Raw genomic sequence first — 144,179 nt, forward strand, 5'->3', positions numbered from 1 at the left:
CATTATCTAAAAAAATAGTTTTATTTTTCCTCCCGTGAAGTACAGAAGCTGTGTTTGCTGTTGGGTAGCTACAATCATAGCAACCATCACAATGTGAAATCTGAGGAAGGGAGGAATCATAACCTCAACAGAGCTATTCTGGCATTACTGTAATAGGTGGATGCTGTGTGCAGTATATGCTCCACATATGCTTATGACAAGGAAGTGATTAACAGAATGCTTGGTAACCTGTTACGATTGCTTAACCTATCATTTTTTCAACCTATGTGCTCTTTTATGCTCAGAAGTGGTGAAACATGAAATCAACTCAGATTTCATTGTTCTAGGTTAAATGAAAGTTGCGGGGACCTCTGTGGAGCTGGTTAGCTAGCCTAGTGGGGAAAAATCTTTCCTTTTTTGTGGTTTTTTTTTTTTCATTCTGAATGAAAGCCTGAGTCTTTGCCTTCCCTATGGCAGATAAGGTCTGTGTTAACTGATACCGTAAGTCAAGCTCTGCTTTTCAGATTGTTCCCCTGACAACCATGAACTGTCACAACAGATGGGGATAGTTCAGCTTATTTATTTCTTGAGCATAAGAAATATTCCCAGAGAGAGGGACCTCTTGGGCTAGGTGATTCTGGGAGATGGGGATTCTTGTTCCTTTTGGACATGACCTAGTAAATGTTTTTTGCCTCATTTTTGCTTCCTCTTGCATGTAGATTGGTGTTTAAGTCTTTGGGTCTATTTTCATGCACCTGTATCACAATGAGTAAATAGTACTGACTTCTATAACAGATGTATTGCATATTTAATGTTTGCTAAGTGATTTGAATTGATTGCATTAGAAACATTGACTCTTTGTCTTCACAAAAGAGGTTCCAAGCTTGTAGGTGACACAAACTGTGTCTATATAATAAGGGTTTTAGCATAAGTTGCAACAAAGGTTAGCTTTCTATTTTCATTTTTGCTTTTACATACCATACTGCAGCTGTTCTGCTTCTAGACACTATTAATTCTGTGCTGTCATGGTTTAACCTCAGCCAGCAACTAAGCACCACACAGCCACTCACTCACTCCCCCCCACCCAGTGGGATGGGGGAGAGAATTGGAAGGAAAAAGGCGAAACTCATGGGTTGAGTTAAGAACAGTTTAATAGAACAGAAAGGAAGAAAATAATAATTATAATAATAACAATAATAAAATTACAATAATAATAATAATAATAATAATAATAATAATAAAAGGATTGGAATATACAAAACAAGTGATGCACAATGCAATTTCTCACCACTTGCCAACCGATGCCCAGTTAGTTCCCAAGCAGAGATCCCCCCCAGGCCAACTCCCCCCAGTTTATATACTGGGCATGACATCACATGGTATGGAATATCCCTTTGGCCAGTTTGGGTCAGCTGTCGTGGCTGTGTCCCCTCCCAACTTCTTGTGCCCCTCCAGCCTTCTTGCTGGCTGGGCATGAGAAGCTGAACAATCCTTGACTTAGTCTAAACACTACGTAGCAACAACTGAAAACATCAGTGTGTTATCAACATTCTTCTCATACTGAATCCAAGACATAACACTATACCAGCTACTAGGAAGAAAATTAACTCTATCCCAGCTGAAACCAGGACATGTGCTTAGAAGTTATGCCATTGTAAAGTTTGTTTCAAATACAAATGTTTTGATTTAGTTTGCTTTTTAGGAAGTTTTCTGACTGCTCACCCACTGTATACTTTTGTATCAGTGAGCTGAAGCATTTACACCAGTGTCTGAGGGACACCTTTAAACTTGTAGTGCAAATATAAATGCATCTGTTTGTTTTCATATAGTAGCAAGCTGACCCAATCAAGTGTCCACTGAAAGTACCAGATGCTTCTGTGGATCTGTGTGATCATGTCAATAACTAGTCCCTGTTTCTTCTGGGGAGTGAGCAAGTCACTGTTTCTTCTGGGGAGTCTCATTTTCCTGTGGTCAGTATCCGTCAGAAGCTGGCATGCTTCCTGGGGTATGTGCCAGTGGCTCTGTAGTTTCACGCTGTAGCAGCAGCATTACTGACCGATGCCTCAGTCAAAAGCAGAGCTGCTGGTAATACTCTCAGTAGATGTATTTTCTAATAAGAGCTGGATCAGTTTTTTGTCATCAAGACCACCAGAAGTTTTGCCAACAGCAATATTGAACAATTTCCTTATGACTGACTTACAGTAAGGGAGGGATTTCTCTCTGAACCAACTGCAAATTTAAGTACGTAATCCATGTAACAGGAAGGTCATGATCTCTGTTAGGCTGCATGCTAACCAAGCTTCACCAGGGTGACTCAGATCCAGCTAGACTGTTCTAACTAAATGAGGTTGTTTCTTAGTTTTAGATACTGTATTACACTTAGACACATCTACCCCATGGATTTAGGGAGTTTATCAGTGAATATAGGGTATCAGAATGGTTCATTTGGACATTGCAGGATCTGGTAGAACACTCCCACCAAAGAACTGAGCCCCTGAGTGAGATTCACATGGAGAATTATAGTCTGATATTTAAGTGCCACTGGATCTTTGCTAACTTTCAGGTGTGCATAAAGTTTCATTCCTGCTGATGAGCTTTGATGCAGAGCCATCAAAGCAAATACTATGATGTGCCTCTGAAGGATTTACAAACAAAACTTGTCACCAACCTTTCTTACTCATGAAGTGTACTCAGACATTCCCTGAACATAGTGGTCCACTGGGTTGCACACAGTGCAGAGATCACAGAAGTCATCGCTTTCCCTCATATTCAAGAACCCAGCGATTAGAGAATGCTCTTGTTCATGAGGTTTAAGGAGAATTAGCTTGCTTGCTTTCCCTTATGTCTCATCTCAGAAGAGTAGGCTTGTTGAGAGCAACAAGGGTTCTTCAGGTCGGAATCAGGATAAAAGCTTTACTTTTAAAAAAGTCAGGCATTTCTGAAATAAGGTCTCCAGAGTGCCTGTCTGCTGCAAAGAAAATCTGTCCGTATTGGAAGACAAGGCTTGTGCTTAGCTAGCATTAACCTAGGGCTGGCGAAATAGAAAAATCATTCTTGCAACACCAATGAGAGAAAGTACAGATAACGCTTTAAATTCTGCTGTAAACCCTTCTGACTTCCCAAGTGTAATGCTAAATCATGTTATTTCCCACACTGTTCATGTTTTTCATTATCAGTGGCTGTTTGGGGTCTGGTTGCATTATAATTTAATATGAGATGATTAAAGAGATGTGACTTAGAGCTTCTCATAAACCATGTCCAGAAGGCATGGATGCCTGAATTAGGCTGTATAGTTTTCTGTCTAGTTAAGTGAGATAATATTGACTAGATCACACTTGATGAATTGATAAAATTAATGTGACAGCTCTGTGGTGATATTGCCAGAGATTTGCCCTGTACAGTGTTTCTTGACACATAAAGAGCCATAATATCAGCATTTCTCCTGGTCCCTTTTGCACCCCACACATTGCAGGTTGGACCTAAGCCTTCCCATGAGCCATGCAGTGAGCTACGATCAGAGCAATGTTGAAGATGCCTTTAGCACAACTGTGCTGAGCCCAGGCAAACCAAGTGTGATACACTGTGTGACGCAATGTGCTCATTCACCAGTTTTGAGTTGATCAGGGAAATTAAACCTGGTTGCACTTCTGTCATCAAGCAGCCAGCTCGATATCAATATGAAAAGGTCCTAGGCTTGTTTCTTACAGGATATTCTGGGGCACCTTACCTTGCTCTCTCTTTTTGAAACTATTAATTCAGAATGAAATACTTAAACTTCTGGTTGGTCAGACAGACAGCAAAATGAATGTATGCTCCTGACTACTGGTGGGGAGCTCTGTTCCAGGTCTGAAGGGGGACTGGGTGTAAGGGGAGGTCTCTCTTCGTGGATATGTGTCCTGTTTGAAGTCTGCTTTTTTTTGCAAGAAGAGACTCATTTGTCATAAGCAGCTAATGCTAGAAGAGAACTTACATTTGTGAATCCTCAACAGCACCTCCTTTCTGTGCACCTAGTCTTTCTTGAAGAGTCATGTTTCTCACTGGCTGGCTTGGGTGGCTCCCACTCAATATGCTGGCTTCCTGAATCCTGTTCCTGGCCACCCTGTGGAGGGGAGCCCAAACTCCCCAAATGCCAAAGAACTGGACACCACAGCACTCTTTGTTAAAACAATGTGGGAACAAGGCAGTTCCCAACACTAGGGAATTAAGTGACATCAAGTTGCACTTGGGTCGTTTATCTTGTTTTACAGCAGGGTTGTGATGCATGAGTGCAAATACTGATTTTAAATGGCTTCGTCTGCTCAGACTAGAAGCTTATACAGACATAGGAATGCCAATAATTTTCCAGTTGAGAAACAAGACGAAGTTGGACTTCTGGTGCAGTAGCTACTGATTTTGCATGGAGTGAAATAACACGAAGAGTCAGTGCAGAACAACCATTGTTTTACCTGCTTTTTTTTTTTATTTAAATCTTACAGTGTGTTGTTTGCAGGTCTATAAATGTCATTAAAAATAGGGCTTCAGGGGACTGTGAGAAATCATCTGGCTGATGTCCCTGACCCAAGGCAGACTCACCTGTCAGGAATGGTTTATATAGTTACATAAGTGTCCCTGTAAATCTCCAGTGGTAGAGATTTTGCAGCCTCCATAAGCGATGTGTTTCACTGCACATTTATTCCAACCACCAGAAAGATTTTCCTTTTGTCAAAATTTCTCCTGTTGCGATTTTGAGCTTATTACACTTCTCACTGAGCATAGGAAGACACTATTTCTTTTCTCTTTCTGAAATTTTGTCATTTTTCTTCATGGTCTTTTCTAGACTGCATAACCCTGATTCTTTCATGAATTTGATCAGAAATCTGAAAGACTTCTCCTACATTCACATTAGTCTAAATTGTTCCTGAAGTACAATACTCAAAATTGGACGTAGTATTCCAGCTAAAAGTCTCACCTGTATTGACTAGAAATGAAAGCTTACGTGTAAAACATGTAAGAGTCTGTTTATTCATCATGTTGTAAAACTGTTGCAAAATCATGCAGGTGGGATATTGAGTCATGTTCAAGTTTCTGTTTATTGTAATCCCAAGAAACTTTCTGGAGGAGCTGATACACTGTCATACTATTTATTTGGGGGTTTAGTAGTTGATTATTCTTACATGTAGTACTTCATCCTATTTATTTCAGATCATTGGTGTTGATAAATTGAAAATTCCTGCTGTCCTCTAAAGACCTCTCAGTTCCTACCTTGGAGTGTCTCAGATTTTATGTGTACTCTAGTAGCATCTGCATCACTTATGAAAATAGAAATAGTTTTGGAATCAGACAGACTGCCATGGAATTGTCTAATACATTATTGTTAGTTAATCATTTCATGTTTTAAAATGGGCTTAAGGGGAGGCTAGAAGAGAAATCCATTCTAGCCATTCTAGTACCTCTAGAGAGGTACTAACACATGGGAACCACACCTGGCTCTTAAAGCTTGAGATTATTAGAAGGTCCCACATATGCATCACCTATCCTTAGGCTATATGCTAAGCATCCACTTTAGGCTGCTTGTCAGAGACACTATATGTTCTGGCCATGTGGGTCAGAACAAAGATACATTTTTCACTGCACTTATGTTCTTAGGGCTATAAATTATTGATACTTAATTATGTAATGCAGCTTTTCAGCCAGTTGTGCCACCCATTGTATAGACTAGAGGAAATAATTATATTTCCCTACATTGCTATGAAACTGGCATTTGAAACAAAAGGCCCACATTAGCACATCTTTTGCTTTTTCCCTGTACACAGGACTTGCTCAGTTAAGAAAACTGGGGACATGTGACCTGATTCCCATTGCTGGTTCTATGCCAGTGGATTTTTTCCAGGAATTGAAGTTAGGTTGATTTGGTCTAAAATTCTTTGGCTTCTCTTCTTCCTTGTTAGGCATCACACTTTTATTTCCTTCCCCACCTTTTAAAATCCCACCTACACTGCAGAATTCTCCGACACAATTGCTCGCTGTGCAGGTGACTTCAAAGAGGTCTTACACTGCCCTTCCCTGGGAAGATATGCAGCTGCCTTACTCCACATGGCTGCCTTGAAAATAACCCAAACAGACACCCATACTGACAATATGGCCATACTTTTAACACCCAGAGAATTTCAGCAGGACCATCCCTTACTGCAGGAAGTACCACTTTGCTACCTATTTCTGTCACGTTTTCCAAATTAGAGAAAGGAAGGGATTTAGAAATGCTGCAAGGAGTATTCTGAGTTGCGTAGTCCCACTGTACATAATGTAGCTTGTATTACTATTTATACTGTATCTTTCTTGTATGACAAAGATAATTGCTTATCATTTTTAAGGTAAAAACCATAGGCACAACTGTTACTGTAATCTTAACAGTTCAATCAGATTACAAGATACGGAAACTAATAGACAGGTTGATTTCCAGATTAAAATGGAAATGCCTAGAGCTCCTCTACTGCTACGTTTTCATCACTTGTAAACTCCCACCTATCTCTGCTTTGTTACAGAGATACCACAAGAACAACATTCCCTCTAGTTTTCTTGAAGATCCTGCACCATTTACATTAGTGTTCTTTGCCAGGTAAACAGTGACATCCTGTTGTCTCTAAGTATTTGTGCTGTTCAGCATGGTTCTTTTACAGCATAAGCAGCACTACACCTCCCTGCCACTTTTTATCTGCATAATTAAAGTGCTTTATTGTATAATTTGCCTAAACATCTGTAGTACAATTATTGGCACATGGCAAATAACTGTGAAAAATGGTTATCAAAACCAGGAGTAAGAGAGAAAGCTGCACAAGCAAGTAAGTGATTAGAAGTTGATCTATTTGACATAAGAAAAACAACAGAGCCATCTTTCAGTTATTACTGCACAAGCAGCTGTCCTTGTGTAAAAAAAGTCAGTTGTTATGCAGAGTTTAGCTGTCTTTCCAACCACACCACATTGCATCAAAACCACTTAATTCCCTTGCTGTTTATAAAGAACACTGTATGTGTAAGCCAGGATTTATAAATATGCTAGTAGTAGTGAACCCTTGTATTAATCCAGAAGCTTCCCTATACCAACATCTTCAAATGATGCAGACTTTATAGAATTTCTGCTAGGCTGAAATTCAATTACTTGAAATGGACATAACTTTAAAAAAAAAAACCAAAAAAACCCCCACTACTGAAATTGTAAATGCACAGTGCTTGAAATAACAGCAATTTTTTAATTACTTCCTGCCTTACAAAACATTAAACTTACAGCTAAATCTCAGCATTAAGATGAGCTCATTAGGCACAAACCTCTCTTTCCTGCATATAACAAGAGAGGAGCAGCAGACCTTTTTCTTATTCATTTAATTTTAAGATAAAAAATAATTTTCAGTCTTAGACTCCTTTGTAGCTTCTGAAAGGTGAAAAAAAAGCAATGATACAATCCACATGCTTCATGGAGTTGGAGTTTTATAGTTAGTCATATGTAAATGATGACAATATTTGTGGTTCTGCCTTCAGAATAGGTCTTTTGATGCACTAGAATGTTATTTTGGTATTTTTCAACATGTACCACACTGATGATGTATATAAATTTAATCAGTAAGGGTTTTTTGTACTTAGGCCTAATATTTAGCAGTAGGACTAAATGCATTTTTAAAGTTCAGAAGAGGTGCTGGAATGAACAAAACTTTTTAAAGGATATCACATTATCAACTTTACGAGCCTCCCTTTACAGTACCAGCTTCTAATGAGGAAGTGTTTTATGCTAATTTAAGAAAGCCTTAGAACTACTGAAGAGTGCTGACCTGTAGCAGGCAATCTTATTTCATCTATAATACATAAAAGATCAGAATTTCCTTTTGCAGAAACTATGCTAAGTATACAACTGGGAATAGAATACTAGCTGATTAATGTGTTGTTAAAAGACAACTAACTTAAACTTCCAAAAGTAGTTTAATTAGAGATTATTAGATAATAGAGATAGATATTATCCTGAATTTAAAAGATGTTTAGAAAGACAGACAGACATAAAATTAAGACAATTTCTCTCATGGAAAAACCATGAGATTCTGAAGCATAATTTCTGTTTTACTCATTAGTTCATCATATCTTTGGTCAGAAAACCTGTTGCTACAATTGAACAAATTGTCAAACACAAAGACTAGCCTGAGACATGGTCAGAGAAATTGAGAAGTGGATAGATAGTGGCTAATAAAATAGGTGTGGCAAAGATATTTCAGATATAAAGAAAATAGCTTTTAACATTTTCTTTGTCTCACGAACACTGGATTTAATCAATAACATCACTTGATATTATAACAGTTATTGAAAACAACTTGGAAAACACCCTCATATTTCAGAATAAGGTTTAACCATCAGAGATTAGGGTGAACATATGGGGTGAATGCATACAGTTTTGCAGCAAAGCATGATGGAAAGAGCTGACACTAGCTAGCAATTAGAATCAGTATACCAGAGAAAGATAGACCTTGGGTATTTCACTGTCCTCAGCAACTATAAACTTGTACAAGAAGCAAATTTATCTTTACTTGTGTATCTTTGTAAAATTTCCTCACTTTAATAATTTTTGTGGAAAGAACTGCCTGTTGGACTTAACTACAGATGCAAGGAGCAAAATGCTAGCAACAAATCCAGGTTTACAGTAAGTGCTAGAGGAGAATAACACTGTGATTGCAAATCCATAAGGGAATTTTTTGCCAGTTTCTAATTTGTTGCAAGAATTTATTGCTAACTTGTTTTCTGTATTAATACCAAAATACAGTGACACTTCAAATCCACTAGAGCAATTTATTAAAAACTGCACTTTTAAACTGGGGCTTTTGTCAAATGTAACAGATTGAATAACTGGCATTGCCTAACTTTAGCCTCTAAAATACAGAAGTGCAAACAAGTTTACTTCAGCATAATTCTATATCCAAACTTCAAAACTGGTCTCTGACATTGTCAGAAATACAAACTTTTTTCAGTACCAGAGAAGTTTGTATTTGCTAGGAAGTTTGTTTTCCCAATGACAAATTTTTGAGAAGAGCTTAAACCTTGGTCAGCATTTTTGTATGAGCTCTAAGTCACACCTGACTGTGGTTCAGGAAAATAAGCTACTTATGATTAATGTTTTCAACGTGAATCTTAAGCAGCAAAGATCTAACTTGAGTCTCCTGAGTTTTAATGTATCAAGATGGTGATACATTACATATGTATATGATACATAATACATGTATATATACACTGTACATACTATACATATACACACATACCACGTATGTATAAATATATATATAGTACACCTGTGAGGGCCAAAAATCTTTTGCAGCTATTACTGTCAGTTAAGGTACAAGCACAATCATCAGGATTCACCAACCAAGAACTGGATATGCCAAACATGAAAATAAAGTCTGACACAATAGGTGTGCTTTTACTGTTCTCATTTTTAATAGTGCAAAAAAATAAGTCAGTAGTTTACTATTTGAAGATATTCCTAATTCTAAAAATATTTCCATTTGCAACCAAAAATGCAGTAGCTGCTTTTTGCAAAAACATCGGGTAAAATATTTGAGGCCAAATAAATAACTATAATGTTTTTGTGGTACTGAATATAAAACTAGTAGTCCTTCATACAACCTTAAGAAAAAAGCTTTAAAAAGATCTTTTGCCTTTGTAGAAAAGCACGTTGGCAGTGTGTATAAAGCAAATACAGTAAGTCCATTTGGAGCTCAAGCTGTACAGAAGTCAATATGTGCTAGTAATTCTCTATGCTGGCTTGTTGGATACTGCACTTTACATCTGGGACACTCGAGAAAACTTTCATCAAGAAGGTTTGAATGTTTCAGGGAAGGACTTCTGTCATACATGGTCAGCTTCTCTTCAAACACAGCTTGCAAATCTTCTTGTGGCTCCATACGTCCAGATTCCTGGAGTTTCTGGAAAAGCAGCTTTAGTGTAAGATTGGGGCATGCATGTGCTGATCAAATACTGTAGGAAAAAATATTAAGGTTTGATGGCACACAAGCCTTGTGTGTGTTATAGCACTAACGGTAGAATTTTAAAGATGGCTAAAGGCAGTTATGCTGCTTGTGTTAATTACAAAGGGCCTGTTGTGCAATTCTAACACCACATTTAAATTAGATTGCAGGTAGCTTTTCTGCAGACTATTTAAGACAGGTTTCCCACAATGGCTGACTGGGAATCCTTCCCCAACCATCTTCCTAGCTACTCACACACTATCTTTCCTTAATAAAATGATGCCTCAGCGCCTTCTACATAGGATGCTGCCTAGCTATCTTCCCAAAAACTCTGCCGTAATTTTCTCTTCTCCTGATCCCATGCGTGAAGTTTCTGTGCATGAAGGCTGACCTTAACTGTAAAACGCACCTGGTTGTCCATTTGACAGCTACTTCTCCAGCTTCTTAGCACAGAGAAACTCAAAGCTGTAGCTTCCCTGCTCTGCCCAAACTTCTGCTGTACTCCTAGCAGACAGAAGGTTTTCCAGGGGCTTCCCCTGGCAGCAGCATCTGCAATCCTAGCAAGTGAGGCTCTCCCAAGGGGCAACGCATGAGTGAAGAACATCAGTATCTCCGGATTCATTCCATTCCCTTCCTCATTTGAGAAAATACTTCCAAGTTGCATACAACTAAGAGGGAGAGTAGTCTGGCAGAGTCACAGAAGAATTCTTCTCATCTGCAACTTGTTAGGAGCTTTTGCATTTATCTCCTCTGTAAAAATCACAGTGGCCCCAGACCTGATCTAATGAAGGACACAGGTGTCTGATTTCCATTTTGAACCTCATTTAAGTCCAGAACTGCAGTTTTGACAATCCTATTCAGCTATCACCTCATCTTACAAGATACCTTATAGTAGAGTTCCAGAAGCACCAACAGTCAAAATGCATTTCTGCTCAAGACCAGGGCAATCCTGGATACAACAGAGCAAAACAGATCAATGGCTTGCTTCATACTTAATCTTTCCCTACAAATTTCTCCATTAAGTCTAGGGCTTAAATCTAGGTGGCTTGCTTTGGGCTTGTATAATAAGCAGCAAACAGACCACAGTCCTCATGATACAACAAACGTCCTTTTTCATTGTAGTAGGGAGCTTGTCTTTTTGGAAATGAAAACGCCAGGTTTTAATGACCCACCCATCCTGTATCAGATGGAAGTGGGGGAGGAATTCTATATTTAAGGATTGTGTCCTGTTCACTAGCAGCAAGTCTGAGTAGAAGCATACTGCAACTTTGTCATTGTGCAGTAGTCCAAACTAGGTAACACACTGTGATACAAAATACAATTATGTTCCCTGCTCAGGAACCTGACTATTCTGGATCTCCTTCTGCAGTACTTGTTCTCCATGCATGCTGTAGAGAAAAACAATGCCTAGCTAGCTGACATAGGGTTCTGCATCTTGGGGCCACATACCTAAAGGATGTAAGGACCTACAGTGAATATCTGATAACATTAACCAAAGACTCACTACAGTTGAAATAAGATCCCCAAATGAAAAGATGTACATTTATGCAAAATCCCTGACTAAGTTTACCTGAAAGTTATTCATTACATACCAGAGGTTCCAGACGGGTTATTTGCTCCCTGGCCTTGCGCAGTTCCTTAAGGACTTTGTTTAACTGATGCTGCAAGTTCTCGCGATCAAGCTTTTCATTTTCAAAATCTGTGGTGCATATCTGGATCTGGCAACCCCCCAAAGTGAAAAATTAAAGAATTAAAGTCAGAATTATTAAGAATTGGGGTGTGGAGAAGAGAAAGAGGAATGTTCCCCCTTTATATATTTAAAGTAATTTTTACTCTGCAATCATATCCTAAAATAGGATTTAAAAAAAAAAAAAAGTCACTTGCTGCTTTCACTACAGTGAAATTCATACATGCCTAGTTATAAAAATCTTCTCCCTTAGTAGAGATGGAATTTGAAGTTATTTTGGTTGGAGACTATTTCAAGCTGTCTTGCAATCTTAACATTTTATAGAAAAGCATATAGTGTAAGTACTTATTAAAAATGCCAGTTTCTACTTCAGGATCTTTCTTGTAGCAAGATAATTTGGACAGAACCTATGGGTAACAATGTACACCCAAGCTTAGCAAATAAGTGTAACTTTTTTTTCCCCCCCAATAACATCAATTAGATCTGTAAGAATGTAATTGGAAAAAATAAAGAAGATGGAAAAGATGGCAATGCAATTATTTGTATAACTTTATCAAGAGTATATTACAAAACTTCAGTGAGCTGATTGGTTTTCAGATGTTTTCCATACCTAACCTGAGGGTGTACAGTTGAACAAGTGGTTGTGGAGAAAATAGCATTAAGTTTGATCACACCCTCTTATCTGTAAAAGATTACAGATTTTCCTCAACAGACATGTCAAAATTTTTAGAAGCATCAGGAGATTATTCACAGTTGAATATTCATGTCTAATATTACTTTAATATACTACTCATTCTTAAATTTGAAGTTAGTCTAGAAAGCCTGTGTGCATAATACAGATTAAGTATCAGCATCTTAGCATATAATTGGCTACCTGTTGTTCCAACAAAGCTATCCTAGTGTGTTCCTCCTGCTGTTTGAGCAATGATTTGCGAAGAAGTTGCACCTACAAGACAGAAAAACATTTGTAATAAACGTCCATATACAACAGTTAAGTTTAACAAATAATGAATCTTAAAAGGGATAGAAGTAAACTTTTATATTCCAACACCAAACAGAAAATGTATGCCTGTTATGCAACAGCCAAACCAAATTAAAATATCTCTGCTTCCCTGGAGAAAACCTCAGGGAAGCATTATTATTGCATTGAGCAGGGGAAATGCAGAATGATGTTATAGTTTTAAACAAAACAAAACAAAAAATCAAACTGAACTTTCCTAGGTGATTGCCAGGATGCAGACAAAAATATACACACAAAACCTATGTTTGCACTTACATGCCACGATGTTAAAAAACAAGCAATGCAATTTTTTTTTTTAATAGAAGAGAACAAGTTTAAGACTCAGAAAGTACTATACTATAATGGATTAAGTAAATGCATACATAAAAATATCATCTGTTATCAGCATGTATCAATTCTTGTAGTGAATGCTATTGTTCAGCTGAAAAAAACACAACAAAAAAACCCAAAACCCCCCAAAACCAACAGCACCTTTTAATCGTTACTAACCAGGGAGAATCAGACAGTATTTAGAGAGGTAGACTGTTGTTCTGGTTTTAGCCTACTTTGGTGCCTAGTAAATTTTGTTCTCATACTTCAAATTTCAGTTCTACATTGCTTTGTTATCAACCCTAAACTTCTCCAAGTAGCAAGTCTATCTCATTTGGATGCCCTGAGAACAGTTCTTTTAAGGACTTTCCAGTTTCTCTTCAGCAGATACGTGGTCATGATTTCATGTCCAGAAGAAGAAACAACAGATTTTTTTTTTTTTTTGTTAGCATCACCATGCTGATAGGAATATTCCAAGACACCACTGTAACTCTCCATGTAGGGGAAGTGGCATAGTCCTCATGAGTACTCCAAACAAAAGGAGGTAAGCACTAAATATTTTTAAATACAAACATATAGCACATACATGTCTTCCCCTGCCTCTGATCAGCCAGAGTGGTTAAAGTCATTGGGCTCAAAAGAAAAGAAGGAAGGAAGAATTAAGAACTTCACATATGAACAGAATTATTTCACTGAAGTCATCAAGGTACTCTCTGGGAGATGGGCAAGCCCTGCAAACGATTAGAATCTGATGCAAAAGCAACAGAACAGATCTGGCAACAGTGTAAACCATGCCTATTGAACAGCCTGCCTGACAGGCACATCTTGGGCCTTTATAGGGAATTACAGAACTCTTCTCAGTGGTTTCTACCATAGCCATCTTCAAGACAGTGACAACTTAAGGTCCGTCCCTTCCCTTGCTTATCTGGCAATCGCTTTCTAGTACTCAGGCGTGCCTGCATAGTTCTTACCCATGGCATCATAGAGAGAACCAAATGCAGGAACTCATCTGAATGGAAAAAAAAAAACCAAACAAAAAACCCCAGCTGCATGGCCACAATGGTTGGCTGGGGTTATTGGATCGATGGGCTGAGGCCAATCGTATGAAGTTCAACAAGGCCAAGTGCCAGGTCCTGCACTTGGGTCACGGCAACCTCATGCAGCGCTACAGGCTTGGGGAAGAGTGGCTGGAAAGCTGCCCGGCAGAGAAAGACCTGGGGGTGCTGGTTGACAGCCGGCTGAATATGAGCCAGCAGTGTGCCCAGGTGGCCAAGAAGGCCAATCGCATCCTGGCCTGTATCAGGAACAGTGCGGCCAGCAGGAACAGGGAGGTGGTTGTTCCCCTGTACTTGGCACTGGTGAGGCCGCACCTCGAGTACTGTGTTCAGTTTTGGGCCCCTCACTACAGGAAAGACATTGAGCTGCTTGAGCGTGTCCAGAGAAGGGCAACCAAGTTGGTGAGGGGCCTGGAGCACAAGTCTTATGAGGAGCGGCTGAGGGATCTGGGGTTGTTCAGTCTAGAAAAGAGGAGGCTGAGGGGAGACCTTATCACTCTCTACAACTACCTGAAAGGGGGTTGTAGTGAGGTGGGTGTTGGTCTCTTCTGTCAGGTGGCTGGAGATAGGACAAGAGGAAATGGCTTCAAGTTGAGGCAAGGGAGATTTAGGTTAGATATTAGGAAAAATTTTTTTACTGAGAGGGTTGTCAAACATTGGAATGGGCTGCCCAGGGAAGTGGTTGAGTCACCATCCCTGGAGATATTAAAAAAGCGAGTGGACAGGGTACTCCAGGGCATGGTTTAGGGGGCATGGTTAATGGTTGGACTCGATGATCTTGAAGGTCTTTTCCAACCGAAATGATTCTATGATTATCCAGGGACACAGCTGCTTATCCACTAAGTATGAAACTACAAGCCCACATGTATTTTGTAGCAGCCAGGTGACAACAAATATCAGTGATATTCCATAGTTAGGATCACATGATAAAATAGCCTGTATGGACTTGAATTTTTACCTTTCCTGTTCTCATGTACAATTAACCTTGAGGATCAACTAGATTAGAATCAATTAAGTATTCTCTTACTTCTCCCTCTTGTGTCCCATAAGACCAAGGAAATAAGTGAACAAATAAGTTCCTTGTTTAAACAAGGAAACTTAACAAAAGTTTGCATTTTGATTCAAACCAATATATTAAAGAAAGTATTCAGTTTTAACCTCAAGGACATGAGTCTAGATATACATAAAGAACAGTTACCAGAGCAAGTGAGTGATGGTCCATTCTGATTAAGTATGACTTTTCAGCTCTCTTGATTCTTTGCTAGTGATGCTAAACCTCTAGATGCATGCGCTTACCTGACATAAAAGATCTTCAGACTTTTTCTTTTCTTCTTTGAGCTGTCCTTTAATAGTTTCATTTTCTTGTTTTAGTCTCTGCACTTTCTCTCCTTTAATTTTATTTTCATTTTCTAGAGTCTTCATTTCAGCAACCTGTTGTGACTGCAGTAAGGCATTTAACGTTGTTATTTCTCTTCGTGTTTCTTCATACTTCTTTTTGAATTCGTTAAGTTCAGATCGCAGCTGGGTTATAGTGCGTCTTTCAGTCTCAAGATCGCTCTTAGCAGTTAGTAACAGCTGGTCATAGTATTTTTGCTTTTCCTCTTGTAGATGACCTTAATGAGTGAGAAATAATTGAGATAGTAATGTGGGGAGGAAAAAAAAAAAAAACCACAACAAAAAACCAACACACTTAAAAAATCAGAATACCAAATCCTTGACAGGATTTTAAGGTATATTGATAGAAATCAACATTCTAGGCTCTTCACAGCCCAGACTGGCACCAAACTTTAGTTAAAACAGCTTTCAGTACTCCTAATGCAGTGAAGTCTCCTTCCCAATATAGTTACCAGAAAACTGCAACTTGGCTTGTGTGTGGTATTGCGTGCTACAGCTACTTCTTTCACTAACCCTTATAGCAATATTATATCCTTTGCCTTGACTACACAAGCTCCATGACCCACACATAGTACTTACGTAGCCTCAGGCATTATACTGACACATGGGAAGCAAGGCCCAATGGCGCTAGATTCCACTTCCAGATTTAGGCCCCTTAGCCAAGGTGCTGGCATTTCTCCCTCCCCTGGGGAGTATATAGATACCCTGGGGATCTGATGGGCTCTACTTCACCATTGTTGACCAAAGCCAGTCTGCAAAAGACAATGGAAGGTCTATCTTCCTCAAATCGTATGCCATTATTTACTTCTAAACTGCAAATAGAAGGGACTAGGATAGGGGTTTTTTGATAAAGGCATTCACTGGCTAGTGACTGTTCCTTAAACCAGAGTTTGAAAAATTTCTGCTTGTTGACCCAAGGAGAGTTTAGTAAGTAGGGAAAAAAAAGAGGCAGTCTGTAGAAATTCAGTAGTAATACAAAATATACCTAGAAGCAGAACGAAATGCAGATTTTCACAGGCTTTGCTGATTTTTGGCACTGTAAGTTTCTTAACTTTGACACTTTTCCTACTGAAGGCTTCCCCTCGTTCTTCAAACTGTAACTTACTAGGGAGAGTTTCTTGCTTGACTGTTCTCCCTCCCCTCAACTATGAACTAAGCCTTACCTTCTCGTTAGCAATACTCCTTTATAGGATGGTGAGATCCTCAGAGATACACCAACTTTTTCCTTGGAAAAAGTTGTCCTATCTACTTTCAACTTGTATAGCTAGGTTCTTAGAAACTTTGATTTCTGCTACTGTCTAGCTGCTTGAAGAGAGGAACTTTGTTATACCCTTACTCCTAGTCTCCTGGCTGCTCTGATGACAAAGCTTTGACAGCAGTAACTCAGAGTTACATTTCCTGGTGAGCTACATCAGCCTGTCTCCCTCTAAAATACAGCTTATAGATTTCTAACCACCATGAAAACAAGATTATGATGATATTTTATGGTTTTCCACAAAGATTCAAGCAGTAATACAGAAACCAAGCCACTGTACATGAATTACTGAATGGCAAGTATCTGTGGGCATACTCTTACTCCAGATAATGCTAGTTCTATTTAGTGAATTTACCTTGCAGGTCAGTTGCAGCATATATGAAATTAATAATTTGATAATAAGAAAAGCAAGCCAACTCCTTCGGGTTCTTCTGTTCAACGTGATTTTAATTTTATTCCGCACGTTGGTCAAGCACCACTCAAGTCAATCTGAATGCATGGTGCTGAGAGGGTGCTCATTATTGAGGAACTGCATAGCACAGAAGTGAGCTAGAGGTGGCCAGATCCATGTTGCGAAACACTGTTTTGGATAGGTGCCAAAACCTATCACAGGTTTTTGTGCCCTGTAACAACTGTTCAGGTAAGTAAAGAACATGGCAGTCTTGAGTCATTTTTATAATATTTATTTTGAAAAAAGTAAATTTAAAAAAACCTGATCTACACCTAGCTAATAAATCCTTAATGCTTCCATTATGTAGGTTGAAAGTGTACTTTGAAGGATGGGATACATATATATATTTGCCTCAACACTTTCCACAAACAGAGAGGTTGCTAAGAGTGTCAAGGCTGTTAAAAACCATCCTTGAAGTAGATAAGAATGTGAAATACTGTTGATCAAGTAACATAGCTAGATAACAGGAAGCAAAGAAATTTTACTTACCCAAGTTTTACCATTAAGAAACCAAAATGTTGAGAAGAAATTCTTGATTTTGTTTAATTGTGCTATAATTTGTTTTCAGAAAACTTAATTCTATAGATAATTATGGTTTGGGTTACTTGTGGGGAAGCAATAAAGTCGATACCTTCTGAATTGAATTCTTTAGATTCTTGTTTACTAACTGTTTCTGACTTCTGTTCAAGTTCAAAGATCCTTCCAAGCAGGCCCCTGACATATGCTTCACGTTGCTGGTCATACAGTAGCCACTGTTGGTTTTTCTCAAGAGCCTTCATGAAAAGGAACAGAAGAACAATAAAAAAGCCTCTGTAATTTATCAGACTTCAAAAGTATTAGTCTTATTTCTTAAAAATGTTAAAAGTTATATATTATACAGTTTAAAGATAAGCTGGAAATCGTAGTAATCTTCTCTGCAATAAATAAAACCCATCTTCATTTGGAAAGATAAGTCAGGTTGTTGCGCATAAGTTAAAATTGCAGCAATATTAAATAATGATTGGCTTACTTCTTGGAATGGGAAAATGACTTTGAAACAAAGGCTTTCATGAGTCATGCCCAGATTATGAAGAATTAACCTTTCAATCTCAAATATAAAATAAAATATAACAGATCTTGAAAATGGAATAAACTAAAACTGTATCATTGCAACTTAAGTTTGTAAGAACAAGGACATGTACTTTATATCTGATTGGATCATAGAATTATTCAGGTTGGAAGGGACCTCAGGAGGTTTCTAATCCAACCTCATGGTATCCCAGGCAGTGTCAGCTCCAAGGTCAGACCAGGTTCCTTGGGGCTCCCATTTTGTCAGCAACCACTTTGTTCTGATGTTCCAAGCAAGGTAATTTACATTCTTATGCATCTTGATACAGATAATTTGCACTTGCAATTTTGTACAGGAAACTTACATCTTTCAGTTGTTTTTCAACTTCATAAAGATTAGTTGATGATCCAGTGCTGTTTGTTACGAGTTCCTGCAGGCAAAGAACAACCTGTTAGTGTTCTTTAAAATAGATGGCTGAAACAGTAAAGCTAGTCCTGTATAACTATTAATCTCACATAATCAGCACAAGAATATTTTAAAAATGGAAAAGATGCATACATATGCCTTTTGTGTTTAAAGATCTTTATAGTTGTTTGGTTGGGTTTTTTTAAAGGATCTAAGTTATGTAGAAAACCATTTCATAGATTTAAAACAAAGTCTCCTGCAGGATACAGGACAAAGATTTACATTTAATTTCTTCCATAACTCTGCAACTCATAGTTATATTAAAACATTTCCTAAGATGACTATCTTGTGTCTTCTGCTGAACTGCTATCTTGGAAGACCTGAAGAGTGCAGGAGAGCTTCTGAAAAATGAAGATATTCAGGGAATTATTTACATGAACAAAAAAGGTAACTGTTCTATTTTCATATCCTCATACCAGTTTGACAATAAGCCAGACCTACAGGAGTTGTTGGGGAAAGCTAGAGACCTTGACAACTTCATTGGGATAACAGGAGGATTTATAAACATACGGGAAACCATGCAAGCCTGTCTGGAACGATAAGGACATACTGACTGATTTTCTGAGACCTGATCCACAGTAGAGTGCTTAAAGTATGAGTCAGAGAGTTCTTTACACCCATCTAGAACTAGAGAGCAGTTAAACAGTTATACTTCTTTCATGATCCAATATGTTTATTCACTGCATGATAGAAAGCTTTTTTGAAATTGTATAGATACAAGAGGGAACTTTAAGGAGATAAAAATGTAGATTACTACCCAAATCCAAGCTACACTTTTCCAAAGTTTTCCTGTGATTTTTGGAACATGATTTAGAACAAACTTTGTAACTGAAGAAATACAGGAGAACATGAATACAATTATTAAACTGCCTAATAAAAGTAGGATTTAGAGACACTACAGTTGCTCAGATTCCTATTTCTGTGAACATTAGAACTCTGCCTCAGTGAAAATTTTCTCAAAAATGTGTCATAAAACTGTTGTTCCTGCTGCTCATGTGCCACCTAGCAGTTTCAACCAGCATTGCTAGACTTGTTTTCAAGTTTTCCAAGACATCCAGTCAAAACATCAGTCACATTTTGTTGTCCTCTATTGATAAATCAGTAAAAAATATAAAAGAAAATTCTGGTTTTAAACTAAAAGATATTTTGGTAGTTCATTGACAAAAATATCATGGAAATCTGAATTAACATTATTAAGTTCAAAGTCTCTTGAAACTGAAAATAAACACATTACATTTGAAGTGGTATTTCCCAGGATACTGCATTATTAGAAGTGATACATATATGTATTATCATTGAAAATTAGTAAATTAAGATATTTTGCTATGTATTTGGCTAAAGCTGAATTTCTAGAAATTACTCAACTTCCAGGTAGAGCGTGGGGAACCAGCACCATCTGCAGGTCAAAAGCTGGAAAAGACCTATAGGCACCTACTTCTAGACACCAACTTCCCTGTGCCCCTTATTGTTATACTACTGCGTTTTCCATGGAACATTAGAACAGGCAGGGGTGGAAAAACAACTGTAGAAAACTAAACTTGTAAAAGCTGCCAAGTACCTGGCACCATACCTATTAATCACTTTAAATGAGAGAAGCAACTCATTATTCTTGTCCTATCATCTGTTACATTGAAGTATTTACCATGTGTGATGCCATGTAAAGTACAGGCAACTAGTTTTAACAACTGAGGAGCAGATGAGGATTCATAAGAGCAGAGAGGGGAAAGATATTCTCATGACTGAAGCCAAATTAGGTGAGGAGCTTAGTTTGGCTTTATAAGTGCCCCATGTCTATTACTGCTGCCTTGTCAGTCTGTTTAATCACTGAGGATACAAACCCAAGAAGGGCATACCTGCTTAAGCAACAGTGGATCATTACATGTAGTACCACTAGTCATACCACCTGTGTGTGAACATGAAAAAGGAACCTTACCGTACAGCATTAGAGAATTCCCTCCCCGGCTGCATTGCCTGAAGTTGTGTTCCCTGACTGTTCTTCATTTAGCATTCAGTCTGGATACCATCTCTCTTCATACAAGAATATTTCAGCATGCAACCCAACTTGTAGGAAGATTAAAAATCCATCCTATTTTATAACACATACTGGTCCTTAGTGGGCACAGATTCCAAGTTTAACCTGTAAACAGGTTAGACTTGGAATTTGCAACTGCAAATTTCTCAGTGCTTACCTGGGATGCCTGAGAAGTACTGGCTCTGTTTTCAAGCTCAGAACATTTTGCAGTAACACTGGATAAATTACATTTTAACTGGTTCATTTCTTCTGATAGAGAACAAAGTAACTGTTCTCTCCTTTCTGCTTCCTTTGTTTTTTCCTCTAGTTGACTTTGTAATAAGGAGACTTCACTATTCTTGTTTTTTGACCTAAGCTTATCTTTCAGATTTTGGATTTCTTTGTCCTTCTCTCCAAGCAGGCGGTTGTGATTTTCTTTTTCAAGGGAAAGTATTTTCTAAATGAAATGGAATTAGAGAGTGACACAAATTAATAAATGTCAGTCTATGCAACAAATGCATTAGCAAGTTTACAACCGTTTGAAAAGATACTCACTTTGAAAGGTTCTCCCTTAGTCTTTATTTAGCTGAGAATATTACTTTTTACTCAGACAATACTACAGCAATCATCTGAAATATTTCAAGTGATAGTAAAAACAGCCTGAAGTAGATAAAACAAGGAAAGAATGCAGGGAACCAAATTTCAGAGACTCAGTGGGTACTCAGTTTTGTATGTGAATACAGATCACTAAAGTATATGAACCTTAAAACCCAAGCAGTACAAGAACTCTAAACCACTTCGGTGAAGAGGTTGACGATAGGCTTCTTAGTGTTGGTTAGCATATTTAGTAGCTTTGGAGAAGCAGCAGAGCCTTCTTGCAAACTAAGTGACTGTAACTGAAGTTACAAAAGAGTTACAATAAAGCATTCAGGAGAAGGATCCTGTTTGCCAAATTGTCTGGCCTTTTACTTTAAAAATGTGCTTTATTAGATATTTTCAACAGGCACTCTCTTTTCAGCAGGCCTCCAGCATAGGTAATTATTACATAGCATTAGTACTGCATTTGAGATACCTTGGGGCTCTATGTAGACTTCTGTTATGATAGCATTTCATTTTCCTTGAGAAAGGTTGACATTGAAATGCTACATGTTGACATCAAGTCAAGAGAAGATGACAGAGAAACTGAAAGACATTGAATTTTAGAGAGCTTTATTTAGGGTGTGGTTGACAACCACACAGTGCTCACTAGAATTAAAATATTGACACCAAATAGTACGTAGTATATCTAAGCATGCCTGTGATTTTCCACCTGTAAACCAGGAACCCAATATTAAGTAACCAACACGGAGCAAGCAGGAAACTCCACCAGGCACAGCAAATACATGAATTCAGCCACAACAGTACATGAGCTGTCTAGCCATAGCTGGTACTTGGGTTAGCACTTCTGAACTGATGTTGTAGCACAGACATATGAAAAGCCTTATGGTCAAAACAAGTAGCCCAGAAATGTTAGCATGCGTAGTCTCCATTAGTTGTATCCTTTGAAAGAGTCCATTTATAGTTTCCTAGTCTTGCTGGGAAGCCTGACAGTATGCGACTTGAACTTCTTTCTCTGTAACCACAGGTTTACCTTGAATGGACTACAAGGCACAGAAATTGCAGTGTCTTAGTTTCTGCTCTTCGGTTGTAATGGAAGAATAACGTGGTGAACTGATTGCAGTTTTACTTACCTATAGCTGAGTGGGAGCTTGAGAATATAGTTCAAGCAAATAATCAGCACTTTTTAGTGTGTTCTTAGGCAGCTGTTTGCAAACGTTCTTTGCAGGAAGTATTCAAAATAATTCTCTGGGACCAACTGTTCCAAACAGTTGGACATGTGAGGGCAGGTCTTCATAGACTAATTGACACTCTGGCCTCAAGTCTTTGTATTTAACAGCCTTGTCAGATGATTGTAATTTTATTAGTTCAGTCATCGTTGAAAAATATTTGAGAACAAAAATGTCAAATTAAAACAACAGTGACATCAAAGTAAACTAAATTTTAAGAGGAGATCGGCATCCTGCTTCCAAAGCCGGACACACTCAGACTCACGATAACTATGCACAATTAGGACATCACAAACATCAGCCCGAGTACCCACATCCACCTCACCTCTAGGAGCCCGTTCCTTTCCGCGTCGGTCATTTTGTCTTTCCCTTTAACGACTTCCTCCATTGATTTTCTCAGGGCAGCGTTCTCCTGCTTATACTTCTCGAGATCACTCTCGCGTCTGGAGCTACCAGACTTTAAGCCCCACTTGCCAATAATTATCTCTTTGGCGGTCTTGGAATTCATCTTTAAACGCCTATACAAAGTAAAGGTAGCGTTACGGAAGAGCAATCCCTGCTACCGGGCCGGACGTGACTTCTTACGCAGCCTCAGTCAAGCCCGGGCAGCGCAGGACTTCCCGGCTCCCGCTGCCGGCTCTCGGACCGGGCCGCGGGGAGCAAACGGGCCCGTGCGCGCCCTGGGACACGGCGCCGTAGGGACCCTCTGCCCGCCGGAAGCGGCTGCTCCGGCCAGCCCCAGCCCAACCCCGCTTCCGGGAGTTTGAATCCCGCGGCTCCAGCATCGTCACTTCCGCCCGGGCCGCCTCACAGTCGAAGGGCTACGGCGTCGCAGAGGGGTCAGAGAAGGCAAGGGGAGGGGTTAAAGAACTCTTCCGCGGAGACACTGGCTAGAGGGGGCTGCGCGAGCAGGCGTGGGCGGGGCTGGAGGGGCACGAGCTGGGCCGGCGTGGGGTGGCCGCTCAGTGCCGGCGGGGCGCTGCCGTGTTCTCCGCGGAACGCCTGAGAGGAAGCTCCCCATTGGCTGGCGTTGGGCGACTGCGTGACCTGTCTGGCCAATGCCACGGGGCCTTTCTTCTCCCCGCTTCGTTTTCCTGCCCCAGAGCACGTGCTCGCGAGCGGTCGCCGTGGGGCGAGGGCTGGCACGGGGCGGCCGGGCCCTTCGGAGCGGGCTGGGGCGGCGGTTGTTTCCCCTTCGCGAGGCCGTAATTCATTTTCCCCCGAGGGGATTTCCGCTGCGTTGTTAAAGGGCGGCTGTAGAAGGAGGGGCGGTGGCAGGTGGGCGCCCCACCATGTTTCTTCCCGCGGGTGTCTCGCCCACCCTGCACGAGGCTTTAGTCGACCTGCTGTTCGGGGGGGGGGGGGGGCAGTGGCTACCAGCTGCCTGGGGCAGCAAGCCTGGCCTGTGGCTCTGGCTGTGGGCCAGCTGGGGGACTTGTGCGGGACTGGGGTGGGTGGGGATGGAACAGCCCGCCATGATGCTTCAGCCAAGTTTTCTGGGTCTTCTCAGTGCTGTGTCTTGCGTGTCTTTATCTTCGTTCCTTCCTGAACATGTTGGCTGTGGATTACCTTTTCTTTCCCCAGAAATCCTCTTCTTCAGCTACCCAAAATCTCATAATTTTAGAAAGGAAGCAAGGTCCATCTTGGCTTCAAAAGTAATAGGATAGTTCTCATGTGACCATGTAAAAAACTAGGCTGAACTTTGTCCACATGTGACTCATTTTGCTCCATCTTGCTGGCTTCCCTTCTCATCTCTACTTAAAAACATATTTTGCAGTGGTACTGTGCACCACTTGTGTTTTTTACATCTGGTCTGCAGCTGAGAAAAACCGCTGTAAAGCTGAACACTGGGTAGCTTAGAGCAAAGACTTCTTTTTACGTAAATATGCAAGTTTTTCTTTGTTTTAGTGCAATCTACTGCATGTATTTATGTTAAGACAAAATATTTATAGGCTTCCAAACAATACAGAGAGTCTTCTCACGTGTTTTGCACGTATTTCCTTAATTCTTTTTTCTTTATGCGTATAGATGTTAATTTCTCAAGAGATCTACTAAATTCAGCGTGTTAAATGCGGACCCTGTAGTATTATGTAAAACGTAGTTGTTCCAGAGCACAACTGAAGAGGGAGCACTTAAACCATTTTTGAAGACCGTATATTTGCGATTATACACTGACACGGAGGCGCGCTAAAAACAGTTACGAACAATGAAGTTCTAAAAATTAAGAGGAAAAAAAATATAAGCTATCGTGAAATGTAATACCTCGGTATACCAAGAGGCAGATGTGATGTATCTTGAGGACTGAGAGTTGTGTTTAATGTTCATGTTGCTTATGCTTATTTTTGCCTCGGTTATTTACGAGAGACTTATCACACAGCTTAAGAATAAAAGAAAAAAAAAAAACTGCACTCCTTTTTACACTGTGCCCTTTCTGTAACTGGATTTCACTAACGAGAGCTCTTTTGTGCAGCAACGCAGAACTTGGTGTCAATTTACAGGTACTTCTTTTTTTTTTCGTAACCTTCAGTAGCGAGTCTTGTCATAGATCCACCCATAGACCTTCTTTACTGTAAACCAGCTATTCCCTGCCTCCTCTTCCTGCTAGCATTTCAGTCCAGAAGTTAAGGAGTTTGAAATTTAAGACTTCCTTGAATTTCTTTCGTAACAATCGACGTTTAGTCAAGACGGGAAACAATGCTTCGGGTGATTGTGGAATCTGCTACCAATATCCCTAAAACCAAGTTTGGGAAACCAGATCCTATTGTTTCTGTTATTTTTAAAGGTAAGGAAAACTATCATAAATGTACTCAGGGAGGAGGTTTTCTGAAGGATAGTGCTCTGGGTTAAGTATTTGAAAATCTGTGAAAACATGTTTTGCTGAAGTGATGTAACTTCAGGGAAGACTTTTTAATTAGACAGGAGTTACCTGAATGAAGTTTGAACTGGGTCGAGTGCATCGGTCTTTTCTGGCCAGCGGTGCTTCTGTTTCAGGATCTGCGTTTTACAAGCTTTTGCAAAGGTTTAGAACTTTGCTTTAAAAACCCAAATCTAACTGCATAGATAAATCCACTTTTAATTCTGGTATTGAAGATTACCTTGTTGTTTTCCATCTGGAAAAAATCATTCCTCTGTCTTGATTACTTTGCACAGCGACTGCTCACTGTTACATCAATTTTTATTGTGACTGGTTTATTGTTATTACCAGCATGTTGAAAAACAGTAGTACCATTACTGAAGGTGTTTGGTTTTGTTTTGTGTTTTTTTGGTTGTTTTTGTTGTTGGTTTTTTTTTTTTTACAAACTGAATTGCACTTTAAAATTTTGCCCGTTGAGTGTATTTAATTTAAAATAAAGATTTAGGAAGGAAACCCCATTTTACACTTTTATTGCTCATCATATACATACGGGAGAAGGAGAAAACAGTGTGATAAAATTAGCATTTATATGTAAAGCTAATTATATTTTACAGCATATTTTACCTGTTGCCATCATTTCCTCATTTGGCTAGACTAAAGGAACTTGATTTCAAGTATTGGTTTATCTTTAAGGTGCGGAAACCTCCAAGCAATTTTGGATCATGTAATACGTTAAACCAAACTGTGACAAACAGTCATCTTAATTCCTGGTGACCTGGTTTCCTAACTGTGCACTGAAATGGAAATGGTTATTTCCTAAAGTATGAAAAATCATTGCAGGAGTTTGTCACCTTTAGAAACCAAATCTGAAATCATGATATTTTGCTGGAGGCTGGAAAAGGACAAGGTAGTGCACGTCCAGTTTCTTAACTTCCAAAACATAAAGTTTTCGGATATTTTATTTCAGCATCAGAAAGATGTGATATCATTCCGTTTCCTTTCTTTTCCTCCTCTTTTTCAAGTTTGTTTTTTTACCCCTCTGTGTGTTAGGGCAAGTGGCTGAGCCTGTCTCAGTAGCTTTGAGAACTTCCAAATCCTTAAAAAATTATTTTATTTGCCTGCAAAAAGTGCTGTTACTGTTGTACTGTAATTTCTCTGGTTTGTTCCATTTGTTTCTGCTGCTTCTTAAGCATTCATATTCTCTTTTCAGTTCCCTGTCTTTCTGTTTGCTTTCCTGTCACAGTTTTGCCTTTCTGTGTTACCTCTGTTCCTGCAGTTTCATACTCCAGGGCTGGTTTATGCCTTCACTTCTTTATGCCTTAAGTGTCTGTTTAATTCTTCCTTGCAATCTTTTGTTCTGTGTACTCTAATGCAATTCAGTTTTACCTAATAAATATAAGTTACAGATTTTTATTTTTTCTTCTGCATTGCTGGATTTGTTTCTCAGTCCTTCAGTTATCCAAACACGGATTGGGCAACAGACATTAGAGGAATTAGATTATATTTGTCCTTTATGTGCTACAACTGGGATTTTTAATGTTCACAAACATGCTTAACCATTGTCTTAAAGACAACTTCATAATTGTGACAGTTTTTTAGTAGGATATTTCTCATTATACCTGTCACTTCTTTTTATGTGGTTTTACTACATACCAACAGTCTGATTTTTTGCTTTCTGTCCAGAGTCATTCAAGGGGGGGCAGAAAATATCAGGCTTTTGCCAGATATTGAGCAGCTCTGATTTAATTTGTAAGTGGAGTACCTGGTTGCTAGGGGCAAGGGTATAGGGATCATATCTGAAATATGTTGAACTTTTGGCTGTTTATAGATGTTTTTTATATACAGCCTGTTTCTCCTCACCCTGTTAGTGTGTAGAGATGGGAAATCAGTCTTATTTTTGGGAAGGTGTATGTCAAAGGGCAGCAGTCTTTAACAGTAGTCCATACCCACTGTAGCTCCTGGGGGACATAAAAAACACAATTGCGAGTTTATTTTCCAGACTGGGAAAAACTCGGGCATTTGCAGGACTTTGGCCATAGCCCTGCAGTATATTTTCGCGTTCTTGTTTGACTCTGGAGTATTCTTGGAGAAGTCCTAGAGAACAGCACTCATTTGACAGAAAATTGCCATGGAAGTTGACATTTCATTAAACAGTGTTCTGTTCGTTAGCTTTTTCAAACTGTAATTTACATAGCCTTTGCTGATGTCAGGTTCAGTAGGTTTAAGACTTCAGTGAAAACACACAGTATCTCTCAGGATTAGACCCTTACAGCTATGCTGTGAAGAAAAAGGCCATGATCCTACAACTGTAAGTATGTAAGTGACTCTGCAAACACTATATGTTAACACACATATGTTAGTATAGTTTTGTATATGTATAGAATAGACTTCATCAAATTTGTATAACTAAGCTCATTATAGACTATACAGTCAGTACAATTAATAGTGACATGTATTAGGTACATATTAAGAGGAAATACGCAGCTGTTTCTGTTGTGATATCTTACTTAGAATAGAGGGGTTTTGTGCAAGCATTTGACTTTTTTTGCACATTTATGTTCAGTCCAGTGGGATGGAACTTTTATTTACTTTAGGAACAATTCACTGTTCAAAGAGAACTACACCCTGAGAGTAAACGAGTATTGCTGTCTGGAACTGGGTGCTGTTACTGCAGAATTCTGAGTTCATCGTCACTCTACGTGAGACAGATTATTAGTCAAATTAATATGAAAAAGCGTTGCCATTTGCTGAAGCGGTGCTAAGTGGTAGTGATTAAACCAGTACAATTCTTTTGCTTTGTCAGATATACCAAACTGGAGAGGAATGTGTCAGATTCTTGTCTTTGGGTGTAAAAGTTGACAAAATTGCTTATATGTGCAGTCAATACTAGGACATTTAGTGCTTTGATCATTCCTTTTGACTGCCTCATTCAGCTTTATACATTAAAAACTGATGTGAAATGGCATTCAGTTAGATTGGGCCAACTTGAATAAAATTTCTTTTTCTATTTGTGCTTAATCTAAGAGCTTTCCAGCAGGCCTGCAGTAGTTCATAGCTATGTTAGTTTATATTTCAGTGTGTGAAAGAAAAGAGTATTAGAGGGTAATTATTCGCTAATTTTATATTTTCTGTTTTGCAGAGAATTAAATTACCCTAAGTTTAATTTCCTGGTTTTTTTGGAGGTCTGCCTGTTTGATCCTGGTTGCTGCCACCGTGCAATCTTAATTCTTCATTCACAAAAGTTTAATGGAAAACTTAACTGAAATGTGACTCTCTCTTGAATCTTAGACTTAAGACTGTTCTAAAAGATAATGTTTGCTTGTGCTATTCCTCACCTGCTGGAACTCATCAAAATGCTAGTTATAATAGAAAAAATCTAAGATGTAAGCATTGGTTGTTTTGCAGCACTGTAATTGTCTTTCTAATGATGGAACAGTTATTATTTAAAAGCTCATCTTGAATGCATTTTTTTGAACAGTGTAATCTCATTGACTATCACCAAGTTCTTATTACATTCATTTCCAGCTGAGAACATTAAACAACATGTTGTAGTATAATGCCTCTATCAAGATAAGGCAAATAATGATTTCTTCTACAGTACCAAGGTTATTGTAGTTAGTTTTTTAAAGAAACAAGTCTATAGGGTGTCCTACCAGTATACATTATCATTTCTTGCTCTCATTTCTTGGTAGGGCCAAACTAAAAATGATGACTGGCCCTATCTTACAGTTTATCCTGATGTGGTTTACAGTCTTGGCTACTGTAGCTGGATTCATTACCAGTAGAGGACAGCAGCCTGAAGACCTGAAACTTATGTGAGCTCCTGGAATAACTGGACAGGCCATCTTACCCTGCTTGGTAAAGATTTTTTTTGGTGAGAAGAAGAAAGCTCTTTGCCAACAGTTTAAAAAACAAACAAAAAAACCCCAGTGCATTAAAAGAATGATAAAAGGTGTAATAAAAAGAAAGTCAGTGAACTGAAGAAAATACATGCAAAATAAATGCTCGAGGAATTTGAATGCTACACTCAGACTGACTAAAATTACAACTAAAACCCAATGTTTCCCAGTGTTTTTCATCCAACTTTCAGACAAATGTGTAACACAATAAGTTTTTTCTTAGTACAATCTAGAATATGGATATTGTTAGTGGAATCATAGATCTTGCTCTTGTTTTTATGAAAACGGATAGTCCAGAGTGGAAAATTTTACTCCTTGTCAAGAATTGTTTTGACTGTTGCTCAAGCCAGGGCTTTCCTTCCCTTACAGAGTTACATTTGAGCTTAGGCGGGGATCATAGGACTTTTATCCATTAGTTCCATCAGGATCAGGTCTGTGATTCATTATCTCCTTTACAAACAGCTGCAACTGTTCCTTTTTTCACCAGCACTGAGACCATTTTTCCCTGACTCTCAGCTCCTATTTGTAGGGGGACCTGGAGTACCAGTGCCAAACCCCAGATGTTCTGGGATATTCAGTTTTGAAAATGCTTTGTCTCCTGTTAGATAACATGAAGTTGAATTTCTCTTACTAGCATGTTAATTAGTTCTTTGTTCTGCAAAATGCAAGTCCACAGCATGGTATGTTATGAATGCTCTTTCCTTTGTGGTACGATGTGAGTCAATATCCTGTATAAATTGTAGACAATTCCTGTTACATAAATGTGAGTCAGTTCTCGCAATTTGCAGTATGGGCTGACTTTTTTTTCTTTCAGTACCTCCCCCTCTCATACAATAAAAAGAGCCACCACAGTCTACTGCTTGAATAGCGGATATATGAACTTGCCCGTGTGGCCTATCTTTACTCTTGCTTCCCATGCCTTTGCAGTGTTTTCCTGGCAGAGTATAGCCATGACTTGCAAATAATAAAAATGCTATTACCTGTACTGTAGTCCTTAAATACAAGGAGAGCATCTGAAACAGCCTTCTTGTGGTGGCTGAGCATTTTATAGATCAGCAGTTAGTTTACTGCCTGTACTTAAATATACTCACTTGTTATCATTATACAATTTCTCTTTAGACAGCTGTGTGTTTGGCAGTGTTCTTTTGTGATACTGAGTGTCATGTCAAGACTTGTTCTCCATCAGAGCTGTATACGTATAGTGCAACTAAAAAGTAAAAATAAAGCTGTGGCATGTTACTTTCTTTGAACCTGTTTTAAGAACAGAATTTTGTTTCCTTTTTTAGTAGGTGAGGGGGGCCTGCAAAGGGCCTCTGCAACACTTGAGTTGTATTATTCCTCTCAGGAGAAGGAACTTGAATTCAAATGCCATACTATATGTAATTTACACCACACCCCACACTCCCATGATTTGTAGGTTAACCAAATGCAAATTTTACCGTGAAGTATGGAAAAATTGTAATTTTTAGGCTACAGTAAATGTCAGTGAAATGATCTGCATAACCTCTGGAAACCATTTTTTTTTTCAGGAGGGACTGCAATTCCTCTTATATGCATATGTATTTCTGCTAATATTTGCTCATTTAAAGCAGAAAGTGCTGACACTGTAAGCATACCTTCTTAAGATTTTTTTTTTCCCCAAGTGATTTTACTTCAGAGCTAAACACAAGTATTTTGTAACTCAGATATGGTAAATGTGTAACACATTTTCTTTACTACTGAAGTTCATCACTTTGAGGTTACTGTTTGGTTTGATGTCTTCAAGTCTTTTAGTCTGTCTTCTTGCATCATTACTGAAGTTGCAGTCAAGGGTCATAAAAGGTTGAGAAACCTAAACATTAATTTTGCTTTTTGGGAATACATCTAGCTATGCTTAAACAAAACAGAATAAAAAGCCTCAACTACTAAAATTGCCTGGGAGATATTTTGATTGTAAAATGTGCAGCTACTGGAAGAGGCAAAAAGAATTGGAACATTTGGTTTAAAGCTCACACCTTCTTTTGAAAAGTGAAAGGAAAAATTATGATATTTGTGTAGTGCTTTAGCAAAAACAGATAATCACACTTTGTTTGTATTTGCAGATGAAAAAAAGAAAACAAAGAAAATTGACAGTGAACTTAATCCTGTTTGGAATGAGGTAATTTTTTTTTAAATCAGTTCTTGGTCTTTTTTAAGACAAAATGCTTGTAAAATTGGTAAGTCAATTTCTACAGTTGTGAGCATCAGTTAGAAACAGGAACTAGTGATATGTGTTCTTTCAAGGTGTTAGTAAATGCAGGTGAATGGATTAATCTTGTGCCATGTGTTTCAATTCATTAAGTAATGTTTTTGTGTAAAAGTAGATGGATATCTGGTGAGTTTGTGGCCTAGTTTTGTTCCCTCTTACTTTGGACCAAATGATATTCAGCCATTGCTTAGCCACATGTATGGGAACATAATTGGATCCTTTATTACATACTAGGAGAAAACCCTACAGAATTAGAATGAATCATGTACTGAAGTTCCTCATGGTTTATTTGTAGGACTGGTCCTATTTTGCATCTTCAGTAATGATTTCCTTTGGGAAAATGTTTTCTTAGTAGTGTTTTTTCACAACCAGAAATGAAAGTTAAAGATTATTCTTACATTTTGTAATTAGGAGTATAAAGAAAGGGAACCTACAAATATTTGTCTAAATTCAACAGCAACTGACTTCAGCCAGTATTGCAGGGGAATAGTATCAGATCTTATAAATGATAAGAAAATACTTATGTTAGTGTGAGAATGTAGAACTGCAAAAGAGGTTATGGCTCAGTATTAAACAATTTAGTTCTTTTTCTGTTGTTGTTACTAGTAACTAGCAAATCAAGAATGTGCTATGAGCATGTTCCCAGATTTTTAACTTTGCTTTTGCAAATGGAAGCTGGTCTGGTCTGTCTCTCACTAAAAGCAAAATTTATTTCTAAATAATTTTGTTGTATATGCTACTCTGCTGTTAATTAATTTACACATGACTTGTAGTTATAATTTGGTTTTGCTCTGTTTTTTTGTTCAGATTCTTGAATTTGACTTGAAAGGAATTGCTTTGGATAATTCATCTTCCCTGACAATTATTGTGAAGGATTTTGAAACAATTGGACAAAACAAGTATGTTCTCTTTTTTTTTCCAGTATTAAGCACAACTTTCAATACAGAAGTCCAGGGAAAAAATGGAACTGATAGTTGCTGTAGAGAAACGATGGATGCAATTAGATGGTTTCTGATGTAATACCTACTTGTAGCCTATAAGCCAGTGGGCTTTTCATCCCTCACCAGTTGGATTGTTACTCTGAAGCAAAGTGTCAGCTTTCTTTTTATGCTTAATTTTAGACATGCTGAAGCTAAATTCAAGGAATATTTTAGGCATTTAAAGCAAAATTTGGGTAAAATATACATCCCTTCACCTATTACTGTAATTTGAAAACCACAGCTGCCATATTTCACTTGTAATAAAGGTCCTTGTGTAACTAGATTTATGCCACTACAAATACATGGTGCAGGTTGTCATCTTGCAGAATGGTGCAGGGCAGTACCCAAGACTACTAAACATAATAAGTGTCCAGAAAGTAGTTCTGAAGAACTCGTAATTGGCATTCTCAGAGCACAGCTAACACATACCATCAAAAATTACAAAATGCAGTTAAGGCCCTTAACCATCTTTAAAAATCTCCCTGAGAGGCTATGTTTTATGTCACTTCTTTAAGTCTTGCCTAGGAAGAGGGGAAGCCTAAGTTCAATTCTCTATCTTGTCTGGAGGGATTGAAGTCCTAGACTCATCTCCTGGAAGACTGACTTAGTCATCAGGATAAGTATGTTGAATAAAATACAAAAACTGTCTTGGGAATGGAATCTGGGTTTCTGTTGTCTTGAGTGTCCTAGCTAAGGGGGTCTATGAAATGTCATATTCCTACTGTAGTATTCCTGGCCCAATGAATCATGAGTTCTCTGCATGGTCATTAAAAAGCTTGAACCTGAAAACAAAAGTAACTTCCCCAAGATCAGTTGCAGAACTCTTTTTCAATGTCAGGTGTGAGAGTAAATTCTCTCACACTGAGTAGGGAAATTAATCTGTCTGCAATTGTTGGCCGAGTGTTACAAGCCTCAGGCTTGTTGCATATATGGAAGATTAGCAATGCTGTTGCTACCTCCTCTTCTGGTTATATTTTAAAAACATTGTTTAAAAATGGATTGAGGATTTTTTCTTTGTTTGGTGGTTTTGGTTTGGTTTGTTGGGTTTTTTTAAAGAAAATACGTAGTTTGGTATTAAGAGAGTCTTCTGTGGAAAGTAAATTGAATAACCTCAGCAGAAGAAGAAAATGGATATCTAGCTTCCCATTCCTTAGAGGACTTGAGACTTATAAAAATGGGGTGGGAGGCCACTGAGAATTGCCTTTTCTGACATTCATTTCTTGGAAAGGAAAGGCAGAGACTCCTACTATCAGTAAAGGATTTAGACTTTAGGTCTGCAGTAGATAGAAACACTCATTTTCATGATGCCCCTAACATGCAGGAATTTAAGGCTCTTTCCCTCCTGCACCATTTCTGGTCCGTTAGTGCTGTTAGTGCATGTGGATAGGCTTGAATCCTACTCTAAAAGTCTAAACTCTACCAGTGCAGTATGTACAGCACCTAGATACCTAAAATTGGGTTCTGCATTTTTCAGATATCTAAAAATCAAGTATCATGGGATCTAAGGCTGCAGATCTTTTTGTGTATGGTCTTTTTTTTTTTTTCATTTGTGAGAGGCTAAAGGACAGTTTCATTTGTGCGGTTGTTTGTTGATTCCTCAGTGCTCAGCCAAAAACTTCTTCATGTAGTAGTAACGTGCTTAGATTTAGTTTTGACAAAATCAGGTTTTATTATTAATTTTAGAGAACTGAAGATAACAAACAGTAGCTATATCTATGTGTGCCTGGAAGGATATCACACAAAACAAATAGATTTCCTTCAACTAAAAAATTACAAACATGTCTAGTTTTTCTACACATGAAGTAATTACAGGAGAAAAGATGCACAGAGTGTATGATTTTCTGTAAACGATTTTTTTTTTTAGTTTAGTCGTGCTGTTGAAGACACTGAGAAAGGAGCCACCTTGAATTGAGGCTTCTATCTTATATAAAAGGAGGTGACATTATAAAAAGTTGTAGAATACTGAAATGCTGTCAGGTGTCCCATGTTGGCATTTAAACATTTTTTTGTAGGCTTATACTCCTACAGAATAGGAACATGTAATAAGCAAACATAAAAGTAATTAAGGTGTCTTGTTCAACTAACTTTTAAGAGTAATCTTTGTATTTTTCAAACTTTTTTTTTTTAATAAGAATAGATTTGTTCCTGTGAATTGAGTTGATAGGATCTTTTGACTGTGGCCATTGAAAAAAATTTAAAAATTGTTGCTATGAAAAATTAAAATGGTATATATGGGAGCACTAGAATTCAGTTAATTCACATTCTATTAAAAAGTATACTATATAAACTTTAGTAAAGCTGGAGGGCGCTTTTTGTCATTTTGACCTGGACTTTGAAGTTCCTGCTGTATTTGTGATGAAACAAATACATAACGCAGACTCTAACAAGTTTTATGTGGTTCTGAACATAAGATGATAGAGATTTAAAAAAAAAAAAAGTATCTAGAATTTTGTAGGATTTAAGCTTTAATTTAATATCAGAATTGGAGGTGTACAGGATACTTTAAAGCAATGCATGCAGATCATTTCAACGAAGAAGACATAAATTACCGGTTGAAATTGTTAGCAACCTTTTGTGTTGTGCATGCCATTTGTTTTATGACTCATCATAAATGACTCATCAGAAATAAACCTGGTCCCTGAAATCACCTGCAGGAAAAGGGTAAGGTCTTGGGTGGCGGCAAGCTAATCGGAAAGCTTTTCTTTTAGATAATCTACAGCAGGGATAGAGTGTATTGTTTTGTGTTGAAACATGCTTTACTAAAAGCTCTGGCAAAGTCTAGCAGTTCTTTCTTAACACACATAAGATAAAGCTTCATCCATGTGTTTAATCTTTAGCTGTCCCACAGTGGTTAAGATCTTCTGCCTATCTCTGCTTAAATCATAGGATTTTTGTCTAAAAAAGTAAATATATACATTTGGACAAGCATTATTCAGAGATTTTTTTTTTTAATCTGTGCAGAAAAAACAACAGCTTATGAAAAATTAGATGCCATTTCCCTACTTCTTTGTATAAAGTCCTAGCTTTTAAACAAGGATCTATTTCTCTGTTTGCTGCACTCCCATGCTCCCTCTTTTCTGTCAAAGCCAAGTAGTGTTGGCTGTTGCTATTTTGAAAGGGAGTATGATATCATCTTCTTTCCTTTTTTTTTTTTTGTGTGGCAAATTTGGATATTTTGTGACACTGAGCTAGGCATACATTCATATTTATTGATGGTAGTCTACTTCCATTGTTAGCTTTTCTTTACTACTTTCTGCCTCCTCCCAATATGTGAATTCAGGTTTTTATAATACTCCAACAGCTCTGTCATAAAATCACTGTGAGTCAAGCTGATGCCCTCAGATCTCTCCTCATTCTTGAGATTTCTATAGGTCAGTAAAGCAGGAATATGTTGCATGCCTCTGGCTTTAGGGAAATCCCAGAAATCACAGAACTTGATATAGGAAAGCTTGCCAGTAATCAGAATGTTGTGATGGATTTTATAACATATCAGAAAATAAAGGAAAATGCTTATCTGAAATGTTTCACTCTGTACATGGGCTCAAAGCTAAGAAGGCATGTGTTGGGTTTTTTTCAAACTGTATTTGTAAATATCATCTGGACTCATATTTGTAGTGCTTAACCCCCAGCTTGTGCAAATGCCTGTTTGTTTTGCTCGGGTTTATGCACTGGTTTATGCACCACTTACTTATTCTGCATACAATTTAAAAAATGAACCAATAAAATTCTTTGGCAAGTGACTTCCATGTATGGAGCTGTGCAAAAATATGTGTAGTCCATACCAAAGATAGAGCAAAACCTTCAAAGTAATGCTCTTTGAAAATAAATCCTCAATAACTGCCACATATTTGCAGCATGTGATGTGTTTGGAAGGGCTGTTGGCAGGGAAATAGGATAAGGGGGTGAGAAGTGGGACACATGAGTAGGCTTCCTGACTGTAACAAGATAATAGGAAATGTCATCTTGGATTTCGTTTAAAGACACAAAGCACTGTAACAGCAGAAGAGATTTGGTATTAACGAACATTCACATTTAGACAAAGGAGCATATGAAAGAGAGAATGTGGAGTAAGTTTCTCACATATTAACATGCATGTATGCATAACCTGTGTTTCTGTAGAGTTACTGATTCTATTGACTAATACTGAGTTTGAGAGAGATTTAGGACTGCCATATCCCAGTTTTGCCATTCTTTCACAGTATCCTCTTTAATACTTAAGAAAAAGTCTATAGTTAGATACATGCCTGCAGTGCTGCAGCATTCCAAAAAGATGCTTGGTGGAAGAGTGTACAAATGACACTCAAAGATGGAGTACGAGGCCTACCTAAGGTCCTTACTACTGAGAGCTATTATAATGACAGTTTTAAAAAAAAAAGGGGGGGGGGGGGCGGTGGAGAGAGGGCTGGACAATATTGTAATAATTTTTACTTGTAAATTTGATGTGGTTAACTGAACTGAAGTCTTTCAGAGGTAAAGGCCCATTATTTCAGAAACCCAGGGTTTGCCATGTGCTTTTGACATTATTCATGAGTAGACCCATTAACCTGGGAGGTGTATCTGGTGTTTAAGCTAAGTGGGATCTGAGTCTAAATCAATAATCTTTCCTTTAGAGGTTCATGTTTTTGTATATTTAAAGTCTAGATTGAATTGGGATTTAGGTTTCGAATGTAAAGGGTACATCTATGGGACTGTGTTGCCTGAGAAAGAGCGTTGAGAAGAAACTACACCATGGCTTTGGCTTTATTTTCTCTCTTCTGGAGGAAAATAAGCAATGGGGATTGCTGTTGTTATCTTCAAGGTAGATACAACTTTTGCTCAAACATTCTGCCACAGTTCTTTGCTGCAGTGTAGGCTAGAAGCAGAACAATGTGTTTCTCAACCCAACTCTCTCTCTGGCTGCTCATTCACAAAGCTCCTAGCCAATACACACTCTGCTGCTCCATGCAGTGCTACTCCTGTCTACTTCTGGGCACCTGATCTGTTGCTGCGCCTAAGAGGTAACTACAGAACCCATACTCCCCTTTAGAACAACACAGCAGAAGATTGCAATATAACCCATGATTTGTTACAGCTCCTAGAAACTTACATAGCTGTTGATCTAGCCCATTCTTATACTGATGCAGGAGGAGGAGCACAGTGGATGTTACTCTGTTTTTACACTGTGCCAAAACACTTAACTCATTGCTTTGGCATTTACAAATCAAACCTGAAAGAACATTTGAATATTTTTCTGTTTCTTTTTTCCTGGTGATAGAATTTACTGCTTCATTTACAGGATCACTAAACTTTTGTAGATAGATTAAATGAGTGCTCTTCATGGTAAAAAGACGCAGTCAATGGAAAAGATAAAGCAAACCACACTGACATGTATGCAGACAGACCATCATAGGAATAAACTAGAGAGGACTCATATGATCCATGCTTAGCTAGATTTTCCAGCATGAAGATGTTTGAAAAGAGAACACATCTGTTTTCTATTATGTCTAACACTGTTAGTAGAAAGACTTCAAACTCTCAGAACACAAATCTTTATGCAGTTAAAAAAAACAAGCAAAAAAACCCCCCAGTTCAGTTGTCCCTGTGAAGTTAAGAAAAAAAAATGTTAACAGGAAGTTACAGTCGTGTCTGAATGAAGTGATTTTCATTCTGTTTGAAAGAGAGTTGGGATTATGTGTTTCCCCATGTTCTTTGCATAGTTAGTAACCTAGCGACACAGAGGAAAAACAGATTGGGCGCACCCTTTTCTCAAGCAGAAAAATGCAGCCACAAATGAACAGTGCAGCAAATTATTTAATCATGTTTAAGTATTTTCCATAGTTAAATAATTTCTAGATTGTTTGAATCCTCCTACAGCTGTACTGTTTTGTGTGGATTCTTTTCTGCGTCAGTGTGGCTGTGCATAGTTGCACATTTCCCATGCATATGTTGTGTGCAAGGTCCAGCCTGGTTATGATTTAGTTTTGGGGTTTTCTGCCTTGTACAAAATAGTACCCATGCTTTGTTTCTTTTTTAGAGTTTTTTCTTGCAAAGAGTATTATCAAATAACTAAAGAAGATAAAAATAGTTGGTTTGCTCTTAATAAAAATTCAAAACACAGCACAAATAACAGAAGGTGGGTGTTGGGTCTTGTAGCATAGAATCTATAATGGAACATATACACTGAGAAAGAAAGGTTGAGTGTACCAATTATAACTGCAGTGTGGGATCAAGTTTGCTGATGAGAATAATCAATATAAACCTCTGTGAAAATAAACCCCTGCCAAAATAAACCCTTAAAAATAAGTCAAAAGAATTTAAATGCTTGACTCTCAGGGGATTAAAATCACTGGGCTTCCAGTAGAAGTAGCATGTAAGCAGCTGGAGGACATGATATGCTAAAGAATTTAGTATAAATTGCTAACTTCAAACAGAGGAGGAGTAATAAAATGGTTGGTACTGTGAGTTAGCATTTCCTGATCCAGGCATGGGTGTGAAGTTTCACTTCTCTTGGTTATTTGGGCAGCTAACAGGAAGTGCTAACCACAGCGCTAACGGATTAATTAGCTTTGGCACAAATGCAACACTGTGTTTAATAGCTGGTCATAAGTAGTTCAGTGATTTCATGCTGATAAACTAAGTATTTCCCTTTGATTACAGGGGTGGAAAGTATCATAGGCCTAGTACTGATTTGAAGTGGTTTAAAATCCACGGTCTTTGCATTTATCTTTGGTATCTTATTCAGTGGTAGACCAGAATGTTTAAACTGCTTGTGGCAGGACAGGTTTTTTGCTTTACTTCTGCAAAGTTGGAAAAGTTTAAGAGACCTGGCTGACTGGGCACTATACACATAAAAGTCTTAGGCATGGCAAAAAAAGGTACTTAAGCAGAGTTAAGAAGCCAATACTCATTTGCTATCTACTGCTGAAAGAGCTGATGAACAAAATGTCAGAGGATGTATTGAGCTATTCCAAAAGCAGAAACTATCCCACTTGATGGTGGCAAGAGACCAGTGTGATCTGGAATTAAACAGGTGAGTGTTGTCTGCGTAGGGAAGAGGAAGAAAGCTGAAAGAGCTCCAGCAAAGAGCAGTGTCCTTTGAGGATGAATAGGTGACAAAGTCTTTTCAGCTGTGCTGGAAGGAAAGGACTTCTTGTCACCTTGAAGGTCATGACTTTAGAGGGGGATTGCATGCAATCCTGCCTGAAGGTAGAAAGTCTTCAGAGTTCAGAGGAACGCAGCAACTTCACAGTAGTTGAGCCGAGAACTGGGGGTCTAGTTACATATCAGAAGCAAGTATAGTAGCAGACCTTGCAACAAAGCATTAAACAGCCATGAACCATTAATGGACATGTTGTCACAACAGCTGCTGCTATCTGACTTGGCTGACTTGGTTTACCCGACTTAGCCCAAAGATTAGAGACGTGAGAGAAGCATCTCGGGAAAAAGGCTTTCTCCAAGACCTGTAGAAGTGACAAAGATGAGACTTAGTGATGACCTTGAGGCATTCCTTGTTACGTTTGAAAATATTACTTCAGCTGTTGAGTAGCTGTATGATCAAAACCCAACTGGACATAGTCCTGGGCAACCTGTTCTAGCTGACTCTGCTTGAGCAGAGGGGTTGGACTAGATGATCTTGAGTGGTCCCTTCCAAACTCATCAGTTCTGTGGTTCTGCTAAGGGAGGGGTGAAACATCCCAAATCCAGTAAACAGGACCACTTTGGGGAAGGCAAAAGACTAACTACCTAAAGCTTCGAAGTAGGTTAAGGTAGCGTATAGGGTGAATATTAGATTTCTTACTCTTGCTAGAGTGGAAAAATACTGGAGACTATTGTTGCCCAACCTGTTAAAGCAGGGGGAAACAAAGGACTTTAGGGGCAACTAGTAACAAACAAGTAGTCTATGTAACTGACTCCATCTTCAGTCTTCTGAAGGTGGTCAGAATTTTAAAAACGACTACTATGTATTCAAATGTGTACACAGTTATCATTTGCGCAGGACAGATGAGGATGTAGAAATGGAAATTTACGCTGGAAAATTTCAAAAGCACTACTGTTGAACAGCTGTTCTTGAGTTAATATCACCAGATAGGTGGGTGTGGTTGCTGAAAGAGTCATCCAGATGATTTGAGACTGCGTGACTTCTGAACTGAAGTTCTTTTTGGAGTTAATGTAAGTCACTCCAGCTCATGTCAAATCAAAATAGCAAGTCTACAAAATTTTTCTACAAATGTACATAGGAGAAGATTTTCTTTGCCCTTCTCCAGAATCAGATTTGGCCTAGCTGGTTTGGGGTAGTCTTGTTGGGTTTTTCCCTTCTATGATACCTCAAACTATGTATGTTTCTCTCTGTTATTCTCAAATGGTAAGGAAGGCATAGTCACAGTTGAAGGATTTGGGGAAAATAAGAATATTTGGAATTGAAAGTTTTTATTGATTCATTTTGCATTGAAGGAAAAAGAGTGAAGAGAAGTTGGTTTCTCTCAGTATGCAGTTGTGTAAATGAAGTTGTAGGAATAGTTTGCCATTTGCTTATATTATACTTGCTTTCAAAGCTATTACCATGTTAGAAGGCTATGTAATAAAGAGAAAAATGCATTAAGCTACCCAATATTTTTCTCTCTTAACTGCTTTGGGATTTGCAATCATTATGGAATGAACCTTTTCTGCTTTTCTTTGACTGTTGAACAGTATCAGTGTCTGTCTGCATGGCACCTGCTCTTTACGTAGAAAAGTTTGGTCAAATATAGGGGGAGATGTTCTCTCTGGTGTGTAATGTCAGACTTGCTTGACTTCTGTATAACACCAATTTTTGGAATGTTGAAGCCACAGGGGAAAAAATAAACCCTCTTTCTGTTTAAGAGAGACCATCTGCTGTTGTTTCCTGATCTAGGTAGACATTACTCTTTAGTGTCTAGATTTGCTACATCACATCATAAGCAATGTCAAATAATACTACAGTTACAGGGATAAATAAGACCACTGCATGTATACTTAATGTTCCAAATCTAGGTTTGTCTTGTGGGTTGAATGCAATTTTGATTGCATAACAGGAGAAATTGCTTCTTAAGCTCCCTAAAGTTGAGAAATGTGTAGAGTCAGTGTTTCAGCTAACGCCCAGCTCTGTGCAACAATTTGTAAAAAGTGAAAATGTACCTACGGTTAATCTAATGCTCACTGAAATAACTAGGTGTATTTCAATAGTTTTTAAAAGGACACTGGATCAAGACTACAATACTGAATACAGGTGTCCATTCAGTAAAGGGAGGAGAGGCAAGTGTTAGAAATGGCATCGGAGTTTCAGTTATGGTCATCTTAAAGGTTAGAACAGCTTCATGCATTTCCTCTGCAGCATGGCCTGATCTTAAACTGCTTTTCACATCTAGCCCATCCCCTGTGTGTGACGAATATGTGAGGCATAGCTGGAATATTACTGTGCTCTGGCAATTTGGGGGGCAGAAGTGAAAGGTTTGAGTAGTGAGTCAAAACTATCAAAAAGACAACTGGAATTGGAGGAGTGAGATGAACGGGGAAAGCAGAGTTGACTGAGGAGGCGACAGCACCAAAGTAATTCTAACAGGTCATTCAAACAGAAAGTGTAGTTATTTTTTGTGCACAGCTAAACAAAAGTTGTAATGTGTAATACCTGGACTGTATATTTGCAGGAAATTAATGTTTTATACTTACCTTTCCTAATGTAGTTTGCAAAAAGTAAATTATGTTCTCATGACATAGCACCTGAGAGTAGCTCCATGTCAAAAAGTGCCCTTGCATCCTTAGCTTCTCCATGAAAAAGCACTATAATGTATTCAAAGGGACCTCAGTTAAGTCCTCCGCGTACAGATCTTTTTTCTGCTTTGACAGCAAAGCTGGTATTTTGTTTGTAAGACATGTTCCTTGTAATATTTACAGGGTGAAATTATCTTAGGGTTTTTTCACTGGCAAAAATCTCAGTTATTCCAATAATCCACTTCAGTATGGGAGTGAACTGCTATTACATACTATGGGAATGAAATACAGTGCCAGATATCATGAGACCAATGCCAGCCACACTGTTAGATACTCTGCCTAGGAGAAGTTTCTCAGGTTAAAAGTGCATGCAGTTTTCACTTTTTTGAAGAGGATGGGCATGACAGATGCAGTCCCAAAGTAGGCAGAAGGAGCTCAGGAGAGTCTACTGCATCATGTCAGATCCCCTGGGTATCCTTTGGTAGGCCTCTCTAGAGCCATATTGAAACATTCTGAGAATTTAGAGGCAAGGATATGAACCTATTCCAAAATGTAGAGTATGGGCAAGAAGATTAATTTTGTGAAGGCTCTAGTAAGCACATTGATTACGTTTGTTCTGTTTCATTGTATTCATTACAGAGATCTGTGTATGTCTTTTTGTGTCTCTGTGTCATATCTAGCTTTTATACATTACTTCTCATCTGAGAGTTTGCAAACCTATATAGGGAAAGAAAGTGTTACATCCTTTAGTTTAGCAATGAGAATTCAGTGGCTGAAACAAGTGACATGGTTGTTGAAAGTTATACAGAAGATTATTTTCAAAAATACACATAAAATTTATTTGAATTTAGGTTTTTAACCTCTTTTAGCTTAAAGCTGTGTCTTCCGTAAAAAACACCAGCACATTTAAGTGCAGTGAAGCAGAAAATACAAATTAGCAGTACACAATCATTAGATAACATTTGCAATGATCTTTTGTTGTGTCTTGGGTTTTCAAGTCATGGCTGGAGTTATTTGGTCAACTAACAGACACTAGCAAAAGACAAAAGAAAACTTCTGTTTGATGTATACTTGCATTCTAATAATGATTTTTACTTCATTTCAGATTAATTGGCAGTGCATCTGTAGCACTTAAGGATCTTGTAGGTAACCAAAGCAGATCTTTTCCCTTCAAACTCATACCTCTGCTAAATGAAAGGGGACAAGAAACTGGAGTGAGTGGCTTACATTTCCTTATTTTACTGCATTCTTGATCAAAATGCTCCAGCAACAGGGCTAATAGTGAAACAAAAATATTTTCAAGTTATTTTTACTTTATAAATTAAATGCTTGGAATTTTGTAGCAAAATTCCTCCAGACAGAGGAAATTTATAACAAGATATGGTTATGTCTATACCATCTGAGTTTGTTTAATATCCTTTAAGTTAGATAAATTGTTTTCTGTGTATGTATTATGTATCTGTATATATATGTTATAAATATTATGGGCCACAGAGTATGCATGGAAATCAGCCTGATGTTGAAAAAGAGCTTTTTCCTAAGTACCAGATGGAGTTCCCATATGTACTTTTTTGCTGTCTTCTTTCTAATATCCACATGGGTCATAGCACTGATTCTAGAAAGCACAAATCATGTACATGTTCACTGCCAGCTCAGTTCAGAAAGTTACACAAGAACTTGCTTAACTTGGTTTAGCACGTGTTTAAATTTAACAGTTTATTAGTTATTAATTAAGTGGTTTCTAGAAGTGGGACCTTACTGTGTTTGTGCAGTCTAGCTGTTAAGGCACTTCATAGTGCATTCTAGTACACTTAATAATAAGAGACTTTAAGGGTAATTTCAGTATCTCATCATCTCTAGTTTAATATCATGGTTAGTTGGTCACAGGGTTGGTCTTTTTTTGCTGACTCCTCATGTTACTGTGGCAACTAGGAATAATAATGGTTTGTTCAATAATCCAAAACCACAGTGAAGCACAAAAAAGGCAATTCTGTAATTAGAATGAAAAATGTCATAGTGTTTCTTCTAGGATGGAGGTATGAAGAAGCAATTAGAAGAGCCAGATAGGAAATTTTACTTATGATTCAGACTCATTACGTTGTTCATCAGATAGTGTTATTTCTTACTGCCTTTGTTTTTCCATCTGCAAATTTAGGGTGTCACCCAGTCTGCCATGAATATTGTGGAACTAAATAAATTAACATTTGTAGAACACCCTATATACTTGTATTGTGACAGATTTTTCTAAATATAAACACAGTGATTCCATTTGTTAGATATTGTTTTAAAGCCTATTCCATTAGCTGCAAATTGTGTAATCTTTATTGTTCATGTTCTAACACTGTTCATGCACAGTGTTAGAACAACTTACTGCTTTAAATCAGTTTTTGTGAATACTGTATGCTACATAAAAAAATGTGTATTTCTCTATAGGCAACAATTGATTTGGTAATAGGATACGAGCCACCAGCTGGACCTGCAAATCCAAATGATCCAGGAGGGACCAGTACACAAGAAGGTATTTCAGTCTTTTCTCAGAACATTATTGTTAAAAGATCATGGAGATATTTAAGGTAAGGCAAGAAAGTGATTCAACAAGCATTATTCATCAGAAAAAACGTAACCAGAAGCAAGCATGTCAAGACTGCCAGATAGTGATTTTAAAGAAATTAAGGATGATTCAGAACTACAGCTAGGAAGAAAATTGGCATTTCCTGACATAAAATGGTTTTTAACATCATTCTCTCCAGTGGAATCAGGTTACAAAAGAATGATGTTGCTTAAAAGCTTTTCAAAATGGCTTTTGTTCAGGAAAGAAAAGTTTTTGAGCGCTCAAAGAAACAGCAATTATCTGCTGTAATGCTAGGGCTAACCAAAAAACAGGGAAGCCATATTTTTAGAAAAATATATTCTACTACTTTGAATGTCAGGGAGCTTTGTGAAAAGATTTTCTTAAATCGTTAAACTTTTTTTTTTCCTGTAGAATAAGTAAGTTTTGAAAGACACTGTTGTATCTTATATTAGGCTTGATATTTGACTAGCCTATGAAATACTGTGATCAGCAGGGAATATTCTTTGGTCTCTATATATCATATTAACCAGGCTTTTGCTGAGAGTGTTTTTGAGATCCTCTGTTTTTCCAGACTCTTAAAAGAACTGTGAAGTAACAACAGGTTTTTGCAGTTGACGGGCAAATAATTACCCTAATATCCAGGCTGTGTTTGTGCAGAAAGAAGTAAATGTTACAAATGTTATATGTTTGAGGAGAAATAGATCAGTTTGACCATTATCTGCTGATAGATAATAACATAAGAAGGAAAAAATTGAAATGAGGAGTCTTCTGGGAGGAAATTTTGATTCCACTGACTTCACTGAGAGGTGTTCTTAGGGAGTGGAAGGATAGGTAATGCAAACACAAAAGCCATGTGTTAAATTACTACACTTCAAAATAATTTTATAGAAATGTGGACTTGAAGGCTAAAAATGCAAATTGACTTCTATGAGATTATTTTGATAGCTTTTTAAAAATGTACTTGACTATAAGGTAATACAGGTAAAATAAAACATGGCAGGTTTTTTTGCTAGTATCCAGCAACTGCATGAAAATTATTTCAGTGCAAGTTATCAAACACAGCTTAGTTAATTATTGTAAATACCTGTTTCCCATGAAATGAAATCACCTCCCCAGCTGAGATTGCTACAGCTCAGTTTCAGAAATTAAAAATTAAGTGCTAAGTGTGTAATCAATCGGTTGCATGGATCCATCCAGGCAGATGGATTTTGAGACACGTTAGGGAGGTGGGATCTTCCAGTTACAAAATACATGGTATGTCAATCTCTGTGTTTTATACGTCTCTTAGGAGAGGACTGAGGACTTCATTACACAAAGTGATCATCACCCTGTGTTGGCAAACTAATTCATAAAGTTAACAAACATTCTGTTAATGCTAACCATCAGAGACGCAGCTTGTTCTTCCTGTAGATTTTACCATAGTCATTGTCCTTTAGTTAAGAAAAGAAGCTGGAAACACAAGGGAGTGACACACTAGATATTTACGGATCCTGTTTTGCAATACTGGAATCTCGCTGTATGATCCAGTATTGTAGTGTCATGTGGTTGTAGAACAGTCTTCCACAGAGGTACTGTGACTTCAGAACTGTCAAAGAGGCTTACTAAGAAACTTTAACTTATTCCACAGTTAAATGCTGTGGAGGAGGATTCAGAGTTTTAGTTTGGATGGCAGACCCTAAATGTCTTCAAGTTTTCAAGATTCTGAAGTAAAAACCAATGATATGCTATAGCCTAGTCTTGCTGCTGGGAAACAGCTTCAACTGGAATAAAATTAATCACTTCTTATGTATTGTGAACTAGTCTGGTGACAATTACAGCTGAACTGTTTTTTGCTAAAACTTCAATCAGTTGGTTCAAGAAAGTGTATGGGCATTGTATTAGATACTCTGCATCCTGAAGAGGGACAGATCTACACTTAGTTTGGTTAGGATATAAATTTGTTCTTAAGCAGGCTAAAATGACTAGCTTTCAAAAGGAGTTGTAAGCATGTGGTTAGCAAAAAAAATTGTTGAAATGAGATAATAATACAATTTCAGTGGAACTCTTGGATATCAGACTCTTACTCCTATAACTTTAACATCAAGCTGTACTATTTGTTTATTAATTGCACTGGTTTTTTACTGTATGAGATGGAGAAGATGATGGAGGTTATGAGGATAGCTTGGATGGTCCAGTTGGTGGTATCACACCAACAGTTCCAAGTGGCACAAAGGAAGCCCAGCTAGCTAAACGCATCACCAAAGGAAAGAAAACACGGAGAATCCTTTCTAACAAGCCACAAGATTTCCAGGTAATAGATTTATTAAATGTTGCATGTTCTCTTTTTCTGCCTGGCATCACATTGTTCTTTTCACATAGTCTGAGCATAATTTAATGTCAGATTGTGCAAATCTAATGCACTGTAGAGACAATTAGCATCTTCATTTGAAAGCCTGTATTTCAAAAGTATTCTTCAAATTTGCCTGTTACAGTGATGTCCAATTTTGCAGAGTTCTGACTGAAATCTAGATGAACCTTATTTATTGTATGGTTGTATAGATTTCAAACTACAATAGCAGCTTTAAAAATAAGTAGTAAAAGCAAGTAAAAAAATTTTTACTGAAATAATTATCCTCAACTTGTCTTGTAAAATTATAGTTGCTATCATAATTACATTTGAAATGTCTGTCAGTCCATAGCTGCCAGCAACTTCAGGTGTTGGCTAACTTTTTTGGTGTAAGAAATTGTTGTCACCAGGATGATAGATAATATAGGGAATGTATTAATACAAATATTTGAATTATATTTTTTTTCAGATTCGTGTTAGAGTCATTGAAGGTCGTCAGTTGCCTGGAAATAACATAAAACCAGTAGTCAAAGTTCATGTTTGTGGTCAGACACACCGAACAAGAATCAAAAGAGGGAACAACCCATATTTTGATGAAGTGAGTGGCATAAGAACACTGTAGCTGAAATGTGGATGCTATCACATATAGAAAAATAGTTATTACAGCTTTCATTATCATCAGTGAATAAGAATATGCTAATATTTAAGGGTAATTATGGCTAATACGCATTTTGCAGTTCCCAGTCCCTTTCTTTATGTATTCACATCAATAAGCACATCTCTATTGCTGGCAGTCTTAGTAGATAAAGCTATCTAGAAGGAAGTCAAACTTCAGCTGAGATGTATGGAACATGTTCTTTGATACAGTTGGCCATGTGACATAATAATGACTTTGAATAGTTGTGTGCAGGTTATAAAATCATTAGTGTTGTGTGCAGATTATAGGAATCATTATAGACCTCTATGGTGTGTGCAGATGAGCTTTCAATGTCATGCTTTGGGTCAGTAAGACTGCCACACAGAATCTGGAAATGTCATTGCCTTGCTACCCATGATTTGTAAAAGCACAACTAGATTTCTTTGTCCAGAAGGGATCTGTACAACAAACACACTGAAATACAGCAGAGAATTCAAAGCCATATAAGGGACACAAGAATGATCCCAAGTCTGGAAAACTAATGTTGCAAAGCTTAAGCTTAATAGAGAGAATGCTGACGGATAACTCTCGTTACCTGGACGTGTGTGGAAAATTCAGAAGATTTTGGAACTGGGTGGCAAGCATGTTTAACACATACAGGCAAAACCAAGGAAGGTGTAAAACTTAGAGACTTGAACTAAGCTGTAAGTAGCAGTCAAGATTTATGAAGCAGTGGTAAAAAACAGGGAAAGGAGAAAGCCAGTTGCACCTTGTATTGAATCAATTCCTAGGCAGTCTCAGTATCCAGACTAGGCTAAAAATGCAATAGGAGGGACCGTGTTTATGTACCCTTCCCTTTTGTTGGATAAAGTACTGACTGGAGTATAGCTGGGCTCAACAACCAAACTTAGTGAGGCATGTATTATTAATAAAACAAGTACCTTCATACTGTCAAACTATCAGATTTATTCCCATGGCCTTGAATTTCAAAGATGCAAATCATTACAATCACTATCACCACTAGCCCTAAACAAGGCTTTTTTGACAGCTACAGCACAGATGGCTAGACCAGGATTGAATGTCCTGGAAAATGAACAACCTTTGTAATTCCCAAAGTTGTTCCCCTGAGGAAAATGTGAAGTGCAGAGCAAGGAGCAAGGGCAGTGCTGAAAGTCTGCAGCACAGCTATGCCTACTGCATTCATTCAAATTGCAGTTGTGACTGTCTTTTGTCTATTTTGTACTGTTTATTTACTAAATTTAGTTTTTTATTCCGCATAAATTATCATGTGTCCAGCAAGGAGGCAGAGTAAAAGTACTGTAGCAGGCATGCTTCACAAGCTTCTTAAATTAACGTTTCTGCATTTTCTGTTCAGAGAATTATGTGTTTGTCATTTTGAGACAGGTTTTTTGTTTCTACCTTAACAGATATTTTTCTACAATGTCCACATGACTCCTTTAGAGTTGCTTGATGAAGCAATTAGCATTCGGGTAAGGAAAAATGATACATGTTCAAAAGGCTGCTGGATGCATATAGTATTGTCTGACCATTTCACTGTGATGTTTAGGAGCATTCCTGTTTCATGCTTGTCTGTCTTTTTAGGTGTATGATTCTTATTCTCTACGAGCAGACTCTCTAATGGGAGAATTTAAGGTGGGTATGAAACAACTTCCATATCTTGACTAAATTAAATAAAATGAGAAATTTTTTAAGTACTTGTTTTAAATGTTGAAATTTATACTACTTCAGCATGGGGCCGAAGAATTACCTGATGATGTCTTCTCATGCTAGAGAACGTTTGCTCAAAGCACTAGTAAACAGTTTTCTTATTTGAGTAGAATATTATTGTTACAGAAGATTGTACGTTTTATATACCAAGTTCTCTAACTTGCATCCAAGAGAAAAAAATATTTACCAAAAGGTAAGTTTTTTCCTCAAAAGATATCAGGGTGATTATTTGGTATGAGGTACGGTTTGAAGAGATAATTTTATTAGGTAGATAATAGGCAGAATAGTGATATGTGTGGCAGCACAAAGATACACATTCTCAAGTGATGTGCAAAGATATTCCTTTGGTCAGAAGTTTGTTAAGTAACAGAGATTGTGGAAAAGTCTCTTAGTTAAAGTCATTTCTGTGGTTCTGATGATATTAGTGAGATTGTCTTTATTTGTATTTGTTATAGTCAATATTGGGAGGTAGACATCTGCCTGTTGAAGGTATTCCTAAAGCAATACAAAGAATTCACATGACAATTGTAATGGCTACTGGGATCCCATATTATAACATTTCCAGTATCAGTGTTCACCGTATTTTCTGTTTGCTTATTTTGTACTGCATAAATTCATTAGGTCTCTAGACCCGCTTTTCACAAAAAATATGCAAGTGTGGAAGAGTGCTCTTTTCTAAATGAAGCAGTTTCTGTCACAAAGCTGGTTGCTTTTGCTTCTCACTGCTTATTACCTATGTAATTTCTTGTGATTCAGACAGCGGTATATTGCTCTGTGGAGGATTGATCATTCACTAAGCAGGTGACAGCATGTCTTTCAGGTACTTTCTGTTGCTGCAGGCACACATTCCAGGAGAAAACCCCAAGGGTAATTCTCTCTAGAAAATCACCCTTTCAGACTTTATCTGCAAGGAATACTAGCCCCAATTGCGATGAGCAAACATACTTACCTTCCTGAACATGTTTGAAGTCTGGTACAATGAATACAGTCATGGTATATGTGCAGTCTTGTCCAGATTTGACACAGTGGGGGCGAAAACTGCCTGTGATCTTAATAAAAGAAAAAGGAAATTATTAATGAAAAAAACAAACTTCATTTCTGGAACTGGAGGATGAGACGTTGAGCAGGAAATAGAAACAAGAGAGTTCTGAAAAGCCTGTCTGAACATAAAATAATGGGGAAACCTAAGGAATTCAAGAAGCACTAAGCTAGCCCCATCTTCTGTCTCTGATAAATGAAAAAGCTGGGAATCTGAGGAAAGAAGAAAGTAACTACAGCTGTTAGTTCTAATACATCTTTTCTTGCATTTTCTTCTTGGCTGCTGTATCCATTCAAAATCCCTCATTTTTCAATGTAAGGCATTTTCTCTTCCTCCTCCCAAGAATATGCTATGTAAACTTTCTTTTGTTTGTGACAAGAGAACAATGTAGTAGTACTCATGGAAGATTGAGGGGAGTTGCCCTAGCATTTTTCTGTTTTGGTATTTCTTCAGAGGTAATGCCGTTGATCTTTATTTCAGATTGACATTGGCTATGTTTATGATGAGCCTGGTAAGTAACAGTTACTTCAGAGCTTCTTTCCTAGCTTGAAACTTGACACATTTCATTAAATTTCTAAAGTAAAAGAAGAAAGTTAATGGAAAGTTATTTGAGATTTCTGCTTTAACTTTAAAAAATCCAACAATATATAATTCTTTTTAGTGGTTTCAAGATGAAGTACAAGCACCTAAAATTTGGATATTAGTTTTGGTATCAAAGACCTAAAATGTGAAAAATAATGCAAAAATATTTGATAAGTATGTCCCTGAATTAGTATGCCACAACATTTAAACACCACTAGATTTCTTGTTTTGAATGGCACTACTGAGACCTGTCTAGGACAGAATAAATTTTTAAAATAATAAGCTTTAGGATAAAGTATGATTTTGGAACAGTTGACTTTGATTTTATGATTTGTGCCATTTTGTAATGGTTATTACTGGGGGTGCGTGGTGGTGTTTGTTTTATTTTAGGCCATGCAGTCATGAGAAAATGGCTTTTGCTGAGTGATCCTGAAGATACAAATTCAGGAACTAAAGGCTATATGAAAGTCAGCATGTTTGTCCTGGGAACTGGAGATGAGCCACCAGTAAGTTTCATTTAAATGTTTTTCTTCCCCTCTCCACCCCACGGATATTTATTCATGTCTCCCCGAAAAATTTTTAATACCGTATAATTCACTCTGTGAGCAGTATTTAAAAGTAAGACAAGATTTACAAGTTGTTTTGAGGGCATCCAGTAGTAGGTGGGTAACTCAAAGCTTATTTTGTTATCCTGTCCAATTAAGCAACCTCTGGACCAGCTCTGGGTGCGTTGATCTACCATTTGTAGATACTTCTTCACATCCTGGAAAAAGTGGAGATGTATTAGCCTGGTGTTGCATGCAAGCTAATATCTAATTCTCCTTAGCATAGCTAATCAGGCTGAACAACATATTGATACCAGTTCCAGGACTAAGTCAGGAATGTCTTCACTACTATGTAATGCAGACAAGCCCATAGAGAAACCTGAGTACCAGAAAGCTCCAAATATTTGCCAGGTGAAAATCAGACCTATCAATAATTACAAGTTAGGCATAAGTAATTTGATGCATATGAAAGCAGTAGGCAGTTTTAACAGTCCAATCCTTAACTGTCTGCTGTTCTGTCAAGGTAAAAACAGGCTCTCTTTTCTGTGTGGCATTTTTCTTACTTGACCATTGTTGCTAGTTTAAGTTCTGCTGTTCTTCCTGCCTGAGATTTTTTGCATACTGCTACTCCTTAGTTAAACATAATATGGTCCCCAGAACCATGGAAGATCTTTTTCCATGTTAACTCTTCCTTTCTGCTATCCTCATGATTCTTGAAATCACAAGGATATGTCTAGTTATTCGTGGTGAAATTTGTTATTTCGTATTTGTTTTTAAAGGAGGAAGCAGTAAGTTCTGGTAAATTATATCAGAGTTGTATGCATTTTCTAATTGCAGTAAGATACCTTACAACAATATTCATCTTGAGAGGAGTATGAAAATTGCATGAAGTTGGCATTGTACAAGTGCCAAAATCATCATCATCTGATGATGATGATGTTAAAAGTGTGATTATAATGGGCTCCTGCAATTGAGTACTTTAGAGATAAAAATGTAAATAAAATAGTTTAGGTAGAATTAATTTTTGTGGCTTGATAATTTGATAAAATCTCATTCTTTATAATGAAACTGACAACAGTCTTCTATCTGAAGAGTATTGTGGGCACCGGTTTAACTAATCACCTTAATTCTGTACATTACTCTGTCTTTCTTATGTACCAGATACTATGTACCACTGTATCTCCCAACAGGTTGAAAAAAGGGAAAGAGATAATGAAAGCGATGATGTGGAGAGCAATCTGTTATTACCTGCTGGAATTGCACTTCGATGGGTCACTTTCCTTCTCAAAATCTACAGAGCTGAGGACATTCCTCAAAGTACATATCTTCTTACTACTTGTCCATCAGTGTATTTGATTACTATCAGAAATATTTGTGTTAGCTGTTCAGAAACATTCCTTGAACATAAAACATCTTGAATGTTCTACATTGTTACTTGAGCCAATAATTCTGTGATGGCTTAAGTAGCCCATTTCAAGTCCTTTGGTAATGCTCAGTAAGTCTATTTAATTCTTGTAATGCATAATTTAATGTGTTACCCATTAGATTAGTAATGCTCATCTGTTGCTGAGTGGGCCACACAGCTTCTGCTAGTGGGAAAGGGTCATCTTCATTAGCCATTCTCCAGTTGCAGAAGTTACATGCAAGTACGTAACATTCAAGTACAGTTGATCTGCAGGTAAACTGGATGTTCTGTGCATGTCTAGCTCAAGTATACAGTGCATGTGTCAACTTCCTGTTGGATCCCAATCCCTGACCACTTTCAAGAGGTTCTCAGAAAGCTGGTTCCCTGCAGCCCTCTTTTCCAAGGCCATTTAGATCCTAGAAGATAAGTAATACTGCTGATGGCCCCCTGCACCTCCCTCTTTCCAGCAATCTGTTAATTCTTCTTCATAGGTGCTCATAGCTGCAGCTGTTTTGCAATGCGGGAAAGGCCACAGGACTGCTGAAATCAGTCAGCAGCTGCTGTGATGGCCAAGGCAGTCTGTATTGCTAGCAACCTGCTCCTGAGTGGCCATAGGAAATAAGTAACTAGGAATTGGCTGTATCCCAGAAAGCTGCATGCAGTTTGTGGGCTGTAAATTGTGCACCATAAGCTTAAATAAACAGCCTTGGAGGGCAGGGGAGCTTGTAAGCAGTTTGACCTTAATTTGTTTAGTGAGATTTTACTTGTGTCAACCCTATATTGCTGAGACAAAGGCTATTTCTCTCATTATATGCCATACGTGTTTTCTGATAGAACATAGGTGGCTTTTATCCCTTCTTAGCATAATTTCTTACCTATATCTGTGACAACAAATGACAATGTCTATGGGTACATGCACAATGTTTTTCAAACACCAGTGTGCCTCTAAATTCAGGAGCACATCAACAGTCCTTATGATATTTCAAAAATTTATATTCTTGAAACTGCTCCTAAGACTAAATTCTCCATTTTTACCAGCAACACTGTTCAGAATTTTGTTTATCAGATTAAACTTCACCCTACCTAGATCTGTAAGCTGGTTGATTTTGGTGGGATTGCTATGGACAATGTATTATTTAGGCTGAAAAAATAAATAAAATAATAATAAAAAAGCATAAACCTTAATTTCTTCTTTGACACCTCTCCAGTGGATGATGCTTTTGCACAGACTGTCAAGGAAATATTTGGAGGAGAAGCAGACAAGAAAAACCTGGTAGATCCATTTGTAGAAGTTTCTTTTGCTGGGAAAAAGGTAATTTAGTAAATATCTGAATCTTTGCATTCTAATCATAGTCCTGAGAACAGATTTTGTATGCCAATATAAATTTTTATGTTTACTGAAATTATGGAAATAAAAAAGCATTAGCCCTAAAGTTCACTTCATAAAATGAAGACAAACTACAAGGTACATTAGAATGGGTGTAAATCTGATGACTAATAAAAGGAATGCATGACTGCTAGGAACTGATGGATGCCAGATTCCTTGCCTACTGGTTGTTCCTGATTGTTTTTGTAACTGATGGTGCAGATTTTTCTGGACAGGTTGACAGCATTGTACATTTTATTACTAATGTGTTCCTTAGAATACCAAATTTGAGTTGAAGCACAATTGCACAACCTATATTCATTGCTAGCCAATCTTTTTTTTTCTTTAAGAAGAAAAACGTCAGTCCTTTATTATGTTATATAGTCAGGTTGCCACACCCAGTAATGTACAGGATCTCCAGCAGACATGACTAGCAAATCATATAGGCTCTCCCTTTATCTACTCTAAAATCTGCATAAAGCAAGCTGAAATTGAGTCATTCCTTAGTCTCATTTCTCTGCTGTGATAAAAGACATCAGTACTAGTGTGAAAGCACATTAAATTGTAGCTAGTGGAAATAACAAGCTTCTTTCTTGTAGAGTAACTCCAGTCTCGGGTTTAAACACCGTTTCAAAATTTTCTTTTCCCTCCAATAGTCATTAATGTTGCACATGCAGATCAGTTTAACAATATTTACCAATTGAAAACTAATGGCTCATCACAGCATAAAGCACTTGGGATTCATCATCAACTACTACCCCTCATCTTACCAAACAGAATGTGATTTATCCTAAATCATAGCTAGTATATGCTTTTTCGTCTGTTGTATTTTTGATGTGCTGTATAGTTGATTTCATTTTTTGCAGGCTTGCACACATATAATTGAGAAAAATGCTAATCCAGAGTGGAATCAAATTATTTATCTTCAAATCAAGGTCAGTTTTTTTCTTGTTTCTGTAGAAAACAGTCATCCTTTTGGAACTCAGGGCATTAATGTTACAGAGGTGAAATAAGTAATGGGTTATTCTATTTTAATTGCTTTTTTTTTTTTTTCAGTTTCCCTCGATGTGTGAGAGAATAAAACTTGCAGTTGTTGACTGGTGAGTTACGACTTAATCAAAGTACTAGACAAGGTAAATTATATTAAGGGAAGAAAGGTAAAAAGGTAAATTATATTAAGTGAAGAAAAGTCTGGTTCTATAGATGTCAGGTATTTTTACAGTTTATGAGAGTATTTAGGCAAGTGTTTAAGTATCTTCCTTTATGGTTTCTTTACAAGAGACCTGATTAGTGTAACATGGGAGTATTGTTAATTTTGTGCAGTGAGCATTATTGCTATTTAAGTGATACTGTAAAAGTCAGGTGACTTCTTCATGATACAGCCCACTTTTGTAAGTAGCCATTACCATCTGTGTTAGTAATATTAAAGCATTCCAGGTGATATAAAATGTGTGTACACCATCTTGGAGTGCATTTAGTCACTGGTAGCTTGCTTCTCTACAGGATGACCAGCATTATATTTAAATAAAATCTTTCTTCTTTTCTTTTTGTAGGGATCGTCTCACAAAAAATGATGTAGTAGGAACAACATATTTAAGTCTCTCAAAAATTGCTTCTTCTGGAGGAGAAGTTGAAGGTAATTGATTGAGCAGTATGTAACTTACTATCTTCTCTTGTGTTGTGAGGAATAGCAAAGTAAGTGTTCTAAGAAAGCACATTTTCCTATAGTTCCTCAATTCTGTGGCAACAAGATTATCTGTTCCTGGAGTTTTTCAAAACAACGCTCCTAGAAAACACACTGTGGGACTTTTCAAAGTAAAGTTTTAAAATTTTAATGTTTAAACCACATCATCATGGAAATAGCAGTAACTAATTCAAAATTCAGTGTTCTGTTATATATATAAAGTTAATGAAGTAATTACATTTGTGAGTGCTTTCCCAAATTGAGAAAACTATGTGATATCACAATCTATCATGAGTAAGATATGCAAATTTACTAAGATACTTAGTAAGACGTTTAATTTAAAAACAATCCAGAGTCACTGTTTCAGAATCGCTACTTCATTGGGCACTAGTAGACAAGACTTCTTTTGCCACCTTATAAGCATGTCTGTTCTTTCTCTGGAAAGAGAACCTAAAAGCTGGGGAATGTTCCTGAGCAGTTAGCCCACAGGAGCTGTCTAGAACCACTTGCTCATTTCCTTTACGGTACTAGGCTGCTTTCAGATGCTGGGGGAACTTGGATCAGTCTTTGCTCTGATCAGTAGCTTACTAGAAATGGGCACTGCATCTCATTGCATGAGTGCTCCAGATTACTACTTAGTAACCCATATTTTAGTAGCTTCAGTGAATGAAGATTTTAATTGCAGTGCTATGGTCGCAGACAATTAACTTACGTGCTTCGATCAGTATAGGTGACTGGATATGTAATTTCATAAAAACTAAAACCAAAACTGATTAACTGCAAGAAAACAAATTTAGTTAGGCAGGATATGAAGTTCCTAACATGTTGTCCCCATTGGACAATACCTTTGTAATAAAACTCTTCTTTAAAATATTATAAGAAACATTTTTTGTGCCAAGATTTTGGGAAATATTAAAAAAAAACCTGTTACATTTATGTTCTAATATAATATTATGGTTATTGGTTATTTCTTTGTGATCTATATCTATAATCTCCTTGTTATAACAAGATCTTTCATACAATTGAGCCAGCTCCATGACAAGGATTCTATGTTAATTTGCTAGAAAAAAACGTTTTAGCTTTTTAATATAGTAAACATACTGTGGTATATTAGTTGTCCATACAGAATTGTAAAGTTCTTGGCTAAACAGGCTTAACGTTTATTTATCTGACTATCTACACTAGGTTGAAGGACCTGGCTCAAAACCATTTCTACCATTGCCACAATAAGAATCTAAATTACTATTTTTTCTGTTGTGTTTATGAAATCTATATGATATGTACTTGTCTGAGACAGACCAGTTTGTCCTTAAGTTGGTAGCTATGTCAGGAGTTTAAAAACAAAATTAGTGGCTCCAATCCTGTAGTACTTGAGTCAAGTATTTATCTTATTGGATGGAACTGTATTTTCAGCCAGTAACTTCAAGCTTATAACCCAGTCCTCTTAGAAGTACTGCTGTTGAAGTAAGACTTTGTGCAAACATTCTTTTCATATATTCTACGCAAAACCAGAGGCAAAAGAAAGGGTTACAGAAAAAGGCAATGGGAAATCAAAGGCAGAAGGGTTGGGCTGTTGGGGAAAATTCAGTTCTGGAGAGATCAGCTTGTACAATCCACCTAAGTGTTTAACTTGAACTGCTGCTGAGTCACAGCTCATTTACACTTCAAACCCAGGCACTTAGTAACTGAGAAAATCTTATTTGTATTCACTGTCTACTGAGGTACTGACACTGGAATAGCCATTTCCATGTAAAATCACAGATTATCTTCCCTTGAGGTCAACGCCATGCCTGAAGCCTGTTCTGGTTTCTAAAGGATTGGGAAACTGAACTAGTCTACCCTCTTCAGTAAATGAAGATATCTTAATGGGCCCTGAAATGTAGTGGTTTTCTTAAATGTTCTTAAGATTTGTAAGTAATATTAAAAATAAAATTTTATTTTGTGGGGAGGAGAGCTATACAAAGCTGAAAGAGAAGCATCAAAACAATATATTTTGCCAGCTACATGCTTTTTTTTTTCTTTGGAATTTATACAGGAAGAGTAATACCTTCATATTTTAATCAGGAAGCAAAATTCTAGCCCACATGAACTTCGTTTTTTCTCAGGCTTTCAACTTTATTTTAATAGCAGATTGCTTTGTGATGTATTTGTTTTTAAAATGCTGTTGTCACTTGTCATGTAACTTCTTCTCTTTTCATAATATAGAATTTTCATCTTCAGGAACAGGGGCTTCATCATATGAAGGTTTATATCTTCATCTGTTACTGATTTTGCTTTCCATTGCCCAAACTGAGAAGTATTGCCTAAGAAAATCCATCATCTTAAAAAATATTTTTTAATAATTACTTGTCTAAAAGACTTCACCGTTATGATTAAAGAGCATCAAACATAACTAACTGTATAAAACAGTTTTGGCACTGGAACTTGTTTGACTATTTCTGTTTGGCTGGTGCTTCAAGCTGTGTTTTAGAGTTGAGCATGCAGTTGCTTCAAGTATAAAGCGCTTAGTCTAACAATGGCTTGCAATTTTTAATTTAGCTGAGATCAGAACTATATTTGCAGCTGGAGAGCCCTGCAGAAGTAAATAACTGCCTAAAATAATTAGTGGCTGTTTTGCTTATGCTTAGCTAGTTATATAAATAAAGTCTGAAAAATGAAATCTGATTCTGTTAAAACCTGGAGAGATGGCTTTTTACATAACTGCCTAAGTTGACAGCCAGTTTTGAAAGACTTTGTGGTAAATATATAGTGAGAAATAAATACAACTGGAGTGCAGTTGAAAGGTAACAAACATTCATCCACACAAATACTTCATTTACTATCTTTCTTTCTTAATAAAGTAATATTAAGTCAAAGGCTGAAATAATTTTTTGGAATGACTTTCTGTAATACATGATATCAGCCTTCTAAATGTAAACAATTGTATTTTAAATGTAAACAAATACAAAATATTCTTTTTATTCCAGGTTGGGGGAGGGGGGGATGTTGGTTTGGTTTGGTTGTTGTAAAATTTATATTCTGTTCAATTTATTAGCATCAGTAAGTAGTGAATGTATTAATTCAACACAGATCTGTACCTTAAATTTAGTCATATTGAGATCTGATGTACGCAGTTCAGTGTTAGAATTTTTTAAAAAATTGGACAGTATTCCAACAAGAGTCTGAATTCTTCTTCATTCAAATTTTGATCTGTTTCTGATTGAGATGTAAGGATGTGAAAGTATCCAAATGCAAAATAGAGAACCGCAAATCTTTATTTTGTATTTTGCAGATTTTATGTTACTTTGTGTTGACAGGAAATCACATCAAGACATAACATTCATTTTTATTATTCATTTGTGTCACTCAGTAGTCACACTGGCAAAGTCATACAAGGCATAACCCTTTATTTTCACTTTCTTATCTCAGCCATCCTTTCCTGTGATAAATGCATCCTTCTTTGTGCTGCAGATCACTCTAAGTGATATCTGTTGCAAGGTTTAGAACCAGATTCTCCTCTTTTTTTATACCAGGATCATTTGTTCAAAGACAAAAGCTAGGGTACAAGAAGAAAAAGAATATAGAATCTTCCTGTTCACTCAAAACTATGCAGTATTTTTCTGCATGTGTTGCTTATCTTGTTCTAATTCTCTTTGCACTACTCATCAAATTTATCAATCAATAGCCTTAGCATGTGTTTGATTGCTACTGAAAGAACAATTAACTCCCTTAAGTATAGATTTTATTTGGCTCTAAAAAGAGCTTTTTAGAATCTCATTCATCTAATTTGCAAGGCATGAATGCAAACCCAAAAGATAACAGTTAGTAATACAACTAAGTCTTCTCTCTATATATTTTTTGCTAAAAAACAGAACACTGTTCAAAATACAAAGTTATGACAGTAAGCATTAGCAATGGAAATACCTTTTCAAGTTCTTAGATATCTCAAATATCTGAAAATAAACAATAGCTTTGGTGTGCAGTTTCCTAGCTTAGCTATTAAAACTGACAAAAACATCTAAATCCTTATTAATTTTTTTTTTTAGCTAGATTAAGACATTGGGAAATTTTAGTTTGTTAGTCATGGAATAAGAATAGTATACAAATTAGAGTTTATTGTCATTAGAATTAATGGAGTTTGCAGACTTTCAGTCTTGTATGAATTTTAGGTTACTGAAAAGGGAGTTTGTGAGAAACAATGCATTGTAACAGTTATGATTAGAGTTTGCAGTAGTCTGTGTTCTACCCTGAAGCATAACCACAGAAAAATTATACTAAAAATTAGAACAGTAGGATTAACTATGGTAAACAGTAGGTTTTTTTCTGCTACGGTGTGCAACATTTTTGTAGCTGTTTAGCTAGAACAATGGCCTATGCATTTAAATGATTGCAAATGTTGTTTTACTCAGTTTCATTTATTTCTAGAAAATAATGTTTTCTGTGAACATAAGAGTGTATTATTCTTCCACATAAACGAAAACCTGATATTTGGGGTGGGGCAGAAGTTCTGTTTATTCTGTGGGGTTTTTTTCTGCATGAAGTAGTATCTAGTAAGTATTGTACAATGAAGAAGGAGGTTAGGAACAAGTACAGTCACTGGTGTAATTACTTTAAATTCATATACTATAACCAGAGAATAAAGTGTTCTTACTTTACTAATAACTAATACTGAACTAATATCTAACATTTGTTCTACTGGGTTTGATAGTAATGTTAATTGTTTTTGTGGCTCTGAATGATAATTAACAAAGATATAATGATAATATTTTCTGTTAGTAAACACTGGAGAAACTGAAGTTGGCTTTTTACCAACATTTGGGCCTTGTTACCTAAACTTTTACGGAAGTCCAAGAGAATACACTGGATTTCCAGACCCATACGATGAATTAAACTTTGGAAAGGTCAGTTTCTTTATTCATTGGTTTTAATAAAAGGATTAACCCCAATTGTTTTTAATCAAGGAATGAATTAATTTTAATGGTTTTTTTGTTTATTTCACATCACACTCCTTTTGGTGTTTCTTTTTGAATAGTATTTTATATTTATGATTGATAAGGAAGTATGATAGTATTTTCCATTCTTATCTGTTTTCGTTTTAAAGGTGTTTTTGAAGGAGCAGCAGGGGTTTTGATGATTTTCACTATCTACACCTCTGCATGCATTTGTATTTCTTATTTCCTTGTTTTCATAAATATATACTTTTTACTTCTAGCATTAATTGAAGCAAACTGCTTTATTTCATTTGTTCAAATATGTACATCCATGCCTCTGCAGAATTTTTAAGAACACTTCAGTGAAGCCACAAGCATGTACACCTAAAGAAAGAGTACGCTACTTTAGGAGAAATATATAAAATTGGATTCAATGTGTGATTATGTTACAGGGAGAAGGAGTTGCTTATAGAGGGAGAATTCTGGTTGAACTATCTACAATACTTGACAGCAAACCTGTTAATAAAAAGTTAGAGACGATTCCTAATGATGATTTACTGGTTGTTGAGGTAAATACTTGTTTTATTGTCAGTGTTGGTAATGGAGATGTGCCTTGGCTGGTTATTTTTGGAGAATGATCTAACTTACTAAAATTGAAACAATTGAGTTGAATCTCAGAATTGAGAGGTGGTTATTGATGGTGTGGCTACAAAAATGTCATACCCTTGTAGCATGAAATGTTAATTTGAAACATTTTTATAATCTCAAATACAGTAACTTATTATACACATTATATGTAGTATTATTATTATATCTTTTGGTTGCTTCTCAGAAAGTAGTAAAAGTATTAAAATTATTATTTCTGTTAAGAAATTGCTATTGTTTTCTGTAATTGTGGATCCTGTTTTACAAATATTGAAATACAACTAAAAATGTTCTTGTTGTAGAAATACCAGCGCAGACGCAAGTTCTGCTTGGCTGCTGTTTTTCATTCTGCTACCATGCTGCAAGACACTGGTGAGCCTATCCAGTTTGAAGTTAGCATTGGTAACTATGGCAACAAGTTTGATACCACCTGTAAACCTTTGGCATCAACAACTCAGTACAGTCGTGCTGTTTTTGATGGTAAGGATGCTGCTGGTATGCAGATAAAATAATGTAAAATGCTCTTTTTGAGGTGCTATTTTATAGCTTTAGAATGACAGCTCTAACTGCACTAAAAACTTATTGAAAATGTGACAGAAAAGAACGTGTGGCTCTTCACAGCTTTTAAGATTGAATTACGTTTATGTAATACATGCTGCAAAGCCTACTGAGGTTATTAAAGAAATTTTCACAGAATTCAGTGAAATCTTTTGACTGTGTACTAGATGTGCAGAGGAAAACTGGCAAGAAAAATATCACGTTATTTTACAGGTATGTAAAAACTAGGGATTAAATAGGGAAAATACCCTTTGAACATTCTGATTTAGAATAAAATAAAAACTTGTTTTTAAACTAGGTGTCTGGCAGCCTAGAAGAAAACAACCTAGCTAGATCACAGGAAAATATATTTTGGCTATGACTTTTTTTATTAACTGCAAACAGTAGGATTTCTTTTTTTTCTGTGTATTAAATAATCAGATTTACTCTGGAAAATAATTATTTGAATATTTTATTTCAGAGGTATACTTATATTAATGTGCTATCTACATCGGTAAGTTATGGGAAATAATAGTGAACATGTTAACAGATAATTTATTGAAAAAAATCCCCTGGATTTTGAAACAATTTGAAGTAAAAGTTTACCATCCAACAGATCCTACAGTGGCTGAAAAATACAAATCTTTTGATAAGTTTGGACTAGCTTGTATGTTCTTATGAATTGTAGTACATAAATGAAATAAATGTACCAGCTTGTGCAGTGTACAGTATGTATTCCTGCCATGAATTCTAACTCTAACGTACAAATGTTTCACATCAGGTAATTATTATTACTACTTGCCATGGGCAAACACAAAGCCAGTTGTAACGCTGACTTCCTTTTGGGAGGACATAAGCCATAGATTAGACTCTGTGAATGTAATCCTAAACATGGCTGAACGACTGGTAAGAGACTTAAGATCTTTCTTTTGCTGATGTGCTTTTCATTTTTACTTTTTTTCATTTAGAGATGTAATCAAAAAGTGACATTTTGAGCAGATTATGGAACAGTTTTCCGACACTTTTCCCTCCTTTTTTCCTATTCAAAATTAAACGTAGCTCAGTATAACAAATGGCACTGCTAATCATAGGTCTGTATTCTCGCAAGGCCCAACACACTCCAGGCAAGAAGAGTCCTCGTTGTTGGTTAGGGGCATGTTAAGTCTGTAGAACTGTTACTTGTTTTGGAAGTTAGGTGCAATATCATGTATTGTTAAATACAGTGAGAAAGAACATAGGAGTAGACCTGTTAAATATGAATCAAGTTTGAACATCTGAGTCTTTTTTGATTTGGGCTTTATACATACAAATAAGTAAGATTAAAGTCTTGAAATTCATTGACCATAAGACACAATGGAAGTTTATAAATGCAAATCCTTTTCTTTTCAATTCCTCAGCAATCCAACTTAGCCACCTTAAAATCAGGAATGCAGGCTAAAATTTCTGAAAACCTATTAGCTGAGATGTGGTTGAAGCTGATTGATGAACTTACAGAAGATATAAGGTAAAAGTACCTTTTTATTTCTTATGTTATCGTTCTAGGCCTGCCCAGAATCTTTGCTATTGCCTTTACTAAGTCACAAAACAAATTCTAAGGACCATAAAACTGATTACCCCTATGAAATGACCTGAGAACTGGAATTCTAAAAGTCTTTGAAAGTAATAAAAAGCATGGACGTTGCCAGTGAAGTCATCCATCTAGTTTTGTAATTCTCCTTTATCTTAGTCACTGACAGTAATAAAACAGCATCTCTTGAAAAAAAATTTAAGGCAGGACTGTTCTGAAAATGTGAAATTGTGGATCTCTGCTGCCTTTATACCATCTTGCCTTCTTTAGAATTCCTCATGTACCTTTTTTTTACCCATGTTTCAATGTTATTTCTGAAACTGAAGAGGGAGGAAATTCTGTGATTTACTGGTGAGCCTAGAATAAAAATTTAAAAAGCTATTTAGAGCTTAAGGGCCATAAAGATTATTTTTTTGAATAAGCCTTTAGTCAACATGTCTGTTGTGTATGGGAGTGTTCAGAGAAGGCAGTAAGAGTCAGCAGTTAGGGGTTTGAAGGAGAATAAATTCTAAATAGAGAGGAAGGAATTGTATGAGAAATAGACATTAACAGAGGGAGATATTGAGGTGGGGAGAGACACTTAAAAAACATTGAACAAGTGGGTGATGAAGCACAGGAAAAGGAAAGGGAAAATGAAAGAACAGTTATTATCCATTAGAGGAAATAACAGAGAACATGAAACTAGAGAACAAATTCATGAAGCTTTAGAGCCAATGTAAAAGTGAACAGAGGAAAAAGCAAACAGTGGAGATCAGTATATACTAGCAAAGAATTATATGATAGAAAGCTTATGTCAAAATATAGACCAGTAACTTCATAGAATACCTGCTATGACCTGCAAAAAAGCAGAGAGAAAGAACTGACGTACTTCAGGAAAGCAAAACGTGAAGAGCGAACTATTGCCACACGGAGCCATCTAGTGAATATAGGAACTTCAGGTTTTATATCAGTTATGTCAACCCATCTTCCTGACACACATCTGCACTGTTACTAATTCAGTCCATTATTTTATAAAGTATCTTATCACTCAACAGTTATGGAGCAATAGCAGCTAGATGTATCAACCAAATGGGCTTCCTGTTGTTCATAGGATACAGTGCTCTTTATGGCTTTTTTTTTCAGCAGACTCATGAAACCTGTGTGAAAGACACAATTCCCTGTGTTGAATTCATGGAAAAATTTTTCTTGCCATGCTGAAGTTTAAATGAGTTAGGGGTTTCAGAGAGTTTTCAGTGCACTATTTAAACCTAAAATGAGGTGACTTTCTGGAAGTTCTGATCTGGTACATTTGATTCATGTGTAAGTACTTGCACCCAGGGCAGGCAGCACTTGCATTCAGATTAGTAGAACTAACTGTAGTGGAAGGCACAATAGTCACTATCAAGGTTTTGCAGAATCAAAGCCCTTAAAAGTGCATGGCTTGTCATTAAAAATAGGTCAGAGAAGAGTCAGTCTTTTCAAACTTGGCAGTGTCTTTGGAAATTTTTTTTTTTTAAAGCATCATATTAAAGACCTGTTAATGAACTCTGTTGAAGGGGTATAATCATTGGTCTTTGAAAAGCTGCCTTTTCCTCAAACCTCCTCCAACTCAAAAAAGCTCATTTTTCCTGGGCTCTACTGTGACGCTGTAGGATTTCTTGGTTCCATTGAATAGTTACTCTGCCCTCTGGTGACTGAAGTTCTGTGTCATGGATTTCTTTTAGAGTTCTTCAATGTTTTCATGCCAGGTTAAATAACTCTAGTCATAGACACAAGGCATATTTGTATATGTTTCTGAGAATTTACAGTTTCCAGTGAAGGAGAGGAACCCAATCTTGGTCTGAAGGCACTGATTTCATCTTTGAGATGTACATTCTGAGAAAATAATTTTCTAATTTGAATATATAGGGAAATTGATTTTGCTTGGTTTGGTTAGCAGCAATTACATTACAGCACACACCTCGAGCTATTCTATGTTGGTGCTTGTTATGTAAGGACAGCATTTCCCTTGCTTACTGTAAACACTTTGTCAGGTGGAAATCTCTGCAGAAATAGATGCTACAGCACTATTCTGGTGGTTTTCAATCACAGGAAATAATAGCAGTCAATCTGTTGCCACTGTATGCATGTCCACATTTAGTGTGTGGCTAAATAAAATCCACTTAGATTATTAACCACAATAAATATTCTCTTTTCAGTAAACCATTTCCCCTCATAGAAGGCAAATCTAATATTACAGTCCTTGACACTCAAATAGAAAAACTGCGCCTCAAGTCTCTCAAACAGATTGGAGAAGCAGCAGCAAGGATGAGAAATGAAGCTACTGATGTGAAAGCCACTCTGACAGAAATTGAGGATTGGTTGGATAAATTACTGCAACTGAGTGAAGAGGTTAGTACTACACAATACCAGTGGTTCAGTTAGTTTAGAAATAGCTGTCTAACACAAACTGGTGTACTGTTCACTGCTAATCAAGCAATATCCACTCTCCTTAGAATAGTAATTTTAGATGCTGTGAAAGTAATCATGTTCCCCTCTGTAATTAGGATTTACTTAAATATAATGTTCTAGTGTGTTGGCTGTCTTCACTGAGAATGTGTGTTGGGAAATAACCACTCTGTGATTTGTAGAATAGACTGTATTCTGTTTAAAGTGACAGTATTTTGTCCTTCCCTTTCTTCCAGAATCGCAAGTCACATTGCTGGTTCAGGGACTGCAGGATATAAGTTGTACTTCCACAGCTTGTTAGCCATAGTAATCAACTTCTAACAGAGTTAAATCTGTTTGTTTCTGTATTTTTTAAATTTTCAGCAGCATCTTAAGTTTTCATCTCGGTTATCTCGTAATTGGTTTTCACAACATTGTAGAAATGTTTTATTTTTTCTTTGTCACTTCTGCTTTGAAAAGTTACTGATTTAAAAAAAAGGAGCAGTTAATTTGGCAGACTTGCAGCTAGCATACAAAGGTGTGCACAAAGCTGCAAAAAGATAGTAGGCTGTTTCTCTCTTCTGCTAAAAGTCTTATGATGATCTACCCTTAACGTGGAAGCATTACAAACACTTAAATGTGTAGCAGGTCAATCCAAAGCATTAGCATTTGGGATCAGTCACTATAGTCGCCATAAAGAAATTGAGATACAAAATGTCTCTAGAAAAACTTGCAAAATATATAGGAACTGTTTTTTTATATAAAACTTACTCGCTTTCCAATAGTCTCAATGGTATTTTTAGTGATTGTTTCAGAACTATATATTGCATTACTTGCAAAGTAAGACAATTTCCTCTATTTATCATAAATTCATGTTAATTATTCATTCTAAGTAATAAATCATTTGACATAAACCCTGATTTATGTTTCTGTTATCTAAGCATTAGATTAGTTTAACATTTTATTAGTTACCATTCTTAACTATCTTTTCTCCACAAATAATCCACAGCCACAAAACAGTATGCCTGATGTAATTATATGGATGATCCGAGGGGAGAAAAGACTGGCTTATGCTCGTGTTCCTGCACACCAAGTGTTGTATTCCACAACAAGCCCCGAATCATCTGGTAAATATTGTGGAAAGACCCAAACAATCTTCTTAAAGGTACTTATTTTTTTCCCCTTAAAAAATAATTAACTCCCTAAACTGTGATGCCTTCTGACATTAGCATGAAACATGCAAACAAACTATGAACAATGAGGTGTCAAAACTCATGACAGATTAAAAGCCAACTGCCTATAGTTTCTTCAAAATATCACAGAAATTGTAAAGTTAAGTTCATCACAAGCCAGTTAGAACCAGCATCAGCCCCTAACTGAGGCTTTTCTGAAAGCGCTCAAAATTGTGACAGGACTTTTAAAGTGTTACTGGGTTTGGTGTTTTGGGGTTGGATGTGAATGGAGACTTTCAGAGGGAATAATTAGTGTAAATCAGGGAAGTTTCAAAAACCTATTCAAAGTTTCTCTGCATTGAGTCTTACTCTGGAATAGGAATGCCTTCCTCCATTGAAGTTTATATTGTCTTTAATTGGAATAAACTTAACCAGAAAAAAGGCAATCTGACTGTATAACAATAGCATTTACAGAGTTTGTCAATGTACTAGTAGTTATATTGATTAATGCTTCAATGCAGACAAGCCTATATCTTCATGTTTTTATGCAAGCCCCCTTATTATGCATGTTATGATGCATTGCTTCTACATTTAGTGAACCATTTTGACTAACCTCTACATTTCCAGAGTCTCCTAACAAGAAACACTAACATCAACATTGAAGTTTTAAGTTATTGTCATAATTAAAAACCCATTGCTGGATGAAACTTGGGAGAGAACATACAGGAACAGGGATAATACTTCTGTTACTGTTTGTTTTTTACATGCCCTAGGCAGGTACCATCTAAAGAATGTTTCCTTTCTGAACTATTTATTACTGGCTTTTGAGGAAATGCAGTACAGGAATAGGTCAATAAATCATGTATTATTACTCATATCTCTATGTTATTGTATATATTTTACTGAAAGCTACAATACCTACATAACATAAGAAAGAATAACTTTTTTTGTTCATGTGCCAGTACCCACAGGACAAGACGAAAGATGTCAAAATGCCTGTGGAGTTGCGAATTAACATTTGGCTTGGGCTCAGTGCAGTTGAAAAGAAGTTTAATAGCTTTGCAGAGGGAACGTTCAGTGTTTTTGCAGAACTGGTATGTCCATCATTGCTTTCCTACTTTAAACTTGGACGTGAGTGTTAGGAATTCAATTAAATTTGAGCTCTTTTGAATTTTATTTTTTGCATGCCAGGCAGAAAGGGAGAATAGTATTTATTATACTGAAACAAGTAGACTCCATTCAAGGCAATTAATGATCAAGTCCATTGTGCCTACCAGATGAACTTCAGCAGACCAGATTCTAAACTGGTTAATCAGGTAACAATCTGGTTAACTCCAGTGATTTCAAAGACATTTATTTTAGATTTTTATCAGTGTAATTAAGATTGGGATCTAGACCATTATGTTTTGGCATGTGAATAACCCTTTTATTTTAATTGCTTCTTCACTTCTACAAATGATACTTGGATACAGGTGGTTTTGCTTAATAACAGTTCTTTTGTAGCAGTAGAAAATTTACTGTTACAGGAAAAACTGGTCAAAACCAGTAGATTTTTCTGACAAAAGGCTATAGTATTATAACATTTCAATGGTAAGAGTTAACAAATTTGGAATAAAAATGCTTGAAATAGTCCCACAGCACATAATAGAAATTTTGAATGATAATGGTGAGCAGCAGGTGTCTTATACATGCCCCATCACCTAATGGTGCATATAATCCAATATCCGTGTAATAGCTAATGAAACCAGATGTTTTTACAGAGACTTGTGTCACCATTGCACCTATACTTAAATATTTAATAGTGCTGTAGTAAGTCACTTAAAATAGTCAATAGATGTTCAAAGCCATTATTTAAGTATAGAGTTTAAGAGGCTATTGAATATCTTATTTTTTGTTCTTCATACAAAAATCCAACAATTTTACAGGAATAAGAGCAGAAAACTCAAGACCATCATAAACTACAAATGATCCCATTAGCATAGAGGGAAATATACTATATAAACTGGACTGACATCGGAATCATGCCCCTAGCAGCTTCCATGATAAGACTATAATTCAGTTTTACATGATACAAAATAAGAGATTATAAATAGGAGGAGATTTGAGATGGAAAAGAATGCAAGGATCATGCGTCTAGGGAACAGAACAAACTTGTTTGAATAATGGAATGGAATTTTATTTAACAAAGCTTTAATTTGGAGGAAGTTTGACTGTATTTGTAGAGAGGCATTAAATTGAGAAGATAGTTTAGGTTAGCAGTGGAATCATTGTTTACCAGGCAGCACAGAAGAAAACAAAAGAAAGAAATTAATGATGACATTGCAGAGTAATGTGGGAAGGGAGTACTTAACTTCAGAGAAAGGAATTATATAGTAGAATGTTTCAGTTGTAACAGTTACATAAATATCTTTTTTTTTTTTTCCTCCTAAAACTTTTTATTATTCCTAAAGCACTCATTTTTTCTTTCTTCTCAAACAGTATGAAAATCAAGCTCTTCTTTTTGGAAAGTGGGGTACCTCAGGACTTGTTGGTCGCCACAAGTTTTCTGATGTCACAGGAAAAATCAAACTGAAAAGAGAGTACTTTCTGCCCCCAAAGGGCTGGGAGTGGGAAGGAGAATGGATGGTTGATCCTGAAAGAAGGTCAGATTTTTTTAATTTTATGCAGGCAGGAATAAAAGAGTTTAATCTCAGAGTGTAGCGTAAAAGCTCCTCCCTGTTTTCTTGGCTAAGAAAGAGATTTTAAGCTGAAATTTCTAGGACAGCAAAAGCCAGCCAATAGTCAAAGCTAGTTAATGACACTAAAATTAACATTACTGTTTTTAAAAAGTAAAATAAAGCATACAACAGAAAGAATGCATCCATTTCCTAGGAACCAGCTTACAGTTTAGAAGTCCCCCTGTGATGACAGGCATATTGCTTGTATTTTCTGTGTCTCGGTGCCTCGTCTTTAAAAAAGTAATAATAATAGTTTTCCTTTCCTAGAAATCTACTGTGAGGATCACTTGTTTCTGTGTAAGGTTCTCAGATTCTGCTGTGATGGTTTTGGACAAGACCGTTAGATAGCTAGGTCTTCCATAGCTATAAACTTAACCCTGACATCCAGTATAAAGCTGCAATTCATGTTGTATCAACACCATTACAGCATTTGCATGGTCATTCACATACAGTGGATGGTTTTTTGTGTTGTGTTTATTTCACTAAATGTTGAGACGTTCCATTGCCCTTGTTAAACAACTGTCACAGGTTATTTCTCAAACTGACTCAGGGCAGGGGTTGTTTTCAGAGCCTAAGGTTGTGGTGCCGTATGACAATCCCTCCCCTGCTGGACCAAATTCATGAGGTGTCAATCCTCCCCCAGCTCTAGTAGGTTCAGTCTTGCTCTGTCAGAGGTTTTCAACTCATGAGTTGTGCCAGTTCAGCTATTTGTGTTGCCACACTTTAAACCAGACTGGGTAAATTATTTGTTTCATAAACAAAAGCCAGCATGAGAAAGAGATTGTTTTCTTTTTTCTTAAAAGAAAAGGTTCAGCCCATTTTAAATTCTTGTGTTCTGATGGCCAAAAAAGTACAGGACTGTTGCTATAGACAAACTCTCCAGGAAGAATATGTGCTACTATTTGATCCATTTTAAAATTGTATCAGTTTATAGGTATGAATGGATGGATTTACTTTCATATTCAATGAATAGTTTTTATTTCAGTGAATAATCTGACATGAAGAAAAGCAATAACAGACATGGAGATACTTTCTCAGATAATGAAAAAGACCCCTACTGTTAAAATCCATAACCATGTTTATGCCTTGCATCTGCTTTTATTGGAACATAATCTGCATGGCTTTATTTGACCAGCAGATGGCATTTTAGAACATACTTCAGTGATTTCTGAATGTGTTTGATTTAATGCTCTCATTTCTTTTGCTTGAAAGTTAGAAAACTATTAGCCAACTGATTGCTTACCTTGTCAACAGCATAAAGGGGAACAGAATTAAGTACATCATTGCCAAATTTTAGTGCATAGCTAGATATACAAAAATTAAAGATGCGTGTAACTGTTATGTGCAGTCTGGGTTTTCCTACACTTAAAAATATATTGTTTTCTTTTTCCAAGAGGAAGTGCTGAAAGCAGATCCCGAATAACACAGCAGTTACAACACTCCTGCTAGTCACTCATGAGTAATGTTCCTCCTATTGCTTACTACTACTGGAGTTGCTTCAGCTTTAGGAAGACATTCTAAGGAAATAAGTAGCCCCTCATATAGATGAGGGCTATGCTGTACTCTATTAATAAATAGAACTTCACAAAAATGGACAATCCAGAATTCCAGTACATTCAGTACATTGTTTCTATATATTCTCCATAGCTAACTAAAATACTTTTGGTTTCTTATTATATTTGCTTTGGACTTGCAGTTTGTTGACTGAAGCTGATGCTGGTCATACTGAGTTTACTGATGAAGTATATGAAAATGAGAGTCGCTATCCTGGAGGGGAATGGAAAGCAGCTGAAGATAGTTACACAGATGTGGTGAGACTTATATTTTTCACTGGATAAGTAAAGGTTTAAGAGAAGGACTTCTAGGATTTGCTACACAGTGTATTTCATCTATTAATGCGCGGAACTGTTATGTTTTCCCTACATAAAAGAATGGAGAAAAAGCTCCACCGCCACGTGAGTTCACATGTCCTCTTGGATGGATGTGGGAAGATGATGCTTGGAAAGCTGATTTAAATCGAGCAGTGGATGAGCATGGTAAGATTTACTGTTTATCTGCTGATTATTAGGACAATGTGTCATAGTCTATACTGAAGGAGGATGGATGTCAAGACTGTAGCAATGTCCTGTGCATGACGGTGGTTGCCCTGTGGAAAAATGTCAAGCAAATATTTGGATAACAGTTGCTTAAGGAATCGGACAAAATGACGTTGAGAAAGTGTTTACTGTTTGCATCTGTTTCTATTTCCATTTTAATCACTACTCCATCAAACTCACTGTTCTCATTGAGCCTTTTCTTGGATCAAAAGGAACCAGTATTTTCAACAGTATATGTAATAAATGCATTTAGAAGTGCCTACTAGAGAGAATCACATAATCTAAATAGCTGTACATTGGTCTTAACAACAGCAGCAGATGACAATTTTGAGCCAAAAACTTTGACAAATTAAAAAAAATTAAGGCTAATGCAAACAACAGTCTATTAACATGGAAGGTTCCAGTTGGAAAAACTCTATGTATCAACAGTGTGCTTGGAAATAGAACCCATCCTTGTTTGAAATAAGTTTCCAAAACTTTTTTCCCAAGTCCACAGTTAATGCAGTCCAATGATTAGGATTGGGCCTGTAAGACGTGGATTAGTAGCAGTAATTGGGTTTTTTTAGAGAAGTCAGAAGCTTAACTTGAGATGTGAAGCCTCTGTAATCGCACCAAGAATATGTGGCAAAGCCAGGTTTGGTTCTACCTGGCAATTTAACTGGGAGCCTTTAGCCAGGGGACAAGTCACCAAGCAATGTTGAGGTGAACCAGGAGGTCTGGGGACCAAAGGACATTAGGAACCTGTTTGTGTTGGTCGCACAGCACACAAGTGTCTGAAGGATTCCTATATCGTTGAGAACAGAATAACTGCACTGAATTTGTGTGGAAAGGGAGCTATGCAAGACTGATCAGGATGAAATCTTAACAGTATGCAACTGATTATTAGGCAATTCTGAAATGAAAAAGACTTCAAAGCCTTTCTGTGAAGAATCTGACACTGCTAGACAAGAGTTTTTCAGATTAGATGTACTACTAACCTGATCAGGTTAGAAAATCTTAAGTGCATAGAGCCACCGTTTTTCCTGGAGTTGCTTTGACTTTCATATGCTTGTTATTTAGACTAAATTAAAACTATTACCAGCTTAGAAAGTTGTGATATAAACAATCTCATAAGACCATAATTCAGATTCTACAGCAATAGAAAAAAGCAGTAAATCTCATAGCAAAGTATTTACAGGACGTTAATGGTTCGAAAACAAAATGAATAATAAAAGCAAAAGGGAAGGTTGTAGAAGGTCCTGGAAAGCCCAGAATTTTGCAAAACTATCATTAATTTTAATTTGTTCTAAACCAGCTGAAAACTCTCAAATACTTAATGCTTTTAAATAATGTAAATATTATATTATAAAATAAATATTATTATATTAAATAAATATCTATTTGAGTAGAAAAAATATTTTATCTTAGAGTACTGATATCTGTCTGGAACTGGAACCTCTCGTAGGAGTCTGCAGTAACTTTTTAATAACAGATCAATCTAAGTAAAAGTCTGAGTCCTAGATACCTGACAACTATTATATGAATTATAATATGTAGAGCCAAAATACAGTAACAGGTTTACCAATTCTTAAAGTTTTTTGATCAGAGTTCAAATAGTTGGTGTTCCTTTAAAAGCCAACCTGCTGGAGTTGCAAGAGTACACAGGACATTCCACTCTTACTTAAAATTAAGGATGATTTTTCCCTGTGGTGAAGTATAAAAATGTGGTATCAATACACCTAACATCTGAAAAAAGAAGAATGCAAAGAAAACAACTTAAAATGTATTGTATGTGTTTTAATGTAGAGATTTTTTTATTGTCATATATATTATAACATAGCATCATGATAAAATGTCATCAGTTGCCCCTAGCTATTGGGCATTTAGGGTTTGCAATATCAAATAGTCTTGTGTGACTAAAGCTTCATCCTGCGTAGGTACAATAACTCTTATTTCCCATGCTTTTCTTCTTTGTATCTTGCTTGTGTTTCTGGAAATATACCAACTAATCAATTCTGTTTTAGGATGGGAATATGGAATTACTATTCCTCCAGACACTAAACCAAAGTCATGGGTTCCTGCAGAGAAAATGTACCATACACATCGACGACGAAGACTGGTACGGAAACGTAAGAGGGATCCAGCTCAAGCAGTAACAGCAGGAAGGGTAAGCAGAACAGAGATGCAGTCAGAGACTTGCACATTGTAACAGTTTCTTTTTAAAAAAAAAAAAATCCGCATGAGCTTACTCATTTCCTGAATAAAGAAAAAATTTAATACCAAACGAAAAAAACCTAGAACAACCTTGTGTGTTTTCATTATATTCCTTTTCTTTGTCTTTTTGTAAATAGATGTTTCCAGCTTTGGTTTATGAGGGGATTATGATGCCTACCAGAGCAAGTGCCGATTTTTTTCATTACATTTGTACAACTCTGTGGATAACAAGGATGTATGTCTTCCAGGGAATATCATCACATGAGGATCAAGAAGGATGGGAATATGCTTCCTTGATTGGCTGGAAATTTCACTGGAAACAACGCAGTTCTGATACTTTCCGTCGAAGACGATGGAGGCGAAAAATGGCTCCCTCAGAGACACATGGTGCAGCAGCTATCTTTAAACTTGAAGGTGCTTTGGTAAGGGACAGAGTATCAAAAAAGTCTTTAAATGTTCAATCTGCTAATTTACACTAAATAAACAATTATATCAGCTATTTTAGTCCCTGAATTGTTAGATTGATATATAACTGAGGAACTAATACAGTTTATATTGTTTAAAGTCTGAAAGGGACCATTAAAGTTGAGTAGAGACTCTTGCATAATGTGCTTATTATTACTTTATTTTTCAAATTATTTTTATTATTACTTTATGTGAGATTTAGAGCAAAAGGCCAAATTACTAGATGAGCCTTCAGTAAGTAAAGTGAAAAGATAGCTCAAGCTTTTCATGCACGTAATTTAGAAGTATTAACATCAGCACAAGAAACAACAGGCACTGAAATAGCTGCCCCTGATTAATATTTGCATGTATAAACAACCAAACACAAGAAAGGATAGCAAAGCGTTGGAGAAGCCAGAATGTCATACACCACAAATAGATCACCAGAATGTAATTATTCCTTGAGTTTTCAGGTTAACACAGCTTCATAGATAAGCTCGATTTACCAAAATACAAGTTGGAGCAAATACTGCAAGAAGGCTACTTTGTTTTTCTAAAATAATGATTCCGAGTCTGATTGCATAACATTAACGAAAGTTTGTGCTTTTTTCTTGGTTTGTTTCTCTTTTTTTGCACCGAATGTTGACCTATGATTCATTGATAGCATTTTCTTTCTCGACTTAATTTGGTTCCACAGAGTTTAAAAATTCCTGTTTCAGTTTCTCTTCTGACTATACTTCCTGGGCTATGGCTAGGATAAAGCCTTAGAGCAGTTCTCTGCAACAGCGCAGTGCAGAAGACCTGCAACCTCTACTTCAGTAAGAGCTGATAGGTAGCTAGTGTATCTCCAGAAATATGATGTTCTGGAAAGTAAGATGAAATGACTGGATCCGATTTCTGCACAGGTTCAATGGCAATAAGAAATGACCTTCGGACATGTGCAAACATCTTTTAAAGTACATTTACTCAGGAAAGTAAATTTCTCCTCGTCCTGGAGAAGAGACCAAAACCCATATATTCACACACAGAGTCCTTCTATGTTTGTAAATACATAGTAACTTTTTTTTCTATATATAACTTTAGGGAGCAGACACTAGTGTCGATGATGGAGAAGGGAAGAGTTCAGACAAAACCAAGGAGTCAGCTACAAAGGTGTTCGGTGCCAATACACCACTTGTTTCCTGCTACTTTGACAGTAGGTTCTTTAACAATTCCTTTCTTATAAATCATGTCTGTTTCTCCCTGGTCTCAAACAGAATTGTAATTCTTTGTTTTTACATCTAGGTTTATATACTTTCTGTTATAATTACTATCTGATCCTTGATTGGCCCCATTTAGGCTACTAAAAGAAAAATTACAGTTAGTCATTTTGATATTTCAGTCCACTGTCACACAGACATTTTTAAAACCTGTATGGGACAGGAATTCTAAAGCTAGTTATTGCAGCACCTGAATGTCAGGCTGTCTTAAATGATGCATTTTTAGCGTTAGGGTCCCTCCATAACAATGCAGGGAGCTAAGCCAGCAGAGAAGATGTATGTACAGTTAATTTTTTGCTGTTTTAGCTCACTTAAAGCAGCTCAATGCAAGGGCAGACAAATGCCTGACCCAGAGGAAGCAGTAAGACCGTGTAGTTGAGTTGGCAAAGTGAACAAAACTGACTTTGCCAACCTGGATTTGCTTTAAATACCTTGGAATCACTGTAATGGGATTCACAAAAGCAGGGACACTGAGATGGGAGCCACCAGTGTTAGTTAATATGAATAGAGGCCAATCCCATCCACTCCTAAGACTTAAAATCCTTTTTGAGGATCTCTGACCAGAATACTTGGCTTTATTTGGACTCTGCAGAACTTGATCTCCCTGCTCAGAATAGGTGCCTAAATCTTCAATCTTGTCTCTCACCTTCTGAAAAAGATTATTGTGGTTTCTTTTAAATAATGACCACAATAGGAGGAAAATGGTACCTTTTCCTGCCAGAGTTCAGAGATTTCAGTTCATTAAGGCTATGAGCGGCTCAGATTTTTCCAAGGACTGAAAGGGTTAGAGCTGACATCTTCTAAAGAAAAGCTGTAGTAACTTAGCCACATGCGGTCCTGGGTTTGGGACGCACTCACATCTTCCTTTTAAACTATTCCACTTTGCCTGCGGTGGTTTTTTGTTTTTTTTTTTTAAATCTTTTAGCCAAAGAGGCAGAGTTGTAATTGGAATAATTTTCTAGAGCTAACAGCCAAAAATGTGAAACTCCCAGGTCCCTCCAACCGCTGTAGTGAATACTTAAGCACAGGAATGCCCAGTTCTTTATTCTCTTCGGAAGAGCTAGATTATCGCACCATTTCAAACAGGAATTTTTAAATACGAGGATTTTTAGATTATCATACGGTGAAAAAAGCCCAAATAGCATTAGGGTTTTTTTCATTTCTGCTTTAAGTTGTGTTGGAACAAATGTTCTCAGGTGCCAACTTGTTGGTATTAGTACACTTGTCACTAGAAAAGAAAAGTAGAAATGTTACTACAGTGCTTGTGCTTGAGTTGAAATGTGTAAGACATTTTTATAAACTCAAAGTATCTTCATTACAGAAAAGAAGCCTGTATAATGCAGCTGAACTCTGTGTTTATTTGATACAGGAGTATATACTTACCACCTTCGCTGTTACGTCTACCAGGCAAGAAATCTCATGGCTTTAGACAAAGACAGTTTTTCAGGTATGGAAAAATCCTGCTAATGGTGCAGAAAACCGACAACCCACTTCTGCAATGAACTACTAACTTGATTTAGCTATAGAATATCTTAAATCCTTAAGGTCTGTGTGTAGGTCCCAGCTACTGAAACCACGCCATAAAGGAATTCTCAGTTTCATTACGTGTGATCCAGATTTGGTTAGTACTGCCCCAGAAGCTGCCAAAAAAGAAGTGCTCTAAATGCGCAGCACCTGCTGCTGCCAATGAAGTCTCAGTGAGGGAATGGGAATTCAAATAAGGTCTGAATTTCCCATGACCAGTCCCTTCCCTATGCCTTAGCTTTTCTTTCTAACCAAAGCCTACATACAGTTCCTAAGCTGTCCTGCAGGAAGCTTGCACAAAAGCAAGGATGAAGAAAGCTGGATGGCTGTTATGTCACCAACTGCCTCTCAGTGTTCAGTATTTTATGTTAATTCATTACTGAGATGAGCTTGTAGAAAACTACACTGTGCCTTACTAATAAGCATGGCTTTTGTTTGTTGACACAAGTGTACCTGTTGCCCTTTTATTTCCAGCTCTTAGGTATTCCAACAGTGTTGTATCCATTTGGCATCTTCGTAGTCAGGCTAATTCATTACTCATGTTATCAAGTATTTGATTTTCACTAATTAGAATTAAAATTCCACTGGGAAGTCAGAGAGCAAATTGAAATTAGATTCTGTAAGAATATGACTTTACACTTCCTTTAAATAAGTTCAGCCAAAGACAAAGGTGAAACGGACACTTTAGAATTTTCCTTGCCCATCAACCGCCATTTGCATCCTTCTTTTTCTCCCTGTTTTAGTTGATGAGTAAGTGTAATACATTTGTTAATTTGTTACAGAAGATACAAAGCTAGAGATATTTTAGTGCTGTTTTCTGAAATGTACAGCTGCCTGTGTGTATTTGGTCTTACTTCAATACACAGCACTTACTTAAAAACAATACAAACAAACAAGAGTAAATGCCTCTAATTTGCCTATGTAGAATTCAAGATAGGTACCTCAGATGCAGTCACACATAAACTAGCACATCTACATCTTATTTTCCTCTAAAACTAGTTTGAAGAGTTAGCCAAATTTTGTAAAATTCTGATCATGTACCTAGCCAGAAGCTGTTGAAACTGACCTAAAGATAACCTTTAAAATAGCCTCTAGTCCTTAGTAATTGCAATTTGTACAGGAAATGTTAATGACCATCATCAGATACCTTCTACAGAGCTTTTGATGATTTAAAGACCTGCCAAACACTGGACCTAGACCACTCTAATCATTCAGCTGTTTCACAAGAAGAGGTTGCTATAAATAAGCATGTTTGAAACCAAAGCTTGGTCTGAGCAATACAGCCTGGGGGAATTTGTTGTTCAGTAACTAGCCAGAACTAGAATTATTTCTTTATATTATTGATGAGGCTGTACAGTTGTATATCAATGGAGACAACAAAAAAAGTTTCTACGGACAATATTTAAGAGGAGATTAGCATAGCCAGTGTTTCATTTTAGTTTTCAGGTTCTCTTTCTGATTTGCAAGATGTTTTATCATTTTCATTTATTACTCTGTTAATCAAGACTTGTATAAAGGAAGCTATTTAGTAATTAAATGGAATTTGCCTTATATGTGTATGTGTGGGCTTTTGTTTTACATAGAATGGCTTATAGAACTGGTAATGAGAGAAGAAAAATAACATGTTATATTTGATAAACATTGTGCTTGTGTGCCTTATGGCTTGATGGGGTTGTTTGTCTGTAACTCTATGCTTTTAATCTTTGTATGGTATTTCAGATCCGTATGCTCATGTTTCTTTCCTCCATCAAAGCAAAACAACTGAGGTCATTCATTCAACTCTGAATCCTACATGGGACCAAACTCTCATATTTAATGAAATTGAGATCTATGGGGACCCACAAACAGTAGCCCAAAACCCACCTAACGTTGTTATTGAACTTTTTGACAGTGACCAAGTGGTAGGTGAATGCTTTTTACCCTGATTGTTTTATTATTTATTTATATTAATTGAGAATAACATTAATGGCTATGATTGCTATTTTTGGTTGCAGGGTAAAGATGAATTCCTTGGAAGAAGTGTTTGTTCTCCTATGGTCAAGTTAATCCCAGAAGAGGACATCACACCAAAACTGCTCTGGTATCCTGTAACAAATAATGGCAAAGCTAGTGGAGACATTCTTTTTGCTGCAGAACTTATTCTGAGGGACAAGGTATATATTTTTTCTATATAATTTTTGTGTGTATATATAATATAATTTATTATATATCCTTTTAACAGTGAGTCATAATGTGAAGAATTGTCTTAATACCTGCAAGGTATTTCATGTAAGGAAGATGAGAGAAACTAACACTCATGTTTGTGTCTTAATAGGGTGGCGCCAACCTTCCAATTCTTCCATCACAAAGAGCACCAAAGCTTTACATGGTACCTCAAGGGATCAGACCAGTAGTTCAACTCACTGCTGTTGAGGTATGGCTTATTCTTAAGCTAACTGAATACAAGTACAGTCATCTCATCCTCTAAATAGTAAGTTTGTGTATTTGCTTCAAGAAAAAAATATTTCATAGTGAGAAATACGGGGGATTTTTTAAGTGGTTTTGAGTTTCATTTTTTCCATTAACTTTCCTAGAACAACAACCTTGAAATATTTTGCCAGTCACATTTTATTATTGAAAAGACTTAATTTCTTCTTTCCTACTTCTTGAGTATCATATTAACCATACTGATATCTCTCCCACTTTTTCTTATATTGGATTTTATTTTACAGATTCTGGCTTGGGGGTTGCGGAACATGAAAAACTACCAACTGGCACCTGTTATGTCTCCAAGTCTCATTGTGGAATGTGGGGGTGAAATGGTGGAATCTGTGGTGATCAGAAACCTCAAAAAGACACCAAATTTTCCATCTTCTGTCCTCTTCATGAAAGTTGTACGTTCCAAAAACTATATAACTGATTTTGCTATAGATCGCTGATATCTCATACTTTTAAAGGTCAAGGATTTGTTATGCGAGAATGAACAGAAAAACTTGCACATCCTTTTTTGACTTAACATAAGCAATTTACTGAGCCTGAAAATTCTAATAAAGATCATGTAAACATGTCTGTACAGTCATTGATAAATTATACAATTTTATATGCACAATCCAGTGCAGTATATATATACATATATATATTTATTTGAAAAGGCATCAGTTTACGTGTAGATCTGTGGCTACTTTCCTACTGCCAGGATGGGAGCTGTGCAAGAGTCAAGAAAATTCAAGATTTGAGGCAATTAAAATTATTCTTACTGACTTGTATTGAATCATAATAAAAGGTTAGAAATTTTCATTCACCATACAGCCATAGAACATAGTAGTTCAATATTAAATAAAGTAACAGCTGTAATTTAGGGGGGGGAAATCTTTAGTCTTCATTTTCCTTCTGTTTGCATTATAAACAAATTCTAACCTTTCATTTTTAGCTTTTGCCAAAAGAGGAGTTATACAGTCCATCTCTTGTTATTAAAGTAATAGACCACAGACCATTTGGACGGAAGCCCATCGTGGGACAGTGTACTATTGATTTACTGGAAAGCTTTCGCTGTGACCCCTACACTACTAAAGAAGACATTGCACCACAACTGAAAGGTAGACAGCTGGAAAGTGAAAAGTTCTACTTTCTTAGGAGATGCTAGAATAACCTATCTTCAGTGTTTACGTACTGTACTGATGAATAGTCATCTTGTGTTGTGGACTTATTTGGAGATAACATGATCTGAAAGAAAAATCTAATCACAGTATTAATTAGTGCAAAGGCAAGTCCACTCTCAGACTTAGTAAGCTGGTTCCCTGAAGTTCCTTTTTAGTATCAGCTTGGAATTTAACTACCTGCAGATTACCCCTGCACTAAGTACCAAAGTAATGATCCGGTATTCCAGCAAGAATGCGCTGAATACAATGCTGACATTTTCCTCTATATTTTTTCCAAGTTTTACTCTTTTTTTTAATTCTATATATTTCAGAAATGTTTGTGTATCCTGCACAAAAATATGTTGTGTATTTTTAGCAAAAATGGCAACTAATTGCTTTCTTTAGATGATCAAACATACAGCCAATGAATTATTTTACATCTTCTGTAACTGTTTGGATTTCAAATCTGATTAAAATGTTCAGTAAGATATTTCTCCTACACCATAGTGCCTTAATAAAATCTTTGGCTTACAGTTAGTCTACTATCTGCTGCACCTCGCCAGGATACAGTAATTGAAATGGAAGACACACAGCCACTGCTAGCAGCTCAGGTAATCTTTGAAATTTGATGCTTGACTTTCTTCTTCAGATCTCTGATTTCTGAGAAACTATCAAGACAGCAAAATTGTCAGAAACATGCAACCTTCTGGAAAGCCAGATGGAATAAAGTTACTTTGTGACAGGAAAGCAAAGGAAATATGTTAATCGTTTTAACCTCTGTTTGCCTATAGTAAACATCAAACTATGGCTTTTTGTGCCTGGTAAAGTTCACCCAGTAGCTTAAGAATGAATTCACATGTTCAATAGCTACTGAAAGCATATGATAGAACATTACCCAGTTGTCCACTGGTGATGGTTACAGCAGCCTGATCTTGCACAGACTGAGTGGTTCTAAATAAAGGAGCTAGAAGTAGGTGCATGCTTTGGTGGGTACAGAATCAAAGCCATGGTAACAGAGACCTTCAGCCATTCATTTTATCACAGCTGTGGCTTTGCCTCTCTTACCATGAAGTCATCCAAAACTGATAACACTGAAACAATTTTTTCTGCACTAACACTTTTCTCTCCTTTTCTGTTGTGCTTTGTGAATCTCTCTACTGCTCTGATTCTTTCAGGACCACCACAATACAATTTTACTTTCCAGGTAAAAATAATTCAGCTTGCAGAATTTTACTCTTGAGTTGAAACATGAATGAAGACAAATTCCAGACAGTACATTTTCAAGGAAAAATCTGCAATTATTTTAGGACTATAAAATGTTCCCCTTACCTAGAAGGTGTTTTCATAAATTTCTGATGACCTGTTATTTTAAAGGAAGCACAAAAGTTATGCCCTTTAATATAGTAATTTTGCAGGCTCTTAACCCAAAACTTTGATTTTTCAAAAATGCAGAATTTTTTATTTTGTTACAGAGGTCCCAAAGTAAATACTACTGAATTTAAACTTTCAAACTCTCACTGCTATTTGAGTATGTTATTGATTGCATTGTTCCTCCTTCACTACTTCTTCTGTATCTTAATGTTATGATATTCAGACTCTAATTTAAGTATCTCATAGGCCATGTTCTTGTATTTACTTTCATCATACATCTGAATTGTCTTTAATTTAGAACAGTCTCTAACTTTTATCTGAATTAGGCCTTCCATTCTAATATAAATGCTTTATAGCTGGTACAGAGAATTTTTATTTCCTTTAAAAATTTTAAGAAAAGAGATTAAAAAAATAAATCTTAGCACTTCGAACTCACTGGCAAAATTGATTGAATTCGTGTAGTTGATTTCAACTATAAGAGGGAAAATTTTAAATGCTACATAAGGTGAAACACAATTTCTTTTAGAGTTTGCAATCACCCGAGCCAAATACAACACTAGATACAGTGATAGCATCTATAGGAGACAGGAAAGAATATCCAAAACAATTCAAATTTAAATAAGCACCACTGTGGAAAATGTAAGTGATATGCAGACAAAACCCTGAGGACGCAAAATGCCAAAATTTCATCAATTACATTCCAATTTCCAGTGTTTAAGCAGTATGTCAACAGCACTCAGCAAAATGGCTTCTCCAACAACAGTGCATGTATGTATGTACCGAGCTAATGCATGGAGATGACCAGAACGGGGTCGGATGGGGAAAAATGTTAATGTGATGTGGTCATGAGGCTGTACTTCTCTTGGCAATTATTCCACACAGAGATTTTGGAGGAGATGATGCTCATGAGTATAGTATGATTAGTTACAAATATTAAGGTATCCTTCTTCTGAAAGTCTCGCTGTGTGTGCACAATATGTATGAACTATTAAAAACTTTTTTTGTGTGTCAGCTTATTTGGAATCTATGTATTAAAAGCACCAAAATCAACAGGAATTATTTAACCACACTATTAATATTTAAACTTTGTTTAGAAGTCTACTTTCTGGAGAATAAAATAAATCTACAGTAAATAAAATTCTAACTCTTAACTCTAGGGATCCACTGTATCTCTTGGGTTTTTTTCCATGATTTCAAGAAGTTAAAAAAGCTAATAGTTCAGTGTTAGTGTCTTGAAAACTTCATGTATAACAATATACAGTGAAGTCACTGGGTACATTAAAAAAGGACCGTAACTGTTACAAGATGTTTACCACATGAATATTTCACTCCAAAATCTCAAATTTATCATATGGCATTTTATTCTGTGTTTTGGCATTCTGTGAGCACATCCTGCTTACCAGTTTTAGCAACAATAATATCCAAATATTGAAGACACATTATTTGGTTTGGGAATTTTAAAGAAGGTCTTAAGGTTTTGATTTTATTTTTTTTCCTTAACCTCTTCCTCCCAAAGCTACCAAGTGCATTATTTGAAGAGACATTTGAAGGTATATCAAGGGGAAAAAAAAACCAAACTCACAAACCCTAATTTAAACTTTTCCAACATTATGCTTTGATGAAAGGTTCAGAGTTCTACACAGTATACTTTGTGAAAAAGCTTTAAATTGGGAGTTTAAGTTATTATTGCATAATTATGCAAGCTACCCTTCATGTTGTCAACATTACAAACTAGTGTTTAAACAAAGTCAAATTTAAGTATGGCAAAGTATTCAAAATTACCTCATGACTTCTGCCTCTAAGTTTTGCAGATCACTAATGATATGGTTTCTGAGAATAAATCACTCCAATTGCCTTTAGAAAATCTGACAGTCCCATGGAAATCTGAAAAAATTATGCTGTATTTCTGATTTGAAGTTAGACAAGACTACTAAAATACAGTAGACCTGAATATCCCAGCAAGATAATTACTTACAGCATAGAAATGGGAGTAGATGGGTATGATATACCAGAGTGATGTCCTGACCTATTGATGCATTTGGCTTGTATTCATAAAATGTTTTGCATATTTCTTCCGCTTTGCACAAAAATTTATGGAATATGCCTTTAAATTAGAACACAAGATACGATCTATAAACACTAGCAAAAATCACACTTGCTAATCATGGCTTCCAAATGGGATGCATGATGGACTATCTCTAATGGACTATTGGGTCATAATTAACATATCTGTGATTTAACAGGTGAAGCATTTTGGATTGTGCAGATTGTTATTACACTTATATAGATAAATCTATAGACACATATACTGGTTGCTACTGAACTTTATAATTCTTCACATTTTTTTCCAGACTCCTGAAAATCCACAGCCTGTAAACAATTGAAAAATGATCGTAGAAGGAAAAGGGAAAAGGCTGTTGAGCATTAGCAAATTGTTTTATAAAGGAGTAAATATTTGAAAAGGGCAAAAAATCACTTGAATTTTATGTATGCGAAATTTGTTTGGAAAAGAATCTCTGGAATAGATTCAGTTTTGTAAGTGCTCTTAAAAACCTCTTTCATATGAAATGAATCAGATCCAGTGCTCTCTGCAACCACAGATGAAAGCAGGGAATGATGCTACTGTGGAAATCAATAAATAGAATCCGAAGTGTAACACTGCAATAAGAAAACCCAAGTTTCTCTCAGTTTTGCTTTGTTATGTGAAGAACAAAGCACAGGGTGATAATGTCTTACCGGCCTGAAAGCTTGCTTTTTAAAACTTTTATATGTATGCTCCAGTTTAATATCTAGGACATACTGATAGCAGCAGCAACAAAAAAAAAAAAAAAAAAAAAAGTTACACACATGGTATCTGAATATTCTTGAAAAGTATTTATAAATTATTGGTGTTAGTAACTTACTTTACATACATACTATATACAAAACCCCAAACTTTTAAAGCCTATTTAACTGTATAAAATTCTACAAATCATACCCTTATCACTGTTTTTATTTTGCTCTTTTTTTATGAATTGATCCTCATGAGCAGCTTACAGAAAAGGTAATGTATACTACTTTTAAAAATCTTCACATTGCTTTCTTGTAAATGAGCTCTCCAATTGAAAATCAGTATATCAATAATGCCTCCTAAATTGCATTTTAAGCATGTGGATGAGAACAGTAATCTCTGAAAATGTTTGACATAAAACCTACAATCAACTTGTAAAATGGTAAATTTAGGAAAAATATGCAAGACTGAAATAATAACCCCTAGATATTAAAAAAAAAAACCAAAACCACCAGCCTGACATTTAATGATCTGTGTAATATTTTAAGACTCTCTTTAAATCCAAACAATCTTAAAGATTTTTCCAAATTTACACAGTGAATGAATACTATTCATTCTTTTCATTCACACTGAATGACTACTATTCATTACCAACCGAAGTATGTTTTCAGGGGCAAATAATTATATTATGCAATCCCTATGGATAAATACAGAAAATAGCACTTTGTTGAACAAAGTGATTATCAGACTTAAATAAATAAAAATATTAAAAAACCCCACAGAAATACTGTCTTAATGGGATGTATAGATTGCTAGCATCTAGGGTTTCATGAGGCTCACTGAAGTATTATTTTTAAGAAGGCAAGACTCACTGCTGTTTCTTTTCAACTGCATTTGGTAAACATTAAGGTAGAACTCCCAACTGCAAGATTCTGTCATGAGACAGACAATCTCCCCTGGTTTTAATGGAATGATGTATGGTCAGAGCAGTTACAGGTCTGTCCCAGTGTTATTATATGGCAGCGGTTTTGAAATAAATGGGAATGGTGAAAGCAAACTATTTATCCCTCAGGAAAAAGTTTTCAACATGTTCGCTGTAGTTTTTACAGTCATGCAATTCCTGTAATGAAAATACCATGTATGCTGGTGTTTTTCCTTAACAGCTGGAATAATGACTGCACCGGCTAAGTGTACATTCAATTCTTCTGACTTGAATAATCTAGAACTTAGGCAGCTAGGCTGTGCTGCACTGCCAGAAGATGGAGGAGAGAAATATACACACTTCCAGAAGTCAGTCCTTTGAGATAGGTATCTAGATACCAGTAATTAACTGCTTGCTTAGAGATGGCTGGCTGTTGACTATCAATGCAGCTGGATTATAGACTAGATACTTAAACCTGGGTAAGAGAAATTCTGTCTTTTTAGCCTTAATATTTACATTCTAATTCTCTTTCAGATAAACATTTAGTATTATTAAACTGATAATAAGTTTTAGAGTATACTATCTTTTAGTATGCTTAATTGTTCATTGTTTCTGCTGTATAGCATGATACAAAAGAGGCATTATCTCCCAATAAAAGACTTTTTTATTTGCTTTTCTTTAAGGAAGAAGAAATTGTTGATTGGTGGAGTAAATTTTACGCTTCAGTAGGAGAACATGAAAAATGTGGACAGTATATTAAAAAAGGATATGACACTTTAAAGGTATTGCTCAGGATAAAATAAATTAACATAGCTTAATGTTTATAGGCCCAAAACCTGGTCAGAGCTGTGCCCTTTGTTTTTTTAAATGCTCTTCAAAATTTAACTGTGCATGATTGCCTGCAAAAGGGCCATTACTAATTCATGTGGTGAAATGAAGGTTTTAAGAAGGTATCTTTGCTTCTTTTCTACTTAACTACATTTATTAAGAGATGTATTAAGAGTTTAATATAATCTTCAGTCAAATGGAATTTTACCCTTGACTTCTTTGGGTACCGGGCAGATCCTAAATAAACATACACATTGAGAAAGTATGAACACAGAGGATCAGTACTTTTACTGTCTGTTGGTTAGAAGTTGAAGCCAGACCACTTTCATTTCTCATCTAATACACATAACAAAGAAAGTAAAGATAAGCTTGTGAAATGCTATTTACGCTGTTTTTAACAAGGCTTAAATGAACTTGATAGCATGTTCTCCAAACATTGCATTTGCTTCCACTTCGATGTAAAAATAAAAATAGTTCCAAATGCTTTGGTTCCTTAAGATATTTCATCAAACATACAATATGCTTTGCAGTGCTACAACGGTGGAGCTGATACGTTATGATAATTTCTAAACTGCAGTTTTTTCATTTTCCATTTTTATTTTCTTGTTTTAAGGTGTATGACTGTGAATTGGAAAAAGTACCTGAATTTAATAGCTTAACAGACTTCTGTGATACATTTAAACTGTACAGAGGCAAATCTGAGGACAGTGATGATCCATCAGTGGTTGGGGAATTCAAGGTAAATTTCAAATAATGGGCAACAACCAAATGCTAGATGCAGTCTTTTGTATGTAAGTGGTTATCATTTAAGTAAGTCTACATGCAAACTTTTCAGCTTAAATATGGATGCATGCATTAATAGGAGCAACAGATGGTCGTAACTACTTAGGTACAGGCCCTTCTTTTTCAAGGAAGGTACAGCTACACATTGCTCGCACTAAATGTGATGCATGTTAATTTAAAAGAAGTATCTTCCCTGGTACCTGTGGAACAGAACCTTCCCTGATAACCTCTTGAATAGGGCTTAACTTTCACCTGCAGATGTTTTGAGTGAAGTACATTTTTAGAATGAATTTGGAAAAGGTATTTTGTACTATTTCCGTGACTCTATAACTTTTAAAAATTAAAATAATGTTAACGTTTAAAAAAAAAAAAAAAAACCAAACCAAAAACCCAAACATTAAATTATGCTTTTGGAGAGGGAAACAAATATGAAGTATGTGTTACATATTCTCAGCTGGAGCAAACCGAGTAATTGTGTTGAAATCAAAAGAGCTGTATTGATTTAAATCAGCTAAGGATATAACCTTGCCTTTGTAGTAAGTCTTGTCCAAAACCCACTAAAGTAAAACAAAAGACTTCTAAGTGACTGTGGATCAGGCTATAATTTTGCTATTCCTATATAAAACAGTGTGTATGTGTAGGATAAATAAGAAAAAACCAAACCTAGCAGAGTGACTTTTCTACATTTATCTTGACTGAGTCTTTATATTATTTTTTAGGGATCCTTTAAAATCTATGCACTACCTGATGATCCTACTATTCCAGCTCCTCCTCGCCAGTTCCGTGAGCTACCAGACAGTGGGCCTCAGGAGTGTATTGTGCGAATTTATATTGTTCGAGCTTTGCAGCTTCAACCCCAGGATAATAATGGGCTGGTGAGACTTTTTGCTTTTGGAATATCTGTGAGCTAACTCTGCTGTACTATATTTTAAATAAAGTTAGTCTTGATAACTATTTCTTAACGATATTTTTTTCTTATTTTAAATAGTGTGATCCTTATATAAAAATATCCTTAAGTAAAAAAGTAATTGAAGACAGAGATAATTATGTGCCTAATACTCTCAACCCAATTTTTGGCAGGTAACAAACTTTTTTGTATTTTCTATTTATTATATTTTAGAATGTTTTCCTATTTTTTAAGATAAACCATTATTTGAAATATTCAGCGCTCTATTCATAGTTATATACTGACAGTTAACTGTGAGTAAAGTTGCATAAGGCATTTCCCTTTGAAATCATTGGACAACACAGGTGTTCGGCTAGTCTATAGATTTTCTGTATCACATGGGTAATTTGTACAAAGTCAAACAATGCATATATTTAAAACCGCCCTGTCTTACGCATACAAGAATAACAATATGCTTATAGAATATGGAAGAAGTTTTAACTCTGAAAACTACTCGGATGACACGATGAGTAATCAGCTTAACATATATTCCCAGTACACTGGTCTTTCCTTCAAAGGCTAAAGATATCTTTGAAATATATGAATAGAAAAATACTAATTAGGAATGGAGAGGTTGCATCATCTTTATAATTACTAATGAAATTCTGGGTCTGGTTTGGTGTCCAGTGTTAGAAAAGGATTTTGATAAATTAGAAAGTTAGGAGAGGAGGACTAGAAGGATCATAAAGAGTTTGGAAAGCATACTTTGCAGTGATGTGCTACAGGATTTCAATTGTTCAGATTATGCAAAGAAATAGACAGCAAAGAGACTTGATTACAGGTAAAAGTACCTTCAAAATACCAAGTTTTTCCAGAATGATTCTGGAAGTCAAAGTTTAAAAGTTAGACTAGAAATAAAACAAACAAACAAAAAAGATGCAGAGAATAATTAACCATGGAATATTTTACCTCAAGGGTAATGGATTCAGCAGCAGTAGAAACCATGAGGCTGCTTATCTGGAAAGTAAATTCAGAGAATTAATTTGAGAAAACTCTACAGTCTGTTTTGTGTAGGACAACTAGATGACAGAATAATCCCTTCTAGTCACAGAAGCTAAACATTTGGACCATATCTTTTAAGACTCCAACTGTGTTTGTATTGTGGTAAAAAAAATGAAAAATTTCTAATCATAAACTATGGATTGAACAACCATCCTTTTTACAGAGTGGCTGGCAGAGCCACACTAATTTCTTTCTCAGTCCCAATTCAAGCTGCTGCACAGAACACATCTAACTAATACATTGCGCAGAAAGGAAGGATATACTATCCATAGGAGTACGAACGGAATTATTAGTAAGCACAAATAGAAATTGGAGCACGAGTGGTAACTACTGCTAGATTTATCAGCATTGAAAGCATCCTTTTAGTATCTTGTAAAGGTTATTGATCAAAAATAAAGTAAAAAGTGGGGTTTTTTAAGTTCAAAAATAAAAAGTATTGCTCAAAAGAGCAATAGCGTTAACTGGACGTTTTTATGTTTAGAATGTATGAACTCAGCTGCTTCTTGCCTCAAGAAAAGGATCTGAAAATTTCAGTCTATGACTATGACACATTGACTCGTGATGAAAAAGTGGGTGAAACTATAATTGATCTCGAGAACAGATTCCTTTCTCGTTATGGATCTCACTGTGGCATCCCACAGCAGTATTGCATGTAAGTCATTTTGTCTATTGAAAAATTTTATCTGTAAGATCTAGTACCCAGTCTCTAAAAAATCTGGGCTTCCTGCATCTTAATTTTATGGTTAAACAACAATGCTATGGCTTCTCATGGGTGTTTGTTGTGCTCACTCTATCATCTGAATTCCAAGTTAAGCTGCAAAGTCCTCGGAAGAGCCTTGACTGAAAACCATGATGTCAAACATTTTAATATTCTCTTTATATGGTAATGTGTGTTATTTCTATTCAGAGAACACACACTTAATAGAATTTTCTGACCTACTCGTGGAAATAAATATGAAAACATCTGTTAGCGTAAATTATTTTGATATGTAAAGAAAAAAGTACTCTGTCTTGGAAGGTAATTCAGCTGCTACAAAATTATGTCACTGTATCAAACTGAAGTGGCCTCAATCTAGGCAGTTACAGCGCTGCCCTTTCTGAATTAGTTTAATAAATTTATGTTACATGACATGTAAATGCCCTGAATGCTGAATAATTTTAGGATGTGTTTCTGTTGCTTTCCTAAAAGTTCAGGTGTGAATACCTGGCGTGATCAACTAAAACCAACTCAGTTATTGCAAAATGTAGCCAGGTTTAAAGGCTATGCTCCTCCTGTCCTCTCTGAGAATGGCAGAAAGATTAACTACGGGGGACGAGACTATACTTTGGAGGAAGCTGGTGAGCTTGTTAATTTATTTTATATTTCTGTCTTAAATTCATATTGATACAAGTATAAAACTTCTCAGTTATTTATGGAAAATTAGAAAAAAAATCTTTGATTTTTTTAATGTTGAGCACAGTTTTCAGCTAAATTTTAAATATCTGGTTTTAAATTTTTTTTAAAGTTCAAATGCAAATTCTAGTTCATGAGCCCCTGTACTTTTTCCATTTCTTTCATTTCAGAAGCTAACAAAATTTTGCATCAGCATCTTGGTCCAGGTGAAGAACGGCTAGCCCTTCATATCCTCAGAACCCAGGGTTTGGTACCTGAACATGTGGAGACGAGGACCTTATACAGCACCTTCCAGCCCAACATCTCCCAGGTACTATGAACCGGTTTACTTCTGGTTTCTTGAATGCAGAAATGGAGCATTCCTGCATTTATATCGACAGAGTGGTATCACTCAGGGGCAAGAGGGCTACAAATTAATATTACTTGGCTGAGAAACTAAAGCAGGTTAGTCTAGAAACATAACAAAATGCAGTTACGTTTTGCCATTAAGGCCCCCAAATGACACCTTAAACACTGACAGAGTGGAAATCAGGAAAGATTTATTTATTACTTTGTTACTGAAATAAACTGGAATATGTGTTTAATACCTCACCAACAATAAAGGAGACAGCCTGGCTCAAGAGGTTCCTGTCTAAATTCAACAAATGAGACCAAACTTGTCATTTCTCTACAAGGTCCAGAGGTGCTAGTTTAAACACAAAGTCTTACATTGGACCTCTCTGTTAAGAGAGGAACAATGGCTAACATTTGTTCTCTAGCATTTACTAACTCACCAGTGGTTGTTTTTTAAGAAAGTTTCTGCAGCAACCAGAAAACTTACCTGCAAAATAAAGGGGCTTGCATTTGAAATAGAATATAAAATCTGCAGTGGTTGCCTTACTTCAGAGTCTACTTAAGGGGACTGATCATCTGCACTGGGTAGGCCATCAGATGCAAACTATCAGCCACATGTATGACACTGTACTTAATACCACCTCTGAGAGAACAGAAACTTGGACTTACAGAATGAGAACTATTTAGGCACCTAACTTGCACTGAATTCAGTAGGAATTAGCATCCCTACCATCTTCTGAATTCTTGGCATTGTTAATTTGAAGCTTATAGGAATTGGGCTTGCTCCTATCTGAAGTCTGTAGTTCTGACATTGATAACATGTGAGCTGTGCTCTGTGGCTAAAATTAGTACTAAGCATGTCAATAAGCAGTTCCATGGAATTACCATGATAAATCTGTATGCAACAAACAACCCTCATCCATCTTCTCCACTGCTACAGGGAAAGCTCCAGATGTGGGTTGATGTTTTCCCCAAAAGTCTAGGACCACCAGGCCCTCCCTTCAACATCACTCCCCGAAAAGCCAAGAAGTGAGTATCCATATATACTATGCATTATCTGGCAGCCCTGACAAAGGCAATTCAATTCTCTTTCCCCAAACATCTTCTCTCTTAGGTATATCTTGCGCGTGATTGTCTGGAACACCAAAGATGTCCTTCTGGATGAAAAGAGCATCACAGGGGAAGAAATGAGTGACATTTACGTGAAGGGGTAGGAGCACCTTGTCATGTAACTCTTAAAAATGAATGACGTTCAGAATGTCCTGGGAAGGCCTAGATCATGGGTTCCAAAGATGATTTGGTTCAGCCAAGTCAATGCACGCTACAGCCTCTGAAATAGTGCTAACCTCAGAGAAATACAGAAGTATTATGAGACAAAGCATGACCAGTTAATGTGCAGTGAAAGATCCTAGAACTTCATCTCTTGAGATGGGAAGCAACTGAAAAGACAGTGAGTTAGCTTTGGTGCTGCATAACCTGGATTCTTACTTTTTACATTTCCTAGTCTTAATGTAAAAAATTCAACAGAAATCAGAGAAATATACTACTAGGCTATTGATCCAATTTCTTCTAAAAAAGAAATAAAAAAGCCCTGCCAGCAACTCACCACTGATTGATACAGTACTGGTCTTAGCAGATCAGAAGTTCAGTTCAGATGTTGCTATTTACAGTGCCAAATTGGAACCGAACTGAGAAAGGGTGTGAAAGACCCTCCAGCCCTCTGTGAGCAACTCTTACAGCTTGTTTGCAACCACTTAATGACATGGTTACAGTACAAACAAGCACCAGTGTAGTCCCACTGCAAACACCAGACACATCTCTCTCTTTTTTCAGTTGGATGCCTGGTAATGAAGAAAATAAGCAGAAAACTGATGTTCACTACCGATCATTGGATGGTGAAGGGAACTTTAATTGGAGATTTGTTTTTCCTTTTGACTATCTCCCAGCAGAGCAACTCTGTGCAGTTTCCAAAAAGGTAAGTATTTCTAAAGATTTCAATACTTAGAATACAGATCGTAATTAGTCTGATCATTTTGTACCTACATATTGAAGGAGACAGTCTGGCTCCGTTCTGCATACTTTTCTCAAACTGCTATTGTGAACAGATTCAATTTTGCCTTTGAGCCAGGAACAACAGACTGGCACCTACAGGATCTCCTCTTAGCAAGGGCAAGATTAGATCCTTAGTACTTCCACCAACCCCAGAATTCACAAGTACTAACAGACCAGAGCTTTGAATTTTCATAAGTAGTTTTAAAAAGGTGCCTGGGTTTTGCTTTTTAAAATTTTAGGAACATTTTTGGAGTCTTGACAAGACAGAATTCAGAATACCACCCAAACTCATCATTCAAATATGGGATAATGACAAGTTCTCCTTGGATGACTATCTGGGTAAGACTTCTAAGAAAAGAATTATTGTTGTCTCAAAGTAAGAGATAAAAATAAACAATTTTAAATTATTGCATAAGGATTGTGTTTACAAAGTGAGCCACTGAGCATGCAAATACACTCCTGCTTTCCCACACAGTACAGAGTTACTTGTGCTCATGAGTGAATGAGTGAGTATTCACTCAGTAAAGGCCTACTTGCAGGTAAACCAAGATACCTTTCATTCAGGTAAGCCCTATCACAAAGTGCATGAAATGATAATGTGCATGAAAAAACTTACTTTGCTTCTTTCTTTAAGTAAAATTACTTAAAACAAGAGTACTTCAATTCTAAGTAAGAGTATTTACACAAGGCTCTAATTTAGGTTAAGCACCATTATTAATTGTACTTCACACCATTATTAATCCCTACTTTTTGTAGAGATATTGCTCTGCAGAAGATTCTCTGCCCTGTATTAAGACAGCTCCAAAGTCTTTAGCAAATTATTTATAACCATCATTAAAGTTAGCTAAATCATGCATTTAACTATCAGAAATTACATTTGTATTACATTGCTGTATTTGGTTATCTTTTGTTTAGGTGTGTGGGGAAAAAAACCTCTATTAAAAATCAAGTGATCTTGCATTAAAAAAAGGGGAGTAGAGCTTGCTAAGTCCAGTTTATCAACACCAGCAAGATGGGCTTAAACACAGCCTGATGTGTCCTACTTCCCTGCCTCACAACATCCTTAGACAAACAAGAATGTAATGTGTATGTTGAGTCTTTTTCCTGTATAACATGTTTAGAGGTAGGAAAGGTTGATGTTGAACCACTATGCTGTATGGTTGGTTGTGTCATGCAGTGGTTTTTTTTACCCATCTCCTAGGCTTTGTGGAACTTGATTTACATAAAACAATCATTCCAGCAAAAGTTCCAGAGAAGTGCAATATAGACATGATTCCAGAATACAAGGCAGACAGTTCTCAGAAGGCTCCCAGGACCGCCTCTCTCTTTGAACAGAAATCCATGAAAGGATGGTGGCCATGTTATGTTGAAAAGGATGGCTCCCGTATTTTAGCGGTATGATTATTACCTCATTAAAAAGTACTTAAAACATGCTCATCTTGCTTTTCAAATTTTGAAGAAAGACTGTAAAGAGTCCCCCACTTAGGTGTTAGCTTTCAGTGGATAGACAGAGGAGGAATAAATAGAACATTCCATGCACAAGTTCAGGAATTTTGCTCCATCAACAATTTTTTTGTTTTAAAGTATGAGTTTAATACTTACATTTGTTTATTTTGTTTTTAACTCTGTTTAACTTGAAGGACTCTGGTGCCAGGTTGAGTCATGTTATCTCACCAAAGCAGCCAACAGAGTTATTGTGTGAATGCATTTATCACGTTATTGCTGAGGAGAAACACGAGACATCCTAAATGCATTAAAGACTAAACAAAGAAGTTTAAATCCAAAGCATTTTTGTACACAGCAAATATAATTTATATACTGAGAACCCAGACTAGTTTTGTGATTATGAGGGCAATCAGAAGACCTAAAGCATTTTAACCTGTCCTATGAAGAACATAAATGCATATTTATCATTTGCTAGAATATTAAGCCGTTCAAGTGTGTCTGTGTCTTCTTTCTAATATTTTTCCCTTTAAACTTTATTATTAGAATTTAATAAATGAAGAAAAATATTCAGAAACATCCATCAGCCACAGCAGTATAAAAAATGAGATGCTTAGTCATTTGGAAAAGATGCAGTCCTTGGGTTGTTCTTGAAAGAAAAGAATTGTTTTTGTTTTGCTCCTGAAAGAAGAACTGGTTTTGTTTTACTAAATCAGAAAAAAACAATGTATAGATTAAAACTAGAACTACAAATGAATTAGCAGAACCATTTTATGTACTATGATTTTTTTTTTCTATTTGTCATTCTCTGATACTGTGTTGTGACACTGTCATAGTGCAGAAATAAGTGTATTTTGAGAAGGAAATGGAAAACAGACAGATGCACAAAATGAGCTGATCCCAGACTCTGCTGTGTAAGTACCAAGCAAGTACAATTAGTGCTGTTTCAATAAGACGCTTGCCTCATGCCACATGTTTTCTGAAGGGTAAAGTTGAAATGACGTTGGAAGTTGTCAATGAAAAAGAAGCTGAGGAAAGGCCAGCTGGTAAAGGAAGAGATGAACCTAACATGAACCCCAAACTAGATCTACCAAAGTAAGATATTTTTCTCTCACTAGCTTCAGAAATATATAGTATCTGCTACTATGATGTTCTTGACAAAATCCACATGCACTGAAGGATCTATTAGACATCAATTATCCTTTGCAAAACTTCATTTATAAAAGCCCGTCTTGTTTCCATCTGCAAGCATTAGGATAAAATGCAAGGTGGTTTCAGTATTAATGGCACACATTTACTGAAACTGCTATCTTATATTACAAAACTATCCGTGTTTTCTTCAACCTCCAAACCAGAGTGGTTTAATGTGTTATACTCTCATGCTTAAGTATTCCCTGTTTTTATAGTATGAGTAATATTTGTTTCTTTCAAAATGCAGCCGACCAGATACTTCCTTCCTTTGGTTTACAAATCCCTGCAAGACAATGAAATTTATTGTGTGGCGCAGGTTTAAATGGCTCTTTATAGGCCTTATCATCTTGCTGATTTTACTCTTGTTTGTAGCAGTACTCCTCTATTCATTGCCGGTAAGAATTTTTAATTGTTACTGTTCTTCAGCTGTGGTATGAAGCTAGCTTGTATGTAAGTCATCAAGAGGAGTGTATCACTCCTTACTCTGAAAAGAGATTCTATCAACTCAGTTTTAGCAGGGAGATAGGGATTATATCCTTATAGCCATAAACAATTTCAACTGATTTTTATTGAGAAACAATTAAAATTTATGTTAAAACTAACCTATTAACTAACAATGGAGCAAATGAGTGCCTTCTTAGTGTTAATAACGCACACAAAAATAGTTAATAGATGGTCTAGAGTCTGGATTTCAGTCTACTTTAATCTGAAATATCTTACTCATTTTTACTGTATTTTAACTGAAATTACCATACCCTCTAATACATTCTGATCCATTTTAATACCTTAAATGTCTTTTACAAAACTACACTGAAGTATTTTGTGTACATCTTTTTACCTCTATTGTTTCTTCCTTCCTCCCCCAACAGAACTATTTGTCAATGAAGATCGTGAAACCAATTTAAAGAAGAGTTTTTTACCTCATCTTTTCAAATAGTAATGAGGGTTCGCCTCAGGCTGTGGACCAAATTCAGCAAGGCTCTCCATCCTCTTTATCTGCTAGTATTTGGAACTGTAAAATAGATAAGTAAGAAGTTAACCAAGGTTAGCCAAGGTTCAAGAGGTCATGACAGGTGTTTTTAAAAAACAAAGGATAAACTCCCTCATGTTTCATGTACATTTTTTTTACTTCAGTAGTATCTACACATGGTAAAGTTCTGACTTGCTTGCTTTTAAACTAGATTTTTCATAAAAATCACTCAGGAGGCTGCCTGCTATTGCTGTCTCTGTTTTTTAATGGATACTTCCTTTTAAGAATTCCTTTCTATTGGGCACACTTTGAAACTTTGCATTTTAACTTAATGAAAAACAAGCACTACTTATGATTATGTATACGAAAGAAACCTCACAGTGCAATCAAAGAAGGGTCAGACGTTGGTTCTAGAAAAGTTGTCAGCATCATGCTGCTTAAAATTCTTAGTTACTGCACTGTAGACTTGATAATGCTATATATGTATCTTGACAACAACTGCATGCACGTAGAAATAAATAATATACTGTTTACTTAGTATAATTTACAAATGTTTAAATAAACTTATCCACAAGTAAGATGCAAGTTTCCAGTTTTCTTCATCTATTGCAAAACTACAATGCATTAGGGTATTGTATAGTGTCTGTCAGAGGTAATGCCACAAATCTGGAGTTTAAGGTATTTTACTGTTATCTTTACAGTAAAGAATAAGGAAACACTTCTGCATAAAGTTCTAAAGAATTTCTTCGTTAATCAGGAAATTAATAAAGAAATGAAATTTGTTTAATAGTTTCACTATACTCCTTATATTTAGAGATTATCTTGAATGAAAACTTAAGAGGATACACAACCCAGATTCAACCCTTGTTTGAAATCTGATCTGCACATGCTCAGTCTCCTGGTCCCTAGGCACAGTAAAATATAATCTGCACTAAAAAATCAGGTTATAGTCTGGGATTCCACCGGACTTTTATGGAGGGCCAAAGCAGAAGCATCTCTCTGAACATTCTGTGGTGCTTGAAATGTAGGACATCTGCAGCAGAACCTGAAACAAGCATTTTATGATTGTCACACTCTTGAATGGATAAAGGCTTCAGCCGTCTTTAAAAAGATGACAAAAAGAACTGCAAGAATGAATTAGTCTTGAAAAATCTCTGTCATTGTATTTACTGGCATACTTAATGCTCTCTTATAACACAGCACTGTAAAATAAGCATGCACTTGTCAGGCAAAATAAGTAAATTATACTGACTTAATTCTGTTGAACAAGCTAGAGTAAAAGTACTACATGAAATAATTTCCAGAATATGAAGTTCCATTGGCTAGAGTGGAGCAAGCAGCAGTCATCCCGTCAAAAAGATAACAACGCCTATTTTTTGGTTGTTAAGAAACTCTCAAGCATCTTGACATATGAACAAGAGGTCAGAGCTGGAACTAATCACCAGCCAGATGGATTGTCCCTTCACTAATGATGAAACAGCACTCCAGAAATAACTGGCAATTTGTGTGAGCTAATGTTTGATCATCCACTATTAAAATCTGCCTCAATGAATGCCATAAATTTGACAGACGGTAAAAATCACAGCAGCCTTACTTTCATTGTAAGACAAGAAAGTGTGTTGGTTGTAATTAGAAAGCATTTAACTTGAAAGAACATTCCCCAGAAAAGAATTATGAAATGGAGTAGAGATCTGAGCAAGCCTGTTCACCTAGCATTTGAAGAGGGGCAGGTACTGCCCTTCTGCATTGAGTTCACCCTCTTCCAGATGCCTTTTTGTCCAAGCATGCATAGGCTTGATAGTTTCACTACAATTAGGCGATGCTATTAGAAACAGAAGTGAAAAGTCCGAGAAGCCCTTCTGTCTCCCAGCCTGCTTCAGCAACAAACAAAAGAAAATACATGTTCACAAGAAAGCAAATGTGATCATTAATATTTACATACAATACTGGTCAAATCTGCAATCCCTGGTGTAGCTGCTGTGCCTGACTCCAACACACAATAGCTTTTTTTTGCCTAGTTCAAACAGTTAGCAAAGATATAGCCCTGTGGAGGGAACAACTTTATGCTGCTCTTGCTCTGCACTGACTGCTGGGATGTTCACTTTGGCCAGGACAGCTCTGCACTGCTCCAGTTGCCAGCAACTGAGGTAAACATCCTTTGAGGCCAGAGAAAAAAGGGCAGAACGTAGATGTGCCCGATACAATGAAGAGTGATAACAGGAAATTACTTAACCCCAGGAATTCCTCCTCCTATGAGTTTGCTTTGCCTAAACTAATAAGCTGACAAATATTTTGGCTCACCCTGATGGGGCCAGTTCAGCTGCACGCCTGTCACTAAGTCCCCAGGACACAGACTCTGTGCTTCACAGAAAAGATCTGGGTCTAACATGAATTCTCTGTTCTGGGAAAAGAGTATGTTTGATGAAGCTACCTCCTCTGCACTGGCATGTCATTCAAACATGAGATGCTAGCCGGCTGAAACAGCCAGGGAAAGGCTAAAGCTAAACAGAAAGTGCTTTTAACAAAAAATGGCTAAATACCAGCAGTATGTGACTTGCCAGCAGTATGTCTGAGTCCTTCTGCCTCTGACATCATGTAATTTCAAACAACAGCAGCTGCGCTCTTTGAGACACTTGGGTATCCAAGCAGCATGTGACTTCCTATTGGTTGCTTGCTGTAGTCACCTCAAACCCTGACTCCTGGAATGGGCTGTAAGGAGGTTAACAGCTACTGTCATGTACTTTACAACTAGACAGATCGTACAAGAAAGATTCATCATGCAGCTCAAGAAGAAATATTTGCACCTAAACCAGCTCACTGTAAAATAGAGGCAGTAAACTCATCAAGACCTACAAGCTGCTCTTGCATTTCTTTGAACAGCCACAAGATGACATCCCAAGTCTCATGTGTTCACAAAGTCCTTCCAATACTTCTGTTTTATTTCTATCCTAAATACATCTCACATATGGAGATGAACAACAAGATATATTCAGTAGTTAACACAGTCCCATCAAAGTCCATTGTTTCTAAGTGTATTTGGAAAGCACAGCTGTAAGTGCCTTTGGCACCTGCCTATTACATACAAACAGAAAGTGACTCCAAGCCGGGTCCCCGCTGCCTTCAATGCTGTTGCGTAAGTAGGATTTCCACTTCATGCCGCTAGATGCCGAAGTATCTATTTAGCCACTTGAAAGCAGTGCCAAAGAGTGAGATGGCAGCATTCGGTGGTGAATCTTGTGTCAATGCTAGCTCAGCTAGTAAATAGCACTCAGCTTTTTACACAGTACTGTCCACTGCTCAGTTGTGTGTGTCATGTATACAGACAGGGACCTGAATTAGAAAAACAATTCTCTAAAGAAGGAAAACTAGAAAGCTCTTCAAAAATTCATACGCAGAAAAGAAACAGGAACACACAGTATGTCTGTTGAGTCTGACCGTGCTCTGACCACAAAGCTACTCACTGAAAAAGTTTGTCTCCTTTGTAACCTTTGCTGTGGCTAAGAGCTGAAATCCATTGACAAGTGCAAGATGAGGAACACAGTAGAGAAAAAACATACTTCCCTGAAGCCACCAAAAAACTCTGAATGCATTATAACTGCTTATGAAAGACTCCAGGGCAGTTCTGTTCCTCTCCCAGACCTACAAGATGTCAGGACCAGCAGCAAAAAGCACTGGGGCAGTCAGAACGCAGCAAGAGGTACGCAGACACCCTGAATGGAGCAGTGGGACTGCCAACCACCTCAAAGGGATCCACGAGCGCCAGCACAGAGAGAGGCGCTCGCGGAATTCCTTTAGGGGAGCTACCCAGAGATGGTCAGTGAGAGACAATGAGCCTACAGCATGTGCAAGCCTAAGTGCATGCCTTACACCTCGTTGCTCGGGGCTGCAGCAGGGTGCCAGCATCCACGTAGGATCTGCAGACCTTCCCTCCATTCCCTTCTGCAACAGTGCTGCTACCACAACAGCAGTGCTGGAGCGTCCCCACCAACACTGACTGCACCTGTAACGGCACGCTCAGCCAGGCAGCAGGTTTTGGTTTAAACCTTTCAGGCAGAGAAGTGAACTGAACCTGCACTTCCAGCCTCCTGTGTAATTCCTGTCACTGTTAAGCAATTATGGTAAAACAACAGAAGACATGATCACCACCATCTTCTAAGAGAAAGTGCGGGCATTCAGTACTGCAGCCAGTTGCAGTCTCAGATTGCCCACAGCCTCCAGCCCAGGCCTTCGGAGATATTGAAACTTTTGGTCACGACGAAGGTTAGGTGCTAAGCTCCTCAGCTGTAAGAAGACACCCATACTTCCAGGAAGGAAGAGATGCAGAACTAGGAGTGACTGGAGAGTTTTATATAAGCCTTAAGTGCAACTGCTGTGAGGCAGTAATGGAACAGTTACAGATTTGCACCTGAGCACCTGAACTCCATCAGTACCTCTTTACACAGTTCTGTCCTCTATTGGGTCTGCCATTGAGAGCAGCGCAATATGAAACAGCAATTAGGAAAACTAATAAAGTTAGAGGCATCATCAAAGAGGGAACAATGAATAAACCAGAATATGTTACAGTGTTGTATCGGTCATAATCCTCTTAATGTTCAAACTTCATATTTGATTTTGTTACAGGTCTCAAAAAAGGCACATTATAAATGAATAAAATTTCAAATGCGGACTCATAATCAAAGTAATCAAGAGCAAGCAGGTAGGATAAGGCCTCCTGTATAAGAAAAGCTTAAGAGGTCAGCACTAGCCTGGAAAGTGACAGAGTAACAAGAAAATAACAGATATCTAAAGTAAGCTAGAGAGGTACAGAACATATAATTGGACACCTTTCTTCAGGGACTATATTAAAACCATGCACGTGCACATGAAGTCTCCTTCTTCCCCCTCAAAACCTTCAAACTAAAAGGCAAAAAATTTACAAAAGGTTAAAGAAGACATTTTAGTGCAGATTTTAGACAACTGTTGGAACACACTGGCAGACCATATTATTTGGTTTAATAAGAACAAAGAAAAGCTGTAATACCTCCCTGCATTTACATATTAGGACAGCATTACAAAATACACTAGTTGTTATACTTCACCTCATCCCATGCTCACTGGCAGGAATCCCCAGAATGGTATTCCACTCACAGACAGCACTGTGCAACTGGGAGCAGGATTATACACTCAGCTGTGAGAGATGCCCTCCCCTGCAGAATTCCAAAGTTTTCCAGCCTGGAGTGCATACTCCTTCCTACTCAGGTTATCAGATAAAATACCATGAAGCAGTGATCTCCAAAGATCACAGACCAGCTTCAGAGTCACCATTCCAATGGGGCCATGACTTCATAACACATTGGCATTGGTGGCATTACTAACTTTAGATATTTATTCCTATTCACTACCATGCCCTCGACAAACAAAATCAGACTTTGAACAGAAGGAACCACCACCAACCTCTTCCTACACCCTTTCTGAATTTTTTTAGTGTGGGACTATTCTCTTATTTGCTTCAAATCATAGTACTATGGTGTATTGAAAGAAATCATGGGTTATGGCCTTAAGAAGAGTATCTTAAGTTGATGTAGTCATCAAACAAAATATTCTCAAACTGAGTCGTCAGCAAGTTCCTTTCCCCGAAGACTGTTTCAGGACTGCAGGCAGACTCAGGGAGACAAGAACACATCAACTGCACAGGAATGACCTTCAGAAGAATTTATTTGCTCACAGGAGGACAAATATAATAGGGAAAATAAATAAAAATACAATTAAAAAAATAAAGCAACAAAAAAGTACTCAGCCACCAGTCCACACATGTACCAAAAATGACGATGGACATTGCAAACATGACAACTTATCAGTTGAGATAAAGGATTCTTTAAGAAGCCCAACACTTACTCTAAATGTAAGAGACATAAATTAGCATTTGCTAAAACAATGAAAGCTCCAGTTGGTAGTAAAACGTTAGACATCACTATCTTGGAGAAAAGGATCAGGCTTCTGCAGCAAAATTCCAGATTTCCTAACACTCCTTTCCCTGATTTCAAGGGGAGAAACTTCACAGAAGTATTTTGTATATGAATCTGCTCTGCTTTTACTCCCGGATACATGAAGCCTTTGTTTTAATTAACATAGTTAACAAATGTTTTGTTTGGTTCGCTATCTGGCTGAGAACTGATAGCACAGTTAATTAGCGCCTTCACTTCAGCCTTATGCCCTTACTTCTCCGGTGCAAGAAACACACACTGGCCTCCAAAGGCTACTTGTGGCCTCGGCACCTCCGGGACTGCAGCGGCGAGCTCCTGCTCTGGACCTCTGGCACTCGCTAGCCTGGCAAACGAGATCGGCTTCAGTGGGCTTTTTTCAAAGCTAGAGAGTTCCCATTTTGGAGTCGGAGGCAACCAGTTAAACTTTTAAAACTGATGCTGCCCACATCAGATCAGTCTAGCCCAAAATACACACATTCTACCACATAATCCCATCTGCCCTCATGCAAAAGCCTGCACTGTATATGCACTATATATAACTGCTACTGTTAGAATATTAAGAAAGAAGAAAAAAAAAGACTGAGACAAGTATTTATGCAAGAAAGAAAGGAACCGAACACCTAGCAAGATCTTCATCTGGTGTTGCCATAGAGGGGCTCTGTTATTGGGGAACTATTCAAGTTTTTGGCTCTGTTTCTTGCTTTAAAAAATCCCGAAACAAAATGGGATGGTCCCACTGTGCTGCGAGTTTAAACATACTAAAAAAGTAGACAGGTAGAAGCAATCAGCTCTGAGAAAGGATTTACTTTTACTTCAATTGCACAAGTGTATGTGCGTGTGTTTTTAATTAGAAATCAGATGTCTCCCCTCATCTTGCTCTGATCCATGCTGTGCCAACTTAAACCCTGCCAATGAATCTGAATAGTCAAACAAACCTCTATCCCTCCCCAAACATCCACCATTCACATTAAATAAAACACATAACAATGGAGGGAAAATAGACCTGAAAAGAGCTTATTTCCAAATGTAAAGGTCTAACCTGAGGATAGCTATTTTCATGCAAATCTGAATTCTTCTTGCTCATATATATGGACCAAGAATTATCTGTTCCCTTAACACTCTAAGCTTCTCTTATGCGATTAACAGGGAGGAGCAAATTAAAGGAAAATTGAATGGAAATCCCCCAAAGCAATGAAAGAGAACTGTACCTCCCCTGCTCCCAAACTAGCAAAAGACCCTGAAAACAAACTTGTGGACTCAGGGCAGTAAAGAGGGAAGAAAATTGGCTGGAACCACAAATCCATCTTGCACAGCAAAAGCCTGGCAAGCCTGCCAAATCATGGGAGAGTTCTGCTGTTAGCATCAGTTCTAACGGCTGATCTACTCTCCGTCCCTTTGTCCCATTGGAGCATATGGGGAAACGTCTTCAATTCAGCCAGCCTCCAGATCAGTCTTACCTTTGCAAAGCTCACACAGTACAGATGCTGATGCACCTCCGAAACACCTTCCCACAGCAATTGTTCAGCATGTGGCCACCTGATCCATAAAACTTCACCTATATTATACACATCCACTGCTGCATGTCACTACTGGTTCAAAAGCTGAGTTTCCAGTTTGGAAACTGGAAATACCAAATTTCACCTCCAATTTTTTTTTTTTTATCTGAATGCAATGAAAAAAAAATTGCTATGAAAATTTGGTGTGAAAGCAATTAAAAAGGGGTAAAGAAAAAAATCCATTGCCCATCTGTGAAAACAGCATGGTTGTTGGTTTTACCGTGAAGAGCAGTTTCAATGAAAAGCTGCAGAAAGCTACCAGAATTGCCTGTGGTAGCAGTAGCTACATCTAAATTGGGCGGAGGAACCTACAAGCCCTATGCAGTGCTGCAGCTGTTACAAGCTCTCAGGAATACAGGCCAGGCTGTAATAGACCCTTGTCCCTGTATCTGAAAAAGATGAACAAACCCACAACACCTCAACTGAAGTTTCAAGCTCAATGAGCTGATGTTTTCTTCTTAGGCATAATGAAGTAATTACATTTAACCCTGCTTATCTGAATCAGAAGTGGTCTCTCTACTGGTGGCTCTAACCAAATAAGCTACTCAAAGCCTTGCACAAGGTAGAAACTGTTTCTATTAATTCACAGAGGCAAGGCCAGGTGAATTAGCTACTAATTTAAGTCCTAGTCCTTTCTTTTATTATTAAATTTTTTTCACTGTTCATGAGTATGTCCCAGGATTAAAGCAGGACTACAAATTATCAATGGTATGTATATAAAAGATCTGATTCACATTAACACTCACAAGGATTAAACAAGTTACTGTAATTTTAACCACAAAATCACCTAGACCTTATGAGAATGAGATGAAACACTAATAAGAATATCATGAACTGGTCTACTCTAACACATCCTGTACTACTCCAGTCATAAGACAATAGTGAAAAACCATATGGAAATAGCTGGCAGATGCAACACCATAGAATGAACTCTGATGTGAAAGCCAAGAGCTAACATGAAGACACAAACTCCAGAGACCTTGGTGAACTGTAGTCTTAACAAGTCAGCATTTTTCATGAGCTATTTGTAAATGTCTTTCATCTTGCAAGAGAATGAGTAACAGGGAAGGAACCAAAAGAAGAGGAGACAAAAATTAGCAGTATATTGAATTATACCATATGAGCCACTGCCTTGTAATAATGTGGCTTTACAGAATTTTCATGCTTTGTGATGCCAGTAAGAAGATACATTAGGAAAAACACCAATGATTTATGTTCCTGGAGAAAAAAAACACAAACAAACCACTGGAAAGCAGTGATCTGGTGAGAATAACATTATTCAGTGAACATGACTGCTTCTGTGGACTGCTATCATAGAATCATAGAATAGTTTGGGCTGGAAGGGACCTTTAAAAGTCATCTAGTCTAACCCCTCTACAATGAGCAGGGACATATTCAGCTACATCAGGCTGCTCAGAGCCCCGTCCAGCCTGACCTTGAATGTTTCCAGGGATGGGGCATCTACCACCTCTCCGGGGAACCTGTTACAGTGTTTTACCACCCTCATCATAAAAAAATTCTTCCTTTTATCTATTCTGAATCTACTCTCTTTTAGTTCAAAACCATTACCCCTTATCCTATCGCTACATGCCGTACTAAAAAGTTTGTCCCCATCTTTCTTATAAGCCCCCTTTAAGTACTGAAAGGCTGCAATAAGGTCTTCACAGAGCCTTCTCTACTCCAGGCTGAACAACCCCAACTCTCTCAGCCTTTCCTCATAGGAGAGGTGTTCCATCCCTCTGATCATTTTTGTGGCCCTCCTCTGGACCCGCTCCAACAGGTCCATCAAAGGACTCTTTCTCAAAAATCTTTTTTTCCAAAAATCTACATTACTCATCCACGACTGTTAAACAAGAAAGATCACAGCACACCAAGTTTCTCATAAATGTAACACTACTTTGACAGAGTTACACCAAGAAGGACCCTATCTCCTCTTCATGTACAATGTATTCCTCATTGCAAAGCAGATCTGCCGGCAGAGGTGTCAATGTACCTTCGTAGCTACCACTTCTAACGATACCTGACCACCCCAAACCTAAAATTTTGCTTATGTTTCTTAGTTCGTTCAGGTAAGTACATCCCTCTAGAAGATTTGTCTGACAAAGATGAGTATTTTTAACCAATTTCAGAGCAAAATGGTATGTCTCAAAGAAAACTCAATTCTGAACTCATTTGTCTTAACTCGTAACTCAGAATTACCCCATTAAAATCAATTATTTGGCATAGGACATAGAATCACTAAGCAGCTCAAGGAAGGATGTAGGGTTTGGGGAGGATTTGAGGGAGAGGAAGAGTTTACATAACAACAAGCATCAGCATGTGATATTACAGAGGAATGTTCACAAACAATGGTGCCCTTATGATACCTGAGAAAATAAACTTAAGTTAGCATTTATAAAAGGCACTATTAATTTCCAAATGTTTTTTTCTGTTTATTTCACCGAACAAAATTTCTAACAATACATAAAACTAGGGCAAAAAAAGTCTAAGAAGGACATCATTATTCCTAAGGATGCTAAGAGAGTGCACAGTCAGGAGAATACAAGATCCCATACCCCAGTGTTGAAAAAGGACAGGGGAAGAACTGACGGGCTCCTGACGAGGTTCCCTCATGACCTCAGCAGCCTCAGCTCCCATGCAACTCTTCAGCCACACATTACTCTGACAATCTGCAGAGCCTCCACTTGCCAACACAGTCTTTGAACAAAAATTCTGGTGCATAAAATGCAAAGAATAATGGTGATAGCATGATCCATACCTGCTGAATACGAAAAGCTGCATGGCTAAACTTAATCAGCATTTCCTCCAAATGCGTCAAACAATCCTATTCTTTCATTGTGTAAACCATCTACAGAAAGAAGTGCTACCGCAGGTAAGGAATTTCTTAAAATATATTTCAAAGTTATTAGTAGATATTACCTTTACTACACTACCTCCCTTTTCCCACGTTACAACAAGCAAGGTAACTTCAAAGCGTAGCTGTTCTAGTTCACTTACCTACAGTAATTCTTTGTTCACTTCTCTGCACTCTGACATGATGGCTGGAAGGGTCCCCTTCATAATAAAGACAGCATATGCTAAGCCAACATTCTTGTGTAATACCTCTCAAAAGTTATAAACACCTGAATTGTGAATTTATCTCAAATTATTCAGAAAATAATTTACTCTAAAACAAACCAAAGCCAGTGAAATTTTAGGAGACCTACTTTTACTACAGATTATCTTACCTCTTGAATAAAGTTTGCAACAAAAGAACTAAAAGGGGTAAACTATGTTCATCAACTCTCCTAGGTGGACATCTGTTGAGTTTGGAAAGGGACTTTTTATCAATTCAGAATTCTGCCTGTGAAAAGACCAGAAGGGACTCTTGTGATCCTTTGGTTTTTGTCCTGCACTCAAACCCACAGGGAGACTGTCCCAATATCAAACCGATATTCAAACATTTTAGCTTTTTGTCCCCAGGGCTCCACTTAGGAGCGTAGCTGCTTCGGTCTGGAAGACTGGATCATTGGACCCATTATTATCAGTCAGGTCTTCTCTTATGGTCCAGCTACCTCAAGATAAAAGCCTTGCTGTTTAAAATCTAATCAGCATCCTGTTTGCATTATGCACAGTAAATCTCCACTGAGCTCAGCCTGCATGCAGTAATGGGTGTCTGAACTCTAATTAGCACAGAAAGCAGCCTGATACTAGTACTTATTATGGCATGTAAGCAAGTACTCCTCTCAGAAGACAGATCATTCAGACTGTGGATTCATCAGCTCCTACCTCCCTTCAGTAAAACTTGGCTGCAGCCTCACCCTTGAACATGTCATGCAGAGCCCATGACACTTCACTAAGCTTGGAAGATCCTGGGAAATCCTTATGAACAGTTACCTATGGCAAGCAAAGGGTCATCTGTTAATTTCGTTCCTTCAACACAAAACATTATCTGTGATTTCTGTTACACACACAGTATCTTCCCTGCACTCTCTGGATTTTAGAAACTTAACAGTAATTCCATTTTGCCATAAGGGGAAGGAAAGGAAAGCATCATTATTAGACTGTGCTAAGTGCTCTGCTAACAGGTAACTGCAGGCTTGATCTAGCTGTCAGTGGAAATGGGTAAGACCCTCCTAGACAGTGTTGATAAATGCTTTGATAGGTGTATTTTAGAACAGTATCTCCAGACTATAAAAGCACTGTTTATCAAATGAAATATATTATGCTTAAAAATTTCATTATATGCATTTGAAGGGAAAGAAATTTTGCTGCAGCAAATACACTACTAAACTGTTTGAGGTACAAATATCTCATCCCCAGCTCTTTCAGAAACTGCAAACAAATAATTAGCCCTTCTGAACTCCAGAGTCTGTAGCCTGTAGTTAATGTGATTTTACTAATGCATTTATAAACACCAGGCTCCAAAGCCAACACTGAGATATTCCATCATAATTTAGATCTCTCATTAACTTCACCACCCTGACCAACATGCTGTCACTGGCAGAGTGTTTGACAGTTTACATTACCTGCAGACATGAATTTGTGTCAATTCAATTAAGAAAGATTAATTCCAGAACTGACAATGCATAAATATTTTTAAATTACACCTGGCCTTGTTGGCAGTGCTTACTCCAAGGCTGACTTTAGAAGAGAAAACATGTCTTTAGCCTCCTGGGCAGAAAGGGAAACTAGAAGGAAGGTGAAAGAAAGAATTTATTATTAATTCAGTATTCCATCATACTGTCCGAGCCTATCTTTTTTAATCCCCCCCCCCCAATAATTAAACAAGCTTATCTCTCACTGTCTGTTACAGAATGGAAGGAAACAGGGAAGATTTGATCCAAAGAGCCACTGCCAGAAAATTGTCAGTGACATCTTTATGATGATCATTTGCTGACTGGTTTAGGTCTAATTTGTGTACATTATTGCTTTGGAAGGCATTCAGATACCATGGTGATAGACACCATATGAGAATGTAGATAGATAACATTTGACATTTATCTTCATGAACAAAGATCTGGGTAACTCCCCACTGATTGCACTTCTGATGAGTGAAGATAAATGTCACATCAGACTAAGCCATCTCATATTCTAGTGAAACACTCTTACTCTTGGCTCTGGTGTGTAAAAATATCTAGCTTCAGTGCATAAGAACAGGCTTAATAGGTAAACATCAAGCACAGGGTGATAAAATTATTTGCTCACTATCATCAAACGGGTCAGGAGCCAGAGGAGCCAGATTTATTGAATTCTGGTCCAAGGTTTAATCTATTAGAAAAAACATTCTCTGAGATTTCAATGTAAAAATTACACAGCCATTGTGTGAAAAGAGCATTTTAAAAAGCAAAAAGTCCTTACCGCTACAGCCAAATCAGTGCCATACCCAAACAAATAAACTCTGTTGAGAAAGAGTGCAGTCCCACATGAGTATCACTAGCACCCTGCTTTTGTGACCAGAGCCTTATCTTTGTGCTAAATTATGCTGAACTATGCAGATGCACAAACTTCAGTGATACTAACATTGGCTGATGCTAAACAAGGCGGACGTCCTTAGTGCAATAGGAGTGGGAATCTCTACTAAAACATAAACTGGGAGTAGAAGAGGGAGCATTCAGCCAGCAATGGGAAAGGCAGGGAGAGGTAACGCGCTCCTGCCATTTTTAAGTTAATGGCTCATCCCGTGGACTGTTTCTTCTGTCCCACTGAATGAGCTTGGAATTAGGGTTAAGCGGGACAAAAGCACTCACAGAATCCAGAACCACCTGACATAAGCGTTGAAGATGCTGATGCTTAGACATGACTTTTCTAATTTTTCTGCGCTCACTGGTTGAAAAGATGGGTCGACTGGCTTGCAAGGTATCTTAAACTCACGAAATCTGAGTACCTCTGTACTAGCCAATATGTGGCAGCATAAAAAGCAGACAAATACAGCAAGAAAAACCAAACCCAGAAAGTAATAATGTTTTCAAATCCCTTCTAAGGTACAGGTTTGAGCAGATCTGAAAACACTGGCCCAGTTCAGGGTTTTAGCTTGGTTTCCTAAGAAACAAAGGCTTATGCTACTGTATTGTTCATCCATCCCTCTCTCATCAGGCCTTTCCTAATAAGGGTTGAAGCTGCTGGCCAGGCTCCATCTCACACACACAAGGCTTCTAGATGACCAGCAGCATATAAGAAAATCCAGGATGGATCCAACAGAAGGTGTAAGCACTTTCATGTTGGACAGCAGGCAGATGTTATTATTAGGTGCCTCTATTCCCTATGAAGTGTATAGAGCAAAGTAAATGACACAAAATCAAAGCCAAAGTAGTCAGCACATGGAGCAGCCTACACCTGACCAACAGAGAAGCACTCAGGGCAGGTGTGTCTGAAATTCACCCTCTACAGGGCTTAGCTTTCTTCATAGACCTGAAGCCTCCCCTGTGGGTAGAGAACGACATCAAGACTGATGCTTAGGCCACTCGACATGGAATTTTAGCCCTCAAGGACTGTTGTTCATTTTATCCAATTATTATCCTGTGTAAAGGTGGTGCTCTCTTTTGTTTTTTTCAAAGTATTTTGTTTTATTTTTAAATCCTGGACTATATTTGCAAGAGTATTAGTTGTTCACCACTATTGTTATCATAAGGTATGCAAACAACAGATTTCCAGATTCTGTCATCAGCTTATGGGGGAACTTTCAGTTCTGGTTGGAATTTTTTTTTTTTTCCAAAGGCTGATGATTTTTAGGATCTGCCAGGAGAAACAAAATGTTTCAGAGGTTAGACCTTTTTCAAGTCACTTCAGGATTAAAAATCCAAAGAGAAATGCCAAAAACCAACCAAAAAAAAAAAAATTGGTCTCAAACACCACCAAGGCAGCATATAAGTCTTTTCACATATTCAGCCTCACATGACCCAAAAAAACCTAACACGATGTGGGGAGAGGGGGAGAGTAGTCCATGTGCGACTACAGTAGTGGGCCTCTGTATAAATGAGAGATGCCTGAGTGTCTGGAAAACAAACCATATATACACACACATTACAGTTCTCACTTACCCAATCAAGTTTTACTATAACATACTACATCTGACCTGGTCACCACACATATCAAAGATATTTTCACCAGACTCTCTCACCCTGTCTGCCAAAGGCACCCACCTGTGGGTTTCCTCCTTGTGGTGAACATAGACTTGGCCTTTTGAGCACTGAAATTCATTAATCTTAGCAAAGCTGAGAGAACTGCAGCTGAATACAATTTCTCTGGAGGTCCTTCATTACAGCAAGATTTAATGCAATTGTATTCTTAATTCCAGAAGTGCACTAAAGAAACCTGGACTTACTGATGATGATGCTAAATGATGCTGAATTTCAAATGTCTCTAAATAAGCAATTTGTGAACTAACTGTTGGCATTTTCTCCCATTTCAGCTTTGGAGGAGATGTGTTTCAGATTGAATAAAATTTTGATGATGCTCATTGATTAAATCTTTTGGCTTAATTTTTAGCATGGGTGGTTTTGTTTTGTGTTGGGTTGAGTTTTTTGGTCTTTTGGGGGGGGGGGTTTAACAAGAGGACTTTATTTTTCTTTTTTTTTTTAAAGCCAGGTTTTCTTCAAACAAGCCTCCTCCAGTTGGAGGGCACAATAACCTTGGGATCCAATGGAAAAACTGTTGAGGCAATTTTTAGGGGGAAGTCAGAATAAACCTATAAAAAAACCTGTATTAAAATAACAAATTTTATTTTTATGTGAGAAGACATTCTCTATTCTCACTCTTTCTTCCTTCCTAACAGCCATTTTTAGACAGCTGACTGACTTAGCTATGCTATCTTTCCCTGGGATATTGCCTTAGCTGGAGGAGAGCCAGCATCATCACTTGATGTCTCAGGAAAGTGACTGGGGCTTACACTATGACTTCTGTCAAGGACCAACAACAAGGCAAAACTTGCATCTTTAGGTAGTTGAAAACCTGCAGTTCCGAGCTTTGGGCCAGAAGTCTTGATTCATACCAAATTTGTCCTACTGCTGGTAAAGTAGAATAGCTGATAAATCTCCTCTTTGATTTAAAATCTTCTTAAGTTTTTTTTAAGGACTTCTGAGTTCCAAACCCTTCTGCATGCAATTTCCACTCACGCTCCTCCCTCCACTGCATAGTCTTGTTTTTTCATACAGAAAACGAGTGATTAAAATGCAAATTTAAAAAATCCAAACCAAATAAAATCAAAAGGCAGCATGAGTGCAATAGCAGAAAACTATGCCAAAGCTTTTGGATTTAAGCCAGTTCACAGATCTTGAACTTAGAGCCGAAATACAACTTTCCCAGCCTAGCTCTTTGGTTCATTTAGTAATTGTTCTGAAAGTATTAATGTTCACTTCATTAACGGTTTGATAATTTACAGAATAGTGCGATTTTTATGAAGTGGGGACAATGAAAAAAAAGTTTCTTTTTTTGACAATCCATTCAGTGAGATTATGAAATAAACCGTGAGGAGAATACTGCAGTGGCTGTTAGCTTTGAGTCCAGCTATCAGTATTTCTTGATGTACTGCATTTTTTTTTTTAAATTAGATTAGCTATAGAGACAAATGGCAGCTAAAATAACAAGAACAGAGTGACTTATTCTATGTTCTCCTCCTCTGCAAATAACCTGCCCTGTTATTTGAATTGCAAAAACTAGCGTCTGCGTTCTTTAGCTTCTCTGTGTCCTGGTTTCAGCTGGGATAGAGTTAACTGTCTTCCTAGTAGCTGGTACAGTGCTATGTTTTGAGTTCAGTATGAGAAGAATGTTGATAACACTGATGTTTTCAGTTGTTGCTCAGTAGTGTTTAGACTAAAGTCAAGGATTTTTCAGCTTCTCATGCCCAGCCAGCGAGAAAGCTGGAGGGGCACAAGAAGTTGGCACAGGACACAGCCAGGGCACCTGACCCAAACTGGCCAACGGGGTATTCCATACCATGGGACGTCCCATCCAGTATAGGAACGGGGAAGTGGGGGCGGGGAATCGCCGCTCGGGGACTGGCTGGGTGTCGGTCGGCGGGTGGTGAGCAGTTGCACTGCGCATCATTTGTACATTCCAACCCTTTCATTATTACTGTTGTCATTTTATGAGTGTTATCATTATCATTATTAGTTTCTTCTTTTCTGTTCTATTAAACCGTTCTTATCTCAACCCACGGGTTTTGCTTCTTTTTCCGATCTTCTCCCCCATCCCACTGGGGGGGGGGGGGGGGGGGAAGTGAGCGGCTGCGTGGTGTTTAGTTGGTGGCTGGGGTTAAACCACGACACTCCGTAACCACAGAGGAGACAGAAGTCCACTGCACTTTCATTCTTAGGGACAACAGCATCCTGATATTGGGAGTAACTGGCTATGTTTGTGTTTGGGAATGCACATGTGCAGGTCACACTGTTACTGTTCTTGCAACCAAGTGAAAGATGTTCCAGGCTGCAATATCCTGGGGCTAGCAAGCATGGAGTAGACCAGGAGTAAGGACAGCAGTTTTCATTCTTGCTTTAGACATATTTTTCATGACCACAAGAGAGATACCCAGTGGCTCTGGCATAGCAGTATCACTAGCAGACTAACCAGCATTTTTAACAGGAACCTAAGTGCTAGAGAGAGATTCCCCCAAAGGCCTGGGACAACCAATTTGAAGCAGAATACAAACTAATTATGTTTTACAGCTGAAAGAAATGTTTGTACACAAGTGTGAAAACAGAAGAAAGGAAATGGAAAAACTCATAAAAGTTGCACGATAGATTAAGAAGGGGTTACACAAGAGACAACCAGGCACCTGTGTGCAATTAAAGAAAACACCCAGTAGCTACACAAAGCAGCTAGAAAATAGAGTAGCTACATAAAGCAGCAGAATGGGCAAAACAAAATAATAAAAAAGGGCAAGCAGAAATAAATAAAAATGTCCTTCCTCCCTTTGTATCCCATTTGGTTAACTTGTAAGATCTTTAGGCAAAGTGCTACCTTCTTATGTGTTTCTAACACCTATAGCACAAACTTTCAGACACTACAGAAATAAATAAATACTTCAGGAGAATCACAGTGTAGCAGATGGTGCAGTATCAGAACAAAGAAGGCACTGAAAGGCTAATATGTTTAAGGTATCTTATATTTTGGTTTTGGTCATGGAGGGGTGATTTTGTTCTGACTTTGAAAAAGAATATAATCTACATTACTACATGATCAGCCTCTGCATCTGCATCGGGCAACAGAAGACCTCCCTCAGAGATGTTTAGACCCCTCTATGTTTTCCTGAGTCAATCCAATATGACCACAGGGAAATCCAAGTTCCCTAAAAGAAAGGCCATCAATGACATCAAACAGCATACTTCACTGTTAGCTTTGAAAGCAGGTATTTAAATTCTGTATAGGCTTTATCCTAATATTAGGTTTTAGTACAGATTTTTTTTTTCTTTTTTGCTACTAACGAATGGCTGCGGATAACTTTTTGCATTTACCAGTTTTTAAAGTCTCAAAATATGAAGAATACTGTCCCTCACATTTTAAACCAGTTTCTTGTCTACATGAGCCATATCTAAATAGCATCTTCCAAACACAGATGATCTTTGTCATTCCTTTAGAAGTCCATTCTAGGCTATGTTAAGATAACCAGTTTTGGTTGTTTTTTAAGAATAAGGGGAAAAATAAGTCTACTTTGTTCCTTGTACTTTTCAGTTTTGCATAATTTGCTTTTTAAACTGCAGACATTTTGTGTGTTTCTAAAACATACCAGAGCTAGAGTCATAAGTCAACAGCTGCATTAAAATATCATGCTGATTAAATAATGCCAATAGACCTTGCCTAAAATAAAATAGGCAGGAAATTAAAAGTTACATCTGACACTTCATCTTTAACTCAAACCACTGAAAAAAGGTTAAAATGACACAGATTCATCTATGAAATTCATCTGAGAGACTGAAGAGTGAGACAGAAGGTGGTAGACTGTCTGCAAGTTGTGCCATCACACAGTCACCTAAATAGTTTATCGCCAACCTGGACAGACAGGAGAACACACAGGACAATCCAGGATGCTGTAAGCAATGGAAACAGGGGTTCAGCAGGTGGAACTACTCCCACCAGGTGCTCCCTTTGGCTTTGGAGCATTCTGAACCCTACACTCAGCTACAACAGGCGCGACAATATTCCTGATCACTTAGATCATTAAACATTTCAGGGCATTTATAGCGGTAAATATATAGATTCCACTGGACAATTCTATTCCTCCTTCTACTCTCCTTATAGCTCCACAGAATGCACATCCTTCGTTCCTTTTCTTGGAAATAGCATGGCTCCATTTTAGGAGCAGATGAAGTGATTTCAAGTGAATTTATAAATCTCTTCCAACTGAAAAACACTGTCCTAATCCATCTCTTCAGTAATTTCTCAGTCTGATGTATTTCAATGCTGTTGAAAGGCATCTCCAAAAACTGCTAAGATTCAGCTGTTTTTAGAGAAGCAAAAATAATAAATAGAAAATACAAGAAGATTGGCAGACCTCAGACCTGCTCTGTCTAGAACAGCCTAAGAGAGATTCTGAAATTAGCTGGAGCTCTCTGAAACACCACCAAGTCACCCTTGGATTCAGTGAACTAGAGATTTGGAAAGCAGTGACGACCAATGAGCTTGTGCTCAATGAATATCAAAAAGGTCTGGTAATTATCCGATCACACCAGTATCAAGGGAGATGCTCACTTATCAGAAGCATCTAAGCAATCTGGGTCCCTATCTTAACAGTAAGATTACTTAGACACTTCTAGCTGAGCAGATATCCAAAAAAGAAACCAGTCTCCCAAATGGAAAGCTGATACACTTTGCTGACTCATTTCATAGTCAGGTGACAAGAGGATGTAATAAACCACAAGAGATTGCCTTGAACCGTAAAAGCTTCATTAAGTGGAAGTGCTGCCCTAACAGTTAATGGACCATGAAGAAATATCCAAAAGGTTATGGGTGAGCTCGGCTTTCTCCTTAAGTGGAAGACAGATCACTAAGTCTTCATCTGCCTTTGCTCTTTTTCTTCTGTAGGAGTTCCTCACCCAGGAGTCAAGAAGATTACAGACACATGGATGACATTAAGCAGCTGCAGTGGATCCAATGGACGCATTTCTGTGGGGATGAACAAGGAGGCATGGGGCTAAAATTGAGAGTATCCATAGCTCTTTTTACACTGGTGGCCAGAGGAGCTTGATCATTGCTGGGTATGGTCAGCACTGAACAGCGTCCCCTCTAGCAGGGCGAAGAATCATGATGTGATGCTGCCGAGACCCACAGAACTCAGCATACCTGAGAAGCAGCTAAGTGCCATTCTAGGCCAGAAATACATCTACCCTGAAAGCAGAGCATTTGGACTTACCTTCACCAAAAATGAACTAAGACGACTTGAACAGATTACTGATGCAAGAGAAGACTGACAACCAAAGCTATTAACAGAATTTGCCCCAGGTTTTGTGGTTTGGTTTTTTTTTCCCAGCAGGCATTTACATGGACTGAAGACTGATGATAAAACACCAGCAAACAATAGTAGGACCAAAATCTTCATCATTTCTCTACATGAGAGAGAGTTCTTCAGCAGAATGTTTTCTCCCCCAGGCAGCTGAGAGGAAGTGAAATTGTGGTAGACATACTCCACCTGCACTGGAAGTGAGGGACAGCACAGCATGAACACACACCTTCCATGTGAAAGCAAAAAACTGGTCAGTCTCAGAAGCAACAGCACTGCACACTTGCAGTGTAAATGTACTTGCAGACTATCACTTCACTGTTGGGTCCAAATATCAGACATGATATATAGGATCCTGTATTACACTCAAGGTAAGACCTACTTAGCTAATGACCATAATACCACTTACTAATAATTAAAAAGATGAAATCTAAAATATTATCACTCTTACACAAATATGCAATGAATAATCAGCAGCACTGTGACCAGACAGGAAACAAAACCAGAAAGTCTGTCTTGAAAGCAGAGAAGTCAGAAGTTCAAAAGCAGAGAAGAAAGGCCTGTAAGAGTAAAGACCTGTAACACAAGAAGAAGAGAGGGCACAACTGTAAGGAGTGAGAGTCCAGCAGCTAAATGAAAACAGGCCAAGTAAAGAGGAACTAAAAACAGGATACATGCAATGTGTGAAAGAGATTCGTCCCTAAAAGTCCAGACAGAGAGAAGAGCAGTCATGTTTTGCAATAGACAGCTGTGGTCTGTGTTAAGCATGACTCTATGTCATACAGTATAGTCACAACTAAGCAGCTGCCTAGTCTCCCTCCCTCCTTTCCTCTTTCTTCTCTGCTTAGACTATGGCTAAGTTTGCACCAGCAGGGCAACGGCTTAAGAAAAAAAAGAGTTTAAAAAAAAAAAAAGTCTAGTTTAGTAGCATTCTGACCTCTTCCATGTGTGACTTCAGGTAAGGCTCCTTGATCCTCTGGCAGGCAGGCATGAGTAATCCAATGGTCGCAGGGTGATGGGATCAAACCAAACAGTGGAATTAGTAAAACTGTGATGTGAAAGGTAGGTGGTCTCCTCCTGGCTTCTTTACAGGAAGGGCAGGGGATAGACCTGGACAAAGATGACATTGAATTCTACTGAGTAGGAAGAAGACACTGCATGCAGTGCACACATTATGAGTGACGAAAATACAACAAATTTAAGAAAATATTTCTGAGAAATCTAAAGTTTTAGCTTTTCAATTACCTTCCCTCAAAATGACACTTCAACAGAAGTTCTTTTTGCTTTCCTAACATTCAAAGATTAGACGGTTTAAACAAACCTCATCTTTGGTAAAAACACCTCTCAAAATCTGTGGGTAAAGGAAATCAACAAATTTTATGCAGATTAATAATGAGAGTCAAACACCACAACTGCTTCAATGGGTGAATAAGGCGTAAGGAAAACTATCTACCAATGGAAGATAGTATCAGCTTATCTCAAAACAGTATTATACATCTCCAGCCAGCAGATTTCTAAGCATAGGAGAACAGCTTTTTCTTTTTTTTTCCCCAGCAATTTCTTAAGACACTTCCATAACGCATTTAATAAGCTCAGAGATACATGCCCATTACCGAGTTTTTAACATCCCCACAAGAAAGTTAGGTCAGAAGGCAAAAAAATTGTCTGAACACAGTTATAATATGAGGAAGAATTCCAGTTTACTGAACAAGTATCATTAATATTGATATTACTTGATGCATATTGTATTTCACTCTGACTCAAAGTTTTTTGCCCCAAATCTTTGTAATTAAATGTATCATGGCAAACACACACACACACATTCATAAAGAATATCCTAATTGTACTTGACCATGAAATCTTAGGGACTCTGTATAGCACTCCAGTAAATAGTAAAAGATCTTATCTCTAAGTCTCGTTATATGGGTCATGAATAATATTAGAAAGGATTGCTGTGTCTCAAAATTGGACAACAAACAAGGGAGCTACAGAAGAGGGATAACAAACACAATGGACCAAAAGAGAGAAACATACATCCAAGGCACCATGTCACTGCCCTACTTCATTTATAAAAGAGTTGGCTAGTAATGAGCATTAATTTAGTTTACGTTTTTTAATGGTATGACATTATTCTAGACATACATCTTCAGTCAAAACAGAGTAGTGGCACATTAGCTTACTTTTGTTAGTTTTACACCCAATATAATTCCAAAATTAGCTAAAAAGCAAAACCATTTAGGAAAGACATGCAACTCAAATAGGACATACATAAGGAAAATATGTTTTAATCACATGATTTACCCCAAAAGAAGTGTAAAATCAACATAAACAGGCCCATTTTCATCTTGACTCTCTGTAAATGTTTAATGTGAAAAATGTGATAATTAACGTTTCTATACTCTTATGCTTAAGGAGTCATTACAATCAGCCTTTGTTTGCTACAGAGTTGGCAGCACAGACCTGCTGCATTTGAGAAGGGAATGTTTTAGGGTCATTTAACATTATATCACTCTTGGTGATCCAAGAGCTGCTATAATTCTGCCAAAGAGTATAGAGGGTTTCCCAGTCAAGTTTCATCCTGATTTTGATTATTGTTTATCTCTAGTCCACGTCTGAATAGTTGTAGTAAAATAGAGGAAGTTTTACTCCTGAATTTGAGGTCAGCTTGTAATGAACCATGGTTTCAATCGCATGAACAGCTGCTTCTTTTATAAGCAAAAAGGGTTCACTTACAGTTCAGGGTAACACAGTAATAATTTAAGGAACAAGGAAGCTTCTATTCATTTCTTTATTTTTTTATATGTTTTTGAAACATTTTGACATCTGAGTGCCTATAGTGGACTTGTCTGAATAGAATGTAATATTGACACTATTCTTCTTTACAAAAAAAATGAACAAAGTGAATTTTAAAACCAGAAATACAGTAGACCTATCAATCATCATATAAAAGCCTTTTTCATTGAGAATTTCATTTTTCATAGCAAGAAAAACTATTCTTGAACTTCTAAAACTTTGTAACTCAAGTTAAAAGGGACACAGTAAATCAGGCATGCTCTCTGAAAACAGGACCAAAATGGAAACGACAACAAACCAAAGGCGGAAAACATCCAAAAAACCAAGACATTACTAAAGTCAGTAGGACATAAAATTTGTTACAATTAACCAAGACCTCAACAGAAATAAAACGGGTTTGGTGTCCCCCCCCCATCTAATTTGCAAATGTTCTTCTGGATGAGCTGGAGAAATTTCTATGAATTACAGAACTAAATAAATAAAAGCTTAACAAGGACATTTACATTTGTTCTCTTTTGCTCATTTGTCCAGCTAAGACTTGTGAAAGTACTTGTACGTTGAATGGTTTTAAGGGGTGAATTTAACAGCTTTCTGGCATTTGTCATCTCAAACATACTATGGCTTCCTATTTTTGCCAAAATCCATGTTGATGCTCTTTCGTTAATCACCCTGTTTGCTTTTGGCAGTGCATAAGTCACTGGACTGGAAGCCAAGAGACCTATGCTGTATACCTGGCATAGCCATTAACTTGTCATATGATCCTAGGTAAATCTCTGTGGGCCAGATTTACTCACAGTGATTCTTAATCATCCAAGTAGTCCCCATGGCAGCTCACTGAAGCTCATTCTCAAATAATTTCACATTTTAGCATTGACCATCCCATATTAAGGGCTCTGCAGTCAGTCCCAGAACTTCTGTGAGCCAAGTTTCACTATCTGTACATGGAGAAGATACCCATCTCAGAAAGTCCTTTAAGATAAGACTGCCATTTTTTCACTTTATTTATGTTCCCATAAAGATCTTACGTACTTTGGTGCATGTATTAGGGTTTCTCCCTTGAGCAGGAGACAAACTGATTTGTTGCTCGTGATCATGGGCTAAGCATGAAGCTGGAGGTTTTCACTTTTCTTCCCCAGGAATAAAGGAATATCCTTGTTTCCCACTGCACATCCTTCCTTGAAGGTAGCAAGATGGTATTCCAGATATTCATTAACTGGAATACAGTAGTAATTCAAATTTTAAGCCTAAAATTTAGACAGATTTCTGAACTCTGCCTTTATCTGTTTTTTCTTTCTTTGATACTTTCAAATACCCAGCTGTTTCCAAGAAAGGAAAAAAAAAAAAGTACCTTTGATCATGAGCATAATGCAATTCAGGAATAAACATGAATCCAGAAGTATCACAAAAGCAAAGAGAATTTTGTAATGAGATTCCCCCATAAACTTACAGAGATCTCACCTCAAATCAGTGCCACTCACTGGATCAAAGCAATCTGAGCTGTGCTGAAACTGCTGCAGGGTCAACACAGACTGGGCATGGAAACGTACCCACTGTCATTGCTGTGAGACTCTCAACACCTGCCTGTTTTCTTCTTCTCACTTTAAAGCAGGATTTTTCTGTTCCCTGGGCTCTGCCAGTGCCTAAGTCAACCCCACTCTCATAATGTACTGTCAATACTGACTTCTTGCCTTCAGTCTACTCACTCCAAATCATGCACGGGGATCCTCTGCATCCCAGTAGTGTTTGTGTTGATAGGATGAAGTCCCAAAGAGAACTGCAGCACTGATTATAGGAAACATTGATTATAGGAAGGCAATTAACAAGGGGCAAGGAATAGAAACATAACTGACAACAGAAGTGTATCTGGCATTCGGATCTACTCCAGAGGTCACTGATGACCAGGATGAGGCTGCTGGCCATCAGCCAGTACCACTTGATGCTTCAGAAGTCCAGAACTGGGAATGCATTTTGAGATGTTGAGTATTACTGTGTAATATTTAAGCACACCAGAGACATCCCTATAGCAACACAGAAAACACATTGCCGGCCAGACACAGGATTAAGCCATTGCCTCCACTCACAGTTGTCCTGAAGACAACTTTACCAGTTCTCCTTCCTAACCTTTACAGAAGACTTTACCCTCTCTGCTCCTGCACTGTGACTTCAATTCAGCTTGGACTTCTCCAAGCTATTCCACACCTGTGCAACTTTGTTCAGTGGACCTGCTCCTTATTTATAGCAACTGAAAAGGCGAAGAGAACCTGGTGCTTTTACTTTACCTGACTCATCTCATTACTCAGCTGTATGCACACATTTTTCCAGTGTTATTTTACTGATACACCAAGTGTCTTGATTTCCACCAGTCCTTTCAAACAAGATTTTACTTGTCAATACCAGCACACCCACTCACACCAGGCTCTCCCACTTACAGGCATTCATTTAAATGTATCCAATTGCTTTGCAATGCACTTGAATTTCTGCTTACTTCTTTCTTTAGCAAGTAGCCATCATCAAGGACAAATGGTGCTAGCAGTGATTTCACAGATTAGTAAAGGTCCACTAAAATTTAGTGGTGTTGGGGTTGGTTTCTTTGTAATGTAATTTAGTGTGGTGATAGTAAGGCCAATCCAAATCCAAGTGTCTGAGAGTTTTATTTTACCTAGGAGACAAAGCTATGGCAACTTCCAACTCACCTGAAGGAAGACTGTCACAAGGAACTCTAAAACCTGTCTGACAACTCAAACAGCCTCTTGGCACCTTTCTGAAGTGGCTGAGGTAGGGATGAGCTAATTCAGCATTTTATGTGACCTAATTCAGAAAATATGCAGCTATTCCACTACAGCATACACTGTTCTGCAAAGTTATTTTCTTCATGTCTATGTATCTCTAAGGCTTTGGAACACTTGAAAACTTACATTTCTGAAACCTGCTACTCTCCACATGTCCTCCTTCCTCCCTAGCACTTGCTGTAATTCACTTCTTTACCAGGTGAAAAAGTAACTGATTGGTCAGGGTACACTAACCTCAAATTCCTTGTTGGATTGGCCATTTTTAAAATGTCACAGAAGAACGGCAGGACACACTTCCTACCATATTCAACGGCACAACACACTACAAAGAATAAATAGCATGATGAAAGCAATCTCTCCAGGCCTCCTAGCAACAATTCTTGCCAATTCTTGGAGCACACACTTGTGGCCGCTGGATTAATGCAAGTTCCATATTTGAAACCTTTTTTATTCCTTCATTTTTGATGGAGAAAAAGCCTTATGGAATCTTGATGTTTCTAACTTGCACCATTGCTTCTTTTCATGCCCAGTCAGGTTTGTTTCCATTTTTCTTCTTCCTAACCTCTCATTTTTCTATTTTTGATGCTTCCTAAAGTAAGGATTTGTGCCTGAAGCAGAAGCATGACCAGCAAAGCAATGCTGTTTATAATGCCCATTAATGATTGTACTATGCATTACAAATTTTCTTTCCTTTCTTGCTATACGAAACTAAAATATCTTGGTAAGGCATACACTCCACCCCACATGTCTGTATGTGTCCTTTTATTTAAAATTTAGCTTTGGGATTCTTGTTTTGAACTTGAGCAATATTGGCTTGCATACATTTGCCCTGCTCAAACTACAAGGCATACAAATAATCTTTAGGTGCAAATAATGATTTATGTAACAGAAGTTTTAATCTTTTACTTTACCTATCAAAAGAGATTAAGAATTAGAGATATTTTACTTTGTCAGCCTTGAACACACAGAAGTATTTAGTATTGTCTCAATAAGGTACAGATCCTTTTTCTAAAACTGAAACATTCTCAAAATGCTTTCTAGTTACTTGAAGTTACTAATTGTTTCAAAAAAAAGGAATGCTTTGGCAAAAAAAAACAAACAAAACCCCCCATACCTTTAAGAGCAAATTATCTCTTTTTCTTAAAGCCTGTGGAATATATAATTCCCATTCACACCTCACATACAGCAATGAAGAGACTATTTATATAAAAATGGAATCTTATGGATTATAGAAATGTATTAATGCTGCTAACTTTAATACATCATCTTATTTGTACACAGAGATCTTCCAAATGTATATTAATATATTAAAACTGATAATATAATTTTAAATGAAACTTTAAAATTGTATAAGAATTGTGTACACTTGAGATCAGTATATAGGCTATGCTACAGGTGATGGTGTTTTTCTGAAATATCCCCCATAAAATTTTGTCCCATACTATGCAGAGATCCCCAGACTTGATTAAAAGAGCTCTTGAAATTTTTTCCTAGATGTCTGTCTTCCTTCTCTAGTAGCACAACATGGATAAGAACCAAATGCCAGCTTATAGTTAAGCATATACATAAAATGAGTTCCTTTTTTTCCATGAAGACAGACTGATGTATAACTTGCCTACAATTCCAGACTAGAACCTTGTGAGGGAGACAGAGAAAGAGGTGGAAGAGAGGAAGGCTGCTATGAGCCTGCTGGTCCTTTCTGATTCTGGCCAAGTAGAGTTCCTTGAGCGCAACTCCGGTTTCACACTGTTCCTTTTTGTCTCAAACAAAACCAACAGTAAGAAATTAACAGGAAATTACCAAACTCAAAAACATTTTGCTGATTTAAGTTTTGGGAGCCTCTCTAAGTGCATCCATCTACTCCAAGCTTCAAATTAACTCCTGGCTTTTAATGAAAAGAGCCATTATTTGGAATGAAGCATTTAAAAGTTTGCAGCCTATACAGGAGGTTCCCAAAGTAAGCTTTTCCTTGATTATACAGCAAACTGTATACAAACACATATGCCATGTTTTCCAGCTTCTGTTAGCTGAAGACCATTACACACAAATTATCAGATCAACAGAACTACAACAATCATCCCTGGTTAAATACCTCTTTAGGAAGTTAGACTTACAATCAACAAGCAGTAACAGAACATGAATTAAGTTTAAAATGTGAAGGAAAAAAAATATGGTAGCACTAATGAAGCGCATTGCACCAGCCAAGGTATGGAACAAAAAGTTTACAGCCAAAAAAAGACAGCAGATAAGAAATAGAGACCTAAAGAGGCAGTAAGCTGCTGACAGCCAACAAACATATATTTATTTAATGGATGTTATTAACCACTCTGCATTAGCAAGCTCTACAAAGCTGGTCAACCCCTACAGAAGTCATTCATGAACAATTATAAACAAAACAAGAGGAAAGTAAGCACTGACTAAAGTTATTATTGGAACAGGCCTACTTGTAGTGTGAAACAGAGTAGCCTCCATCTTTAAGGTTTCTAAATGAAATAAGAGAAAACTGCACCTCTGGCAAAGGCACGCTAGGTGCCAGACTCCTTGAAAGACTTGATAAGATTTAGGCACATGTATTTCTTAAGCCTTTGAAAGCCTCCCTCACAACTTGGTTGACAAACCACTCTGTCACATCTCCTGCAGTAATACAAACCTTTCTACCTCTGTGTTCCCCTCAAGAAATAAACTCAAGATAAAAGGTGAAGCTACTGGGTGTCACAGGTCCTGACCCTCTAGGAATTCTGAAAAGAACTTAATCACATTTTATGTTTTGCTGCTTCCTTATAAGCATGCTACCCTTTACTTCAGGAGATCATTGTTTTTAGGCAGCAAAACCATGCCCTCTAAGATGTTCAGTTCACATATAGCAGTCAACTTCTAATAATATTCTGAAAAGGAGAAATACAGAAAACACACCTTAGATGAGATCTACCTATTAAGTACATGTAACATTTCAATTAATAAAAGGACTGTTTATTTCTCAAAGTCAATTATAAACAGCATACTACAAGTAGGCAAAAAAAACCTCCTTGTGATCCAAAGCACAGTGTAGTGGCTTGTTTTTATTTCCACCTTGAATTGGTCTGCATTTTTGAGTTAGGTTAAATCTTCACGTGCTTGTAATGATTCCTGCTAATACAGCTCATCTGACAAAGAAAAACACCTCTGCAAGTAGTTACTAATCATGGTTCACTACTTAACAGAACTAATTTTAGAGTTATAAAAACCAGTGAATCTACCACTTTACCAGGTGGCATCACTTTGTTTCACTGAGATGTTTGTAATAGCAAGTCATTAGCTAAAACCCTATCCATCACATTAACCCAAAACAGTATTAAGACTCATCACTCATTCTTCTTTTCTCTTTTAGCTACTAAGCTTACTACTGTCTTTAGTTCTTCTACTTTCATTACCATTTGCTTTTCATATTAATAGTACTTTGGTTCAGCATTCCTCTGAAGGTCTGTTTTTGCTAAGATAGTGCCAAGGTAGATATCTGTTATTTTGAGGATGCAACTTACAATCGGGGATAAGGAATAACACAAGGGACAAAGCAAGTAACCCTGAAGAAAACAGAATGCAATCTGACCAAAAAAGGGGAATACTGTTGGTGGCTTAGTAGTATAAAGTGACAGAAGGCTATTACAAGTAACTAGAATAAAATGCACAAGAGAAATTTCATGTTCCAAAATGGTGCAAAGGGACACTATACTGTGAACTCTGATGCTGGAATTCAGACAGCTTTGCTGTATTCTGCTCTCAAAGCACAAAGCACATGGTAAGATACCAAGCAGGAGATGCACATATCTGACAGAGCAGGGATAGTTTTTTAAACTAACCATAGCACTTCAAACAATATTTAGATACCAAATACAATCACGAAGGAAAAACAGCAATGCTAAAATGTAAGGGTGAAAAGGAAACTTTAACAATGTTCTTCTGTGTGCACAATAAGAAAGTGTCAAGCATGGCATTGCCGTATCATGCCAAATACAGATTCCTCAGGATTTTTAAGAAATTAACAGCAAACATACACCCACATAGAAACATGAGAATGTTTTAATCACAAAGGCGGAGACTTAAAGAAATAGGTGCTAAAGTCTCAAACTTAATGCTGTGACTGAAAAAAATAACTATTGTGCACAGGGTTTGCTTTCTTTGCTTTGTAACATTTCCGTCCTGGATGTTTCCGTCCTGGCTACAACAAGCAAATCCAGCTACCATTTGTGTTAAACCAAGGAAGCAGCAGCTCACTGAACCTCCCAAGTTGAAATCCACAGGAAAGTTAACAGGAGTTACAACAGCCTAGATTCTGGTACATTCAGTCACACTGATTAGTACTATTAAAAACCAATTTAAAAACAAACACACAAACAAACAAGACACAAGCAACAAAACTTCCAAATATTATAGAGGCTAGCTTCCTTACTGGTCCAATGTGAACATGCAGCCCACTCTTGGCCCAGTATAAACATTTTTCAGCCAGGTGATGTTTCACTTACATGTTTCCACCAAAGAGGAGTTTCCTTTACACAGATAAGCATCTGTGCGCACGTATGTATGTGTGCATATGCACAATGGAATGTGTCTTGATCATGGAAATCCCATCAGACTGTAAAGGTTTATGAATGAAATCCAGAGGCCCCACAGAATGCCATCAATGATGAGCCATTTTATAGACTGGGAAATAACAACAAGACTTGGAAAAAAAAAAAAAAAAAAAGGAATCTGTAGCCAGAAACACACTAATGTAAAACAGACCACTTCTTGAATTGCACAGTTGATAGAACCGTTCTGAAACATTCTCTTGATAGAACCATTCTCCACAAAAAAGTATGCTAGAAGTACTGGTACTGGCATACTTTGCCCTCCCAGCCTGCCTAATCTCATAAAACTGTAAACTACGAGCAAAAGATGACAGTTTTACTTCTGTGGATACACTCAGGTTATCCAGACCCAGCTTTCTGCCAACATATTTCAGTAACTATTGTGTAAATTCAAGTATTGTCCTGTCCCTCTGATCTGTTTTAGAAATACAAAATTACTAAACCAGGACTCAGCTACAACTTTCTTTAGGGTTGTCAAGTTACGTGAGGAGGAATAGAGACACCCGATGTAACTAAATACTAGCTGAAATAAATGGCAAGCTTCTTTGTTTAAACAGGTCAAATCCCATGGTCAGCATTCAGAAAAATTCAGAGTGAAGTTAATGGGATTCCTCCCTAGACAGTTATAGCAAATTGGCCCCTGTGATAATAAAAATAAATTAATTCTGTAATGTCAAAGACTTGAAGCAGATTAGAACAACCAGGATATGTTTTTATATTTCCATCTTAATATATGGCTGATTGCATTATATTTAGAGGACGACTGTTTCTTCAAGGCGCTTTCTCAAAGTTACAGCAAAACATGACAACAGTCACCCCTGTTTCAGTCACTAGTCACGCTACTTTATTCTACATTATTTACTGGATCACAATGATCATATCCTTCTTTTGACCCCAAACCTTGAAAAAATACCTCAGACTGTTAAAATACTTACAGTAAAAGAATCCATCTAATCTCTCTACTCGAGCAAAACAGTATGCTCTATCAGGAATGAAAAACTGGTTTCACGGAGCCTCACTTGACATAGGAATGAACCCACTGAGTATGGAAGGTAAAGACAAAGGGTGTTAAAATAGGAGTGAAATGTTGCAAGGAGCGTTTCCCCTTAATGAATTACTGGGAGATTTGTAGCAGGCCAGCCAGGGTAAGTCTTTCAGCATGTGTATCCAGAAGTGTCATGGACTTGCTGCACTATATCGTTGCTGCCCTTTCCATGAACTGGGCAGTTTCCTTTCACCAGTTTATTTTCACTTCTATTCTGGCAGCTGTCTACAGCAGTAGGCATTTATCTTAAATAATTTGCTACTTGTTGAAGAATTCATTGGGGGGGGGTGTGAAGAGGGAAATAGCCATTCTTGGTGCACCATGTCATAACTGATTAAAAAGAAAATTCAATAAAGATAAAACAGATTTCCCACAGATTTTTCCCCCACTTCAGAGGAGATCTCATACACATAGGTAATTTCCTCCTCCCTCAAGCAAAACACCACCAGAACTTGCTGAATTTAACTTTCTAGTTATTGTATGTAGCAAAATTTGTGGAAGCTGTTTGCTTTTACTTAAATCCTCCAGAGGATTTTCCTTACAGAAAAAAGCTCAGTGATGACTGCAGTAAAAAATAAACCTATAATAAAGAAGTGAGAGTTAGGGCTTTTCCTTTCTTTTTCACACTACTAACCTCTTGCAATAATGAGGCAGAGCCTTTGATGCAAACTACCTGTTCCTATGTTCAGCAACTAACATCAAGAGCAGAGTTTCTGGAACAAGATAGGACAGTGTAAATTCAAAAGGTAAGAGCAGCATTTAATGGGGATTTTTGCTGAAATGTACTTTACATTACCTTAATTTCTGTGTCATGAGCAAAACGATCATTTGCCCAGTTTGTAGAGTACTGTGGAAGAAAGAAGAAATGTCAATGTCAAGTGTTACTGGCAATATAAAGGGCTGTTCCAAGCAGGAAAAAAAATGAACGAAAAAAGTAAACATTTCCATTCTCCTTACTGGCTACAGTTATGGGAGGGTGGCAAAGTACATTGCAAAGTAGACCTTACAAAGTGTTTGGTAATTTTTATTAAATAGGAGCGAAAGCAAAATGGGCAAGAGTGAAAGCAAAATTACATTCTTGTGTTGCACATATGAAACCCAAGGGAGCAACTGGTATTCCAAGCACTGGTTGTTACAAATGATTTGGTGAAAGACCGGTAGCTGTTAAGCTTTAATGCTTTTCTAGATTTTATACAAATTCTGTGAAGTCAGAAGTTCACTGCAGCAGGTGAAAAACCAGGCAAGCCTCCCTAGCCCTCATTTTCTCTCATTTGAATGCAACAGTTTACACTGCAAGTTTGCATACTGTAGCCCCACAATGAAGTAAGCAGAACTGTAATTTGCTATTTAGAGTAGCTCATCTTTCCAGACTGAGCTAGCACTAAAACTAACCATTTTGCAGTTGCAGAGCTTAAAAAAAAAAGAAAAAAAAAAAATCCATTGCTTACATAACACATTCATTATATTTACAAAATGCATACTGTTTCTGTTCCGCTATCTCAGAAAAGTTTCAAAAGCAGAAAAACAACAGTCAATGTTGGAAAACAAAATACTTTCTTTTCCCCATAAAGTCTAACTAACTGGCATTCTCCAAATGGAGATTAACAATGTTGAACCAGATGTTCTCCATTTCACAAGTGTCTATGTCTCAAAAATACCTAAGACAGATATCCTTTGGAAAATCCTACCTCCAGAGTTCAAATTCAAGCTTAAACAAAACAAAACTGAACCAACACCCTCTCCCCCACCCCTGCAACCTCCACAGCATACACTTCCTCACTCTGTGTATATCACTATAAACTGATAACCAAAATGAGTTTAAAAAGTTATGTGTGCACATGATTATGTGAAGTCTGTTAGAGAGGAGTTATAATCAGAACCTCAACTGCAATGCCCTGATTCACCTAACATTTCAGCAAAAAATCAACTTCAGCTATGCAAGTCAGTCAACTTGAAGTTGTCCAATACTGAACCAACAGCTTTGACTCCAGTTAAAATCAAAACCAGACAGATTTGCTCCAGTTCTAGTCCGTTAGGAGTTGGTTGAAATTTTCATGAGAATATGAATTTCCATGAGGATTGAATTTCAAAGAGGAGACATCTTATAAGAATTGCTAACCTTGAAATATTTCCCTTGGAATCTTATGGCATGTGGATGCCATTTCATCTGTGCCCATTTTTTCAATGCAACCTTAAATTACAATGGGCCTAAACCTCTTTACTCAATATTTTTAGGGAAGTACCAGTGAGAGTGCCATCTGTATTACCCCCTGTATAGAGGCTTACAAAACTATTCAAGTTTTAAATTCAAATTTAAATTAAAACCTAGCAAGCTGGTTAATTTACATGTGTGGTGGAAAGGTATCAGGTCTGCTACAGCTATGTTTACCTAGGAGACAGAGAATCTAAAGGGAAATGAACATCAGTACTGTGTTATAAATTCTGAAGAGCATCAAAAACATTTGACATAGGAACCAGTCATCTCTGGTAATCTGCTTAGCTGACCAAAAGCAGTGTGACAGCATCACACTTGAGTACTTTCAAAATTAGATGGCTTCTCTATTTTAAATATCCAGCAAACGACTACATAATGTATCGTCAGGAGTGCTGTTATTATTGGTTTATAGTAATACAGATATGCAAGTCAAAGCACTGATGAGAGATTTATCAGTAGTCTAGGATTAAAAGTGAATTTAGCCCTAATCACATACAAGGTGGGAAAGAAGGCGGCATCAGCCAGGGGCCTGTATGTTATTCAAAAGAAAATAGGAAATACAAAGTTGGAGCACAGGTACCTAGCAAAATTAGTGCAGTCTATGAGTCAAGCTTTATTTTCTTCAGAACTCAGCCTGATGGCTGTATTGATAATGTAACAGTGGCTCTTGCCAAAGCAAGGTGCCATTGTGTCCTGGTTTCAGCTGCGATAAAGTTAACTGTCTTCCTAGTAGCTGGTACAGTGCTATGTTTTGAGTTCAGAGCGAAGAATGTTGATAACACTGATGTTTTCAGTTGTTGCTCAGTAGTGTTTAGACTAAAGTCAAGGATTTTTCAGCTTCTCATGCCCAGCCAGTGAGAAAGCTGGAGGGGCACAAGAAGTTGGCACAGGACACAGCCAGGGCACCTGACCCAAACTGGCCAACGGGGTATTCCATACCATGGGACGTCCCATCCAGTATAGGAACGGGGAAGTGGGGGCAGGGATTCGCCGCTCGGGGACTGGCTGGGTGTCGGTCGGCGGGTGGTGAGCAATTGCACTGCGCATCATTTGTACATTCCAATCCTTTCATTATTGCTGTTGTCATTTTATTAGTGTTATCATTATCATTATTAGTTTCTTCTTTTCTGTTCTATTAAACCGTTCTTATCTCAACCCACGGGTTTTGCTGCTTTTCCCGATTTTCTCCCCCATCCCACTGGGTGGGGGGGAGTGAGTGAGCGGCTGCGTGGTGTTTAGTTGCTGGCTGGGGTTAAACCACGACACATTGTCAGCTTCATTCTATTCATAGCTGATTCAGCAAAAGCTAAGCTTATCCAATATTTTGTGTTATAAAAGTCTCTTTTCAACTGCCTATAATTTTGCAGCTCTCCAACCTATTAATCTGAAACTCTTGCATCAACTTCCCTGCACTTTTATCATACTTTATAAAATTGGGGAGCGCCCCCATCATGCTGTGGAGCTGCTCTGAAAACAAAATGTTTTAACTAAGATGTCCGAAGCCTAAGCGTTCCAGAAGGCACCCTTGAGAAAACTCAGCATATATCACAGATAAAGAGGGTTTGAACCTCACATTATAAACAGCAGTATGCTCAAATTAAATGGAAGAGGCACCCAACTGCAATTGCATGCAGCTACAAAAGGAGTCAGTCTGTCCAAAATAGTGTTATATCATGGCCACAGTTAGGCCAAACATTTCTAGATTTCTTCCCCTTCATGTTTTGCTTCCTGTATTAGTTGCTGATAAAAAACATTTTGCCACTACTTAGCTGGGCAGAGAAAGAAACAAAGCCAAAACCCAAAAAGCTGTTACATGGTTTATTTACTTAAAAAAACATGTTTTCATTGTAATCTGAACAAGGCTCAATAACTACATTCTGGGAATTAAAGATTCAAACTCAGTGTTCTTAATTTGTATTTTTCCACAGAGCCAAGCCTTTCAGAGATGCTGCATGGTCTAGTGATGGTCAGAGGAGAAGACTGGGAGCCTTTAGGATACTGGGTCCTAGTCCAAATTCACAGCACTGACTCATAGTCTGGGACAAGTCACTTGACCTCCTATGCCTCAAACAGCCCAGCTGGAAAATACAAAAAGAAAAGCAGCAACCCTGAATGAGAAACAGTTATTATGACTAAGATCAGCTCCTGGATAAATCAAACATCAAATAAAATGTGTTTTCCATATGGAAGCTTCTTTCCTAAAGTGGAATAAAATGTAAATGCCTGTCAGTTATAATGATCTGAGAGGCAAGTGGTGAGAAAAGCAGCCCTGTGACAGACCAACAGGAGACTCAGCTAAGAATGAAAGACAGTTTTTGAGGTGCAGAGACATGGGAGACGGAAGGTAGTCAGGCATCTGGCAGCAACAAAGGTGAAACTGTGATTTGAGGAGGTCAGAGACAACAATGTGTCTGAGTCAGAAAAGGTCACTTATTCAATATTCCAGCTGTAGGATGAAAGAATGCAAGTGGAGATTTTTCAGAGCAGAGATCACAGATGCAAGAACATCTGAAAGGTGGACTGTTATTTGAAAGTGCCATTGACAGATATGATGAATCCATCCTCTCAGGCCAAACAATTTCTCATCAGCTCTTGATTTTACCTCTTCCTTCTCTTCTCTTGCACTTCTCTAAGCAGTCATCCCTGTTTCCCTGAGTTTCCATCCTGCCCAGGAATCCAGTCTTTTCACTAAATTTCAATAGGCCAATCCTAACTTCAGTAATACTGCACTGCTCTAAATATTGGACCATCTGAAGAATTGTGACCTTCTATGACTCTGCTAAAACCCTCACATCACAGAAGCACCAGTACAAGGAGATGATATATCCCTAGGAAACAGTGCAGGCAGGTCTTGGACTTGCACATTTCCAGCAGATCCAAATGCTGTTCACCCAAAAAAGACCATGGATCTCCTTCTGCCACTCTGCTGCCATAAAGACATCATTATGGAAGCCTGAGATAGAAAGCTCTATGCTTTCTTTCCGTATAGAAGATGAGTCTGGAACCCAGGTACTTCACCTATTCTGGACCACACAGTAGCCCACCAGCATTCAAGCAAGATTGCTCCAAGCACGTCTGTATGAGAAGCTAACCAGCTCCCAAAGTAAAGGTAGAATAAAGGTGACATTTCCTCTGTTCTGCCTCTCCTGAGCTGTGCTTTCTGCACATTTTTGTGACAGAAAGCCATTCCATTAAAATACAGTGTTTTTGAGAAAAAGTGTATTTCCTACACTAACAGAACAGCTGAAGTAGCAGTGTCATTCCTTATTGGTATTTACATGAGGCTTATACAACGGTGAATACATGAGACTGCTAGTAAAACAGATGAGTTTTAAAGAATTAATACCTTCTAGAAGCACACAGAAGCCAAACCGCAAAAGAAACAAGTACAGCATCATTTGAACTTGGAATAGATACTGATCTGCAGCAGTAGATACTGATCTGCAGCATGTCCACAAACTTTCAGATTCACCAGCTGAGACCTCATGATTTTAGAGAAAACAAAAACTACAAAAAGGTCAGATGTCCTTGAAGTAAAACATAGGCTGAACAGTCAGTGACAGTAGGAAATTGTGAACCAAGTGAAAGAGCTGGAGTCTGAGAGGCAGCCATCTACAGACTGAACAGTGTACAGTTTGAAGAAAGAAATTGATTTCCTTGGACTGACTTTACAGAGCCAAAACAAATTATGAAACTGTTGTATGAACAGCACTATCCAGTTCAAGTTGGAAATATGCCATCAGGAAGTCCACTAACATAACTGACCAAAGAAGCAGCTCCTGTGGAGATTGGTAAAGTTTGTTCAAAATATTAAAAAGCAAACACATGCAGAACTTGAGTTTAAAGAACTGGCCGTATCAGAAACCTGCAGCAGTGGATGCCCTGACAATGTACCAGCATTGTCATTACAGTGAATTAGCTAATCCTCTAGAGTTTTTACTGGGGTGGGATAACCTCCTAGGGCACAGGACAAGCCAGCAGCAGTTATGGCATACCAAGGTGGAGACATACAAACCAGCGAGGAGTGCGACTTTATTGTGTGGCCTCGGGCAGGTCCACAGGGTACAGAAATGCACCCTGGCAGCTTCCTACAACAGCACAACTTCCAAAATACTGCGGTGAAAACTATCAATAGCACAGAGGCTTTTATGGGCTGTGAAGCCGGTACTGACAGTTCCTTGCTTTCATCTAGCCAGGAGAAAATCGAAGTAAAAAACTACTTTTAACAGTTATAGTAAAAGCAATTTAAATAGGGAAAGAGAAGGCAGCAGCTGAGCAACTGGCTGAAGGCTAAAGGAGGCAGCACTGAAGGCCTAGGCAACCTACAGTCTTGCAGTCAGCAAACAATACAAAGAATTAGACCTGCTAACCACAACTTGGCCAGGTACCTGATCTGATGAGGAGGATATGAAACATGGAATGATGTTAACTTATGGTTAGCCTGCTATCAGTCACTCTCCTTTGACAGGAAAATGGGAATTGTTCTGTAAGCTCAAAGCAAAGCTCTCTCTTGACAGGTCAAAGAAAACACTTGAGAATCCCAATGCAGACAAAAAACAAAGACAAACTTCTTGTTGGAATTATTACAACTGAACATTCTCATTTACTCTCTTTCTATTGTTTTCATCATCCGTTTCTTTGCCATCCACAAGTAAGCTGCTATGTATTTAAACACTCCTGCTATGGCAGTTAAAGACACAAACACTTAGGCAAGTCACTAGAAGAAACATCTCACTGCTCCTGTGGACCAATGGCAAAACTGGAACTATTGCAGCTACTGTCTTTTTGCCCAAACTAGTGCAAGGCTTGATCACACTGACTTAAGAGTTGGGACTGCAATTTACCACTTCCCTGTTCCCGTCTGGCAACGTATCAATACTACTAAATTATCTTCAGACTTCTGAGCAGTCAGAGGATCAGGTTCTTACACCTTTTGGTGTGCTTTCTGTTAACACAATAAACGCATGCACTAGTGCAGAAGCCTTTTCTCTGTGGTCTTAGTGCCAGTCCCAGCTTTTCTGTTGTTCAGTCCTTATTTTAAGTGACTTCAGTTTAAACTCCATGTCAGTCCCCAGAAGACTGGTGAATCTAGTAATTAACCAAAGTAATGACACATTTATGAAGTAAAAATGTAACACTGTAATATTCACTCTTAAAGGACACTGTTTGAAAAAGGATTTCAAAGCCTCTACTGCATTGTATGGATAAGATCAGGAAACACTGAATTAGTAATGGTTCAACCACTTTGGAAAAAATGTACAAATCTTCCACCATTGTCATCCAAAAATATTTTAAATGTTTTTATGTCAAGTCTAAACAGAATGTTTCTGAAATCACCTTAATGATTTTTCAATCTTACTTAACTTGCAAGCAGAGCCAAAAGGCCGAAATACCACTGAAAATTCTCTTCCCCAAATATGTGCAAATGGACCAGTAAGAGGTTAATACCAGAAAAAACCTTTTGTTTCAGGTTTTTCAGTCAACATTTGAAGTTTCAAGCAGCTTGGGAAAAAACTGACTCCATTTTAGGTGCTTAAATCAACAAAAATTAGAACTTCAGCATTGTTGAAGCAGGCAATGTGCTTGCTTTCTACGCTGACACACTGTCAGTACATCAACATAAGTAACAAATAAAATTATTTATACAATTATAATAAATAACAAATGTAGCAAATTTGTCATATTTGTTAAATAATTTGTTATAACAAACAACAGATTATAATAAACAATTAGAAAAGCCTAGTAATTCAAGCTTTCACAAGCAATACAATACTTATGCCTGTTTTTCTCCCACCCTAGAGTTATTTCCATTCACTAAATAATCTGATCCCTCCAATTAACAGCAGTCTGACTGGACATATGGATTGTATTTATCACCAATATTATTCTATTTCAGTCAAAACAATATGAGAGATGAATACAGTCTAATTTATGAATTGGTACTAGATGAGTTTGTCCTTTTTTGCATAGCTTCAGTAATGAATCTCAGTGCCTATAATTTTTTGCTGTTTGTACCTACACAGAACTGAGATGACCTATAGGAAGAAACCATCTAACAAAAAAGTGAGTTGCACTTGTTTTTTTATTAATATTTTGATTTTCTCATTTTAACTCTAAAATACATTAAATGCACTGTATAGCAATTACTATACGTTTAGGAGAACTGATGATAAAAACAGGAGACCTATTTAGGAGTTTTCACCTGTTAGGACATGCCACAATGAATTAGACCCTGAATATCTATTTATGCAAGAGATATCTGTAAGAAGCAAAATACTACTCTTTTATTGTTTCACTAAAGTTGACTAAAACAGACAATAAAATGAAAAGTACTGTATTGCATGAACATTATTAGTGCTGTAGCCTGGTTTCAGTAGAATATTCTTTAGTAAATTCATGTTCCCAAATGGAAGAAGAAAATTATGTTTAAAATCACTGGCCATGTTCAGAGTAGGAGAAAAATAACCTACCCTTCCTAGCTCTTCATCTGCTATACCAGCCTCAACAACTGGAAGCAATGAAGGGCCACTTCAGCATTAGTTAACTCTATCTTCAGTTAGAAATTTACACAGGACTCTGGTCTAAACTGTACCTTCCAAAAACAAACAAACAAACCAAACAACAACCACCACCCCTGAAATTCTCTTCAGCTCACAGGTTATACAGCACTTTAGGAAGATTGTACGTATATTGTACCTCTACACAGATTCACACAGAGCTCTCAGTGAAGGGACAGAATGCTCAATTGGCCTTAAAGCCATCTCTTTGCCTCCTCTGATGCTAGGCTGCATCACAGTGTCTCTAAGGTCACTTGCTGACAATGTTATGGAAGGCTGCCCAGAGTTCAAGTGATGATGCAGCCTATGGATTTCGTCTCCATTGACTCTCCTACCACCAACCCATCTCCAGAAGTGCTGGAAGAGAGGGCAGGAGAGGTCTCAGAAGACAGCCTTCCTCAGCTAGACCTAGAATTCTGAAAACTTGCTGTACTGCTCTGTGATTTTTACCCAGCATAAAGGGACTAAGGAAAGACTTACATGCGTATGTATAAACTAGGTTATAACCAAACCTTCAGAGAAGGTCTGCAGCTCCCACTGCAGATCACTGATGTGGTATATAAAGCTTCCTGCCAGCACTAGTAGGAAGCTACTGCCACTGAAATGTACTGCTTGTATTCTGGAAATTCTACTTTGGCTTCCCTGGCTTCTTCCCACAACAGCCTGAAAGCAGGAAGAAAGCTCATGCTTGCTGCAGCAGAGCCCCATGAGTTAACTATGACCAACTCCTGGAATAGGCGCACTTGGTTAAGATACTGCAGCAGAACTGCCCAAGATAATGAACATTTGCAACTATCAGAAAAGACATGCAATGCGCTCTTTCTTATAACGTGTATTTTTTCCATTTAGCAGATGCAAGCCTTCAGAAAGAGGGAGGAGATAGGGTAGTGATCCTAATAACAATCACAACTCAAATCACAAGCTTGATCACAACCTCAAATACAACTATGGGCTTAGCAGCACAGATTTTGGACTGTTGCAGATGTCCACCAAATTTGACGTTTCCTCATTCTCCTCTCTTTGTTGTTCACAAAGAATATGATTGCTAATTTCTTCCCTATGCTTACATCTGTTCTTTGCTGAGTAATGCAAGAATAGCAACGAATTATTTCAAACAATTAAATGACTCCTTCTGCAAAGAGCACATGCCTCACACAGAGACCAAATACAGCAATTTTAACAAAAATCTATAAATATGTTTTCCTTAAAAGAAGAGTTTCAAGAGTGGTGGTGTTACATGACAGGCCCCCAAAACAAGGTCCCAGCTCTTCCACAGCATAAAGAAAAGTTCAAAAATTCAAACTTCTTCTAATGTAAAAATCAGGAAATCTATGTGATACTAAAAAATACATTTCAGATAATGCCATGTTGGGTTTGTTGTTGGGTTTTGTTTTTTTTTAGAACAGATGTAGCAATCCTGGGGAGCCCTGAATTACAATTTATGAACAGTCAGGGACAACAGCCTTAAATCAGTTGTTGTTTCTGATTCCAAATTTAAGTCTGAAAAAGAAATGCTGCTTCTTCCTGATAGATCGAGTCTCCAGACCTAGTAGGAGGAAGGACAGAGTAGGTATAAGGAATTCCTTTTCATGGAAAAGAAGCTGAATTTATTACAGGCTCTTCAGTTTTTGGTAAGTTTCCACATTTAAAAAATAGTTTTGCATAAAATGTTTTTGCCCACACATTTTTATTATCTAATAAGTAGGTAAAAATTGCATTGACTAATTTTTCATTCCTAACAGTCTTATACTTCACATACGCTTGTAAAACCTCCTCAACTCAAGACTATATCATGAGATGACATAGATTCAAACTTTAAACAAATACATAAAGCCATGACCCATTTGTTTTGATATTCTGCAATGTTCCAGACGGGGAGAAAAGCCATCACTGAAACCATGAGACATACAAGACTTCACAATTTATTAAGAAGATTAGCTGGGTTTAGTTTGTGCAGTAATGATTAGTCACTGAATATGGGTTGGTTTGAAAGCCTAAAAGGTCAGGGATCAAGGAATTATTTGGCTTAATTGTGTTTAGGTTTTTTCCGTCTTTTAAATAGTTAAAAGTTTCTTTAAGTCAAGCAGAACTTTGCAAATGCAGAACTCCAAGTATATTCCACGCAGAACAACAAATGCACCTTAAATATCGCATGTTTTTTCACTTTTGGATTATATTTGTAGAACTGCCTGCTGTGAAATGACAAAGTTCATGGTTCATCTGAACTTTTGAACTCAAGTGAGTATTTGACACAGCAAAACAATCTAAATGAACCTAACACAAAGTTTTCATAGTTTAAACCTAGCTTTCAGGCCTTTGTCTGGGGCAATTGGGTAGGAAAGTTCTTTATTGATGTTGTAAAAACTACCAGTTTAATAACAGGCAGAGAGAGTGGAGAGATCAGTGGAAAGAGCACCTTAGCATTTCTGAAATAGTGCTGGTTTGGTAGTTCATTGAACTTTACCTGACCCCATTACGAAGGCTTCCCCAGGACAAGTTGTAGCTGCATTTGTGACAAGACTGAAGCTTCCTATCTTATTTCAAATAGGCTCCGGGGCTGGGAGTTCACAGATAAAGTTAGGTTAAAAAAAAAAAAAAAAAAAAATACTCTGCACACATGAATTCACTTGGCTCCCTGCACTGCTATTTCATTTTTATGTTCAGGCTGGATTCTCTTTATTATGGAGAAGTTGAAATCTTTTTTTCCAAAAGGAAAAAGTTTGTCACCTGCATTCCTGACATATACCAGAAAGAGTCCATAAAAAAATGGGAAAACACAGTGCATTTAATATTCTTATGCTGATGTTCCTTACAGACCCTACATGTCGGCCTGCTTGCACATGACTACTATGATCCCTTCTTAACGTTACTAAAAATTCTACAGCAGTCTCAATACATGCTTTATCAATTTCAGACCTATCAACCAACAAAACTTGGAAAATATTTTGAGGCTTTTAAAATTACTTTTAAGACACTGCAAGATGTCCTGTATTTCAAGTTCACAGCTTCATAACTCACTAGCGCATATGAATGACAACGATTTCTGAGCACATTACAAGTGCTGACTGCATACTAAATCGGGTTCAAATGAGCCTTACAGTATCAACAGATGAGTGATAAAACCCTACAACTGTTCAGTCCCCGGTAAATTCCCTGTGAAAATAACCATACCGGACAAGAACCTGTATTTCACCAGCCTCTAGGGCTGAAGTCACTACTTCCTTCCATCCAGAAGAGTGAAGAAAAGCAACCCAGAGACTAATGAGGGCAGCTGTAATAATCACTAACAATATTATAGTTAATGTTGCCCCTCAGATGCAGCTTACTAATAAAGTTATATACATGTTTTTATCAAGCTGAACTAGGACAGGAAGACAAATTCGAGAATTAGAAAATTCCTAAAGCAATTTAAAGACATTTGGTATTACTTTCTTCTCCAACTAAATCTTCCCAATTTACCATTTAACGCCAAAGCCTACTGATGTAGCTCTATTTCTAGCCCTCCCACTTCGTCTGCTGGCAAGTTTTACTTCCAAGAGATCCACTCTTTTTTTCTGTTCACCCAAGAGGTCAGCATTCTGAAGCGACGAGAAGAGGAAACATCTATCTTGGTGCATCAATAAAACCCCAAACCAAACCCACCAAACCCGGAGCAGGAAGAGCCGGTGCCCCCAGGGATTGCCTCTCCCGGGAGCGGCCCTCTGCTGCAGGCTGCCCCAGCGGCGGGAGCCAGCCGGGATGGCGGCGGGGGGGCTGACGCTGAACCGGGGCCACTCCTGCAGCGGCGGGCCTTGGAGCCGCTCGGTCCACGGCCGGTTGACGCCGCAGGTTGCGAGGCGCTCTCCACCGCTCGGATGTGCGCAAACCAGACCTCAGCATGTGACCTACCAGAGCCGCCTTCACAGTAAATTAAGTAAACTTTGCCGTCTGGGGCCGCGCCCTCGGACTCTTACTCCGCTCCTGATCACGCAATTAACAGGTTGGGCAGATGCAAATAACGATAAGGAAGAACTTTATCTGGCACCCAAAGCCAACTGCAGACCCGCGTAGTTTCAAACAGCTAGACAAAGGGATGCCTTGTACCTGCAATTAGCAGTCCCGGTATCTTCTCGTATCACTTGCAAAACGCGCTGAACCCGCGAGGCTTTTGCCGAGGCGGGGGGAGGGGGGGGCAGCCACCTCAGGCCCGTGCCTGAGCCGGGCACCGGCCGCGCCTGCAGCCGAGGCGGCCGGACCCCGGAGAGGTTTTTCACGGGACGGCAGGGCGGAAACGAGCCCGCCGGCGGGGAGAGGACAGGACGGTGCCGGCCGGGGCCCCGGGACCGGCCGCCCCCCCCCCGCCCGGGCCGAGGCTCCGGGAGCTCCGCGAACGCGTGCGGCCCGCGCGCACCTGCGCGCCCCCACCTAACCCAACGGCCGCCCTCCCGCAGCCCCGCGCGAGGGCTTCTCGGCAACGGCCTGCCGTGAGGCGGGCAGCCGGCGGCTGCGGCTTGAATCCAACCCTCGCGTTCAAGGAGGGAGGCCCGTCAGTGACGGCTGAGGATTTTTTCGGAATGTGCTTATTTTCCGTTTCAGGACCCACCTGTGCTCTGCAGTGTCCTGAAGTACGTGAAGTAGCTGACAGTCAGTCCCCAGCTCACCATTTGAAGGGCGACACCCTACTGAAATCCCACGTAGGGACCTGATCTAAAGCAGTAACATTTTGCACACTCCAACACCTGTATTGTTATCAGAGATCTGAAAAATAATCACCTCAATCATTGCTTGATTAGCTGTACATACTCTCCATCAAGTATCTAAATTCACACCCTAGGTGCTCTATGAATTAACCTTCCAAACTCTTCAAGGAATGAAGTTGAGTTTCTCCATTCCCCTCCCCAGTTGTCGAACACCCCCCAGAGGTTCCCTGTCAAGAACCACAAACCCAACCAAGCCTGCACCCAAGGTGCAATATGCGCCCTGCAACTGTGCCATCACAAATTTACCCTGCGGTTTCTGAGCAGCCACCGGCTGCTGTGCTAAGTAAGCCTTGCTGGGCATTGCTTTCCAGTCAAGCCTTCTTGTATTGGCTTTGTGTGGCAAGGTTGGGGGGGGGGGGGGGCGGTTACAGGGGTGGCTTCTGTGAGAAGCTGCTGGAAGCTTCCCCTGTGTCCACAGAGCCAATGCCAGCCGGCTCTAAGACGGACCTGCCGCTGGCCAAGGCCGAGCCCATCAGCGATAGTGGTAGCGCCTCTGGGATAACATATTTAAGAAGGAAAAAAAGTTGCTGGGATGCAGAAATGGCAGCCAGAGAGAGATAGTGAGAACATGTAAGAGAAACAACCCTGCAGACACCATGGTCAGTGAAGAAGGAGAGGGAGGAGATGCTCCAGGCACTGGAGCAGAGATTCCCCTGCAGCCCACGGGGAAGACCATGGTGAGGCAGGCTGTCCCCCTGCAGCCCAGGGAGGTCCACGGTGGAGCAGATATCCACCTGCAGCTCGTGGAGGACCCCACGCCGGAGCAGGTGGGTGCCCAAAGGGGGCTGTGACCCTGTGGGAAGCCCGCGCTGGAGCAGGTTTCTGGCAAGACCTGCAGATCTGTGGAGAGAGGAGCCCACAGAGCAGGTTTTCTGGCAGGACTTGTGACCCTGCAGGGGACCCACGCTGGAGCAGTGTGCTCCTGAAGGACTACACCCTGTGGAAGGGACCCATGCTGGAGCAGTTTGTGAAGAACTGCAGCCCATGGGAAGGACCCACATTGGAGAAGTTTGTGGAGGACTGTCTCCCGTGGGAGGGACCCCACGCTGAAGCAGGGGAAGAGTGTGAGGAGTCCTGCCCCTGAGGAGGATGAAGCGACAGAAATAACATGTGATGAACTGACCGTAAACCCCATTCCCCATTCCCCTGCGCCGCTGGAGGGGGGTAGATAGAGAATGCGGGAGTGAAGTTGTGCCCGGGAAGAAGGGAGGGGTGGAGGGAAGGGGTTCTGAGATTTGGTTTTATTTCTCCTTACCCTACTCTGGTTGACTGGTAATAAATTGAGTTAATTTTCCCCAAGTTGAGTCTGTTTTGCCCATGACGGTAATTGGTGAGTCATCTCTCCTGTCCTTATCTCAACCCATGAGCCCTTTGTTATATTTTCTCTCCCCTGTCCAACTGAGGAGGGGGGAGTGATAGAATGGCTTTGGTGGGCACCTGGCCTCCAGCCAGGGTCAAACTGCTACACTTCTGCAACACAAGGAGGAGAATTTCTTTTCACCTCCAATACCTGGGAGTGATTTTGCTGCTCTGTGAAAATGCTGTGGGCTGGGATTCGTCTGAACTGGAGAAGGAGTGGCTGTTGGCACCCATTTCGTGATCCAGGGAGAAAGTGATCTCTGGCATCTGGAATGATAATGGATAGGAAAGATTTTGTTGCCAGCGCCCCTGAGGCTGCTGTTACCTTCACAATGACAGGTGTGGATGACCAATATGTTTAATCCTTCAGATCCCCTTGTCTTTCTTCTGGGAAGTTCAGAACAGTGTATCAAGCCCATTCCCCAACTGAAACACTGAATCCTCTGTGAGACTTAGGAAGTTGACCCTTGCTCTGTAGACCCTGTGTGTGCCCCTGCTCTCCCATTTCTTTCTAATTTGTTGTAGGACTTGTACTGGCAACCTATTACAGAAGCATCAATCAAATGAGCTCCTAAAATGGCTTGTTAGACTGCTGCATTGATGCATGCATTTTTAAGAGATTTGGAGGGAGAAAGTTTAGAAGCAAGCAGTGCCAGTGAAATTGGCTGGGGCCACTTTTATTAATTCTACAGTAAGCAGATGCAAAGTAGCAAATACATATGAACATGCAGAGTACAGTGTTTGGAACTATGCAGCAAATGCCACAAGCTTTTTAAAAGTCTGTGTTTTGATATGACATCTTTAATCAAGCAGAATCTCCCTGCTTGGTGCTGAAGGAAGGTCAGGTCTACAAGGCAATTCAAGACGGCCAGTAGTCATGCAAAAGTTAAGTCTTCTATTTATGGGCTGTTGTGTGTAGCTATTTCATAAGCTACAGGGTAACAGCAAATAACTGTGGCCTCTGGCAGACATAATTTTGTACACAGTGTTATTAATTGTTCTTCTGTTGGCATCACTGCAGGTCCTAGCAA

General features: G+C 37.8%; 2 protein-coding genes across 3 annotated transcripts; one reads left to right on the top strand and one right to left on the bottom strand.

Moving 5' to 3' along the window:
- Positions 1–9,401: 9,401 nt before the first annotated feature.
- Positions 9,402–23,232, bottom strand: CEP55 (centrosomal protein 55). 2 transcript variants are annotated; one of them, XM_052799955.1, is made up of 8 exons: positions 22,802–23,231; positions 20,829–21,107; positions 18,539–18,604; positions 17,758–17,899; positions 15,322–15,638; positions 12,515–12,586; positions 11,546–11,671; positions 9,402–9,911 (listed from the first exon to the last, which is right to left on the bottom strand). In XM_052799955.1, exons 1-8 carry the CDS (start codon positions 22,982–22,984, stop codon positions 9,705–9,707), a joined length of 1,392 nt encoding a protein of 463 aa, XP_052655915.1. In that variant the 5' UTR covers positions 22,985–23,231; the 3' UTR covers positions 9,402–9,704. The 2 variants fall into 2 exon arrangements, with proteins under 2 accessions (XP_052655915.1, XP_052655916.1); XM_052799956.1 differs by having other exon boundaries at positions 9,667–9,963; positions 22,802–23,232.
- A 1,822-nt stretch (positions 23,233–25,054) lies between these two features.
- Positions 25,055–97,905, top strand: MYOF (myoferlin). Its single transcript, XM_052799347.1, has 54 exons — positions 25,055–25,258; positions 31,311–31,366; positions 32,264–32,355; positions 43,247–43,355; positions 44,575–44,659; positions 46,843–47,003; positions 47,509–47,637; positions 49,104–49,166; positions 49,279–49,329; positions 50,924–50,954; positions 51,416–51,531; positions 52,761–52,887; positions 54,184–54,287; positions 55,208–55,276; positions 55,398–55,441; positions 55,895–55,977; positions 58,231–58,269; positions 60,781–60,905; positions 61,388–61,504; positions 61,883–62,060; positions 62,899–63,023; positions 63,515–63,621; positions 65,862–66,054; positions 67,100–67,255; positions 68,225–68,356; positions 69,741–69,904; positions 71,676–71,790; positions 71,910–72,015; positions 74,079–74,221; positions 74,517–74,690; positions 75,796–75,907; positions 77,341–77,418; positions 79,215–79,396; positions 79,490–79,648; positions 79,810–79,908; positions 80,207–80,368; positions 80,905–81,070; positions 81,647–81,723; positions 85,515–85,526; positions 86,859–86,957; positions 87,617–87,742; positions 88,506–88,661; positions 88,775–88,866; positions 90,216–90,386; positions 90,924–91,072; positions 91,298–91,437; positions 92,401–92,489; positions 92,575–92,670; positions 93,294–93,435; positions 93,752–93,851; positions 94,714–94,907; positions 95,941–96,050; positions 96,394–96,541; positions 97,016–97,905. The coding sequence occupies exons 1-54, from the start codon at positions 25,171–25,173 to the stop codon at positions 97,049–97,051; spliced, it is 6,177 nt and encodes a 2,058-aa protein (XP_052655307.1). The 5' UTR covers positions 25,055–25,170; the 3' UTR covers positions 97,052–97,905.
- The last annotated feature ends 46,274 nt before the right edge of the window (positions 97,906–144,179 follow it).

This window comes from Harpia harpyja, chromosome 10 (assembly GCF_026419915.1).
Source record: "Harpia harpyja isolate bHarHar1 chromosome 10, bHarHar1 primary haplotype, whole genome shotgun sequence".
NCBI classification, from domain to species: Eukaryota; Metazoa; Chordata; class Aves; order Accipitriformes; family Accipitridae; genus Harpia; species Harpia harpyja.

Excerpts from the sequence above, each read along its gene's own strand:
- CEP55 (XM_052799955.1), bottom strand. The coding sequence starts at position 22,984 with ATGAATTCCAAGACCGCCAAAGAGATAATTATTGGCAAGTGGGGCTTA. Across the intron at positions 21,108-22,801 it reads AAAGGAACGGGCTCCTAGAG|AAAATACTTTCCCTTGAAAA; the intron begins GTGAGGTGGATG and ends CATTTCATTTAG. Across the intron at positions 12,587-15,321 it reads CTGAAGATCTTTTATGTCAG|GTGCAACTTCTTCGCAAATC; the intron begins GTAAGCGCATGC and ends TCTGTCTTGTAG.
- MYOF (XM_052799347.1), top strand. The coding sequence starts at position 25,171 with ATGCTTCGGGTGATTGTGGAATCTGCTACCAATATCCCTAAAACCAAG. Across the intron at positions 43,356-44,574 it reads AAAGGGGACAAGAAACTGGA|GCAACAATTGATTTGGTAAT; the intron begins GTGAGTGGCTTA and ends ATTTCTCTATAG. Across the intron at positions 63,622-65,861 it reads GAACTTACAGAAGATATAAG|TAAACCATTTCCCCTCATAG; the intron begins GTAAAAGTACCT and ends TTCTCTTTTCAG.